We start from the raw sequence: 135,333 nt of genomic DNA on the forward strand, positions 1-135,333 counted from the left end.
GAGAGGAGAGAGAGAGAGAGATAGCGGAAAAGTGAATGAGATAAGGGCAGAGCTCGAAAAGGTGAAAGTCCAGTTCTGCAGGTGAGTGATTGTCCCAAAGCTGAATGCTTCGTTTGAATAACAAAGAGCGAAAAGAGGCTGATTAAAACTGAAACTTCCCGTGAGAGCTTCGGGAAAAAGGGGAAAGATAACAAGTGGAATGCAAAGGGAGGAATCCATCGAGGCCTGAGTTCAACGTGTCCCGTGAAAATAAAAGCACCTTGTAATGAAGTTTCACAATGTTGGACCACTGAGTTCCCGATATATGTTAATCAACCACAATCCCATCTGTTCTCTGAGAGTTTAGGTGTGAAACTTCAGCTGCCACTAAACCAAGATATGATACAAATATTAATTGAGTTAGTTCAGCTGATAAAGATTTATGGCTACAACAAATGTGAGGTCCACCTTAGTTAGCACAAAGCAGAGTCATAAAGTTTGTCCTTGAGCAGACAATGGGGATTTCTCAACTGCTCAATCAAGGCACATGGAGGCTAAATAAGAGAGCTGATGACATCTATCATCAGCGCCAAAGGACAAAGGACACTCATGACCCTGAAGTGTCAACGAAACCTATGAAGCGCTCTTCCTGTTCATTGTAAAAGGAGGAGAAAGGAGGGAAGAGGAGGGAGGAGGGATTGTCCTTGTTGGCTGGTGGAGGTGGGGGGTTGCTGGAGGTGTTTGTAGTAAACGTCCGACTGTTTATGGTCACTCAACCATGCAGGGAGGTTCTAATGGAGTTCAATTTGTTCCAATTCTTTTCACGAGATGAAATAGCCCCAGAATAAAGAGAGCAGTGATGTAACAGATAGAGAAACGTTGAGAAAACCCTTCAGGGGACAACCCAAAATAACACAAAACCCCTCTCGGCCAAATACACATAATAACTGCAGCTTGGAAACTGGCTTGTGGTGCCGTTACTCATGATCATTTGCTGTAATTTATTGCTAATGAACAACATGTGAGATATGACCACGCCCTCTATCCAAACACATTTCTGCTTGTTTACACATTTCATGTGCAGGATTTGCACTTAAGTACGTCTAAGTCTTTGGGAAACAGACCTCCCGCACCGCAGTGATGTCACCGTGGCTGCGTCAATAAAAAAAAAACCCAAAACAGAAAACCACGACGGAGACTAAATGGCTCCCTCAGAGCTTTTACGTGGCTGATGGGGCTTCGAGCTGCGTAATTAACGCAGTATAGCTTCTTGTTTGACCTCAAACAACGCTCTGGTATAGGAGGCGAAGACGTAAACACGGCATTAAAGTAATATTATTAGGAGAAACATGTGAGTAGCAGCATAGCGTCTGAAAGAGACACTTCTAGCTGTATCTAAAAATGAAACTATGTGGATGGTTAAATACCATTCATGTTGAGTGAGATGGCATTTGCAATTTGGGTAAACCAAACCTTTACCAAACCTTTTGTTCTCTTTGTCTTTTTATTTATGGCTCTGTTTATTACAAAAATCTGGATTTTCTTCAGAGCATTCAGAGCTCCAAAGTTCCCAAAGCGTATATATATAAAAAGGTATATTGTAAATGTTTCACCCTGCTCCATGTCGCCCTTGTCGTACTCGAACTGTGTTGAACTTTGTGACTCTAAAATTCAACCTGTTACTATTTGATAGAAGTCCGGCACTGATTGACACAGAGGAGGGGAGGACAGTCCCCGTCTATTCAAACAGATAAAACGCCGCTAACTTAGATTATATTTACACTCTGATACCGACAAGCTGTCTGAAGTGTATTTAGCCGAGATATAAACTTCTGTTTACCGACCCCGCTCGCCTTATGCTGCAATGTTTCCACACTGAATTAACATTATTAATTTACATTTTGCAATCACCACACAAAGCGTGGAAAATGTGTGTCAGTGAGAGACGGCAGAGCTGAATTGAGCTTTGTTTTGTGTCGCACAGACTCGGCCTTGACTGAAAGCCAACATGTTACAGTAAAGGGTCCTTAAACGCAGCTTAAATGAGGATTTACCTAATTTATATGGCGGCAGGTCACATTCATGAGATGAATACGGTGACAAAGCAGCCACTAAATGAGAGTTAACACAGCAAAATAATGACTACAGATGCACAACTTTTAGAAATATGTAGTGGTACTTGAAAGAAGTCTGTCAAAATAATGATAGTTGGAGAGCCAGATATTTTCTGAGGTGGTATGTGGTATGAAAAGTTTGAGAAGCACTGGACTAAAGTGTTCAAATATCTCAAATGTTGTCTAAAATCCGGAGCAGTACCTTTCTTTGTCTGTTAATTTGTAATAAATCTCTTCAAAACTTCACGACAACAAGTGCTGTGACTTCAGACATTTCAGTTCTTGAGCTTCATTCCGCTGCCATTTCAGCCGAGCTGGTTACAGCAAAAACTCGAGTTGATGTGGGGAGAAAATCTGCCGTGTTCAGTCATTCCTCCTCCTCCAGAGGAGCCTGACAGGACAAAGATCTATTGTCTTCACCGGCAGCCGTCCGTCACAAGACTTCATGACTTCTTCTTTATAAATTATACATGAACTTAGAGTGGAGAGTAATGGGGAAGACAGCAGTGAGAATGTGATTGACCACAATCATGAGTCAAAAACCAACCCACCACATTATGAGAACAGTATGTTTCTTCAGCATACACTGCTGTACTGTGGCAGCACTACATACCTTATTTAAACAAGCACTCCAATTCAAGCTATCAAAGCAAGCTTTTATTTACCCTCAAATATGCCTGAAAACGTGCCTTTATTCACAAAGACTACCCAGACAGACCTGTCTTTATGCTGATTTTCTAGTACTACCAACACATGACTCCTGTTTGCTGTAAATCCCCGTCATTCTGTCTCTGTCTGTCTCCTTCAGGGTTATGCCTAGCCAGGTATTGGTTGAAGATGCAGTCACATCTCCCTTTACGGAAAACTCCCAGAGGCAAATGTATTTTGTGACTTTGGGCTATACAAATAAAATTTGATTTGATTTGACATCCTGTGACAGCACAGCGATGACAATAAGTCACTGGAAGTTAGGAAATGTTTCATAGAGCTCACAGGGACGGAAAGAGCTGGGATTGTTGAATACAATAAGGTCATATTTGAAATCCTTACCGGATTATGTGGTGGATAATAAGATGAACTGCAGCAGGAAGGTTTTCAAAGATCACATTTTGTTCGTTGTTTTCCCTTATGTATGGTTCCCTGCATTAGTTTTAGGCCTTTAACTGATACCCAGAGACTTTGTGAGTATTTCTCTGACATGTGAACTATAGTATACTCACTGCAAGTCTCTTACAGGATCTTGAGCTTTAAATCACCCTGAACAAGTTGTCATTTCCCTCTTTTTTTTTTCCCTCTGGCTGTGTCAAGCTGAGAGTCAAGACTGCAGCCAATTTGGAAAGCAAAATACTGAAAGTTCTCAGAGCATAGCAGGAGCTGAAAAGCAGAAGCTGTCTTATACCAGGAGGATGAAAAAATCCTTGACTCCTTGAATGGACTGATCTCCAGGCTTTCCCGTAGTGCAAGTAACTATTTCATGTTCTCCCCGTGAGTGTGTCAAACCAAATAAAATGGAGTTGAAAGGATTTTACCCAGCATGATTTCTCAGAAAATAAAGCTTACAATTCCCATGGCCTCATCTCTCTGACGCACACTGATGGTATTGCCAGGCACAGGCTTAATGCTGGCATCGCCAATGCTTCCTCAATAAGTCTGTCTTTGTATAAAGAACACCGAAAAAAACAGTAATAGTTCTTTTGATTTGAACGCCAAGAACTTTTATGGGAAAACTGATAAAAACATGAAATCTACTGCACATCATGCTCAGTAACTTTACCTCAAAGATCTTACAAAATTTACCCCAATAGCGAAAAAGAACTCCCAAAAAAAGACTTCACGCACAAGCTTGAAATTCCCAACCGAGGTGTTTGTACCAGGGTCAACCCTTACAAAGGCAAAAGGACGGGAATATGTCTTAATGCTCACCACAGAGCTCAATTCAGCTTGTGTGTTTTTAGATTTCACTTTCATTAAGAATTTATGTTTGATACAGAGGACAAAAACAAAATAATGTTCAGGTGATCTGTCTTCAACCAACAAAAATCACAGATGAGAGAGAAAAAGACAGCATGGATACTAGACGTATGACTCCACCAACCCCAGTTTTCTCACTCCTCTGCTACTGGATCTATCCGTGCCAAGGTCCAGCGTCTTCCTTCTGGAAAATATGTCCAAAACACAGATAAAGGTGACGACAGAAAGAGAAAACAGTACGCTCTCACCCAGGCTGGTGAATCTGATAAGGGCAGCAAAGGAACAAAAACGTTGCCTCCCTGGTCTTCTAAAATCTCTTTTATCTACAACAAGCTGAGGTCAGACAGAGGAACTGGATGTACTTTCTGTCATCGTTATGTGTTATAAAAGAGTACAGATTGGCAGTACATCTAAATCTGACTGACACTTACAATAAAACCAAAACTTGTACTAAATCAAACAGAAGCTTTATGGTGTGAGTTAAATTAAACAAAATAAATATCACAAACATTAGATTGGGTAGTCAAAGAGGAAGCAACATGACCTTCTTCTTGGGTGATATCATAAAAGAGCATAATGACAATGTAAACATCTATGCCTATGATGTGCAAGTATACACACAAATAAAACAAATGCTTTAAGCTCACTGAATGACCAAAACCTGACAGAAATATTAATGGAAAGGGAAAATAGACTAAACACAAATATTGTTTAGAAACAAACAAACTTGAGACAATAAAATTACAACCATTAGGAGTCAAAGAGTATGCCACAATCGTTAGAAAAGAGTATAATGACAATGTTAACATCTATGCAGATGATATGCAACTATACATACCAATGACACAAACTCATTAAGCCCAACAGATGACCAAAACTCAACAAAGGCAAGACAGAAATGTTCATGAAAAAGGAAAATAGATATGAATACTGGTCAGAGAGAACATCACACAATATTCTCAGAAAATATGCCAATGTTACGTCAGTGAGATGCCGAAAAGCTAATTCATGTTTTCATCTCAAGTAGACCGGCCTGTTTAGTTAATGCACTCTCTCAATCAACAGACAGTAAAGAGTTGTGATGCAACAAAGGTCACCAATCATAACCAAGCTTAGTCTATAGTACACGTCTCCACCACTAGGCCACCAAATCCCCCCATTGCATCAGGCTCTGCTTGGAGCCTCATATCTCTATTTAGCAGCTTTGCTTCCACAACATATTGAAAAAGCAATGAAAAATTTATTCCACTGAAAAACCACAAACCGCCCAGGGAAATTATAACTTCAATCATTAAACTGCAACTGGCACTTGAGTAAGAACGCTCCCTAATTTAGTCGTCCACTGGTTTCACAAATGATGGCCTTCTTACAAAGCGCAAACAAAAGACAGGATAATAGATTGCAGTCAAATGGATGGATCATAAATACGAACTAATTAAGGCATGTGACAAAGGGGTCAGACTACGCAGGAGAGAGGAAGAGAGAGACATCGCTGCTATTTATAGGTCCAAACATTTGCCAGAAACGCTCTTCCTTCCAGGCCGACCTGTATTAAAGAGAAAGGACGCAGGATTTATGAAATCAGGCTTTTATATGAAAACTGCCGTCCAATTGGTGAATCCAGGAAAATCAGCAGGAGATAAGACGGCTGATAGATCAAACTGTAATCAAACTAGACTACAACAACAAACATTACAGCATCTCTGTCGTGGAGGAAATGCTCTGTGGTTTGGCTGACTTTCTTCACAAGCTGCCAGATCACATTCCTCGTGCGAGAAACCGTTGGAGAAGAGTAAATTGGATTTGGATTCTTGTCAGTTTTAACCCATGTGTTGATGACAGGGATCAAGTAATCGCTGAAAGATCTATGCATTAGACCACATACTCACACTCACACTCACACAGAAAGCCTGCACATCCCTCTAATCTGGCCGAGGATTACTGCTGCAATTAGACGAATGAGAAAGGGAGATAAAGGGACGAAGAGACAGACAGTGAGAGAGTGAGAGATGTATTTTTCTAATTTGGATTATTGTGATTGTCAGTGTTATTGTGTTCACCGATCGTTAAGGTCACCGCCAGCGCTGGAAACGCGTTTAAAAGTTAACATGGAGTCAAACTAAGGAAGAAACTTGTTGTTTTTTTGAGGATTTTTCAAACATGAGCTGCCTTAAGACATGAAACTTTGCAGAAACTGATTTGAAATGCCTACAAGTGTTTACTTTTCACAAAGATCATCTCAGGGAAGCTCATAACTCTATATTAAATCCTGTTTCGCAGGTTTTATTACATCTTAATCTTCATATTGAAGCTCTTGTTGTGGAAATAACCCTGAAATATTTGTCTCTTGGCCAAAGGCAACTCCTGGATAAAACATTACAACCTTCATGTGACGTATTCTTCTTCAATACATGTCAGATTCACGTGACTCCATAGTTTTATGTTCTTCACTGTTCCCAGTGGAGAGGTACAGCCACACAGAAAAACTCGTGAAAGAGTGAATGAGCGGATAAAGAAAGAAAAGAGTCACTGTAGGCACTGCCAGCCTGGCTGATCCAAAACCCTGGCAACGGCAACAAAGAGCCACTGTCTCACACACTCTGTCTCACACACTCATGCATGCATACTGTACTGTGTAAACCTGAGCACGGAGGCAGACAAGCTTGCTAACAGGCACGCACACAGAAAAAGGTCCAGAAATGTGAATGTTGGCGAAATGACTCTCATACCTGGAACGAACGACATTCAGATAACCTCTGCAGAATAAAACTGAATTAAATTCTTCTCACGTGCAGGAAAGGAAAGTATGCTCTCATGCCACACGTCCGTTAGTTACGGCTTCATTCAGTGTTTATCCTGGTTACGGGAATGCCCTGAAACTTTATAATGACTCTCAATGAAACCATGAATGTAGCCTGATTGTACCTCACTGCTGAAAACTTGTGGGAAGCCTCCCTCATGAAAACATGTGTGCAAATCATCATCATGTTTTCTCTTATTGATCAGACAGGTCAAGAGATTAGACGTTGAATGATTTGTCCATCTCTGTTGTGTGTGTGTTCATTCAGTTTTGAGTGCTTTGTGCAATTTGTTGAGTTTTCTGGGGGGGCCACAAATGAAATCTTGCTCAGGGCCACTAAATGCCTAGGGCCAGCCCTGCTGTCGTCCCTTAAACACCATAAAACTGGACAGATTTGAACGCTTTCTGCATATTTTGATCAGCTCTTTATACTGATAATAATAAGAATATGAGCAGTACGTCAAATAAATCACAGTTCAAACACCTGAACGCTGTCGTTTCTTGGTTTGCCCCAGTTCTCAAGATTCAGCGACACTTGAATCAATCTGTCTGGTTTTGGAGTCAGACCGAGGTCAAAGGGTCAGGAGGTTCGCGTGAGTGGACGTGTTGAAATCACCATCAAACATTACAAACTGTGAACTCCTGATAAGGGCGGAGGTGTTGCTTAATTGTCAATGCTTGGAGACTTTATCATGAGAACATGTCGGGCTTACAGCTGCTGAAAGAGCTGCTTCATACGGGAGGCTGTCGTTATGACTGGACATAATTGCTATGTACTCATTTTGGTTGCACTAAAGCAAAACAAAATGACGTATGATTGTTGTCTGAAAACCAAAATTATGTTTACGCCGCTTGTCTGAAGCTGTAAATGTGCATATCTTTAGTTTAATACTGAACAAATTAGTTGTATATTAAAGTCCAAGCGGTTAATTAACGGTGTGAAATGGAGTCAGACCTGGAAAATTACAAAAATGTGACGGACAAGCGTGTTTGGCAACACGACATGACTCAGCTCCCCCTCTCAATGGTCAGCGATGCAACCTTTGCGTCATTTGATGCCTTTCAGAATAAAAGCCCAGCCGGTGACTGCATTTCAAACAAACAAAGCGAGGTTTTCACTTCCCTGACAGATAGCAGCGACACGAGACCCCCCTCCCGCTCATGAACTGGGTCAAAGGTCAGTGAGTCAGCGGTTAACTCCGCAGAGTAGAACAAACACTTCGATGCCTGAGGGGCGACGGACTGTAAAACAGCATCACGTGCTGATTTACAGACTCATTCAGCATCTGTGGAAACTTTTTCTGACACTTCTTCTTCTTCTTTTTCCTCTCCGCTCCGAGTTAAGAGGGGAGAAACCAGTCCGACGAGGGGGGCACAAGTGAAAGTTGGAGAGGGAGGAGCTGGACAGACAGGAGGAGGAGGAGGAGGAGGAGGAGGAAGAGGAGGAGGAAGAGGAGGAGACGAGGAAGAGGTGGAGCCTCCTCACATGACGATGGTGGCATGTCTGCTTGTCCTTGGAAAGGACACCGGCATCTCACAACAAACGCTTTCTTTGTCTTTCTATCCGTCTGTATCGGCCTCATGTTCTCCTTCAGACGTCTCCTTGTCTCCTCTGCACTTCCTCTCCTCCTCTCCTCTGTGTTTCCTCTTCAGCAAACTTTTCCTCACTTGTTGAAACTTTCTCTGCAGAGATGAGCGCTGTCACCGTTGCGCAACGGCACTTCATTTCCTGACAGCGCTCTCCACAAACCTTTCCGTACTTTGGAGTTTTCTGCTCTTGCCCAATTGTAGTCACACACACACACACACCCACAAACACACACACACACCCACACTCACACACACACACCTGTACCTCCCCCCATGTTCCCTCTTCCTCTTCATTATCATAATCATGCTGTCACACACTCACAGAAAATTCCTTTGCTAACTCCTCCCCTCACAACCTTTCCTCATGGAAAACTACCAGCACACACACACACACACACACACACACACAAAGACACACACAGCGAGATGTGTGTGTTAACAGTGGACAGCAGGATAACAGAAAAAGACACACACACGTCATTGAAGCTGCAGACAGAGCGTCTTTTTCTGTGATATTTGTGATGAAAACTGACTGAACTGATCATAAAAAACTCCACACACACACACACACACACACACACACACACACACACACGTTACAACACCAATATTTACATTCCCAACAGCCTTGAAAGGCGAACTGACAGTTACAGACAGAGCTCCTCTCTCCTCTCCACCCCCGCTGCATGCATGCATTCGTGCTGCACATGGAGCGATCCCAGTCGAGGCAACACCACCTCCCACTGGACTAATCCTCCACTGACCCGACTGTAGCTGGCAGGTTCTGTGCTACAGTTTAATTACACATTTTCCATCACGGCCAGATGAAGTTTGAACGCAGACACATCTTTATTAGCACGCCTCGTGGCCTTTCTACGTCACGTCGACTTGTGAGCTCGGAGGAGGCGGGAGAGAGGAGGATGCTGGCAGGCCTTTCACCTCCTGCACGAGACCGTGGAGGCCTTAAACAACTCCTCCAGCAACAGGTTGCCACTCCCAGCGTGTAAGAAGGAGCTCTTCATTCCAGCAGCTGTCAGACTCTTCAACACCAGCCAACGAAATCTTTGCTCCTGCTTCAGAGACGGCCAAAGGTCAGACTTTAAGAAGGTTAGAGGAAACGTGAGCCGGCGATGTTTACAATAAAGTTATGTTTATTCACAAACACTGAGCTCCTCCTGTATGCGGGGGGCGCAGGTATTTCCACGACGCAGCGACTGAGATACACATTTTCACTCGACCGTGTGAGGCGACTCAGCAGAATCCACCGTTTCACGTCATTTCATGTACGAGGATGCGTTTTATTCCTTCACAGGGTCAAACAGACGTCACACGTGCTTTAAAACTCTATATTTAGATGTAATACCTTTAAGTCTGCAGCCTTCACCATCGTTCTCGGCTGTATTGTTTCATACGGTAGACTACGATGACATCCAGATGTGTCGACATGTGGCGCTCTGAGGATTAGACTGATTAGACTTCTCTGTCGTACAATAAAAGTCAAATCTACAACATTTTTACATAAATATGACGATTAAATACACAGATAATGTAACGTATAACACGCCCTTTGTGGGCATTGCGACATATTTTATGGGATAATCAATAACAAATGTAACTTTTAGGCTTGTTGTTGGCATATTTTCGTATTTTATGATGATGGACTTCAGTGTTTCTCTGCACATTTCTGTCAGGATAATAAAAGCGAACATAAAGTCTCTTGAATGTGATGAGATTCATGATATTAGCAGACGACTTAAACCTATATATGATGAATTTTGTGTGTGCATCAAGGAGTCAGTCATTAAAGCTCATCATGTTTGCAAAGTTTGCATATTAATATCAGAGGACGAGAACGTACTGTGTGTTCACACACACACACACACTGCATTCCCACAGTCTGATATCACATGCAGGGACACACTGACATAGCAACGTGTTGCCTAGCAACAAGGTCTCACGCACGGCTTACAAGTGTAGAGGTGTACTGCTGTGTGTGTGTGTGTGTGCGTAATTATGTCTCGATAAAGACGGTAGAGATTCACCTGTGAGCCCTGAATAGACAGATTTAAAGTGTGTGTGTGTGTGTGTGTGTGTGTGTGTGTGTGTCGTCCTCTGACCTCCTCTGACCTTCTGGAGTTTCTTCTTCTGACTGAACAAAATAAAAGTTGTGGAATGTCGAATGTCCTGAACGACTTCCGACTTAATCTACAATTATCTCTGAGCCGGCTCGTCCCCCGGAGACGCTGAACATTTTTCTTCATCTTTTGATTGTTATCTTGAGGGACGGACTGTGTCTGACTGTTCTCGTACAGAACATGTGGCAGATTTTCTGGAAAGGTTAGTATCGAACCTACTACAGCTTCACAACGCTTCGACATCTGCAGGCAAGGGACCAATATTTTGACCAACTGTCGTCCAATTATCTCCAAAGGAAGCACGGCTATCTGTTATCAGATATTCCAGCTGGAGCAGAAAGGTTAAAGACATTGGTCATTGCCTCCAGATGCTGAATCGTTGTCGCTCGGTTCAGAGTTTGGTCTTTCAGGGTTGCTGTGCTGTGAATGAGGCGGTGGTTCTGCTTAAACTCTGTGCGTTATCTAGTACGAGGGTGCAAGATGGAGAGGATTTGTGCTGAAGGGGCCCTCAGGGGCTGATCTTAACAAGGGAAGAGCAGATGGAGTCCTCCAACACACACACACACACACACACACACACACACTGGGTGCCTCTAGGGGCCAACATGACGCTGTGGATGCAAAGTAAAATATTTCTAGATCCCCTCTGAGCTTCTGGTGCGGGAAAAAAACCTGAATTTAGATTTAGCCACACACATGAAAAACAACATGAGTGTGGATTTGAAACAGGACAAAACACACACACACACACACACACACACACACAGAGAAACATGGATTTGTATCTGCGGCCCTGAGGGAGCGATCTTAGCCTCTTAATGACGACGGAGCCAGAGAGATGGATTGACTGTGGTTTGGAGGGATGAGAGAGGACTGACCTGATGGACGACTTCACTTCAAACACACACACACACACACACACACCTACACGCGCTCAGCAGAATTACACCAGTGTTCAATAACAGTCCGACTGAGGCTGTTTCTCCATCCATACACACCTGAACACACTCCAGAAAGGGTCAGACACACACACACACACACACACACACCCTGAAACAGACGCACACCGCTCGCCATCTTAACCCCATTACTTAGTTGCCATGACAGCAGTCCACACCCCTTTATCTACCAGCAGTACACACACACACCAATACACAATACACTGTGCATAATATGTGTGTGTACGTAGGATTAGAGGGATACATATGACGTGAGATTAGTGAAGCTCCATCTATCTATCTATCTATCTATCTATCTATCTATCTATCTATCTATCTGTCTGTCTATCTGTCTCTCTGTCTGTCTGTCTGTCTGTCTGTCTGTCTATCCACTGTCTCTGTTGCCGGGTGTTTGCTCATGGTGTCAAGTGTGTAAATAACATTATAAAGAAAGTGTCACGAGGTGTGTTTGTATAAACTATGTGAATGTCTTTTATAATAATTAATAATTCTGTAACCTCTCGTCCTCGTCGGGGTCGTGGTGGGCTGCAGTCTATCCCAGCTGACATTCAGGGCACACATTGGATAAGTAGGCAGTTCATCACACGGGCACAGAGACAAACAACCATTCACACTCAATTCAGAACCTGTTAACTGCGACTTTGGACTTTGGACTGAACAAACTCCACAAGAACCAGCCGAGTTTCGAACCAGGAACCTCCTGCTGTGATTTAAACATCTTTATACTTAAATTCTGTGTGAAAACAAACATTGTCATCAATACTGATCAATAGATCTATCCTGGTTTGTGTTAAGTCAGATTAAAAATGTGTTCTGAGTTTGTCAGACCAAAGAAGAAAGTGTTATTAACCACCCATGATTAAAAATATTGACGAGTTTATGAAATTAGCTCAGGGTGGCCTCAGCGTGTCATCGAGCCACCCTTTAAGGACCGCCCACAAAAATCCTGAGACTGAAAAACAGTTTGAACCTCTGACTCCACGCTTGCCTTTGCACAGACTTTAAGGATGTAGACTGCAAACAAAACAACAAAAACAAACTCTTTATTTAAATATTCACGTTGTGTTTTTCAAACTAAACGAACTGATTTTGATTTGATCTCTCTCCGGCAGCCTCGACTATCAGAGAATCATGAATATATTTATGGATTATCGTCTGTTCTGAGGAAAAAGCCTCGTTCAATCTGATCTGATTTACGTGACGCTTTAATATTTTGAAGCTGGATATTTGACACACGACGGCATGTTCGGAGCATGAAGTGAAATATGATGAAGCATCTTGTGACATTATGTATCGATCGCTCGCCTCTCCCTGCTGTCTCTGCAGCTCTCCTCCCATCTGTTTGTCTGCCCGTCACTCTTCACACACTCTTGTGAATGAAGTGACACACACACACACACACACACACACACACACACACACACAGCAGCAGCACAGCATGTCGTTCGGTGTGGGCAGCTGACATTTCACTGCACTCACGCGAACACACACTCATACATGCGAATGCTGTCAGTGAATGAGGGATCTTTCAAGCACACGTGTGCTGAATTCACATTACATAACGCTTCATGCCATTTAGTTATCCATGTGTGTGTGTGTGTGTGTGTGTGTGTGTGATGAATCGCCAGGTTTAACATAGCAGGCACGTGCGACCAGTTATGTCACGCTCTGATCATCGTTTAATTAATAGCTGTTTCCTCTTTGAGGTAACAGCTCGTAAACTGGCAGAAATATATCAGCTCATGATAAACACGCAGTGTCACAACACAAGCCAGCCAGTTTAATTAGCATCATGTGCATCACGTGCTCAGTGGAAGGTGAATTTAGGATTTTGTTTGTTTGTTTTTGTGCATTTTAAAATTTAGATTTTAAACTTGAAATTGGTGATAAATGTTTGTTAAAGCTTCGATTAGATTTATTAATCTGTAATAATCTATATTCATTGGATTGCATGCATAATGAAACATGGTTAAAGTACAGACATGCCTAAAATAACTTATATTTTTACTTTATTCAACTTTTATTTCACTTTATTAACCTATTTATAAACTTGGTATGTGTTTATGATTGATAAAAAGAGTCTTAAATCATCATTATTGTTGTTTATTAAATGCCAAGAGCTGTGCATCTGTTGGACATGTCCACTGATTCATCCAATTGGAGTGCAAACGCCTCCACTGTTTGTAGTTTATCAATGATCTGCACCCGGACCCCCATGCAGAACCTCTGTGGACCACCTAGGGGTCCGCAGACACCTGATTTAGACACAGTGATGCTTTGAGTTTGATTTAACAAAGAGACTTTGACCTGATGATGGCGCTAGATGAAAAGTTAAGTCACAAACGTCACAGTTTTCACTTGTACAGACGTTCGTGGTTCCCAGAGGATGAACCCTGAAGACTTTTCTTGCTCGCACTGTCGTGAGGTTGATATCTGTAATAACTGGCCAACAGATATCAGCTCATTGAAGTCTTTAGGGTTCATCCTCTGGGAACCACGAATGTCTGTACACAAGGCTACCACTAGCAGTAATCCGATTACTGTTCCTGTACAAACAGTTGTTGTTGTTTTACCAGCTTAAAACCGACGTTTGATGCTGCCTTCGAGTCACGTGGGAAATATTAGTGCACATGAATGAGCAGGGAGCACGACACACATGTAATCCCACAGACTTCATCTAAAAGAAGGACTTTGTGCCCGCCGTTATTTGATCTACGTCTGCTGCTAACGCGGGCTTAAGATATTTAACGGGGCTTAGTGAGCGTTCATTCACCCCCCTCACCGCCGCACCTCCATTCATAGTTTCATAACATTTAATCTCATCAAATAAAGACAAATCTAACATAAGTCTTGTTCACACTGGAGCACAAAAAATTTATAAAATATTCAGATAGCATCTGTTATAAATGCAATGCATTCTGGTCTTTGTAGGACATAAAAAACTACTTTTTTAAATCAATTACTGCTTATTTATGAGCATTTTTTACAAGAATAATAAATATAAACGTCCTGCCGGGAGGCCGAGAAGTTCTCACACATGCTGTTAAATATATACTGTATATATATATAAATATATTGCATGGCTTTTAAATTTACAATTTAAAATCTGCTGCTGCTGCTGCTGTGGGAGTAAAAAAAGTCTTCAGCTCTTCTACTCTTTGCAAAAATGGCCAATTTGAGGCCGACTGTTCGTGTCTGCACGTGACAGGTGTGCAGGTAACCATGGCAATCAGGTGGCAGGAGTGTGGAGAGATGTTTTTAGAAACAGTCTAATGAGGGAAGAAGAAGAAGAAGAAGAAGAGGAGGAGGGTTGACTCCGACCTGTCTCACACACACACACAGTGGAAACTCTGACATGGCAGATGATACTATCTTTCTCCTTTTTTTTCTGAATGGACGCTGACAGGTTGCATCAGTGAGTGTGTTTTCCCCTCGAGTGTTGCTAAGAGCAATAATGATGACAGTGTGTGTGTGTGTGTGTGTTCACCTAGTGGAAGCCAGAGTTTTCCCCTGCCATCATTATCCGAAGAAGTGGGCCAACTTCATCTTTAATAAAAGAGCCGAGACTTAATGTTTAAAACTGTCCTCGGCCATCACACATGAATGAATCTGACAGTCGTAGATTCAGGATGTTTCCACTCTAACGTCTCAGAGCTGGAGGTAAACGACCCGCTTTGCTTTTTTTTCTTACATCTCCCTGACTCTGCGAGAAAAACCTGCAGGATCTTTGTAAGTTTTTACAGTTTGACTCTCATCCCAGATCTGGATCTCCACCAACGAGCAGCCCATCGATTGTTTCTTTGGCTCAAGGCCGATCCGACTGAAAGAAATCCAAAGAAAATGATTTGTGTTATTTCTGAGATGCTGACTGATGGATTAGTAAGTCATAACTCATATTAATACTCACATCTAAAAGTTCATCTTTGAAGAGTTTTTGGGCCACGTCGTCCACATGTTTTTGTGAGAGAGTGAGCACTTCAGACTGGATATTCCCTGCGTAATGCACCAGTATCGCTGGTTTCTGTGGCTAAACGGCACTTTGAGTGATAGAAATCATGACTCTGGATTTTCTCAGCGGTCCGCATTAAATCTTCCTGAATGACTTTGTTTGTTTCGTTCATAAAAAAACAAGGCGAGGTTGACGCGGGAAGACGTGAATCTCTGATCAGAGAGTGAAATGATTGAAGAAGAGTTCATGTGGAGGACGTGGATGCAAGCCGGTCGCCGTGGTAACGGCAGCCCTCACATCCAGATGTCTGTCTGTCTGTCTGTCTGTCTGTCTGTCTGTCTGTCTGTCTGTGCATCTTTTTTTTTGTTTCCATCCAAATAAATAAAAATAAAAAACTTTCCCGTCTCTGCAGTGAAACTTTTTCCACCTCGTGGGACTCGGAGAACATTTCCACACAAACGCATCAAAAATTGAAGCAGTGAATTTAATTTACATGTTCCTCTCTGTCAGACTCTCTGTTGGACTCGGGTTGTTTTTTAGAAAAAGTTCGTCCACCCTGCAGCGCTAAGCAGAAAAACTTAATGACTTATTTTGACTTGCTAATTTTGAACCTGTCCATCATTCTTGCTTTAATAATTCATTTTTATTGTATATATTTTTTAATATCGTTCAACAGATCTTTGAGTCCTCACATGGCTGAAATATTGTTGCTCCTGCTACAAAACAGAGGCTGTAATTTGGTAAATTTTTGTCATTTGGGGATTTAATATTTTGTTGATTTAGTTTGTAATTAGATTATTGTGTAAATAGTGTTTGTATTTATTTATTTTTAGCATGATCTACTTGTTTGTGTCCTACATTTAGTTATTTTGTGGTTCACACACATTGCAATGTTTTGGCCAAAGTATTAAACTGTGTCAGTTTTTATCCAGCATTTCTAAAGCTTCACTTTCAGAGGGAGCGATAAGGATGGAGGCCGAAACATGATAACAACAAGATATTTCTGTCTTCATCGACATTAGAGTAGAAGAAACAATACATTTCTTTCTGCCTTTGTCTCTCTCACACACACTCGTTAGGTAACCTGCCACTAATTAGAGACAACAGTTAATTAAGGCCAACTAAGGAGCAGCTGCGTATGTGAGCATGGACGTGTATAGCTGAACACGTGCTGCCTCGAGGGCCACACAGACGTACAGATATATACACTTTGAAACTTCTTCGTCTGAATGGAAAGCTGAGACAAAGCAGAAACACGAGAGAGGAAGTGAGAGCGTGAAAGAGTCAGAGGAGAAAGATCAGCTGATGGAAAGGGTCAGCGTGTGCAGCAGATGGTTGCCAGCGGCGACACAGCGAGATGTGACGGCATCCACCGCTCTCCTCACATCTGCTGCAACATCCCTCTGAGTGTGTGTGTGTGTGTGTGTGTGTGTGTGTCTGTGTGTGTGATGGTATGTAATTTACATCTGCATCTGCCGCTAAAGCCCTTCGTACATGACGTGACTCTGCCCGAGTGCTCTCATCTCTGCGGCCGGCTTCCTGTAAACGACTCATCACATCATTTGCAGAATCGGCGTAAAAAACTGTCATCGCAGATTATTTATAGCTGCGTGAGATGCAGTGCAACATGCAGATGGGTCAGGCATGTAACTGAATGTTCACTTCAGAATCCATTCCTCCCAATCTACGCCCCAAACTGTTGAGTCCTGAGGTGATGTTCGTTCCAGAGACTCCAACGAGGCCAAACTCCAAACTTTTGTCTCGTGAGCACAAAAAAAAACAGCCGACCTTCCTCGAAATCTCCCAGAGGCGACATCTCGCTCTCTGGAGAGAACGCCAACACAGATCCACTCAGGCAGGGAGCTGGTGAGCAGAGTTGTAGTCAAGACCAACTGAACCGAGGCCGAGACCATGTATCGATATCATGACAAGACCAGGACTTGAAACTGGGTCAAGACCAAGACCAGAAGTCTTCTAGGTCATCTTTCTTCAAGAGGTTAAATCTTAACTAATCCCTGAACTACGACCAAGTCCAGCTGCCCCAGACTGTGAGGGGTTGAGAACAAGTCAGGATCAAGAGAGTCCCAAGACAAGACCGCGGCTTTGAGGGGTTGAGACTGAGTCAAGACCAAAACCAGAAGAATCTAAACTAATCTGATCCCTGAACTACAACCAAGTCCAGCTGCCCCAGACTGTGAGGGGTTGAGAACAAGTCAAGACCAAGACCAGACGAAAGCTCTTTGGGTGAAGCGTGGTTGCTACACCTCGTTAAGAGTCGCCTTGAAGTTGTGTTCGTTCAGACTGGTTGATCTCTAAATCAGGCAGTTGTGGTCTTGAACGGCCTTGAACTAAAATCCAGAGTTCTCTTTGTCTGAGATTGAGACGAGACCGAGGCCTTTAAAAAGTGGACTTGAGCTCGGTCTCAGATCTCGAGAACTACACCCACACCTACCTGCTGAGAGGCTGCAGCTCCTCTCCAGAGGTTTGGTTCAATATTTCCTACCCCAGACCAGCACAGGTAGGTCCAGCCAGGGTCGTGCTCCAATATTTTTGTGTTCTGGTATCACTGCTTTTACTTTGAGGCATGCATGAGATCAGAAAAGGTTTGGATGATGAAGATGTTGTTGTGGTGCTCGTCTGATTTGATCAATAAACTTTATTTTACATTTTATTCGAGCAGACATGCAGCCGGACTGCACAGTGCTGCTCAATAACTTTGACTTATGATGTATTTCAGACTGGATGCAGACACAGTGCAGTGCTCCTCTGCCCTCTATCAGCTGTGTGTGTGTGTCTGTTTTCTCATCAGGGAGTCTTCCAACTTGATCCACATCTGCTTCTGATCACGAAAAAGTAATGTAATATTTATCTAACGCAACATCTGACTCTCATTATTAAAACAAATACAACATGGAGCCGACTTAAAGGCCAAATCCTCGGCTCGGAGTGTATCAGCTCGACGCAGCAGAACACTAAATACAGGTTTGAGTTTACACACAATACAAACTGTCCAGAGAGCAGACGCTGGTGCTGGTTAGGAGATCTTAACCTCCCTCGCCTCCGCTCCTGTGGCTCATCAAGAGCGACCTTTGATTAAATGTGAAGAGCAGAATGAATCCGAAGAAGGATGTGAACTCAAACCTCAGAGACCGAAAAGATTAGACCGTTTATTAGTTTTAAAACAAACTAAAGTGTCGCCCTGGGAATGGAAACATTTGGAATGAAAGCACAGGCTGAGAATATGAGAAGTGCTGGTTCCAGGTAGAGATTAGACCTGAGGTCCTGTAACCTGAAGGTCACGTGTTCGACTCCCAAACGTCTCCTGCTTCGAGCCCGTTTCTTCCTGAAGATTTTAAGGTTGAAAAATGGGTCGCGACTACAAAGAACTGATGTTCAAAGTTCATTTAATTGACCTGGAGGTGAGAAACTCTGAAGCTGAAGCTGATGAAGACCACGCAAACTCCCAAACTGACCTCGGGGTGAGAACAGTTGAGTAGTTTGGCATTTCTTGGGGACTGATTTATTTTCAGCCGCTGGGTTTAATACACATTTAGAGCCCTATTTCTGTCACAGACCAACAACCTGCACGCAAACAGCCCTCCGACTGTTTAGCATTCTCCTGACCTTGAAATTCGCTTTGCCGAGCACACGGTGCGCAGAGGGGAGGCGTGAACAGGTGAGAGGTTCAGTCGAATGAGGCGGCACGAAGCGAGTCGTTGGGTGGAAAATTGGGTCTTTGCGTCACACGTAACACCGCCAGTCTGGTGGACTATTTTAATGCATTCAACCTTTATTCCACAGATTGTTTGATTGGAGCGAAACTCGTGGACGAAGACTCAACAAAGAAACCGAATTTCCGAAAAAAGAAAAAAAATGTCGCAGCTCGAGCTGAAATCTGGGACAAAAGTTAAATCTGAGCTAAAATTAATCTAATAAAAAAAACAAACTTGTGCTTGAACGCTCCTCTATCCACACACACACACACACACACACACACACACACACACACACAGATGTTGTTTGTATTTAAGAAAAGCCCTCCTCCTGTCTTTCCCAGAATCCCTTGTTGTTCCTCGCAGCACGCTCGCAGGTTGCAGGGAGACGAAGGAGGAGCTAAAATGTCAGAGGTCACCTGGTGTTTGAATGTTTGATCTCGCTCCTCTCCTCTCTCGATCATCTACCACCTCCTCTCCACCTCCTCCCTCTCCCTCTCTTGGTGTACGTGCACTCTAACACTCTTCTGCCGGCCTCGGGGGTCATCGATGTTTTCATCGTGGGACTAAAATGCTTTCACAGATCTCACAGACTTTTCCGCTTGACGACAAACATCTCACGGCTCCAGCGCTGCAACGAGACGTCATGTTTCTTTGATTTAAACTGAATTATGCGTCTTCCTAAAGGACAACGGGTCACTAAAGTCCCATATAGTCTCTTGTCTAACGTCATCATCTGTATTCAGATTACTTTTAAATCAAATTTACTTTCAAATGATCACACAGACGTCCTACAATCATCTAAATCTGGATGTATACGTCACAAACATTCACTGATGTCGTTGTTTATGGAGGTCAAAGTTGTTCGAACCTATTTTGTGGAGTTAACCTTTACTCGCTCTCTGTCTCAGGTCCAATGATTCGTCCTCTTAATATAAATCTATGGCTCCATCTAATGGACGACACCGTGCATGACAGTCACACCTTTTCACGGCGCTGCCTGGTTTTTGGGGTCGTGTACTCGATGCACAAAAAGGTTTTTAATTTTATTTTAACTGTCTCCACTAACAGACTCAGTTAGTGTGCTTGGTAACATTAAAACATGACATGAACGTGATAAAAAAAACATCCTGCATAAAGCGCAGAGTTAATGCACATGAGTTGTTTTCCAGCTTAAAATTTGACAATCTCACCCCAGTGGCAGGAGGGTGAAGCCTCACGGGAATGTGAGTTTCAATCCAAAGACAGCTGACTGTCAATCAAACACCTGGAGGCGTCTCAAGCCTCAAGTCGTGGGTTTTACAGCAGCGTGTCACAAATCACAGAGACAACAGTGTGTGATAATCAGGGATGTTCTGATTATCAAACCAGGATCAGTTTTGGGTGTTACGACAGTTTGAATATGTGCCGTTTGTTCGGGCCCTGCTTGGTTCGAAGCCCGCTCTCCAGCTTTTGATATTGAAATACAATCTGAGGACAAAGAGCAGTTTGATTCCCTGCTGCGGTCATTGTGCCTAACAGCTGCACGGATGACTGCATGGATGAGAATGTGAGAGGTACCAAGCAGCCTTAAATGGAGCCGGCAGAGCGAGTCCTCCAAATGACTCTGCTGCTCATTAAGCTGACCCACACTTGCTTGTTGGCAGATGTTTTTGGCTTCTAGGAAGTTTGAGTGTGTTGAATCAGTAACGGTCACAAAGCGATCGGAGGTATGCGCCCTGCACTGAAGGTCGAATACCTATGACGACAGCTTGCACTGTGAATCGGTGGCACTCCACTCGAAGAGATAGCTTTGTCTGAGAATGCAGGCGATGAGTGGATTCAACCCCGTCATGGTGGGAGGCCATTCGATTCAAGGAAGCGCTTGAATGTTTTAAATGCTGACGAGTCATTAAAACTGTTTCCTGATAGTGAGGACTTCACATGCCAGATCATAATGGGCTTAAACACTTGGCTAATCTTTTCCCTTATCGGTGTCCCGTATATCACCGACGACACGTGCGACATGCCGAGGCCGCGCTTCAAGTGTGACGCCATGTCTGTGTTTTCTGAGGAATGAGGAAAGCCTCGACGGTGTACGGCGAGCTAAATGCACAGAGCTGTATTATTATTATGTCTGTCTGAGGTCTAAAGAGGTGAAAACATCAAGAAAAAATATATGTTTGTTTCTTTTCTAGACTTTAAATCATCTTGTCAGTCAATTTTTTAGAGTATTTTACAATCCTGGTGATGGCCTTGCCTGGGGATTTACAAAAACTGACACTTGGGGGGTTATAAAACTGAAATGTTCACGCTGGATTGGAGCAGTTTGGAGTTTTCTTTTGTGTCTGTCCTTCTAAATCATTTTCTGACACTATTTTGACCCAGCGTGACTCATGACTGGAGGAGCTCCGGCTGGCGGAGCGTCCTCTCTCTTCTGAGGTTTAACTCTGGATATCTGTTAAGCTGAGTGATCCATGGCAGAGCTCAGCCCTCCACTACTATCTTTAGTGAGCCACGGTCTGTGAATGGAGAGCCTAACTTTATCTGGCCCACTGTCATCGAAGCTGATGTTATTTTTAGGGGGTGGCTTGCAGTGGCAGCAGCTGTGAAAGCATTTACTGCCCCCCATTCCAACTCTCTCTCTCTCCTTCTCGCTCTTTAGCCGTTGGACAATGACAGTATCAGAGCTGACACATAAACCGAGCACTCGGCTGAAAGACTGCGGTCACTTTCCTCTCTGCCACCTGTAACCTGACAACAAACCCAAAGGAAGACGCCACCAGGAGATGATACCTGCGACAAAGGGCCACCGAGTCTGAATGGATAAATATTTCTCACTTGCTTTGACTCTCAGTGACCAAGAGGTTTGTTAAACAACAAACCAGAAGAGACTCACAGAGGACTGTTCGACTGATCTGACACTTCTACGAGTCAAAGAACAATTTAAAGAACCGACAAAGCTCGTATGAATCAACTGATGCCGGTTTATGAGGACCTCATTTGTAAGTAAACATCACAAAAGTGAAGGAATGCTTTGAAGAGAGCGACTCAAAGGAGCGGTGAGTTTGATTTCTATCTTATCTCTTTTATAAGACTTCAGAGGTGCTTACCAAAGAGCTATTTTCTTAAGACATGAGCACATGACCATACGATGCATGCTGCATCATATGGGAGAGTGTGGTGCGTCATACAGCCGGGGCGGCTGCAATCATTAACACCAAAGGAAAGATGGTGAGAGCACGAGGGGGAAAATAATCTGCATGAGACAGCCTGATGAGGTCAAACTATACAATCTGTTTGAATTATGAAGGAAGAGGAACTGAAATAACGGATGACTCCAGAGCACAAAGGCGTAAACAACGTGACAACAGTTCAGAGACAATCCCACGAGGACGGCTGCAGTCACACACATGCTCCATGCATACGTTCACCGGTCGGTTTTTGTCTTATTAGTGAGTGCAGGTGTGTCACTGCAGTTTGTGTGCTGTGTGACACATGGTCTCCGCCGTCTTTTTTTGGACAGACTACTTTATAAATACACTCTTCAATGAGTTACAGCACCAGCTGTGAGACAGCCGAGATGTTGCTCAAAACCTACTTTACTAAACCACCAAGCATGTGATAAACACTTAACTAGATCTCAGTTAAGCCTTGATAAATAGATGAAGTATTTTGAATATTTTAAACATTTTAATACGACACCTCTCTCTCTCGTAGAGTCACCTAAATCAGATTCGTGGTCATGAAATCGTCAAAGATTCGTCACTTTTGAGTTGCAATCATCTGGTTTTTGTCCCAGCAAAGAAAGAACGCTGGATTTGGTGTTTAGATTGTGACCAGTCAAGTTCTTCAACACATTTTCTTTGTCTTACAGCTCCTTCGCCACATACAAGAGGCTCTAATCGAGACAAAAGACTTCTTTTTCACATAAACCAGAAAGACATTGACGTCATCATGGATATATTTGGAGGTGCTCCTCGGGTTTTGGGCTACCCGCGCCCTGTGTTGGCAAAGTGCGGCACAGACGCCACGCTGAGGTGCCAGATCGACGGCGACCCTCGTCCTGATGTGATCTGGGAGCGTAAAAACATCCAGATCTTGTCTGACGGACACTACAAGCTCTCTGAGGAGGGAAAAGCTTACCTGCTGACCATTGCTGGAGTGACCCCGCAGGATGCTGGCCAGTATATTTGCAAGGCCAAAAATAGCATAGGAGAAACCTATGCAGCAGCCTCCCTCAAAGTGGAAGGAGAAGTCCAGCCAGAGCAAGAAGGGCAAAGGCAATTAGGGGTCAATGGTGTGAAGCAACCAATGAAAGAACATGGAGAATTTGAAGGACACCTGAATGGCTACTGCACAGTGCAAAATGGAGATCTCAGGAGGGAGAATGGAGAGAACGGAGATCACAAGTGGAACAACAAAAATAGTGAGGTGGATTTGACGTCTGACGATAAACCGCGATTCCTCATCAAGCCGTTATCCCTGCGCGTGGATCGAGGAGAAGATGCCGCCTTCTCCTGCAAAATCTGGGGCACTCCTTTGCCCGAGGTAACATGGGAGAAGGACGGCAAGAAGCTGAATGATATCTTTGAGAGCGCACATTTCAGTGTAAGCAACCAAGATGGTGGCTGGTTCCAGCTGAAGATCTACAGGACGCGCATGCCGGACAAAGGTGTCTACACCTGCAGGGCCATCAGCTGCCATGGTGAAGCCCTGGCCGGTGCTGTCCTTCTTGTTGAGCCCGTGCCGGAGCGAGAGGAGAGTAAAATGTCCTCACCTGGTCACACTAACAGCCAGCTGACGCCCAAACATCGGGGCGGGAGGCTCAGTTTGTCGAGGGTTGTAGAGGAGCTACCTGTCAACATGTCTAAAGCCAAGAAGTTTGCAGTGGCAGAGGGGAAACATGCCAAGTTTCGCTGCTTTGTTACCGGGAAGCCAAAGCCAGAGATCATATGGAAGAAAGACGGGGTTCCCCTGGAGCCTGGGAGGCGTCATTTGATATTTGAGGACAGAGAGGGATACTACACACTGAAGGTTCTGTACTGTAAGGTGCAGGATACAGGACTGTATGTGTGCGCGGCATCAAACGCTCTTGGAAACACCCTCAGCGCTGTTCACCTGTCCGTCAAAGGTAGGCGATACCTCCCTGTACTGAACAACTAAAGGTCCAAATGAATGAATCATTGTAAACAAACATGAAGCTGCCCGCGTGCAGGATAATTGCTTTGTTTGCATGGCGTCACCTTTTAAAGTGGCTCATTGTTTTGTCTTAATCCCGTCACAATGTGCAGATAATTCTCAGGGTCACATACCTTTTCGTAGGCACAGTACTGCACCGTGCCAGCTGCCTCTATCAAAAGATTCAGTTTAGTCTCAGGGTCAACATGCCAGTCCTTATTATACAGATAAAATGGAGTGGTATTACGGCAACTGAGTGCTGTAGTGCTTGACAGTGCTGAGTGTTTTAATAATCCCAATCAATCAATTTAAGCAATGAGTGACAACTTAAATACCAGTTTCCATTCTCTTGTTCTTCAGGCCCGACTGTGCGCTTCAGATGTCCGTTAAAAGACGTAGAGGTGAGGGAGAGGGATTTTGCAGTGCTGGAGTGCGAGGTACCCGATGAGTCGATCCCATCCGCCTGGTACCTGGAGGACCAGCGGCTGATGCCCAGCAGTAAATACGGGATGGAGCAGAAAGGAACCAAACGAAGACTGACCATCCACGATGTCGGGACGGACGACGATGGAGTGTATCTCTGTGAGATGCCAGATGGAGCAAAGAGCATTGCAGAGCTGTCGGTGAAAGGTGAGTTGTATTCTGTGTGGGTGTGCAGTGTTTTTACATCTGTAAAAAACTTAAAATATAATTATTTTTCTACTCACAGGTACTATTGTTCGTAAACTTCCCCGGAAGCTGGAGGTCCTGGAGGGCGAGAACGCCGTGTTCTGTGTGGAGGTGGAGAACGACGACATGGAGATCCACTGGTTCAAAGATGGTTTGAAGCTACACGAGACTCATCAGACAATCCTCAAGTCTTTTGGCAAAACTCACATTCTGGTCTTCGTCAACGTGGCCTATCACGACTCAGGGGTAGTGACCTTTGTCGCAGGAAGATCCAAGACCTCATCACGTCTCAAGGTCAAAGGTATATTTAGAAAACATTAACGTACATGTTTGTTGAGACTTTTTGTGGATTAACTTTCTGTGCAAATGCTTGGATTTGATATTGGATAGCCTTTCTACCAACCAGAGCCAGCTGCTACAATCATTCTTTTCCTCTTTTAGCCACAAGACACTGCCCTCCTATCTGCCCCGTGGGAGCCAAAATGGATGTAGATCGACCCAACAGTGCCCTGCTCACCTGGGTTCCTGCCCCCAACAGCCCGACCTACACCCGATCCATCTTTGTTGTGGAGAGACAGGAAGTTGGATCTCAAGAGTGGCAGAAGTGTTTCACCTCGGAAACCACCACTTCGGTTGAGATCTCAGGCGACAGTGTGCAGTGTGAGGGCAACTACCGCTTCCGTGTCTGCTGCATTAACAAATATGGACGAAGCGGCCATGTAGAGTTTCCCAAAGCTGTCCATCTGGGTGAGGAATTACTGTGAAGCAAACATACACGTGTGATTCTGTGTATTTCATTGTAAGCCTGATCTAAAGCCTTCTACTTTTTCCATTTTAATTAGTTCCCGGGCCAAAGATTCACAGTTCTCTCAAAGGCTGTGAGGTTGAGGAAGGAGAGGACGCTCACTTCTCTATCGAATTGTCCACCACAATGGTTGGAACTTGGTTTCTGAACAGTGCTCAGCTGCAGCATGGTGGACGATATTCAATACGACAGTCTCAAACAAAGCACTCGTTGGTTATCCGGGAAACTAACACTACAGAAGACGCAGCAGAGGTCACGTTCATTGCCAACGGAGTCCGGGATTCAGCTGTGCTCAAGGTCAAACGTAGGTGTAAAAATCAGTCGTTTCTGTTAAATTGATCATGTGATGGATGGACTTCTTTGGAGTTTATTTTTTTGTGTTTATTTCTTTTCAGCTATGGTGGTAAAATTCACTCCAGTGTCAGACTTAGACAGTAATAAGAGGGTGTCCATTGGTGACCCCATTGTACTATACTGTGAGGTCTCCCACCCATTTGGCAAAGTATCCTGGTTCAAAGACGGCGAGGAACTCCAGGTGACCGATGGCCTCAACATCCAATCAGATGGGAACATGAGGAGGGTTGTGATTCAGTCGGCTGATGCGTCTCACGCTGGAGTTTACACATGTGAAACTTCAGGAGAGGTCATCAAATTCAACGTGGATGTTGCAGGTAGAAGGTCTTTGGGTCAGTTTTCATACTCTTATACGTTTGGGTGCCAGCTGTTGACATCCATCCCTCCCTGCTCCTGTTTATTCAGGTCCACCTGTGGAGTTCAGTCCAGTCCCAGAGGAGGAGCTCCAAAAGAGCAGCATGGAGCTGGACCCTGTGGTGCTGCTGTGCCATGTCTCTGCAGACGATGCTGAAGTTGTGTGGTAAGATGATGATGTCTCTCATTAAATATGAAGCCAAAGAAAGACCCTGTGTTTTACAGCTGTCTGTCTGTGATTTGGTGTGTCTCAGGTATAAGGATGGCTGTGAAATCAAGCCCAGTGACAACATCACTCTGCAGGCGGAGGGAACCATGAGGAGGCTGATCATTCGCTCTGCAGAAATCTCAGATGCTGGCAGCTACACCTGCCAGGCAGGAACAAACAGCATGGAGTTTACTGTCAAGATCAAAGGTACAAGGACCTTTCTGATAGATTCGCTTGTGAATTTAATGCAGAACATTAATAAATTCAGAAATTCTGACCTCACTCTGCTTCGTCTGATTACAAACACAGAGCCGCCAGTGATGATCGTGGAACCTAAGGATGATATTGTGATGGAGAGCTATATTTCAGAGGACACCCACCTGCAGTGCGAGTTGTCTCGTTCCAGTGGGAAGGTGCAGTGGTTCAAGAATGGCCAGTTGGTGGAGGAAAGCGACAACATCCAGCTGATATCTGAGGGTCCTTACAGGAGGTTGACTATCCTTAATGGCACAGTGGAGGATGGCGGAGAGTACATCTGTGAAACAGACGGCGACTCTGTCTTTTTCCAGCTTACTGTCAAGGGTAAGGCTGAAATTTCCCTTCCGATTATACCATGCATCTATGACAAATGTGTGGAAGTATTTATAAGGTTCTCCTCTCACCAGAGCCACTGGTAAGAATCGTTTCCCCCAGTGAACCAGAGTTGGAAATGACTCATTTGGCCTCTGAGAGGCTGGAGCTCAGCTGTGAGATCTCCCAGGCGGACGCCCCTGTCCGGTGGTACAAAGACAGCCTGGAGGTAGATGAGGGTGAAAACTTGATCCTGGAGGAGGATGGCGCCCAACGCCGGCTGGTTATACCCATAACTACAGTGGACGACACAGGGGAGTATATATGTGACACTGAAGATGACTCTGTGTCCTTCCTGGTGACCATTACAGGTAAGCATCACAATAAAGGGATACCCAACTTTTATAGCATTTCCATCATGTATGACCTTTTAATTGCTTTTAATTTAGAGCCACCAGTGATGCTTACTCGTCCCAAAAACATGCCTGACAAATTGGAGAGTTTTGCTGGCAAACCAATCGTACTGGAGATCGAGATGTCCCGGCCAAATGCTGAAGTCAAGTGGTGGTTAAATGGCCGAGAAGTAGAGGAGAGCAGTAATATCACGATCACACAGGACGGGCTCATCCGTCGTCTGACCATCCACTCTCCAACCCCAGAGGATTCAGGGAAATACACCTGTGACGCTGTTGATGATAAAATTGATTTCCAGGTCAAAGTTTCAGGTAAAGCGCAATGTCAGATTTTAAAATCCAGTTTTAAAGATGGCTGTAGTGTCTTATATTTTGTTGTAATGTGTAATTCTGCATCATCAGAGCCGCCAGTGAAGATCCTGAGAAAGTCAGAGATCAAGACAAATCTTAAATCCCTGATTTCCGACGACATCGTGCTGGAGTGCGAGCTCTCCAGGCCCAACGCTGTTGCCAAATGGTACAAGAATAACTGTCGTATTGAGGACGATGAAAGGTACTGTGAAGAGGAAGAAGGTGCTTTTCGCTCTTTGGTCATCCTCAACGCTGAGCTTGGAGACTCAGGAGAGTACTTTCTGGATGTCGGAGATGACAGTATCAGCTTCCAGGTTACAGTGGAAGGTAAGTTTTGTGAATTAAATTAAATTATTTGTATTAAAAACAGTTTCTTTAATAAATCACCTCTCTCTTCTTGGTCTTAGAGCCTCCAGTGACAATCGTGGGCAACTCAAATGACCTTGACAGCCAGGAGATGATGGCAGGTGAAGACCTGATTCTGGCCTGTGAAGTGTCCCGTGCCAGTGCCCCTGTTCAGTGGTACTGCAATGACAGGCTGCTTACCAGTGACTCCCGGACCAACATTGAGAGCTACGGCACTCTGAGGAAAATAATCATCTCCAACGTCCAGCCCTCGGATTCTGGGAAATACGTGTGTGATGCTGTGGACGACAAGATGATCAGCGTTATTAAGATTCAAGGTAAAACTCAGTGATGTCTCCAGAGATGTGATTATAAATATGATAACACCGAATATTAAGCTTGCTTTCCTTTCTCATCAAAGAGCTTCCAGTTACGTTTGTGAACAAGAAGGACGACATTGTGGTGACGGGTTACGAAGCAGAGAGTGTGACCTTGACGAGCTACGTGTCCAAGGAAAGTGCTCTAGTACGTTGGCTAAAGGACTGGACGCATGTTGAAGGTGAACGCTTCCGGGCGCTCATGGAGGGCCATGAACGCACCCTTACCATCGACCCTTTGAGGCGCTCTGATGCTGGCGAGTACACCTGCGACGTCAACACGGACCAGATCCACTTCAGCTTGCTGGTGAAAGGTTTGAAAGTTTCATCTTGTCATCCAATCCAATCATTTGTGAACTGCTTGTGTTTGGGACTAAAAAAAATCCATATTAACATCGTTTTCTGAATCACAGAAATGAGAATCAAGTTTGTGAGGCCGCTGCGAGACACTGTAGCCCATGCTGATGGTATGGTGACCCTTCGCTGTGACGTGTGCAAGCCAAAAGCAGATGTCCAGTGGCTGAAGAATGGCGAGGAGGTGGTTCCAAGTAGGAGGTTCACCATTCGGGCAGATGGAGTTGAGAGAAGCTTGACAATCCACCGTTTAACCAGAGAGGATGCTGGGGAGTACACCTGCGAGTCCAGAGATGACCGGACTGTTGCAAAGCTGAGAGTAGAGAGTAAGTATTCATGGGCTCAGATGTCTTTTCTGTAAGTGAGGTAGCAGATTTATGAACTTTATGTCTCTCCAGTGCCTCGAGTGGTGGAGTTCCTCACAGAGCTCCACAACACCACTGTACTTGAAGGAGAAGATGCCACGTTCAAGTGTGTGGTTTCACCGGAGGATGTCGGGTTGGTCTGGCTCATGGACAATGAGCCTATCACGCTGGGAAATCGTTTCCAGGCTAACCAGAACGGTCTGTGCCACACCTTGATCATCAAGAAGTGCCAGATGTTGGACTGTTCGAGGATTACAGCAGAGGCCGAGGGGCAAATAAGCAAAGCCAGTCTCAAAGTTCAGGGTAAGAGGGGAAAAGAGAGGCTATGTTGTAGTACCAGGATTACCGGTTTGTTGTAACCATTATTTCTGTCTCTTCTCATTCTGCTCAGAGGCCCAGGTCATGTTTACAAAGAAAATGGACGCTGTAATGGCAGAAGAGTTTGGCGATGCCACCTTAGAGACCGAGATCAGCCTTGAGACAGGAGAGGTCCAGTGGATGAGGCAAGGGGTCGTAATCCAGCCCGGTCCCCGACACACGCTGTCGCAGGAGGGCTGCAAACGTATTCTGTCCATCCAGAACCTGACGCTGTCTGACCGGGGAACCTATCGCTGCGAGACTCTGCATGACCGGACGCAGGTCAAGCTCAACGTAGAACGTAAGTAGATGTTGAAGATTTTGCGTTGCCCCAATGGACAAATTTAGACATGAATAGTGTAAAGACTATAAAACAACAACACCCCAAGAGAATCTTGGCCAAATAATTCAAATTAGATGAAGATGACTTGTTTTGTCTGACCAACAGTTTAAACCAAAATATATGCAATTTACAATTATATAAAACTGTTAAAAGCAGCATATCCTTACATTAGAATAAATGGAACAGTACATATTTTGCATTTTTGCTATTATCCTTTACCTTTTTAAAATACCTTCTAATGTTCAGCAGGCAGTGAAGTGCATCCGAGTTCTGAGAAACTGAAGTACATATTTTAGGTGTTTTTTCGCAGCATGTCACAGTGCAAAGAGATTCTAAGAATAGCGGGGCTCGACCTGTAAGTGTGAAAAGGTTTTTGAAACGCAGCCATGCTGTTATACAATAGTGTGCTGAAAGACACTGTGACAATAGACCATGGAGCTCCTGTAGGTGTTGTTTTTGAAACGGCATCAACTGAGCTGGGTCTATATTTGAACCACCTTTTGTTGTCCTTGAAACACAGTGTACGGTGGAAAGCGTTGACGCCTTGATGAAGTGTTACTGAGTTTTTTTTCTGATTATCTTAGGAGTACATTACTGTATGTTTTCATAAAATCCTCCTCTCTTATCTCCAGCCCGTAAAATCTCCATCCGTAAAGGCCTGACCGACCAAGAGACCTTTGAACGAGAGACTGCCTCCTTCGAGGTGGAGCTCTCCCACACAGACGTGGAGGGAATCTGGCAGAAAGACGGCATCCGGGTGAAACCCAACAACCAGTGGAGGGTGAGCACCAACGGGCTGGTGCACAGCCTCACCCTGTCCAACCTCACCCTGGAGGACACGGGCACGATTATCTTCTCGGCCGAAGGTGTGCGCACCATTGCGAGGCTCACGATCAAAGGTAAAGCTGGTGTGTGAAGTCACAGGACATGAGTAAATTAGTTTGTTGATTTGTTGACTCAGTGATTGGGTTTGCTAAATCGACAGAGACTCCGGTGTCCATCCTGAGAATGCTGGCTGACGTCCGCGTGGAGGAGGAACTTCCAGCCACTCTGGAGTGTGAATTCTCCAGACAGCTCGTCGAGGTCAAATGGTTTAAGGTAAGACACACCGATGAATAACTCACTGTAGATAAATGTAATATTTTCAGGCTTCAGACATCTTAAGAATATATAATGCTTCTGTAAATCAGAACGGGACGGAGCTGAAGCCGGGGAAGAACTGTCGGATCTACTCTATGGGCCGGAAAAGGTTCTGTCAGATCATGCAGTGCTGTTTGGCCGACGCTGGCACCTACACATGTGACACGGGGGAAATCAAAACATCCTGTTCACTGGAGGTTTATGGTAAGAGTCTGAACATGAGGTGCTGCAGCTGAAACAGTGTGTTATCATTTGTCTCCACCTAGTGTCTGAAATGAAAATCTCTCCTCACTAACCACACAGAGCATAAGTTGGAGATAGTGCAGGACCTGGAGGACCTTTACATTCAGGAGGACCAGAACGCCGTCTTCATGTGTGAGGTGTCTCTGGAGGAGGTGACAGGAGAGTGGTACAAAGACGGCCACAAGATCCGACCCACGAGCACCATCAAGATCCGCACTGAAGGTCAGAGAAAGAGGTTTAATATTGTCTGTAGACTTAGAAAGGAGTGTTTGACCACCACAGACCTCCAGAACAGCACCAATATCTATACGTTTTGTACGTTTTTATGTTCTTCAGGGACCAAACACTTCCTCCTGATGTGTAACGTCAAAGCTGAAGATGCCGGAGAGATCCACTTTGTAGCCAGAGATGTTGAATCGACGGCGTACCTCGAGGTTGAAGGTAAGTTCATTTTTAACTTCCTCGATCTTCTTGCTTCTTATTTTGGTGGATTAAAGATACTAAATGTCACCTCCTCACTTCAGAGCTCCCCGTTTCCATCGTGAAACCCCTACGAGATCGAACGGCCCTGGAGAAACACCGCGTGATCCTCGAGTGCACCGTCTCCTCGCCTCGCTGCACCGCCACCTGGTACAAAGGCAAGGAGGAGGTGGCTCCCTCAGATCGAGTGGAGATCCTGGCTGACGAATGCTCCCTGAAACTGGTGATCCAGCAGGTGGAGGTGGAGGACGAGGGCACCTACACCATCAAGGTGGGGGAGCACACATCCAAAGCCAAACTGATGGTGGAAGGTAAGTTGGGTGGAGAGCCAAGGGCCTAAGGAGGGAACTACCAATTGTGGTTGGTTGTTTGACCTACTTCTTATGTTCTGTTGCAGCCCAGGCCCTCGTGATGGTCAAACACCTCGAGGACGTGGAGGTAACCGAGCCTGAACCTGCATCTTTCCAGTGCGAGGTGTCCGTCGACATAAACAAGCCTCCAGTTTGGACTCTGAACGGAGACACCCTTCAACCAGGCCCTTCTGTCCGCCTGGAAAACCACGGGACTGTCCACAAACTCACCCTGAAGGAAACCAGCGTGGACATGAGCGGGGTGGTGAAGTTCACCATGGGCAAGGCCAAGAGCAGCGCCGGGCTGAGCGTGAAGTAGAAGAGGAGCTGGAAAAGCAAGTGACTCTGGAAGAAAGAAAGAAAGTGACTGCAAAAATGGGAATTTTGTTCATGTTTGAAAACTCAGTGAGGTTAGGCTGAGCATTTTAAACCTTTTTTTTTTTTTTACAGTTATATTTATTTGCCTATAACTGACTTTACATTCTTGTATTCTGATAACATCCCGCCAAAATAAAACACAAAGCAACATTGGTGTAATATCTACACATCACTGCTAAACAAACCGTGGACGTTTGCAGCTGTTAACTCTACGGATAATTGATTAATTCAGAGTTTTGTACTGTTGATCGGACAAAACAAGACACTCCTTACCTTCTGGGAAGTCACAAAGAGAATTTTTCACTGTTTTCTGACATCTTATGGGAAATTATTAACCGATTAAAAGAGAAAAATAACTGCCAGATTATTCTATAATTAAAATACTGTTAGTTGCAGTCCCCGATATTCACATTGTTTCGTGTTCAAGCTCCTTGTTGTAGTGCCGCTCTTCTTTGGTACCATAAAAAAGTAAATTTTGTCTTGTTAAATGAGATTTTAAACTGCTGGTTGTGTATCTATCAGGTTACACAATATTTATAGCTTTTATCGAATGTAACATCATCTATAATTTCAATTTTTTTCAATAGAAAATGTATTAAATCAAATTATTCCACTACTTCAACTGTTATTTATGTTTCTGGGAAGAAGAAACGCTCGACAAAGCAGCACTTGGACCATGTTTCATTTAGCATTTATGGAAAAAAAAAGAGGCATTATTACAGTCCATATATATAATTTGGTATGATAAAACAGGTCAAAAAAAAAAATTAGGTTACATCTATTCAATCATGAGTACAGTAACATGAATATTCCATATATTAATGAAGATTTGTTTGCTTTATTACTGTGCAAAACAAAATATACAAACCTACTTGAATGTGTAAGAAGTACAGTATCAGTGAACGGGCCCCGTAGTGACACAACACTTGTTTTATATGTGATCAAATAACTGAACGTTCCTATAAATACTCCTGTTTGCCGATGAATACTCAGCGTTGAGCCTAAACTGAGACGTGACGATGGCTTACATGTGTCAAACCTTTAAAGTAATCACCCTGTTATGTGCCCACAACAGTAAAATATTTGTTTTAGTCATTTGCTGGTGTTCGAGCCATATATTACAGATTAATATATGAGGTAACGACCACAAACTGTTGCAAAACAAAAAGAAAATGAGAAGCAAACAGGCTAATTTGATTGACGATAATTTGTTAAACATATAAAAATAACGTGATAACTCTTAATACGGTGGATTTTTTTGTCGCCTCCTGCCTCCTCGTCTCGGTAACGTCTCATCGCGAGCCCGCCGCGGAGGCTCTTAGTCAAAAACTCGCCGTTTTCATTCATCGGTGTCGACGCATGGTTATTGTCAACGCGTAAGAGGTTTGCATCGCGTGAGAAAAAAAAAACAAGCATGAAGGTGGAGATTTAATCGTTCTGCATCATCGTGCTGGCGACGAGCTCGCTCCTCCACGGCGCTCATGTGTTCGATCTGGAGTGACCTCAACGTTACGCAACGTCCAGACGATCCAGCCGAATAATAAAAACCCCGGAGGGACGGGATAAATCACCAATCGCGGGGTTTTATTAAAAAGTGTTTCAGGGTGGATTTCTCCTTTAAATCTGGACTGAATTAAAAAAACAAGGTGCTCACCAGGCACCTCCTCACATCTCCTCCTCCTCCTCCATCGCCTGAGTCCTAAAGCAGTCCCTCCGCCCTTCCTCCACTTGTTTTATGACAAAGTCCTGAAATTGTTTCCAGCCTGTGTACCGCTTAAACGTTGTAACCAAACTGACACGGACGCCGACCTGTAACGATCAGAAATAAGTCTGTAAAAACGCCGGGAGAGATTCAAGTTTGGTGTTTGCGTGTGTGTGTGAAGTCCATCCTGGTCCGTCCGTCTTCAGGAATCCTCGTCCGATAAACGTAGCAGCTGTTTCAGGCGGTTTTAGTGTCAGAATACTGCAGCCGTCATCTGTTCCAGTGCGAACACGACTCCGGCTTTTTTAAGTTTAAACCAAATTTGTTAGAACACGAATCTAAAGCGAATTTAACAACTCCTGATTCTAGAAACTTTTGATCAGATCCGTCGTAACACTGTTGTGATTAATCAGAAGAAAACACCTGGTCGCTCTGAAAACTCTACGCACGTACACATGAAGTGTGATCATCGATGAAATTACGACAGTACGTACACGCCGTCTGCTCAAGTTTAAATCCACTTAACAGATTCTGCATGTTTCTGCAGGAGCGGACCGCTGAAGTCTTGGTCCAGTACACGGTCAGTGTCCCGTTCGTCCGTCCACTCGCTCACATCAGCTGGTTCGTAGATAAAGAGGAAGTTACGGGGGCAGTTTATCTGTTTGGCAGCTGAAGACGTAGGCGAAGGCTCGGGCAGCCGTGGAGCAGTCCGTGTTCTGGTGGGCAGTGATAGCTGGAGCTGGTGTGTGCATGTCCATGTTGTGTACGCCGTTTCTGTTTTGTTCAGAGCTGAGATGAAGAAGTCGAACGCTGTTAGCTGGCGGTGCCTTGCTGCTGCTTGAGGACCGTGTAGACGCTGTCCACTTTGCTCAGCCTCTCGAAGAACGGGATGAGGTCCAGCAGCTCGGTGTCGGACATGTCGTCGAACCACGAGGCCACGGGAACCTGGACAAGAACGTAAACCATCAGCAACCTCGATATTTAAACTTTACGACTATGAAACCAACAGAAGAAACAAACTTTCAGATTTTTCTCTTTTTGTTTTTATAGCTGAGTCATAAAAAGTCAGTCGACGTCGCCGTCATCCCGCTGACTCACCGCGTTGTCAGGGTGGAAGACGTAGGAGGCCGGGGAGTTGTCCACGATGATGACCTTGTTCAGGTCGCGACCCAGGCGACTCAGGTCCTTGACGTAGTTGCCTCGGTGGAAGACGCACGACTCCCGGAAGAGGCGGCAGCGGAAAGCGCCCCACTTGTCCAGGAGGTCGGAGACGGGATCTGCATACTGTAACCATGACGACGCGACAGATAAAGTGATGGATTAGAGCGGTGACACACAAACTGACGCCGTTATTTAGTGATCTGAAGAGAAATATTCAACTTAAAGCTGAGAAATACGATTTTTTTTCCATTATTAAACACAGAAATGACACATTACATCACAATCACATGAATAAACCGTAAATTATGTGAATAAATCAACAATTTCTGAAACATTTCAAGACATTTCTGCGACCAAATGGAGGAATTAAGTGCCTCATTCTCTCTCTTGATTATTTATGTTCTGCGTCAAAGTGTGAAAATGATTTCATCTAATTCTTTTTGACGAGTCGTGACAGATCGCGTGATGCAGCAGCTGCACGTCTCTCACCTTGGCTAAGCTGGCGGTGAACAGGACGCACTCGAACAGTTCGCCCATCCTCTTCAGGAACTCGTCGACGTGGGGCCGCTTCAGGACATACACCTGGAGTGCACAGGAATTTTCTAAAATAAAAACGTGTTCCTACAAAAACCTCCTGAGGAAGCATGACGCCAGATACATGCGATGTGAGGACGGCGTGCCGTGCCACGTGTCAGAGATAATCTCAGGCTTTCATGGGAAACTAAATATAAAGATACTCATGTGGCTCCTCTCTCTGCGGCGGCGGCGGCGGCGTCTGAGGGCAGCGTTCCTGAACCAAGTCATCCGGAATAGGCTGTGCTTGTCTGAACAAACCTATCCTGGATTACTTGAATCAGGCCCAGGCCCGCGGTCTTGTCCCCCCGAGAGCTCTGCCTGTTCGGTTAGGAGGTTAGCGCCGTTACCTGGTGCACTGTTCCGTCGATCTCCACGGGAATGATGAAGTCTGCGTTGTTCACGGGCTGTTTGGAGGACAGAAGAAAGTTTATGTCATGAGAAGAGTTCACCAGCGCTGCAGGCTGTGTAAAATATGACTGGTATTATTGTCGGGCGGACGCAGGTAGAGACAAACAGTCTGCAGTGTGTGTACGCGGACAGGCGGCTGTGTTTATTTGGGTTTAAAGAACCAGCTCGTTTGGGTTTGGCATTTCCCAGCGATGACAGAAATGTCACAGTCCGAGCCAACAACAACCAGATGGGTGGAAGCGTCGACCTTATAGAGAGTTTTTCACTATTAAACATGTCTATCTGATGATGTAACGTGAGCACAGGGGACAAATATGTGCTCCAGAACCCAAAATCATATCTTAAAAATCCTTGCATCACCGAGGGGAATTGGAAAACAGACTCGCCTGCGAGCTGCCTGCGGTTATTAAAGTTGTTTTTCTTACCTTAAAAGAGCTGTGAACTAACGTCTCGTCCAGATCGATCACCACGCAGAGCTTTCCCGAGTCTTTTGACTTGACCGGAGGCAGCAGCGGCTTCACCTGGATCTGAAACACACACACCACGGCAAAGTGAGACAAAGACAGACTTTGGACAACAGAGAAAGAGAGGAGGAAGGTGGACACACCTTGGAGACGGTGCCGTTCTCCTCCACCAGCAGAGGGGCGTTGTTGTTGACCGGCGGCGGTTCGGGCTGGTCCCGGCACAGGCAGCAGAAGAGGCTGGAGAACAGGCCTCTGCTCCTCGGCTTGGTGGAGGACAGAGAGGGAGACGAACCTGCAGAGGACGAGGAGGACAACAAGATGATCCTCGTGATCGTTTCATTATTTTAGACCGCAAACAATTCGTTTGACAGAAAATCTATTAAAGGACACGTTGTTTGTGATTTATTTTCCCACGTTAATGTCCCTAATGTCGCTTAAGTTGTTAAATTAGGCAGAAATATTAAACGTTTTGAGGGTTAATGTGTCTCCAGTGACTTACAAAAAGAGTCTGAATGTTTGCAAACGTCACTTCAGACATTAAAAAGTTTGTTTCATGAACTAAATGAGGAATTCATTCTCAGAAAATGTTAATAATCAAGCAGCTGAGATGAGCTCACACCACGAGCTGCTGACGGCCTTCACGGAAATAGTTTGATTATCTGTGTTTTACACACCTGACGCCTCGTCAGTGAATGTGTCTCATACTTTAACGCGTCATGTGCACGAACCCTCCCGGTTGTTGTTGCGTAACCGCCTCGCTGGCGTCAGCAGCAAACAGCTTCGACCTCGAGCGCGGAGGTTATGAGTTTACTGTGGAGGGTGGATGTCACGTGAGCGCTCAGAGATACTGACGTAGCGTCGTGTGTGTGTTGTTTGGCTTTGATCCACTTTGATTTGTGCATTAATGTCTTTAAAATCAGCCTCATTTGCATAAATTCTAACCTTAAAAACAGCGATGACGACGATGAAACTGTCGGTTTTAAACACAAACGTACAAAGAAATAAAAGTTAACCATTAACAGCCTTTAAAAACAATAAAACTCAACATTCCTGACTGGACTTTTCTTGTTATAAAATCAGAAATATGCAACGCCAGACGACACGCTGTGTTCCACGTCAAATCAAATGAATTAAAAGTTCGTGATTGTTTCCTTCGGCAGCTTTAACGTGTCCGAGTTCACCAACAACAAAAGCTTCCGGCTGATCCACCAACAAACTTGGCACGCGCTGAATGAAGGTTTTATCCTCAGGCGTTTATCTGTGTCGATCGCCGCGGTGTGACAGAGGAGGAAGTGTACACCTGTGCAGCTCCACAGGTAGAAAACTCGTTTCTCCTCATTTATTTATATCATGCAAACATCCTGCACGCTGGCTCGGCCTCATCTGTCGGATAAAACGTCCCACAGCCCAAAGAACTTCTTTAAAAGTCTCTGTTTGTCTTATTAATTAAAACATATTCAACTAGGCATCATGCAAGACAAAGAAAAGCATCAGAGCTCCAAAATCTTCTGAGAGCGCTCCATCGCACTTTAAAATAAAGAAGAGATCCTAACGTTTCCAGAGATGCCACACTTGTCCGAGTATATTCGGAGGAAACGTTTTGGATTTGAGCGTTTTGGGGCAGATTGTGCAGCCGGACAAATGAAAACGAGCTCAGATCTGCTTAAAATCAGCCGTTCGTGTCCGTGACGGCACCTTTCAAGGCCACATGGTGTTACGGGAAGAAGTTTTAAGGTGGTATGAGGAGTTTTAGACAAGACAAACTGGTTCTACAGTCGTCCCCGCTGAAGTTTGTGCCGAGCCAAATCTCTCAGACTTTTGTTTTCGGCCTCTTTAATGCGCCGTGTACTCGCTCTGTGTCCGTCTGTCCGGACGTGACCGTGTTACCAAAACACAAGGCTCTGTTGTGCATCTCTCACGCCTCTTTCATTCCCTCCTACTGCATTTGTGGATTCAAACCGCCGGCTGACCCTCCGCCGGCCTCTGGGCCAAAAAACAGGAAGAGGAAACAGACGGGTATCGGGCGGAGGAAGCCGCATGCCAGCGTGTTTCGGCGTTTAAGCGGGAGTCGGTTTCACGGCAGGTTCTCGGTTCATTCAGCAGAAAATGTGACTGAGCTGCAGGAAGGATCCTCATCCCTCATTTCCTTTTTCACTCCATCCTCATTCCCATCTCCTGCGTCCTCGTTTGCTCCCTCAGCTTCAGTGTTCATGTATTCTGTCACACCACGCCTTCCAGAGAGAGAGTTAATTCATAAAAAGATGACGAGAGCTGCAGGAGAACGTCTTGTCAAAGCTGAACCGACGACACGATGATGATGCACGAGGAGAGTTCGTCTGCAGGCTGAACAAAGTTCACACACACAAACATTCAAATCTCGTTTACTGACGCTGCTCATCGTAACATATAGATACTTTGGCTGCCTGATCAAGGATTTAATCAACTTTTCAGACGAATTTCACGTTTCCTCGACTTCGGATGTTTGTTTTCGATCACTGAGAGAGCAAATGTTGACATTTTTTGCAAAACAGCGGCCTGATTACTCATCTAAATTACTTTAGTGCACGTTTCTGGCAACGTTTTGGATTAAAAACATCAGAATTTTTGTAAAAATTAAGTTTTATGGGGAACTTTTCAGATGAATTTCATGTTTCCTCGACTACGGATGTTTGTTTTCGATCACTGAGAGAGCAAACATTGACATTTCTGCTTGACAGATCACTAAAACGATGAATCGATTGTTAAAACAGCGGCCTGATCGCTGACCTAAACTGCTTCAGCGCAGGTTTCTGGAAACATTTTGGATTAAAAACATCAAATGAAGTTTTGAGGGGAACTTTTCAGATGAATTTCATGTTTCTTTGACTTGGGATGTTTGTTGTCACGTTCCTAACACCTGCACGATGGATTTAATGACTCTTAAAGTCAGAATTAATCAGTTTTGTGGCATGAAGTCACCTCTCATCTCTCTGTTACTGGAGTCGGAGCGTGTCATTGAGGATTTTAAGTTGTGGTTTTTTAACAGCGCTCCGACACATGTGGCATGAAACGATCTGTGGAAAACTCTCAGATATTACAGGAGGAAGCGTGTGTGTGTGTGTGTGTGAGCTCAAAAAACACAACACACACACCACGAGGCGTGACAAACACACTCAGCCTGGATTAGAGTTTGATCAGCGCAGGCCAAACACAAACTTCAGGTGACCGGGAGCCGGAGCTGCTTCCTCCAATGTCAAAATAAATAAATCACGCTCACGTGCTCCGACTTATCGGACCGATCCATCGACGGATTCCTGTAATCGACAGCTTGACTAACTCATCGAGAAGCATTTTTATCAGTGAGTCAGTCTCCATAAGGTTTTGGTCAACTCACCTGTTCAGGTTATATTAAATCTTAAAGTTATGCAGGATTAAGAGCGTGGACGCTCTGACTGACAGGTGGACGGCTTGTTTTTGACGCTGTCCAACCTTTCCTGACCTTTCACGCTTACTTCTACAAAGAAAAACTACAAGTTAACGAGACATGGGACGGCTCTGAAGCTCAGGAGACCCTCGAGGACTGAAACTGAAACATAATAATGAATTTAAAGCAGCTGACACAAACTTCTCATGGGGTCACAGTCTCTAAAGTAAACATGCTGCTCTGTTAATGTGTGTGTGTGTGGACAGGGTTATGTAATAGATTAGGCTACTACACATTTACAGCTCCTCAGATCTTCACATGTTTAAAACTTTTAGTCACATTTTAAACGTTTTAAACATCAGATTAATGATTTAAAGTGTGTTTATTAAAATATTAACACGTCATTTCCTTTCACTTTCATCACACAGGCCTTTTTTTTTGTCTGTCGCAGCCATAATACAAAAAAAACAAAACTTTTTAAAAAAACTTTTTGTTTTTTTCGCCTGCGCCTTTAATTTTAAACGTGTCCGTTACGGTAACGCAGACTGCGCCTTTAATTTTAAACGTGTCCGTTACGGTAACGCAGATCAGGGTGATGTGTGCGTGAACTCTCACGCACGAAACTTTTTAAAAATAACTTTTATTCTCGTTAAAAACTCACCCCGCTCTGCTCGCTCTCCTCCGGCTTTGCTGGCCTCCTCATCCCGGCTGACTTGCGTGATCACGGAGGACGGGTTGTCCATCACAGCCAGGTCCGGTCCAGTGTCCTCGCTCGGTGCATTAAAACTACTTTAACACGGCGGAAGGCGGAAAGCTTCAACCCGGGAAACAAGCGCAACAAGTCGGCTACAGCAGCTCCGTAACAGTCGGGGTTGTCGTCGTCGGAGAGCGAGAGAGAGGCGCCGTAAAAACAATAAAAAGTTTTTAAAAGTTACAAAACATTTGACACGGAGGTGGTTAAACTTTGATTCAATATGGTGCTCCGCAATTTTCAAGATACAAACATGAAACACACACACAGGAGGAGGAGGTGGAGGAGGAGGTGGAGGAGGAGGAGGTGGCGGAGGTTTCAAGGCGGCCCCGCTCTCACTTAAAGCGGCGCAGTGAGGGGGGAGCGTCCGCTTCCAGCGCCCCTCAGCCCGGCCACACATTTAACGACGGTCCCTTAAAAAAAAAAAGTTACTCCAAACTTTAAGCTAAGCTAACCAGGCTAGCTCCAACGGACTTTTTATTTTATTATATTTAATAAAAAATAAATAAATTAGCGCACATGTTACACCGCTCACACTTCAACACGAGTCTTTACTGCGCGTTTATGTTTTTAAAAAATATAAAAATAATTAATTTATTTATAAGAGACGTAATTTAGCTCCGTGCTAACCAGCTAACTGTGGCTAACCAACGGCTGCTCATTTTCAAAAACAAACGGTTGTTTGTTCACAGCTCGCTGACCGACACCTGAGCCTAAATATCAATTAAATGTGATTTATTCTGTTGTAATCGATTAGTAATGATTAACTAACTTTATCAATAATCAAACTTTTTTTTTTTTTTAAATACATGTAGCGAAGAAACGCCCAGTTTGGGTCCCCTTGAAACTGCCGAGAGTTAGGGAGCGTCGCACAAGTGCAGCCCCGTATCTGAACTACAGCAGCAGGCTGACTGACGTGTCTTTAAGGCAACTTTATCATTAAAGTTTGAACAAATATTAACTTTATTATCAGTATTAAATATTTTAGTTATTGCTTATAGTCTTAGTTTGCTGTTAAGATCAATTAAAGTGTCTCAGAATACGATTTTGATCACAAATCATGGCACATAAACAGAGAAAATAACCATTTGGATAAATTAAGTGCCTTAAATATCAAAGTAATAATAATAATAATAATACATTTTATTTCATAGGCGCCTTTCTGTCACCCAAGTACGGTGGCCGGGAACCCTCAATGCTAAACCCAAAAACGCCGCTGCAAATAAAAGAAACTTCACAACGGAGTTTCTTTTATTTGCAGCGGGGTTTCTTTTTTGTTTGCAGCGCTGTTTCTTTTTGTTTACAGCGTTTCTTATATTTGCAGCGCTGTTTCTTTTTGTTTACAGCGTTTCTTATATTTGTAGCGCTGTTTCTTTTTGTTTGCAGCGTTTCTTTTATTTGCAGAATTGAGGGTTCCCGGCCACCGTACCCAAGGACACCTTTACAATAAATAAAAGTAGACAGCAAATGACAGAAACAAACAAAAAGAACCATAAAAGTATCAAATTACTTAAAAACAGGTTAAAATAGGACAATGCAATTGAATCAGTCGGATTCTAAACAGGTGGGTTTTGAGTGCAGACTTGAATTGTGAGAGTATTTTTTTTTTCCACTCAGTCTTACATGCATTTTAACCCGAATTACACACACATGGTTCACATGTAAATGTGGAGAGAGATGGTGCAGTGATGGATGATGGGCAGCCATCCAGAGCAGCGCCCTGCGAGCAGCTGTGCAGGGGTTCGGTGCCTTGCTCAAGGTGGTGAACTTCTGGACATTCTGGACCAGCCACCCTCCAGTACTCAAGAAAACTTTCTATAGACTGAGCTACATGCATAAATCATATGCATGGATTTGCAGCTCTCACATAGTCAGACTTATTAAATGTGATGACATCTGATGTATTGCAGTATATAAAGTATTTAAAATATTATATTATTTAATATAATATCATAAGTTTTGCAGCAACAATCCATCAGCCATCATGCGTCTGTCCTTAGTTTTTCTTTTTCCAAACGTGAGTAGCATGCTCATTTTTGTTGTGCATTGCATTGTAGGACAAACAAATAGGTAAAGCATTAATGTAAATTAACATCTGTTTCATTAAACTATGACAGAGAGCACACAGGAAGTGGCCTGTGCACCTGTGCACCTGTGCACGACGAGTCAAACTGTTCAAGACTGCACTCGAAACTCTGTCAGAGTTTGAATTAAAAGCTTCGGCTGTTGGTTGTGTTAATAAGTTTCCACACTTCTTCAGGCTCCATCCACTCATGGTTTCCTGAGAATCCTCAGCAAAACAAATGAGGTTTTACACAACCCGAGGCGCTGTGTACACGTAAACACCTCCCAAAAATGTACTCAAGATTTAAAGGAAAACAGAGAGAGAAAAACAACTCACATGTCCCAATTGTATCAATGGTTTATTACATACTATCTCATAAAAACATGTTCAACTTTGTCCACATATAAACACCGCAAATTGGTACATTTACAAATCTTCAACCGTCCAAATTCATACAAAAGGAACACTGTGATAGATCAATACACAAGACGCTCTATTATTACAAGGACTGCATGTGCTGTGTTGTTCGTACGTGACAATCTGTTGTTGTAAAATCCAAATGTTGCAGTCAAATTTCGTGACCAATGGAGACACATTTACAAGGTATTTTTGGATATTAATCCGATTTAGGCACTGACTGGGTGATCACGATCTGGAGCAACCTGACCGCGACCGATGGGTAATACTGAGAAACCACAGCAATCTACCAGCGTGTATCTACATTTATGGACTGCTTTTCATCATTGTGTGTACAGTTAGAGTTCAGTTAACCACAGAACAAGAAAGTTGTACCAAAAAAGTTTCTAGCTCGTTCTAAAATAGTTCATTTTTACTGTGTGACACCAATCACAAATACACTCTGTATTTTTATGTTTTGTTTTTGTTTTTTTTAAAGGTGAATCAAAAATGCTTGCGCGCGCACACACATGCAAATAAATTAACATGAAAAAAGTAAACGATTTCAAGATGAAAACAAAAAATATTTTTGGTTTTGGAGTTTTAAAATGTGTAAAGTAAATGCAAAAAGAAAAAAATTAATTAGCAGCTTAAATCATGATGCATTCACATGACTACTACTAAATTTCCTGAAACGCTAAATGCTGAATGATACACATGTTTCAGGCTGATCGTGCAGAGTGGAGACCGAAAAAACCCAAATGTGCGATTTCAAGACTGAGAAATTGTGCAAACAATCAAAAAGAAAACAAAGAACATCCTGTGTCCTCTCAGCGGATCAACAGTTCACAAGAAGTTTTGAACTTCTGAATTCAAACGCATCACGGCGTCTCCTTCGCGGAGTCCCGTCAGTGCTCCCGAAATACCACGTGGACTCTTTTCTTTGGTCTGCCCGCCCGATGCGTCTTAACTGGCTCACAAGGCATGCTGACATTCTCCGTGCAGCAGTTAAGATGCAAAAAGTTGTTCCTTTGCGTCACCATGGGCAGATCCAACTCGACAAACTCATGTTGTCGTCGCTGCTTTTTTCCGCCCCCAAGCTGTCGTCTCACTTCGGGCTGGGAACGTGCGGTGCGGTCCCGGATGCCGGCGACTGAGGCGAGCTCTGGTACGTGCGCAGCATCACCTTGTGCTTGGTGGCGGCCTCTGTGCGACGGCACTGTTGTTCCACCAGGAACTCTTTGAGCCGGCCGGAGGTGAAGGTGAGCGTCTGTCTCCTCAGCTTCATAAGGTAGGAGTCCTGCAGCCAGGCCTGTGTGAAGCAGTCTCGTGTGGTCGGACGGGCCCTGAAATAATATAATAATGCAGAATTAAACATTTTATTCTTTATAAAAGGAGGTGTGAACATCAAATTTGTGTCCTCACCATGGGTAACTGCTCAACATCTTCTTGAGAAAGGCAGAGGCACTTTGGGACACGTTTGGGTACAGTTTGGTCGGGTCAAACTTCGCCATCAGGATTTTGGATTCGACTTTTGAAGGGTCTTTATCTTCGAAGGGCAGTCGACCACCAAGCCTGGTTGGGAACACGGAAGAACCAAAAGGTTCAGGAGCAAAAATACAGCATTTAAAATCAATGGTTATTGAAGTGATGTTTCACTTACATGATGTGGGTTACGACTCCAACAGTCCAAATATCCGCTGGAGGACCGACCACCTCACCTTTTATCATCTCAGGAGCTTGGACCACAAAGACAAATAAACAACATCTGCACATCAAAGACATCAAATCAAATCAGATCTTGGTTGTTTGATGTTCTTGTCCTCACCCATGTACTCCAGCGTTCCTGCGGCAGCGTCCTGGTGTTTGAGGCTGAGTGGGTTGAAGCTCTGAGCGCTTCCAAAGTCAACGATCTTTACAGCGTTGAGGTTGGTCACCATGATGTTGTCTGACTTGAGGTCCAGGTGGAGGACGCGCCGATTGTGGAGGTACTCGACCCCTTGGAGGATCTGGACCAGGTAACCCACCACGTCGTCCTCGGAGTAACGGAACCTTTAAGTGGAGAACATGTTGAAAAATTTGACCACTTGAAGGGACTTTATCTGAGAGACCCATCATTAACCGTCCTACCTGTCTATGAGGGTGTACAGCAGCTCTTTGCCAGTGCAGTACTCTGCCACGAGCACCAGGTAGCGCGGCGTGACGTAGGCTTCATGCAGTGACATGACCTTTTCGTTGTGGAGGGATTTCAGGATCTCGTACTCCTTCAGGACTTCCTGCTTGTTCTCCTGGCTGTAGGGAATGATCTTCGCCATGTAGATTTTGCCTGTTGCGTTCTCACGGCACTCTCGGACAACTCCGAAACGACCCCTGGCAAAGAAGATATGACAGTATTATGACAGAAAAACTTCTGCCTGAAGTCCCTAAACGCTCTGACACTCTGTCTCACCTGGCTTTCTCGTCGAGGAAGGTGTAGGGTTTCTGTGGGACCCCCTGTCGTAGAACAGTGGATGGCGTAGAGCGTCCTGATGGGGTGCCTCTGGTGGGGGTACTGGTCCCTTCACCGATGGGGCTCAGGCTAGAGGCCTGCAGCACTTGTGGGCAAAAGGAGATGGGAGTTGGGGCCACGCGAGCCGTGACGGTAGTGGTGGGGACATATGTGGGCACTGAAGCCACTGCTGGTTTGGTTGGTGTTGATGGTGGCGTTACAAGAGTGGGTGGTGGGGATATTGGTTGGGTCTGAGTCATGGGAGACACCACGTTTATTGGACTTTGTGGTTTGGGGAGGACAAAGGGTGGAGGTGGTTTGACTGTAGGTGAAGAGGAAAGAGTGGAGCTGAGTTTTGGAGCATCCTCGGCTGTTGTGCCTGTGGGTGATGATGGGAGGTTTGTCGTCGGGCTGGAGGGCAGAGAGGACGGAGGGGTGGGGATAGATGGTGACGTAGGTGGAAGAGGTAACGCAGCAGAAGGCGAAGCTGGAGAGGTGGAGGTGGTTATACTGGGTGCTTTGTTCTGGACTGGTCTAAGTGGAGGCACGTTCATCGGGGAGGTGACAGCTGGTTCAGGTGGAGCTGGGACTGTTTTTACAACGGCCACAGAAGGTGAAGCTCCTCCACCTGGGAAATACAACCACAGATCATAATTTTTTAAAATATCAAGGGTGGACTTCATTTTTACGGTATAACCGACAGCACACAACCACAACAACTCTGTGACAGTGTTTGGAATACCTGTTGAGTCCAGGCTGACCGCAGCAGAGCAGTTGCTGTACGGTCCCTGTCCTGCCTTGTTGACGCAGGTGACGCGAAACCTGAACATGCCGTCTGTTGATAGATCTGTGACGTTGTAGTAACAGTCGACAACTCCCGTGGCTACAATCAGCCACTTTGAGTCACCTGCAGGACATAGAGAAAAGAAATGAGTGTGTCCTACATGGATTGAGTTATAAATTAAGCTCTATATGCTTTTATATATTTTTAGATTAATAGTTAATGAATAAACCCTGATTTGTCCCTTTAAAGACAAAATAACTTGTTGTAGTTCACACATTGAACATTAGATGGCAGTGTTGTCAAACTGACAATCTCTTGTGCACATGGATTGAAAATAATTCAAAGTATAAAATATTGTATGTATGCAAACAAGTTAAGGCTCCAAAACATAGTGTCTCATTTCTTATGCAGGCAACAGACCTGAAATAAAATGTTAATCAGGCAGCGAGGCATTATTCCTGTGTACCGACATCAATACTGCCTGGCAAAGATTACATCTAAACGAGACGACGGGGCAATACATGCCAGAATGAAATCCATCAGACCAAAAAGAAGTCCAATAAATATTCACAATCCCTGAGTCTTATGTGTGACTTTATTTTCATCCACCATATTATGAGATAATGATGAGTCATTGCACATAATGGCAAAAAAGCAGCTTTGGTAGCGTCACTATTCCCTCGTGGATTGACTCATTTTCTCTAAGTGGTGTTGGAAGCGTTCTCCACATACCGTGCAAAGTTAGTCAAACACTGAGGTACGTTTAAGTTCCCTCATGTGGCCGTTTCATCATACTGGCGAAGGGAATGTAGATTTAAAACAAGAAAACAAGACAGAGGATGGTTCTTTGGATGATTTACCTTCTGTCTTTCTTTCCAGGGTGTAGCTACATGGAGGCTTGGTGTCTGCAGGCTTCCAGAGCACCAGGGCGGTGTTGTTGTAAGTCTGGGGCACTTCAGGGGTGCCTGGTCGTTTTGGGACACCTGAAGGACGGGTGATGTGAAAAAGAACAAATTAGGTGGGTGAGCACAGTCATGGAGGGACACATAAAGGAGAATAACAGCGTCTGGTGAGGACAAATGTGACCTTAAGGGTGTGTGTGTGCATGGCTTTACAAGTGTGGTTACAGCTGTCGTCTACAGGCCTCCATAAAAGGTATATTTCAAGTCTAATCTGTACATTTATTGTATTTTTGTCCTTGCATCAGCCGTGTAACTTCATGTCATTGGCAGTGGTTTGTCTCATGTTTAAAGCTCAGTTTTCTCCTTGGGAAGACTCAAGAATTGGGATGCAATTCCCTCAGTATGTTCATTTTCTTGAATCCATGGTACAAAAACGACCCAAAGTTTTGTCGTTTCACCAAACCAAACCTGACACAAACACCGTCATTCCTTGATTTCAAAATGTATTTCCCATTCGGCCCTGTGCTCCGGCATGAACAGCAGAGCCAATGCTTCAGGCGAGATAAACTGTCTGAAGTAGTTTTTGCACCGCTGATAGATTAGCACGCAGAGACAAATAGCATCTGGGGCTGAGATTAGTAACACTACATGTCCAAAGCCATAACAAATAAAGTTCAAATGCAATCGATTGTGCCCGACGTCTGAAAAAATAAATCTTCTGAAGCCTCATTATTATTACTGTTGCATCTGTTACACTGTTGTTCTCATTCCACCTTTGTATTTGTGCGAAGGTAGGACTGGAGTCTTGAATGTGAGCAGATGATTTAAAAATCGCAGGAAGCATCATTTGTTCTCGTTACATGACAAATATGAGAAAAAGTTAAAAATCCATTAAGTTAATCTAGTGTGAATTTAATCTTTTGACATCAATATTCATTTCAGCTGTAATAATATTCACACTATCCCATTATGATGGTAATTACTGTACAAAAGGCAAAGCAGCTGTTGGATCTCTGGTAAGACAACTGGCTCCATGATGTACTTTGACATTAATGAGTACGATTTCCCGATTTCCTCTTTGAATAACTAAAGAAGCTACTTACAAGCTATGGACAGTGTGCAGGAGGTGGTGATGGTAGCTATAAGGTTTGTAGCTACACATTCGTAAACTCCAGCATCCCTCTGGCTCGACTTCATGATCGTAAGAAGTTGCCGGCCGTCCGGGTGGGAGATCAGGTTGATCCTGTCGTCCACCTCCAGCGGCTTCCGATCTGGAAAACACAAAATGTTTCAGCGACTGAACAGCAGCAGACAAAGCACTTTGGGGATCTGATGAAGATACCTTTCATCCATGTAATTTCTGGATGTGGACTTCCAGCTGGAAGGCAGCTCAGAGTGATGGATTCCCCCTCCAGTAAGACGTGGTCTTTCAGTTTGATGTGGAACACGGGGGCGAAGTCCGACGCCGAGCGGATAAACTGTTGGCTTTTTGACAAACCCTCCTCTTTGGAGGTGGATGAAGGCAGATCAGACTGGGACGGGGTTTTGTCTTTCTTGCTTCTCGTCAATCCCCACCTGTCCCACCGCGATCTCCTGTCGCTCTCCGGGGCTTTTTCGGAATGGATACTAGACGCGGATTCGATTGATTCCTTGGATGCACCAGCGCCGGTCTGTTTCGCTAGTTGGTTCTCAGGGATGCCCATTCCTTTGAGTCCACGCCCTTCAGACTGGGAATGACGATGGCGGGTAAACAGGGGTGTCCTCTTTTCTTCTGCATCCGCTTTTCTTTCCTCAGACTGACTGCGGTTCTTTGTGGATATTCCTGACACTTTGTTCTCAAACTTCTGTCGCATTGCCAAGATGGGAGAATCAGTGACTTTATTTAAATCCTTCTGCGCCAGCTCTTTCTGACTTCCCTCAGCATCTTTATCCTTCCTTTCCTCTGACTGGGTCCTTATCTTGGCAGAAATTCCTGCCACTTTGGACTCAAACTTGCGCCTCATAGCAGAAACCGATGACTCCTCAGCTTTTCTTTGTTCTTTCTCTTCCAGCTGCCTCGGCATCCCTGCACTGCTCAGCTCCTTTGTATCCAGGGACTTACTGCGGCCAATAGCCCATGAAACCCTCTTGCTTACAGCAGTTTCCTGAACACTCTGTTGCTTTTCCTCCTTTGGTTTATCGCCCTTCTTATCAACGGATGTTGACCTCTTGGACCGCAAGGAAAACCTCCCAATTAGACCAAGCCCTGGTTCCTTATCATCTTCTCTTAGATCTTGAACAGATTTGGACTTCTCTTGCAGTCCTTTGGATACCATTTCAAGAGGAGCCCCCCTTGCCCCCGGCCTGTAAACCTCCTCACCCCCTTCGACACCTTTCCGACTTAGCACAGGTGACTTCTCCTCTGATTTGTTTCTGGTCAGTTTTCGGAGGCCACGAGTCAAAGACGACTCCCGCTTCTTAAACCTGGCTTCAAAGACCTCCTCCGAGTCGATATCTTTGATGTCTGTTCTGAGCACAGGTTGGCTGCGGACCTTAGGAAGATCGGGGTTTGATGATGTGGTAACAGAGCCGGGAGATCGGTTAGCAGTTGCTACTTTGGCAAATACTGCTGCGTGTTCGGGTAATGTGGGGGTATCTGTGGACTTTGTTTCATTTGGTTTGGCTGTAGATGCAACAGCTTGAGTGCCGCTTGCATACGCAGATGATGGTTTACTATTTTGTAGTGTTTGCTCATCTTTCCTCTCTTCTTCTTCATTGTCTTCCTCGATTACAATTATAGGAGTGATTACAGAGGGTGATCTAGACTCTCCTTTATCTGCCTTTTCTAACTGGGTTTTGGTCCTCTTCTCTGTTATCACATCCATGTTCTTCTCATTCATGCTTTCCTCACGTTCTTTCACATTGCTCTGTTTTTTCTGTTGGTCCAATCCTCCTGGTGTTGGGAATATAAAGGAAGTCCTTGTTGTAGGTGAGGCAGACTCCAGTGCTGTTTGTTCTGTAAGTGCAGACATTGACGTTGCCTCCTGGAGCTTCCTCCCGTCTACGCTGCCGTTGCCCACCGATGGGATCTCTAAAGGGGCTCCGAACCTGCGATGTAAAGGCATGGGCTCAGAATCCCCCTGAGTGAAGGAGGCGCTTTTACGAAAAACTTTGGTCTGTGGCACGTCCTCCCCAGAGCTCTCAGACGAAGAAGCTGCTCTGATGAGCGTTGATGGCCCCGCTCTGGATCTCCTCAAGTTGCGATCAAGAGACCCGGTCCGCCTCTCATCTTCCATGCCGAGTGTTTCAAATAAGGGCCCTCGAAGGCCGCTCATCTTTTTGTCCACGTTTCCTCCCCTGAGCAACCGCTGTCTCATCAGCTCCAGTTTTAGGGCATAATCCTCCTGGCTTAACTTTGCCGCTCCCGGGCTCGGACAGCGATTGGGTAGCTCCATGGAAACGGCCTTTTTCAGGCTCTTGGTACTTGTTTCCAAATCGTTGTTGGAGTTTCCCTCTTCTGGGTCAATGTGGAGAAGCAGTGCTGAATCAGCAGAGCTGCCTCTCCTCATGGTAGCCCGCCTGGCTTTTGTCTGCGAGTCGTCCGACTCCACACTTGATCCTTTTTTAAGTGGGGCTCGTTTTGTCTTTTCCATCGTCTCCTCATTCTGGGTTTCTTCTTCATTTTTCACACTTGTGTTAGCCAGTATCTCCATGTCGTTCTTTTTCCTCGTCCCATCAGCAGCAACACTCGGCCACGCGGTGACATCTTCGTCCCCCGGGATCTCGTTAAGAGAGACCCTGGAGCCGGAGAAGACCATGGACAGTGGCATGGGAATAAAGGGGAGCTCGTCCACATCTGCATCCGAGTCGGAGGAAGAGGATGGTGGCGGGGAGCTTTCTTTTAAATGCCGTGCCACAGCGATGGAGACGTGGCTGGATGAATCACTCAAAAGCTCTGGGATCGATCGCATTACCATCTTGGATTTGTAGCTGATGAGGGAGCGCTGAAAAGGCCGATAGAGGACAACGTGAGAAAGTTTATTCCTATATTTAGATGGCCTACTTTTTGAAAGTCTTCAGTCTGAGTCAATAGTACACTTTTCAGGCTGAAACAGGTTTGCAATACACTCATCAACATGAAGAATCTAGTTAATCTAAGTCAGCGTGTTGCCACTTACCTGCCATCGCCTTCTTGATAAAACCTGCTTCAGCATAGCTGTGCTGATGATCTTGTTTGTTGGTGACTGCAGGACAAAAAGAAGATAGTCACTGTTAAACTTAATTGGGGATTAAACACAAATCTTATGCCACACTGAAAACGATAACTCACCTTGAACCAAGGGTGACGAAGGCACTCGATGGCACTCGGCCTCCTGGGGCAGGGAATAACAGCATATGTTTGGTGAAAAGACAGAGATATTTATGCATATTTATGGTAAAAAATAAAGCAGTCAAGATGCTTACAGTCTATCCACCACCAAGAGTTTGATGACAAATCCCTTCGCTTCTTTGCAGAGGTCAGAAAACATGCTTTCCTCAAACGCCACGTTGTAGTTTCGGATGTTTAAGGCGGTGGCTCTGTCGTTCTCAGCAGCGAAAGGAGACACACCCGTCAGGCTGAAATAAGAAAATAAACATCATTAATCAAGGCGAAGACGTCAGTGCTTGTTCTGTTATACCCTGTGACAAATCTATGTAACATACCAGAGGTAAGTGATGACACCAACGGGCCTGTGGAGAGAGCAGGACACATGAATGACAAGTGGATATTTTACTGAGTTGCAGTTAACAAGGCTGCAGTGTGTGTTCACTTCCCCACGCTGGAGAGCAGGTGGCTCACCATATGTCTGTTGCTGTGGAGACTGGAGTTTGATTAACAACCTCTGGCGCGACATACTCCGGCGTGCCGTATTTGCAGTAGTACTCCTCGGAAGTCTCCAGTTTTATGGCGTTGCCGAAGTCGCAAATGCGGATCAGGTCACTGCCGGGGCTCGCCATTAAAATATTTTCAGGCTATAGAGAAAACAACAACGTGAGGTACGTGTAGAAGACAAACAGCAGTGTTGATCACATAAACATGATGCGCAGTCACCTTAATGTCAAGGTGGGCGATGCTTTTTTGGTGTAGATAACGAAGACCTTCCAAAAGCTGCTGAACACTCCAGCGGATCTGTCGAGAAACACGAGGGACTGGACTTAAAAATCATGTTACATAATGTTAGCGCAGTGCAGTGAGCAGAAGCAGAACAAACCTCCAGCTCCTTGACTGTTGTTTTTTTGGCCATTCTTTCCAGAAACTCCTCGTGACATCTTCATACAACAGTTGAGGAAAAAAAAAAAACACAAAAGGGAGCTGTGACTCGACTGCACAGTCCAAGAGGTAGGTGCATGAGAGATGAATTATAAATGAGCAAAAACTCCCACACATCCTATCTCTTGCTAATTTCACTTGGCGGCGATGAGTCAGAGAGAAAAGGCTGTGCTGCACTTCATTCATGCCTCCGGGGGACTGCAGAAGACATTAGGATTAATGCTTTGGATCTTTAGTGTCCTCGAGATGCTTTTAAGTGCACTTTTGTTCAGCAGTGAAACGCATAAAATTTGAAAAACAGGACTGCAGGAAAAGGTAGCACCGGTATTATTATAAGTTACACTTAAAGGATACAGCTCTGTGATGAGCACCACCACGTTCTTCTTCTCGAAGGCGTCGTGGAAATACAGGATCCTCTCGTTGTCCAGCTCGGACAGCAGGTCCATCTCTCGGAGGGCCGAGGCTTTCCTCTTTCCTCGCGCGGAGATGAACTTGGCGGCGAACTCGGCCTTTCCTTTTTTCTGTGTCACCCTCTTCACATACGAGAAGGCGCCCCTGCATCGGACAGTGGCAACATTTTAGCTGCTGTTCACTTCATACGAGACGAAACGGATTATTTTCAATCTTTATTTTACAGTATCATGTCTACAGTGACCCAACATTCAACGACTTAGGAAGTGGCAGCAAAGCAAATCTTCAGATGTGGCTGGTTAGATTAGATACAGGTGTTTTTAAATGACAGATTAGTGAGGGGTGTTTTATCTATTCAGCATTAGGTCATGTACTGCTGATGTTGTAGCTCCACTCATTTACTAACATCTACTTACAGATACTTCACAATATTCCCATGATCTAAAGTTTGTGCGTTGATTTCCCAAACTGCAGGATGAAGTTACAGAGCACAGATATAAAATATATATATATATATAGATGTCGTAAGAGTGTGGAAGTTCATCAAAGCAAGAGACAGACGGTTTCACAGTTTGGCATGACGATGCATTATTGTGGTGGTTTTTCCACCAAGATCTATAATCGTTGCTTCTCTGTTCGACATAACATCAGCTGCAATGTGAACTCAGGAGCTCTCAGAGCTGTTAAACTTGAACATCGCCGCAGCTGGAGGTTCAAAGCTGGCGAGCGATCCTCTGAGCTTCTTCAAAGAGCAGTTTGACTCCGATATTCAACTTTGAAACGGGACAGGTTTGCATCGGTCGGCTGTTTAACTTGAAGAGAACGCTGACTTATATCTGGCGAAGGAAGAAGGAACAACGCGACCGTTGAATTAAAATGAAAAAACAGGATTATGAAATCGAATTCAATCAGAAGTTAGGGTTCACATATTTAAGAGGCAGCAGGAGAGTGGACAGACACAGACATGATCATTGTTTCATCAGCTTTCAGTCTCCACAGTCAAATTTCGTTCTCAGTCCAAAGCGAATCATCTGTCGGCTATTCACTCCACTCAGCTGGTGACTCATCTCTCCTGTCTGTCTGCTGTTGTTAAGCAGGTGTGACTCCCCGCCTTCCCACAGCCTGACCCCTCGGCGCTCCGACAGCTATTAACGCCAATGTGCCAGTCGGCGTGCGCACTCACCTCCCTATCTCTTTGTGGTTATCGTAGTAATCTGTCAAACGCCTCATCTTCCTCAGGATGGTCCCCTCGTCCTCCATCGGCTCGGCTGCTTCTTTCCGCTCTGCGGGGGAGTAACGGCATTTTTATATGTGTGTGTGTGTGTGTTTGGATGATGGATGTGTGCCAGCAGAGTGACAGATGGTGGCATATTATAGACTCAAGACACCTTGTGGTCCCGCCCATATGGTGTGGATTTAGCTTCTAGTGGTGTGTGCTGCTTCAGCAAATGGGTTTAATCTGAACTAAACGCTACAGATCAACACAGATCTTTAATTTCACTCAGTGTTGTTGTTGTTGCACTGCAGACCTGTGTGGACCGTGAGCTCGGCCTTGCAGGAGTTGGGCCCGGCCAGGTTCTTGGCGGTGCAGGTGTACACGCCCGAGTGTTCGGGCTGGGCGTTGAGGACGACGAGGGAATATTCTGGGTCGTCGTACACAAACGTGAAGTGGCTGCTCTCGGAGAGCAGTACGTCGTCCTGCAACAGACCAGTCGACCGTTAATGTTAGTTTCTGATTCCACGACCTTTACAAAGTCATCGATTTCATACCTTATACCACAGAATGTCCGGGTCTGGTTTCCCTTCGACCACGACAGCCAGCCGGGACGTCTCCCCGATGTGCACGTCCACATCCTCCATGATGGTTTCAAACTTCGGAGGCACTGCAACAGAAGAATCGATTAAAAATAGGCACAAAAAGACGTGAAAGCTCCTTTAAAACGTGCAGCAGAAGTCATTTCTCCTGAACCTTCACTTAAATTACAAAGAACTCCCCCTCGCTGGCGTTTCCCGCTGCCAGGAGCGGAGTAGTAAGTTATATTTATCATGCGCCTGAACTAAACCGACCTGCCATGGTCAGCTGAAGCGTGCAGAGGTCGCTGCCAAACTGGTTGCTGGCTGTGACCACCAACTGGCCGACGTCTGTGCCTCGGACTCGCAGGAGCTTCAGGGTGTGTTGATCGTCGTCTGGCATGCTCATCTCGTACGTCCCCGGTCTGCTGGCCAGCACCACCCCCCTCCTGAGGAAAGGTGGAGGCGATACATCACAGTTAAGAGCTACAGACCAGAACACAGTGATCAAGGGTTTTGATGCTGTGTAGCAGATTCTTTGGTGCCAAAACATGAATTATTAAATTAAATCAAAGTACGATGAGCCACTGCACAGCGGTGTCTCTCAGTCCTGGTCCTCTGGATCTATTTCTATCTTTTCTGTCCCAGTTTGTCTGTCTCTGATGAGAAGAAAGCAGAGCTCCGGCTCCTGAGAGACTTCTTCTAAAAGTGTTTCTTTGTTTGTAATGAGCAAGAAAACACACACCTTTACACCCTGAATGTGTCACCAGAGATAGAGGAACGAACCTTTTCCAGGTGACGGCTGCATGCACGTGGTTCAGCGTGATGGTGATGCTCGCAGGTTGGTTCTCCACCATGTAAACGACGTCAGGTTTTTCCAGGATGATGGGTGCTTTCCTCAGATATGGTCCTGAATGTGTGAAACATCACCTTAGGACACTTTTGTTTTTGGGAGCAGCTCTGTCTAAAAAAACCTTCTTCTGCTTTGTTACCTCTGTCCAGCAGCTGGACCAGGTCAGTGGACGGTGACGGCTTGCTCGACGTCTTCCCGGTGGACGCCAGGACTCTGAAAGCGTAGCGGACTCCCTTGGACAGGGAGGTGACGGTGTAGTTGGTCTCTCTCAGGTTAGACGCCACGACGGACCACTGGATGGAGCCCAGAGGCTGCTGCTGGACCACGTAGAGCAAGCAGCTGCAATCTGCGGACACGTGAGGCGTTTAGATTCGTAACAAAACACAGAAAATGACGATGAGATATGAAACCTACCAAACGAAGAGTCCAGCCTCTTCGGTCTCTTCCAGCTGAGGCTGATAGTTTTCCCTGTGATTGCCTCGATCACTGGAGGGCCGTCAGGAGGGTCGGGAACGATGTCTGTTATGGAATGAATGAACACATAAATATCTCACATCGGAGGTGTTATCTCAAAGAATGAAGCCTCCATCTGTACCTGTGACGTATAGGTGTGCGTAACAGGCTGCCTTGCCCACTTTGTTGGAGATGACCGCCTTGTAGACGCCCCCGTGAGCGTGACAAGCGCTCCGGATGAGCAGATTGTGGACATCCCTGTCTGAAGAACACACACGCACGTTTCTTATTCACCATCTACCCTCCGGAAAAATGATCTTGGCTCTGTTTGTCATGTTTTCTTTGCTTACGCTGGGTCATTTTGCGCTCCTCGCTGCTCTCGATGCGCTTCCCGTTGTGATACCAGCCGATGGTCGGGTAGGGCAGGCCCGTCACTTTGCATTTCAGCACCACCTCTTTGCCTTCGATCACCTCCACGTCCGCCAGAGGTTTGACAAAGTCGGGCATGGTCCTCCTCTCCACTTCGCGCTCCAGCATTTCAGGCTCCTCTGGGATGGATGGCATCTTTTCTAACTTGGCCCTGGAGGAGGAAGGAGAAGTGATATTTTAGAAGGCCGAGCGCGTACGCTCGAGAGTTTGACAGCTTTATTTGAGTTTTGTCGTGCGCTGTACTCCCTCCTGAAGCATTTTTCTTTGCCCTTGAAAACAAAAAAGGCTCCTCTGGCTTTTATCCTGACAGTTTTATTCTCAAAGCCTTCGCGGTGACAGCGGCTCATAGAGACGTTCTCCACATGAATGACTCCTCTTACATGTGAGAGGAGATGGCAGCTCGAGGTTCTTGCATGTAGAGCTCGGCGGTGCATTCAGACTTTCCGTGGACGTTCTGAGCGACCGCCGTGTAGAAGCCCTCCGTGTCGCTGCTGACATGGGCGATGACGAGTGAGTGACGGCCGCCCTCCTGGAGGATGCGAACATTATCGCTCTCCTCCACTCTCGTCTCTGAAAGAACATCAGCGTGACAAGTCATCAGACGAGGCGGAGTTCGTTAGATAGAAAACAACATGCGAGGCGCGACGCTTACCGAAATGCATCCACGTGATTCGAGGAGCGGGCGAGCCGCTCACTTTACAGTCAAACCGGGCGGTGCGACCTTCGATGACCTCCAGGATGTCCAGCTTACGGGTGAACAGAGGCTCCCTGGTTGGGGAGACCCTCAGGTTTGCGCTTGAGGTCAGCTCCTCTGCAAATGCAACGACCAACCAGAAGTCAAACACAGCTAGAACCTCCTCTGCAGAACTCATAGGAGCAGGTATGAACATGTGTTTGCAGCTCACCTTTAGCCGTGCTCAGCTTGCAGGTGTACGTTCCACTATCGTCCTCGTGTACGGAGTTCAGCAGCAGACGGCACCTGGAACATAAAGCAAATGAATCCACGTGACAAAGTGACGGATGATCTTGTCAAATTCGTGTTTACCGTTTGAGTTGAACTCACCTCCTGCCATCAAAGTGCATTTTGCAGTTGAGGAGCGCCGGCTGGATCAGTTTCCCGTTAGACAGCCAGTCCACGTCCACGTCTGGAGGTCCTGTGACGTGACACTCGAACATGGCCGACTCTCCAGCTCTCACCGCCACGTCTGTCACCTCCCTGATGATGTTCAGCGACGTGTGAGCCGCAGATGCTGTAAAAGAACATAAAATATGTGTTATAGATATATATCTGTGACAACAGGATTAACCTGGACTCCTCGCTGTCTCACCTCTGACGTCCACCCTGCACTCAGCTTGCTTGGATCCGATCTCGTTGATGATCTTGCAGATGTAGAGCCCGCCGTCGCTCCTCTGGGCTGAGCTGATACTCAGTTCTCTCGCGTCGTCGTCGGTCTCGCGCACGGCGAAGCGCCCCGCTGTCTTCACCGTGACTCTGTCCTTCAACCTGGGTCGATATAAAGTGGCTGTCACAGTCGTTTATACTCAGCTGTGTGACAGGGAAACAGTGAAGATGTTACTTACCAGTAGACCATCGGCTTGGGCTGCCCGCTGACCTTCGCTGAGATGACGACATCTTGACCTTCAGTCACCGTCTGGTCACACGGAGCCACCTTCAAAGAATCAAAGAATCAGTTAAGTCTTCATCACATCATGACGGTGCTCAGAAATACTCCATCTATCAGCCTCCTCCACCTTTTCAGGTGGATGCTCACACCTAAAGTCCTAAATCTACCTGAAACGACGGAGGCTCCTTGAAGTGGACACTTTTACTCGGAGCAGGTGAGTCCCCGACCTCCATCGCCTCCTCCTCCTGGGGGCTCAGGTACTCCTCGTCTGACTGAGTCGGACTACTGACTTCCAAGATCCCAGCCAGTTTCCCACACTGCCTGTGGGTAGGCTCTGTAGGAGAATGGAGAGCGACACCGGACATAAGTTATAGATTCACTTGAAGTCGGGTTCGGGCAGAAGTCAGCTCTGATTTGCACGCTTCTTAATTCACCTAATTAAGTGCAAATCTCTCTGAAATATGGTTAACACGGCAGCGGGGCGGGAACAATCTGTCAGGGCTCTGATGTTTACAGTCTTTGCTTGCTTTTCTGCAGATTACTATGTTTGCCAAGATGAGCAGTTGGCAACATAGAGCGCTGAGTTAGACATGAGTGGGCCACGTGCACCCACATGTACACAGAGAGCGCACAGAGACCTCTCCGAAGTGACCGTAACTGAACAGATAATGAATTAATCCCTTAATCCCTGACCCAATCGTTCGCTTATTCCCTGGGTGTTGCAGAGCAGACGCTGTGTCTGGACTCCTGGCAGCTTCCACTAAAGTCTGAATTAATTCACCGCTGGATAGAGAAATATAAAAACACTGTCACCCTACAGTAGCTCTCTTTAGTCTCCTCTATCCTTCCCTTTCCGCCTTGTCGCTTTCCTTTCGTCCTCGGCGTCTCACTCTCTGTGTAAAAACCTAAAAACTCAGACGTGTGACAGAGGCAGCGAAACTCGGCGACGACTGGAAATGAATAAAAATGTGTCAGTGGAACAGAATGGAGACATCCTTTGAGGAGGAAACAACAGCCGAGTGCAGAAGTGCTGCTGTTATACTAACTCTGCAGACTTGTCCACATGTGCAGAAGCTGAAAAAACACAAGTGCATGGGCTTGTAGCAATAAAACAAGATTTAGAGACGATTTATGCTGAAGTATTGTGTCCGAGTGGGTCGATATTGTGATGAATTGTCATCAGAAAGCAAAGACAATAAAATAACCTACCTAGCGTCACATCTCTGAGCGGCGTCTGTGCACCAGGGGGACAACTCTCTCTCTCTCTCTCTCTCTCGGGGAGTATTTACATAAAACCTGCCAACTCTTACACAACTGCTGCACCGTCGACCAGCTAACCTCATCCTCTGCTTCCCGTCACTGTCACGTCCAGATTCTCTGACATTCCTCACACAGTGTGGAGTGAAGTTAAATATTGTGTAGGCTCCTGCACAGAGGAGGAATCAAACTTTTGATGCAGGAGCTGGAAGAACACAGTTCATCCTCCCTCACCAAACTGAGCTGTGACATCCTCTGCAGCCTATAAATCATCCTCTTGCTCTGTTTTGGCGTGCCCGGCTCAAAGAATCCACTCTGTTCCCAGCTAACGTGACTCACATAATCTCCCACCACATTTATGACAACTCCAAACTCACAATGCCCCAATCCGTGGAGATGAAAAACCTCTGTGATTGCGGCACTGGGGGACATAAAGCAGACTGCAATTACCCGAGCGAACAAGAGGGCGGCTAAAAATACTCCTGCAACTTAGACTCCACTGGCCTAATATGGCAACGCAGGGCCCCCGTGTTTGCTGCGGAGACAGCACCAGAGTGTACGCTCGCATTTGTTGACAACACCAGAGTGCAGGTTGCATTCACACACACACACTCTGTGCAGTATAAACACACACATCCCACTGCAGAGCTTTTCCAACAGGAATATTTATTTTGTTTACTCCTGCCCCGACTCGAGGGACCTTTGTGTGACGGGGAAGGCCCGCGTTTTGAATCCCCATAACCGGCGGGGGAGCTCAGCGCCTTTAAGAATTAATGGGTTGCCACGGTAACCACCGGTCGGGATGCTCGAGCTCCAGCGGGCCTTTGTAGTCATTAAGACAGAATGTCAGGCGGAGGAGGGCTGGCAGTGGATTAAAGTTTGTGTGTGTGTGTGAGTCAACGGCATCGCTTTCACGTCCCTCCTCCTCCTCCCATCTCTGGCCTCGCCTCACCTGATTGGAGGAACAGCGTGGCGCTGCAGGACTCTCTGCCCGCCGGGTTGACAGCCGTGACGCGGTATGACCCCGCGTCGCTCGGCCTCATCTGCTTTATCACCAGACTGTGCTTCTCCGCCTCAGCTTTGACCACGTGGAACGCGTCGCTCTGGATCTCCACGCCGCTCTTCCTCCATGTCACTGAGGAGGAGGAACACATCGAACAGATGACAAACCTCCCACAGAGGAACAGATATAGCAGCATCCACCTGACGAAGATGTGTAATGAACAAAGCTCATCGCAGATTATCACCAACGCCTAGAGTCTTTACAAGATTTGATTAGCCCACATAGAAACTGCAAGAAGCCACCACATTAAAGTCAACAAAATCAAACATAAAACATGTGATTATCTTAAAATTATGTTGCTTTGTGGATGGACTTGCACGGCTAAGAACATCCTGGTGCTCAGACAATAAGATCACGTTCTTGCCGTCCAGAATTTGTATTAAAAAAAACAACATAAAGAAGTGGTTCATTTGCTTTTAATGCTGGCAGGGGAAGCCTTTATGGTGAAGGCCCTCCTTTTATTTCTATGTGGAAACACTGAATTTAGGACGCCGTGTGGATGGAAGGACTGCCAAGGACACTGAATTTAGGACGCCGTGTGGATGGAAGGACTGCCAAGGAGGTTTTCACATACAAGGAATTTGTCTTCATGTTTTTAGTCCTTTACAATTTAAATATATAAATGTATATATAATGTGTTTATAAAAAGAAAAGAGACACAGAAGTGTGCAGAATATTTATCAAAATATGTTAAATAAAAGCTGTGTGTTGATGTAATGCATAGAGTCCTACGTCAATGTGACGTGTGGAGGTGAAGTTTCAGTCCTGATGGACGGCATCCTCCTGCTGCAGATCCATGTATATGCGGATAACTGTGACATAATTGTGTCTGTATTTTCTCAAATGCTATCTTCATGTTCTAATGGTCAGAAATACACAATAAAGAAGAAAATAAACCAGCTGCTGTTTGCAGCATGTTCTCTGTCGTACCTGTAGGGGGCGGGCTCCCGGTGATGATGCACGTCAGGACGGCCTCGGTGCCGCTGGACGCCGTCGTGTCCTCAGGTGGCTTCTCAAACCTCGGGCCCTCGGCTGTCTCGTCGTCAGCAGACAGACACGAGTCATCGGACGAGCCGTCTGAAAAACGAGCGTCAGGTTTATGTGTCACCTGCTTTCTCTAAATAGGTCAAAGCAGCAAATTTAGTCATGGGCTAGTTTCTTTTTTTGGGGTCTTTGTGTGAAATGAGTTCTATCAATGAGTCCGAGTTCTTGGGCGAAGCAGAGTATCGGTTTGATTTCTCATAGTGGACAACATGAGAGATGCATGTTCTACTTTTCTGTTCAGTGATCATTCTTTACCACCAGTATTTTGTGAAACTGTGCTTCAAAAAGTATCCAGAGAGTCAAAATATTAGGATCTTAATTTACAGCAGGTATACTACAAGACTGAGAAGCCATTTATCTCCATCCTTTTTAGCTTGTGACCCCATAAAAACTAGAAAATTCAGCAAAGAACAATCAGCAAAGACAACATTTTTCAATAAGCCGCGAGCTCTTCGTGCTAAATTGTTCCATTTAAATCATTTTAAATTAGTCAAAGACTTTAAACATCATGAACTCGCTGAGTTTACCTACTCTAGGGAATTCAACAGTTGGAGTTTAATCTTATAAAGCTTATCACAAACACACAAATAAAAACTTTACAAGACAAAAAATCAATCCAATTTAAGTAAAAACAATCCATCCAGTATTTCAAGAAAAATCTTTCCGTGACTCGTCAAGTTAAGGTGGATCCCATCTCTACGGTTCCCCTACAATAAGCTTGTAACCTCTAACTCTCACATAATTGTAAGAGCTTAAAGAAGTTGGTTTGCAAAGCCCAGAAAAAAAACATGGAACTTCTCCAATATCGATTTCTAAAGGGACATTTTGACTGTGTCAGTTTGGGTAAAGTTGCTGGTGTCAGGAAAGTGGAAATAAAGCCAACGAAACAGTCTTATGGGAGATGTGGAATTGCCTCAAAGACCCGTCAGTCAACGCAAACATGCTCCAAACTTCTCTATAACAAAAAAGCTAACTTAAAGGACAAAAGATGAAAACACTGATATGTCCTACCTTCCTCTGGAGATCTGGGCTGACGTCCTTTCTTGCTCTTGCGAACCTTCCCCTCTTTCCTCCTGGTCTTTGTTCCCTCGTCGTTACTCATGTCTGCGACACACTCCGTCTCCATGGGTTCATCCTCCAACAGGATGATGGGGATGTTCACCTTCAAGCCCGGAGACGTCCGACTCGCCTCCGCCCTCCTCCTTTTCAGGAGAGGGCTGATGGAAGGAGTTGGCGATGGGGTGAGTCGGGGTGGTTTGGGTGGATACTGGGAGCCTGGTGCGGTTATTGGGGATGCTCTCTTCCCGTGCGGGCTTGTTGATCTAGTGTCTGCTTTGTTGTCCGTCTTTGAGTTCAGATCTCTGGAGGAGGATTTTTGAGCTGCCGGAGAGCTTTGTTGGGTTTCCCTGTGCGCAAAGACAAGAAACTGTTATGTAATACTGGCAAGAGTGTAATAAATATTCAAGGGGTGTAAAATTAATTTAAATTTTGTGTCCAGATTTTTTACAAATAACTAATATCACACAGAAAAACATACAGGAGACAGAATATAATATTTAAAACACACAAATTCATCAGTAAACATCATCGTCTCCAAACCTGGTAAGGCTTGTCCTTGAGGCTGTTGGCAATGGTTGTCCTGGTAACTGGTGAACTGGTGCCGTCTCCATGGTAACAGAGATTTTCCCCATGCTTCCTTGTGATGAGCCATCCGCTGGTTTCCCCTGTGAATCTGGCTGTGTCATCTTATCCTTCTCAGGGTTGTTGCTTGGACCTTTGCCTCGGGCCTGCAGAGAAATCTGCAATCTGCTGTTCCCTTCCCCGACTTTTCCGTCCTCCGCCGCTCGCTCCCGTGCCTCCAGCTTTTTAACAACTTGGGGAGGAATGGGCTCCACTTTCCCCGTGGTCAGCCTCTCTTTCTCTGACAGCTGCTCGGTGGAGTACGACTTCCTCAAGCTTGGTTTCCCCACAAGTTTCTTGATCCTCTGTAGCTCTTCAGTGAATTTGCTCTGGTAGCTCTGGACCCTCTGGGAGTAGCTCGTCTTGTCCTCTAAAGAAGAGGCCCGTTGCTTGAACGCCGCTCGCTTCTGGGCTACGCCCTGCAGCATTTGACCCTCCTCTTTGCTGAGGCCTTCTGAGTTGAAGGAAGCTGCTCGTCCAAATCCAGATCGTGATGCAGATCCTCCGGGCAGTTCCACGCTAGCCCTTCGCTCCTCAAAAGCACGGACCTTGTCGAAGATCCTCGGCCCGGCACGAGCCATTTTGGGCGTCATGACAGCACTGTTAACACCTAACGCCTGGTCTGAGTTAGAAGATGAAGGTTTGGTTTGACCCAGATCTTCGTTTGGGTTACTGATGGTGTTTTTGGGTGGAGGGGCATGGGGGGATTCATCAGCAGTTTGAGTCCTAGAGGGGTGAGGATCGAGGGGAAATGGAGGTGTGAAATCAGAGCACTAGTGCAGTTGCTGCAGGCGTCGGAAGAATAATAAAGAAGCAGATGAATTTCCATTTTGTGAAATTTTGTCTTATTACACCAGTGAGTTCCTGTTTGTCTGTGCTCTCTTTGTGTCTCGTTTTCAGAGAGCAACACATCAGACAGCGTAAAATGAAATGGCAGAAATAAAATAAGCAGTTCTAGAGAACTTAATCTAACTGCGGTGAAGTGGAAGATCATTTGAAACCGATTCACAACATGAACTCTTACAAAAAATTCCCCCTGCTTTAAACTTCAAATACAAAAAAAACAAACATCATGCCTAAAAAAAAAACCCTGCCAATCACATGATCATCGATTCATGAACATTCATGCTAATAACAGCAAACCCATGCATGCCACAGCAAAAAACCTATAAAGATATGGTGTCAATCCAAAAAAGTGCGGGGCCGCTTTAGAAAACATGCAGCGGGGTTAAAAATCACAGTTTTCAAGAAGGTGCTGAATAATACATATTAGCAGATTGTGTCCCCTCTAATGGCTATAATAAATATTAATGCTGTAATCATTGTTAGATTCAAAGCAAACCACACTCACAGCAGTAACAAACACTGAGTCAAAGGAAAGCGTCGTCAAAGTAAAGATGGGAAGTCACAACACTGTATGAAAAAAGCTGAATATATGAAATAAGAGTAAAAAAAATGAATTGTTTGTAACTTATTGGGTTTATGGAGGATTTAATGTCTTTGCAATTTGGAGTTTGTGGCCAGTCTTTAGTGGAATCCTTAAAAAACAAAATGCCATGTGCTATAAGGGCATAGAAAATGTTCTCCCTCTGTAGAGGCTGAACATGCTCCCATAGTAGTCGCTGCCTACAGAAACACTTTCCTCTGACCCCTGAACAGGCCGGGCCAGGTTAGCGTGAGACGCCCGGATCAGTGGTTCCACACCCAGGTGACGCACGGGTGGAGCCCCCTCGACGGGAGCCCCTCCGAGGGCTTGCCTTGCTGGGTTTGTGGGGTCCAAGTGGGAACCCGGAGGGCGGGAACCCAGTGCGCGGAGCTCTCGCTCCACTACGGGGTCGTAGCCACCGGGAAGGGTGGCCCTGCGGTCTGAAGCGTCCGGGTTATAGTCCATCATCCCTCCTCCCTCACCTGGAGAAAGACAGAGAGTGTCGGTTCAGTCCATTGGTTCCTGCTCAAAATAAAAAGCTTTAAAGGTCCGGTGTGTGAAATCTAGTGCCGTCTAGTGGTGAGATTGCATCCCCCTGCTTCACCCTCCCATTCAAAGTGCATAGGAGAAACTACTACTACCAAAAAGTTCTATTGCTTCTTAATTGATTCCTCTTCATTGATGTAAAGATTGATGCACCCTCGGATTTTCTTGTGCTAAATAATGAAGTTGTAGTTTTTATCAAACATCACTCGAGCTGGAGTAAATAGTGCGTTTGTTAGGGACTACTTTAAGTCGTTGATTAAAACGCGCTTGATGGTCTAATGAGTATTTACAGCAGCAGAACAGTGTATGTGGGACTGACTCAAAATAAACTACAGCGCCTGTGTTCATTGTAATTAAAGAACATGTTACCCAGTGCAACGGTGTGACTCACTGATGTATTTTTAATCATTTTTGGACAACAATAGAGCTCTGTGGCACACAGGAATATCTGTATCAGGCAGTACGTGTCCGTTAGATCGCACATCGTTTGGTTTTGGTCTTCAGACAGATGGTACGAGAAAGATATCATCGACTTGAATAGGAGACAACTGAGGGAATGTTTAATGATGTTAATCGAAAGGTTAATTTACTGTCGGACCTTTTAATTAATTATGGAAACGAAGATTAAACCAAAGTCTGTTTTTGTTGCCAAACCTTCTGTGAGTTGTACATCCTTAGACTTAAATAGTTTATTTTTTAAACATAAAATGTCCAAGAAAGCATAAATAATCCAAAAAGAGATGAACTAATTAACTGAAAAGCTCATCAATATAAGAAGGAAGAGTCCTGAGCTGGTAGAAATGATACTGACGGAGATCAGGAGCGTCATTAAGCATAAGAAAACAGAGCACGATGGATCAAGAGTCTATTGATTGGCTGAAAACAGGAAATGAAACAAAAGTCCAAACCCAACGTTGTGGAGCGCGCACCACTTAAAGAGATCCTCCCCCGTCGCAAATCAGGTAATGATTGACATTTTAGTGATGAGCAACGGAGACAGGACTGCTTGGGGAAGCAAAAAGAAAAGAGCAGTCAGCATCTTGAAACGGCGATGGTCGGGCGGAGGATATAAAACGACAGACTCCTGCCGCAATCACAAATGATACTGACTCAGCGCCGCAATCGGGAAAAACAAACTGTATCAGAGCCTCATGAAGTCAAAAACTGAAAGAGGAAATGAGAAATCCTTTCAGAGGGGAAACTATCAAACACTTCAGGGACTATTCGTAAAATGCTGTTTTTAGTTCTCTGTGAGGCGACCGAGTCGCACATTTCACTTTGACTTGAAGGCAGAACAGGAAGATCGGGCTTTTAGAGCCGTGGCGGTAATGGAGAGTGTAATTTTCCTGTCTCAAACGCGTCTGCTGGATCTAAACAAAGTCCTGAATCTTATTCCAGAAGAAAACAGAACAAATGATGCATCACCTCCATCCCTCCCTCATTTGATATTCCCTTTCTGTTTTGTTTTTTTTGCTGCTCGTCTCTAGAGGGACGTGACGAAGGCGTAGTCAGCACGCCAACACGAACGCTCAGAAAGTGCAAGCACTGGGTAACATGCGAACGAGGAATGTAACATTTCTTTGTGCTACAGGAGAAGGGTGTCAATATTTCTGGTCTATATTCAGACATCCTGTTGCCTGCTTGGGAACGGAGCAGTGAGGGCATGCAGGTTTCCCTGCACAGCAATGCATCTGCAACACTTTAACAAATGAGTCGTCTGTGCAACGCCGACAGAAAAAGACTCATTAGGCTGTAATTGGTTAACGTCTGCCACTCAAGGAAATCATTTTACATTTCAGACGTTTGCATTAAGAGATCGGGAGCGAATGCGACATTTCTTTGGCCTCCTTCTTGTCCTGGAACCAGGAGTCAATATGAAACTTTATTTAATCAGGAAAGAGGCGCAATGAGATGAGGAATCGCTGCAGAGTGTGTTGAACGTAACCGGCTTTATCGATGCCTCGCTCTCATTCACCGTCTACGTCGCTCAACCACTGCTCTCTCAAACCAAACTGAACTTCTTCGTGTCTCTACTTTAGCCAGACTCAGATTTAGATGCTGCCAGAACAGAACCGAGTTTAGAGTTTAGAGGTCTGTGGAGGTTTGACCGCTCTGAGCCGTCTGATTGGCCTTAGTCAAACAAAACAAGCACTCACAGACGCTTTTGGAAATCGTGCTTGACATTTCTTCCTTTTACCATTTCTGACACTTTACGGACTGAATTATTAATTGCAGAATAGTCGACAGATTCGTCTATAAAATAATCATCAGCTGGAGCTCAGAGAAGAAACACTGTCTGTCGTCTGCAGTCTGAGGATGTCTGTCTCGTGTCATATTAGTCCAAATGGAAAAGGGAATACAAGACGACTCTTTAAATAAAAGACACGTCACCATAGCTTTGCCTGTACCGGCAGGAAATGCAAATTTAAATTAATTGGCGTTCTCAGAGATGAAATGACATGTTTCATATAATAACTAACCTTCCACTTACTGCTTCATTTAAACGTAATGCGCCGCATCTGAATTGAATTAAACCGGCAAAGCACGAGGACAAAAATCTAGTATCATGTATGATTTATGCCTTTAAGTTTTTCAGGCTGTGAAGCCACACAGCGAGATCCAGATCTGAGACAGGTTCCCTGCTGGAAACTAGGGCAGTGTGTCACACTGTTGCATCACACCGTGAGGGATTCATGCATTCTGCCATATCGGATTTTATCCAACGCAACGTCTTGGTCCAAGCTGATAACATCCCTCCATTAAAGCAATCAATCCGCATTGAATCATAATTTTGTACAAGTGTGTTTTTGGCAGCGGCGTCGGCGCTGCAGTGAATCATGTTGACTATCACCTCGTAAATAAAGTTGAAAGAGCTGCACAATGCACACTTTTCTTCTCACTGGATTTTGCAAGTATTGCAGCTATAAAAAAAAAAAAGCTGAAACGTCAGATGTGACGAGTTAATCGAAGAAGTGCAAACTGGATTTTACCTGAAGGTCCTCTCCGTCCAGCCTTGTCTTGGTGCCTCCCGGGCCCTCCTTCTTTGGTTTCCATCTGAGGTTCTGTGGTCTCATCTTCTGTGGTCTCAGAGTCTAGAGAATAAAGACAGAGGTGTTTTAAGATGGAGGAAAACAGCAGCAGCAGCATTCCCGGTGAAAATGACATTTCACATTTGCTTAGCAGCACAGAGTTTGATGGGTCCTTGAAAAGAGCCGCGGAGAGCCCCCGGAGTGAAATAAATGGGTTGAAGCTCGAGCGTGACATGAAGCCAGCTGTGGCTTATAAAAATACATGACTGATACATGGAGGGGAGAGGAGGGGATGTAAAGACACTCTTTGCTCGGGTCTGATAACAAAACAGCAGGGAGAGTTTAGCTTCTTTATTTAGACTGACCGCTTTGTTCCTTTCTCCCAGGAGTGTCAGAATGCCAGCAAACATTTTGAAAATTCAGATTTAACAACATGAACTCATATTTTGTTTGTGCAGTGATAAACGGGATGATACGGTCACCAAACGAAACAGAAAAAGACACAAACATGGTGCAGTGCAGACAAATAAAATGCAATAAAAGAAGAAGTGAAACCACAGACTGGGGGAGGGAGGGGGGTCAAAACAAAGCGCCTCTGTGGCTCTGAGATCACATTACATCAGCGGGGTGAGCGGATGAAGTCGAGGAGGGGAGGGATGAGAAACAAAAAGCTAGAGATGAATCACGGCGGGCAGGTTTACCATAGCTTTGCTTTCGGCAGGAGCGGAAAACTTCGCTTCCATAGTGGCAGCAAGAGAGGGCAGACGGGAGAGCACCGTTACTATGGAAACCAGCATCTCTCTCACCCACACGACCAATCCTCTTCGTACCCATTTAGAGTCTAAAAAATCACCAGCAGCCGAGCTGCCGGGCCGGCTGACAGATACGTTTACTGGTTAGAGAGAGCTCGTGAAAAGCAGGAGGAGGAAGAGGACGACAAAGAGAGAGGTTGCACCTCATTGCGCCTCAACATCGAGTCAGATCCTCATTAGATAATTCCAGAAGGTTCTGCCTAATGATAAGAGAGCCAATGTGACATCAACAATCACCATTAAGTCATTACATCGCTGGCAGCATGTGTGTGTGTGTGTAGATCCACCCATCTGTATCAAATAAAGTTAAATGGCTTCGAACGCCAGGCGAGGGAAATCGACCCGGCAATGTAATTATGAGGGAATATATTTCACAGCGTATAGATTGTATTGTAATGCAAATATGATTTGGAGTCAAGTACAGCGAGCCTCTGCTTTGGCCAAATATTATACCATAAAGCATCGAGGCCAGACGTTATTCACTCAGAGATTTTATGCAGCGTGATTACAGAAATATTGCTGTGTGTGTGTGTGTGTGGGTGGGTGGATGTTCAATAATAAAACCCACTTTTGTTGTAAGCAGTCAGGCAGTAAAACAACATATAGATACGCTAAAGCAATACAGATGTTCTACAGCAGTAACTTTCATATATAAAGAGTTATTAGACGAGTAAATCAAAGCTGCCAAGAACTCAAACAGAAACAGAAAGCCTGAGAGAACCAGGCCGCAGTACGTGTGGATGTTTGTTTTTAATGGTGAAGAACAGAACAGAGTGGAAATGGTGTAAAGCTCATACTGACAACACACCATGGGTGAATCTGCCAAATGTCCGTGTTGAATGGCCAGTTCTCTGAAACAAAGATACAGAGTACAATGCGTTATTTAACAGGAAGCACGACAGAGGTCAGCGTTCACACAAAGATTTATGTGCACCTACAACTAAAAACCTACAGAGGAAGAAATACTTCATCGTGTGTGTTCAACCCCGTCCTTGGGAACTCAAAAGCTCGATTTCATTTTTGGACCTCACTGTAACCTCAAGATGAAAGCCCGATAATAACAGAAGAACGTATATATATAAATATAAGCTCCAAAGGCCTGTTTCATTAACACGACTTACACCGGGAAAAGGTGACAGCAGCATGTTTCAGGAGTGACTACGGAAAGCTTTAATAACTCGTAACATTTTTTATTGGAAAGCAGCGACAGAGACATGCAGCGAATGTCCATGACCATGGAAAGCAGCGACAGAGACATGCAGCGAATGTCCACGACCAGAGTTTTAAGAAGCTACAACATGATCAGATCGTAAGATGAGATTCATTTTGACAAGATTTTTCAGATTGGCATAATTTAATTAATTCTAGGGAACTATATTTTTTAGCACACCTTGCCTGTAACATCAGTGACTCCTAATATTGGCGGAGTGACACCTTGTCTTGATGCATCACGCCGTTTCGTCAGCGCAGACGTTAAAGAATTCGCGTTGAAGCTTGACCCACGTCGCGCAGCTGAAAGTTTGACGTTCTGAATTTGAATTATCTCTCAGTTGAGCCGTCTGTGTCGTGTTGGAGGAAGCTGCTGAAGCTTCTCGGACGCTCTGTCAATCAGCAGCGAGCAGAGCGCTCTTCACAATGACTCACTGCTTTGCAGCCGGCTGAAAGTAGCCAAAGTGCAAAGTGAAGTGACTCATTTCGCTCTCGTTTTCGTCCCCCCCTCCTCCTCCTCCTCCACCGACTGGTGAGTGTTTTTGTCAGGCGGTTTGATGAACTGTTGCCGGGTGCTAACTGCTGTCTGACAAGGCTTCCACTAGAAGCTTCCATCGTTTGTCGTGATCTCCATTGTTGTAGCCTCAAGGCAATCATATCAGCGAAGCTCAGCCGCAAACTGCATTTGGCAAATACTTCAAATTGGAAATTCTATGGATGTAATCCAAATCCTCGCCAGCTATTATTCTCGCAAATCTGCTGCTGGAAGCAAAAGAACAAGTCTCAAGGGGTTTTTGATGTTGCAGGATTCAGAGGAGGCGAAGCGACCAGCAGAAATCAGCTCTGCTCACTTCGCAGCCCCTGTGACTGGCTGCCCTGATTCTCATATCTCCACAGAGTGTAGCCTACTGACACACTTTTCATCTGCTCCAAATTTGTGAAACCTGTTATAAAGAATCACTTATTTATTCCAGAACAGAAGTGTCACGACCGACAAGGCGTGCAGAGATGCATGTTTTCACGGGGGAGTGTGCACACGATGGCACAGCAGGAACGTGGACCATTCTTGTAGGTCATCGTGTCTTTTTGAGCGAGGGGTCTCGAGAAATCTTCATCTCCCTTTTTCTACCTGGCAACCAGAGTTTTCCTGGGCTGACTTTCTTTGTTACGCTGTCCTGATTTGTCCTCAATTTATCAGCAGAAAACAACAAGCACCTCTCTCGCTCTCTCGTTCTCTTTTTTAGCGTTTTCTCTGCATGCATTCAACGGCAAAATATCACTAAAATATTAATTTTCAGTTACAAATCAACACATTTGCATCTCATTATCAGGTGAAGGGTGTGGCGTGACATCTAAATGTGTAAAAAAAAAAGAAGCTACTAATCATGCATGTAGCTCAATAACATCTTTGTTAAATAAATATATCCAAAAAACTCACCTGAAATCTCTTCTTGGACCAGATTTTCTTCATCGCTTCAAGTTCCTGTCAAGCGTGCAAGATTACCTGTGGCATGAGCTCACAAAAACAACATCCTCACAACCTGAAGAAGCCCAGGGTGTGGCGTCAACATCAACAAGCAACAAGAAAATTAAAAAATTCAAAGCGGGATTCAGCTGCCTCTTGTGCGTGGGTGTGTTTACTCTCCAGTCTGGCAGCAAGATGAGGAGAAGGAGAGAGAGAGGAGAGAGAGGGAGGAGGATGCAAATAAGCCGGAGCCAGGTGTCTTTGTGTCTGAGCGTGTATCCGCTGATGTGAACAGCGTCCCTCTCTGACGTAGACGTTGTCTTCAGAGGGGCAATTCTCAGCTGGTTTTGTCCAACCCCCACCCCTCTTCCCAAACCCAACCCGCCGCCAGCCCCTCTGCCCGATCTGCCTCAATCGAGAGCGCACTCAGAGAACGAGAGAGGAGGTGGAGGAGGGGGGTGTGTTGGTCCTGATTGCGGTGATGAGAGTGGAGAATAAGAGGATGAGGATGAGGTGGAGGAGGAAGACAACAACTGGCTTGGAAGCAGACTTATTTTCTTTTTATTCCTGCAAGATCGAGGCAAAGAAACGAACAAAGAGAAGAGATGGAGGCTGGAGGAGAGAGGAGGTGAAATGGCTACACATTAGAGAAGGGGGAAGGGTGACTGATACATCAGCCCTCCTGAATACAAACCCCCTCTACCTCTCAATGAAGGTAGCAGCCCTCGGCACAACCCACAAGCCGTCAATTATTCATCTCCTCTCCGTGTCTGCCAGCTTTAAGCAGTGACTGCCACAGCCTCAAGCAGCCAAGGTGGTGGTACTATTATTATTATTATTATTATTTCAGCTCCACCACCAGATACGAGTCAGATAAAATGTTAGAAGCAGGAAATAATTAAACGATTATGGAAGAGTTAAGACATCGGTTAAAGTTGTGCTTCTACCGCTCGGCGAATGCGCGCCAAATATCCACTTTGCTTTAAGCTCAGCCGTCTTCTGCGTCAAAACAAGGAGCTGAAAGGCGCTAAAACGCTGTGCAGAGCTGTGAAGAGTTGAGAGAGTTCATAGTAAATGCAGTCGTTCAATACTTAGACAAGTTGCAACTATCTAACTCGACGAATGTACCAAACATTCACCTCTAGTTCAGTTAAAGTTACTTTGAAAACCCAGTTCACTGCGTCAAAACAAGGAGCTGAAAGACGCTAAAACACTGATGGGAACTGCAGAACTGTAATAATTAATTACTGAAATAAAAATACTGATGGGCAGCACTGAGTCTTTAAACTGTTACAGTAAACTAGTGACAGTTACTGACATCTTCGGCCTCTTGGGTTCAACTAAACCGAAGTTTAAGTCCGAATATTCGCTCTCTTGGGTTCAACTAAACCGAAGTTTAAGTCCGAATATTCGCTGCCGTTTCATGCTGCCACGTAGCGTTACGTCGCTTTTATAGCTTTTGTTGTTTGTTGTGCGTCAAAACAAGGAGCTGAAAGACGCTAAAACACTGATGGGAACTGCAGAGTTGTGTAATAAATGTTAAAATAAAAATATTGATGAGCAGCTTTAAAACTATTGAGTCTTCAGAGCATTATAGTTACTGACATCTGTTAAACTCATGTTAATTGCATTTTTGGCCTCCAAACAGCCGGTAACCTTTCTTTGACCCAATATTCACTTTGCTTTTATTTACTCCAGTTCTTATTGGAAATACGTGATCGTTACTAAAAGGTATCTGCCATTTGATGCTTGGCACGTAGCGAAACGTCGGTTTTAGAGCTTTTGTTGTTTACTGCGTCAAAACAATGAGCTGAAAGACGCTAAAACACCACTCAGGGCTGCGTTACATGTAAAATCAAAATACTGATGAGCAGTAAAAGCTTTGCTCTTTGAATCATCATTGATATATTATTGATATTATCGTTTCTGTGCCAGACGGACAGAAAGAATATCACGGATCTGATCTGTCGAGCAAACGTGACGAGAATATCTAACTGCTTCCCACCAGCTGTCTGCGTCCTCCTTCAAAGCTCTCTCGCTCGGTCTCTAACACACACTCTGACACACTCTGACACACTCTTAATTGTTCTTTCAGACACATCTGTGCTCCCCAACACCAGCGTCATCAAATGAATCTAAAAATAATTACAGGCAGACCTCCCTCTCTAACGACTAACAACCCACAGTCCTCGTGCACATTTCAGCGCGGCTTCATTCTGTCCTCGATTGCTGACTTGCTTCGCTGAACAATGTGCTTTTTAGTGTTGTTAAGTGAGGCATGTTAATGTTTATGGGCTTGTAAACACAGAATCAATACGTGAGATTTACTCCTGCCATGAATCAGGAGTAGCTCGGTTTTGATTCTGCTCATTAGCTCCTCGTTTTTCGACGTTTGTTTGACCCCGGAGCTCTATGACATTTCTTTATGTCAAAGATTTCAATTTAATTCCTCATCCCAGAGTCGGTGGATTGCAGTTTGCAATTGTAATTCTAACAAACTTCACCCATCGCCCGCCTCGCACTCCTCCTCCATCCATCACCAGTGAGAGGCACTCGGTCCGGGCAGAAAGTGCAGCGATCAATACCAATGCTTTATGCGTGATATGGGATACACCCCCAAGTAACAGTTCAAACGCCCCCCGATCAATAAAGCCCATGACCGTCATCCAGGCCCAGATTCAGCGGTGAGGCTTTCATTTCATGCTGCCTGGAAACATCTCTCTGAGGGTTTTTTCTGTAAGCTCACTAAGAGTCTCTGGCTGGAATATCATAAAATAGCAGCCATTAAGAGAAGATAATTAGATTTTATTGGTGCATGTCATTAATCTTCATCTGGATCTGGTTTGGTGTGATGGTTCAGGAGGTCACGTGGTCCTCTGCACTGCTTAAACCTGCAGCCAATCCTCATGATCCACCTCCAACATGCATCAGACACGTCAGATTTATTTCTGTTGAATCAGCCCGTGATCTCGCCACAGATGGAGAAATCATAAACACCGACCGGACGAGCGTTCGAAGGACTCTGGACAGGTGAAATTCGGAGCATGCTATAGTTTAATTAGCCTAAAACAACACGAGAGTAAGCAGACTTCACAGAAACCCATTGATTTTGTGACAGGGGCTGCTTTCTGTGGAGCAGCCTTGATGGATGCCTTCCAGGCATACAGCTTTATCAGCAGCAGGTCTGGCATAATCTCTCTGCTAACGGAGAACTGATTCTGCTGCTGTTACATCACACTGTGATCACGCAGCTCCTGTTTTTCCAAGGCTGACGAAGTCTTCATATCAAACCAGACCGTCCATGTCATGTCATGTGTGGCTACTTGAAACCAGAAACCAGAAACCGGTCTGCTGTATGGAAAAGGATCTGGACTGGGGGATGTGCCAGACATGAAGCCAACATCTACCCGTACCTCACTGTAACAATAATATACTTTTCTACTTCAACCAAGCAGCAACCTCCTTGTACAAAAACTGCAGTCCCTCTTGTCGTCCACTAGAGGCTGGATCCAGATCCATTGATCATCGTCTTTGCCGATATTTATATCGGAAGAAGCAGTCCAGTAAGTTTCTCTATGGAAACCTATGGCTGACATCACTCATGCTCTGTCCATTCTTTATATTCTCCTAAACTGAATAATGAATACAACAGTGCAGACTAACTAAAAGCAAAAGTTTAGGGTCAAACGTGTCTTGTGTTCTTCACGCAAACGACAAAATCTAAAAAGGAAAATGCTGCAACCAAACCACCATGGCTGGTCTCTGCATCAAACCACAGATGTTCATCCACATCATACCCACAAAACACAATCACAAGGCCAGCACTCGTGTTAAGTGTCTTGCTTCAGTCGTGAGTTTATAGTCTGTTGGCTGCCTCACAAAGCAGGAAAAACTCATAAAGTTGATGCCTCTTTATTCGCCGCCCTTCAGAAGCGAATGTGAGTGGTGGTATGTCGACTCAGTTCGTATGGTGAGGTGGTCTGGAAATCCCAAATGACAGTGGCCAATGTTGACAGTCACACTGCAACCTGATCCTACCACCTAATCCCGACCAAATCCCAGAGGGTTCCTGTGAATGACGGTGTACCAGCGGGATGGAACACAAACACACCGCCTGCCAGTCCAAACAACCGGGGGGAAACAGCGCCGGCTTTACCCCGCACATATTGCCTCAGCTGCTTAGTGAGAGTACAGAATCTAATTAATCGTGCTGTATGTTTAATCCACTTGAATGTAACATTTAGAGAATGTGAAATCATCAAGGGGCTATAGATTATCTCTGCTGCAGTGTGCCGAGACAAGACAATAGGACGGTGTCGAAAAGAAATGACGGGAACGCCATGCTATGTATGGACCCCAACGAAGGAGACATGGTTAAAACCAGAGCACATTTATCCATTAAAGTACAAATTCTGCACATATGATTAAGTTATTTATTAAAATATCTTGTTAAAATGTTTAAAAGCATCAGAAAACGCTCAGATTTAGCTGTCAGTCCAGTGGTAGTCCACATATCTTCTCTGGGAGGGTGGGACGACCCCTTTGTTTACATTTTCTGTAGTTTGCCCATCGATATGAGGTCTATTTATTGGAAAAACCCATTTGTATATGCTGATTTCATGTCAGAAAGGACAGGGCAAAGACATCATTGTGATTATTAAGTAGTATAAATGTGATTCAGTTGAAATTATGAGAGATAACTCGAGTTATCTCCAGTTATGTTGGCACAATTACAAACAGGATTGTTGTGCCTGAAAGGAAAGCTGCAATCCAATTAAACAGCAGCAGTAACGGTGGCCTCCAGTGTATTACCTTGTTTTCATTTCCATTACAGCTGTTCCACATAATTGGGTATGCATCTTATAATTCCCCGCAACAGCGTGATCCGTCTCTCACTTCGACCTTTTTTAAGAAGATCCCCAGCAGCCCGTTTTATCCCATCGTGGTACAGATTCTGTGTCAGTACCAGCTTCCACTCACCTCTCTGTTTCTTGCTTCTCGGCCCACTCACACCTTCCCTAACACCTCTCAGAGCTTTGCGTGCATCGAGCAGCTCCTTCCGCGACATTGCTCTCACGTCTTCCTTTATTGTGCGTCCTTTAAACGAAACGACTCGAACGTCTCCTCCGAGTACAAGTCTTCTCCATTGAGACACGCCACTGAAAACACTCAGACTGACTCCAGCAGGCCTTCTTCTCCCATTCCTCGTATATAAAATGGCTTCCTCCGCAGCACGAAATGTTGCATCGGCCGAGTGAGGATGTGTCGTCTTAAGATGGCTGCTGCACCTTAAAACTCTATCTTCCTCAGGCCATGTCTGCCTTCCTTACCCTCTCCCCTGTCTTCCCCCAGTCCTCTCTAACAGCCAAGTCCGGCGGTCTATTTCGAGTCTTGCATAGTACAACCCCTTCAGTTATACTGTACTTTCTCTCTGCACCCCCTTTTTAGAGAGCCTGCCACCCCCACCACCAGCAGCAGCAGCTATAGCAGGAGATTAAACTCACCGAACCGGACGACCTTTGCTGTCCTCTGTGGGTCACTCAGCTTGGACTACTGGGAGTTTTGAAACTCTAGTCCAAAGCCGACATGTTGTATTACACCATGCGTGATAGGCGCATACGTTACGGGACGATGAGCCAGTTGCAGCTGCAGTAAGAGCTCGTGAACCTTGGAGCTGGAGGTGCAAATAACACTGTAGTGTTGAATGAGTTAAAAATAAAGTGTGGCTGCGACTAAATAAATATGAATATGTATGCTTCGCATGTGTGGAATCCACTGGGACTGTCTCATAAAATCAAGTGCTGACCTCAGTCTTGTAAGTATTTCTAGAGCTGTCCTGTACAGTAGGACTGACCCTGCTCCGTTGAGCTGTCAGTCGACTTTATAGATGTCTTTCAGGTGATGTAACAGACCTTCTGGCATTCATATACGCTGCTGGAAAACTACATCTCTGATTGCATCTAAACAGCTGCCAACCACACCTCTAACCACCTGTCAAGCCAACTTATACCCGGTTAACTCCAGACCTCTTCAATCTCTTCCTTCTTCTTCAGGTACCATGTGGTATAAACCCCAGATGGTACCTGAAGCAGCGACTTTTATAACAGAAGTTGTGACGTAAGAAATCCCAGACAGGACTTTCCAGTCTGGTGGTGGAGATCTCTCCTGTCTCTTCCTTCTTCTTCGTCTTCTTCTTATTCTTCAGGTACGATCTGGGTTTAGGAGAGGTCTGCAGGGGCTTGGGTGGCGCAACACCAATGACCTACACCGTGTCTCGTCCTTCCTGGCTTCCATCACAGACGTCTAGACCGGCTTCACCGATCCATCCTGGACGTTCAACACTTCAAATCATCTCAGATTTGCCATGATTCGATTGCCTTAGAGCTGTTCTTCTCACATGCAAACCCTCATCACAGGATGTCTACAAGCAGGAGTATATTTTTCTGCTCAGCTACAGATTTATCTCTCGTGGCCTTTCGGGTCTCCACCACCACCAGGTTGGAAACCGCAGCGTCAAAGCAGACCTTTTCAAATGTTATCTCATGAGTAAGTGCAAGTCACGTCTGGGATTTCTTACGTCACAGCACAACAATGATCTTCTGTTATAAAAGGAGCTTTAAATAAAGCCGGTGACCGATGTGCTGCTCTGTCAGAGCCTCCATCAAACTGCTTATCCGGCCTTTAGGTGCCTGACAGTATGTTAATAAAACGCTCCATGCCAGAGGGTGACGTCAATAAAGTAGTCTAGACTTGTGACACAGCACTACTCTGGTTTCTGGTTGGTCTGATCTCTCGGGGTGATATCTTAAAGTGACAGACCTGACTGTCTGTCTGCAGATGCTCAAAAGCAGCCAGAACAGCCACTAAAAGTAACACACACACACACACGTGTGCAAACACACACCACACAAACACACAATCCACTGTGCCGCCCTCCTCCGCCTCTTTCATCACCGCTGAACCGTGATTGAGTGTGACAGCGCCGCGTCTTGACCGTGGTGATGCTATAATTATCTGTGATGTCTGCTGGTGCAATCGGAGAAGGGGGCCGGCGGCATCCACACATCACTCGAGCACGAGCCCTCCGGTCGGCACGGCACATACCAGGCCATAAATAACCACAAGGAGAGAGAGAGAGAGGGAGATGTAAGAGGGAGGCAGAGGTCAGAGAGATGGTAAGACAGCCAGGACCCAGAAAATGGATGAAACAAGGACGCAGAGGTGAAAAACAATAGAGCCACGTCAAAGAGTGTTCAAAAATACAAAGAGGGGTGTTTTAGGTTGTTTTCTATGGTCTAAATGTTGACAATTGAAATGAAATAGTTGCCTGAGATTTAAAAAATCTATGCAAGGCCTCTCGCTGTCTTATTTTCTTTGATTATTCCTTTTAAACATGAAGGTTTTTGGCTTTGAGTTAAGTCGACAAGTCCAAGTGAGTCAGGTCACACAGCAGTCAAGACCAAGTGAGGTGTCAACACTTCATTTTTGTAGTGTCAAATCTCCAGCTCAGAAAATAGACGAGGAGGCGGATTAAAACTGATTTAACCGAGACGGTGACGCGATCTGTGCCGTCCTGTAGTGTTAGAGCTAGCAGGGAGACAAAAGTATGAGAGACTGTAATGAGGAACAGAGGTCAGAAACTAGACTCGACCGAAGGGGTGAAGATCAAAACCAGGACAGCGAGACAGAGAGGTGCTGAGTGAAATGCCAGCTGGGCCGGTGCGTGCCAGCTCATAGTGTGAGAGCTGGTGACATGCGAGCTTCGACTTTCTCCACAGGCCGAGGCAACGACGAGACTCTGCTCCAATCTAACCGGCAATGATATCACTGAAAACTTTGTTCTGTATCGTACACACGGGACTCGCTGTCACTCAAACTGATGATGCAAACCGGTCAGGAGTATTTATTCTTATTATAGCATGCAGAGGTGATGCTGTCGTCATGCTCAGGTCCTGAAAATCACAATTATTTTGTGCATGGAAAGACTCGATACTCGATTTCTCTCGGCCTAATTGTCGTTTTATTCATCGTCGTGCACAACACAATATCCTGAAAGCCATAACTCGATATATTAACTGGTTAAAGTTGATTTTTTTTGTAGTATGCCTCCCTGTAAACCTATATTTGACATGCAGAGCTCTGGGATGTGCTCATCCTAGTTAGTTACTGGAGCATGGAGGAGGAGAGTTTACTCAGACAAGCCACAGAAGCTTCACTGACAAATGCTACCCTTATCTCTGCAGGGCAGAGGTGACAAGATAAACTGGTGAGATCTGTTCAAATCCATCACGCTGAAGTGTCCTTGAGGACGATTCCTAAAAGCATATCCATGCAACTCTCACAGCGCTCCGCAGCTTTTCTTTAGTTTATTTTGTAACTTTGCACTAAATCTGTTGGTGTTTGTGACGTGCTGGAGATCATTTTTGTCTCGCATGCTTTGCAGTGTGAATTTATGCTGACAGAACGACCGCCCTAAGCGAGAACTGTGTTACAGAGCTGCTCCGGCAGAAATAGACAGAGTTAATATGTTTGTGAGTTAGTCGGTGTAAACTTACAATGTTTACCTCGGCTAACATGCATTAAAAAATAACTTCACACGAACTGTGAAGGTGAAACTCGCTCCACATAGCGTCACTTCAACGTCAAAGCCATCGTATAAATGTTTAATCTGTGATGTTTACTTCATCATCATCGTGAATCAACATCACAGACAGAGCTCGGGCTTGTAACCTCACAGCTGACATCTATTTGCAGTTATCTAACCTTTCTGTATCGTGTTGACAACCTTATTATTTAATCATCGTGCTGTTGTCAGAACAAACAGCGGCTGCAGGCGTTCAGACGGATGATGCAGCTCATCAACGATTACCAAGTCATGCGTGCAGCTGCAGACGGGTCTGATGATTTTTTCAGGCCTCGATTGTCTAGAGTTTCCTGACTTGAGAAGAATGATTTTCCCAGCTGTCCCCGACTTCCTCAGCTCGATGAACACAGCAAACAACACCTAAGGGTTCAGCTGAGTGCCGCTAATAGAAAGCAACGGCAGGTGACACTTCTCCCCTCCAACAAATCTGAGCCTCTATTTACATCCACAAGCTAATTTTAAGTATTTCCCCTGTGCTGCTCTGCAGACATGAAGACGGGGCGACTGTCTGATGATCAAAACAGTCTTCAATCTGTCTGGATGACCCAAAACTGACTGAGATATAAGACTGTTTGTCCAGTGTTTCACCAGTTTTTGGACTCCCTGATGTCATGACTCAGGTCTACCTGTTAAACAAAGTGTATTACCTTCACCGAGGTCCATAATAGCCAGGACAGCGCTGCAGCTCGCCTCTCCCAGCTCATTGGTCGCCACGCACGCATACAAGCCTGCGTCACACGTGCGGCAGTCCCGTATCCACAGCCCTCCTGAGTCCTGGGCTTCTGATGGAGGAAGGATCTCATCGTTGTGGTACCAGCTCAGCAAAGGTTTTGGAAATCCCGCCACCGACACCCTCAGTCGGATATCGCAACCTGTTCCCACTGCTGCCTTGCGGAGTTTACGGGTGAAGACTGGCGGCGTTGGTTCTTCAACCTCAGCACCTGGAACAACCTGGTCCTTGGCGACTTTGGGCCTCTTGGAAGGGATGCTGAAGCTGGGACTGGATCCAAGGCCGTCTGCCATCTTGACTTCTTTCACACTTCTTTACAGACTGCACTTTTTATCTGCTAATTGATTGGGGTATCAAGATGAGCTGCAGCTACTGAGGGCTTCTTCTGAAAGACTCCATTAGCTCAGATATCTCTGGGCTCACAGCGAGTACAGAGAGGGTGTTTGGCAACGGGGACTGTAATAACCAGAGTAGATCAGTCAGAAAGATATCAAACTTTGGTAATTGCTTTTGCTTAAAGGTCCAGTGTGTGGGATTTAGCAACACCTAGTGGTGAAGGTGCAAATTGCAAACAACTGAATACTCTGTTAAGCTTTAACCTCTCCTTCCAAGCAAGTAGAAAAAACTCTGAAACTCATGCACAAAGCAAAAGGTCACTTTTAAAATCAGTGTTTGGTTTGTCTGCTGTGGGCTACCATAGAAAAATGAAGGGCTCATTTTAAGACAACAAAAACACAACGATGAATGGATATTGTATTATGATTCCTGCAAAGAAGTACTCCTAAATCTGACACACTGGACCTTTAAAACAAACTCTTAAAGTTATGTGTGAAAAAAAAAACATATTTATGTTCAATCAGCCAGGTGCATCATGTTGCAGTAAGATGATTTTCAGAAATCAAATAAACTTTTAGAAATAGAATATTTTAGCCATACTAGTAACAAAACATGAAAAATATAGCGGATAGTGGGGGTCACTGGTTTTGGGCGTTGCGGGAAAAGTTTGGGAACCCCTGGTATCACTTCTGAGACCAGTTGTAATCCAATCTTTTAAAAAAAATAAAAACCAGTCTTAGTTTAGTTTCTGTAATTTTGTTTGACATTTTGGTGCCAATAGTACACATCTAACATCTAACATACAGAGGAAGCAGCTTTGGTACTTAACGGATCTAACATCTAACATACAGAGGAAGCAGCTTTGGTACTTAACGGTATTCTCCAGTAGTCAGAATGTGACATAACATGGAGTGAAGGTGGCATATCCTGACACTTCAACCCTTTATGCTGCATGTCAAGACCCAACTACTGCACTGTGATCTATATATATGAATATGCAGGATGGTAGTTAATGGACCAACAAAAGGACTTTTACTCAGACGACCTTTTCCTCGTCGTTTGTGAATAAGAAGGGCGACTTTGCAATGCAACAACAAGCAATCAGTTAAATCATTTTAAGACTAATCAAACAGTCAGTAAAGGTAATGATATGTCAGGCTTCAGACGAGCTGATCCAAACACTTTCTTAAAATAGACTTTACCCCAAACTCACCTCACTTTTGCCATTAAAGCCGACAGGAATCCCTTTGGACGTCCCCGCAGAGTCCAAGTGAAGGTAACAGGATCCATGGAGCCAAATATTTCATCTCAAATCATTTGGTAAAGCCCCGCGTCTCTACGTGTCCTTTACTGAGCACCGGCTGTAAGGTGTAAGTCCAGCTGAGATCATGTAGCATTAGCAGCCACCGCCATGGTCCCTTCCAATAGGTTTAAGAGCGGTGAGGTCCCCTCTGTGAAATGTCAAAGCACTCAGGCCTCCTGCCTCAGTGTTTCACTATAAGTACACAGGAACCTTTTAGAAACACTCTTTTAACCTTTTTAGTCTTCTAAGACTAAATCAACTCATGTTTTCTGTCTCACTGCTTCACCCCCGACTCCCTCTCAGGTTGGGAGTGACAGCTGCACCACCACGGATAGGTCACATTTCTTGGGCGGCCATGTATGACCTATACACACACACACACACACACACACGCACACACACACGCACACACACAGTCCTTTAGATAATCTTATCAACTGAAATGTGTGTGTGTGTGTGTTTGTGCGTGAGACAGTTGGAGTTTCTATAAAAAGAAAGTCTAAGAATAAAGACAGGACTTTGTAATTCATGCAACTGCAGACAGGACTGGACACTAACTGTGCGAGACACTCGTCCTTCTGGACGTGTACGTCCACCCGACACGTCACCTGTCCAGGTGGAAATGACCAACAACAACAGCGTCCACATATAAGAAGTCATGCTTTGACTTTTCTTTATTTTATTCACGTCAAAGCAAATTAAAAAATCATCTGTCAGTATTTCAAAAGATAACTATGAGTTGTCCTTCAAGCACAGACAAAACTTTTTGTCTTCCTCTGCGTCAGTGAAGGTTCAGACATTGATTATGGGCTGTAAACACAGTTCACAGCTGGAACCTCATCATGTTGTAAGTGCCACTAAACTGGAAGTAATAACACAACTTCTCCTTTTCATTCATTTGTTTTGTGTCCATTCATTCTTTAATTGGTTCAGTTGATTATTTGTTTCTGTGTGTCTGTGTGATAATGAAGGAGAGGAAACCTGCAGGTGAAGGTGAAAAGTTACAGGTGAGATCAACAAACCAAACTCACATAAAATATTTCTGTAATAACCTCAAAGCCAACAGAAACTCTGATTTCCCGAAAGTACACACACATTAAACTTCCTCAGAACTTAATGTACTGAACAGTTTGTGAGTGACAAACCGCTCGGTACGACCCGACACCCTCAGACTCGCAGAGATAAACACTGCCACGTATACCTGCAGGAGATAAAGAGATTTTAATCACCAGCGTTCCTTTGCTTCACCGTACATTTTCTTCTCTTTGGTAATGAAGCTGGAAAATAAACAGCAAACAGAAAGTAGATTTTGTGCCAGTGCAGGAAAACGCCTGAAATTGCTTTACAGTTTGGAAATAGAAAATATTTTATGTTAGGTAATATATAACTGGAATTTATGGTTTGTTTTGAGACATTTACTTTAATTCACATTGAACTGATGCAGTTTTTCTACTCTACGAGGGTTAGAAATGTGATTAATACAATTTCAGAGGATTGAATTTAATGACTGGTTTGTTTAACCAAGCAGCTGGCAGACTTGTCTGGAGTATTTTACCGCCCTCTTCTGGTAAATATGGAGCGTTCATACTCACTTCCAAACATGCAAGATGATCAGCATCATCCGATTCATCTGTTTTCCACAGCCGCTTATCCTGATCAGGGTCGCAGGAGGCTGATCCCAGCTGACACTGAGCATAAAGCGGGGTCATCACAGGGCATGTCCAGACAAACAATCATCATTTATGACATGAAATAGGGTCAACACAGGTGTTTCCAATGATACTAATAAAGTAATAACCTGGATTAGTGTCACTGAGTTTGCCTGACTGTTTCATGTTGAAGTGGCTGCTGTTAACCAACTAACCTGACATTTACCGAGGCAGTTTGCTGACTCTAAGCCTCTGTTAGACCAGTGTGTCACAAATAAACATTTAAATCTTTAACTTAACTTTTGATAACAAACGTACAACAACAGATAAACCTCACAGAGAGACATCTCCTGCACAGGTGTCACTAATAATCGCTCAGTCTGGTTCAGAAAGCATCGACACCGAGCCAGTCTGCACAATGCAAGAAGAGCGTCTCATTTTAACTGAGGTATTATTCATTTTACGAGCTCCATAAAAAGAAGTTTAAAGTGCCATCATGCTGTAACCGCCACTTGTGGCCGCTGTTCAGCCAACCAGGCTCACTTTAAATGTCAAGAACTGTCTAAAAAGTGTAAATGTATCGATATTTGTTGCAGTTTCATCAAATATTTTTGTTATTTTAAAGAGTAAAACTTTGGAAAACGACAACAAAGAGGTTTGAAAAGTAATAAAACATCAGAGGACCCGCACTTCTCATGTAAATTTTTTCTCCATGACAACTAAGCATACTCCATCGTCTTACCCTCCCTGTCCCCGAGGCAATAAACTAAGACCCACGTTTCCATGGTAACGTATAACAATACTGAGCCCTGCAGCTCTGATACAAGCCAGCACTGCAGGATTGTTACACTCTTTACAGTGAAACATCTTTTCGAACTCAATGCAGAATTAGTCCAACAACTCTGTGCAACAGATGTCAGCCCTCTGCGATCAGCTGCTCTTCGGCCTGCTAAAAAAAAAACAGCTGATAAAATGTTCTTATGAAAATATATTTCTCCGAGGCGCTTTCAAGGCTTCAAGGCCGCTCAGATAAAGTTCACTGTACAGTCGACAAAGGCTTGTTGTTTGGTGGGAAAGCAGGTGTGTCGATACGGCTGCAGGATACTAATTAACACTTCGACCTCATCAGTATGTAGTTATTTTATGTAGAGTGAAAACCTCTCCAAGCCAACACTAAACTCAACGTACATCAATAATGCACATGTACAGCGTGTGCCAGTGGCTCGCTTCTTCATCCTTGTTCGAGGGTTCAAGTCCAAAAGCAACTCTGCAGAACTCAAAATCAAGAAAATAAAATATTCAGACATTCCCTCGACACTGTGTGAAACAGATAATGCAACATCACGACCGTCAAGGTCACTCTTTGCTATCTTCCCATTTGGGCGTTGGCAACACAGACTCCAGTCAGACTCAGATAGCTGCACAGCCAAACAAATATGTGTGAGAATAAGGAAAGTTGCAGAGGAGAGTCTGGAGTTCTGGAGCTATCGATCTTCATAGAAAACTTGTGTCATGGTGTCTTCTGCTCCCTTCATCCTGGTCCCTTTGTGGATCTACATTCTGACCCAAGCCTGCAGAGGGGAAGAGGAGCTCCCCCGGGAAGCGGTGTTGTCCTGGTTCAAGGAGCGAGTACTGGAGGGTCTCGGGCTGGAGGAGCCTCCTCCGACCACAGCACCGGACACGGCTCAGCCGGAGGAATCGAGGCGTGCAACCCGGAGGGCCCCCAGGATGAGCAGGACATCGTGGGTCAACCATCAAACCAACCTGAACCAAGAAATTCAGATTATTCTGTTCCCCAGTGCTGGTGAGGAGATTCAGAGATATTTCTTCAGCATTTCAGAAACTTTCTGCAAAGATTTGTTTCATGTTTGTTTATCACTGTGTGCATGCTGCAGATGGGAAACAAATAAAGCCAAATCATTGAGTAAAATCGAGCAGTAGCTCATGGAAACAGTGGAAAAGACCATTACTTAGAGACCCTGTAGACAGGTCTAGTTATGTGTAGTTAACACCACACTATAAAGCTCTGTTTACTTGTGATTGGGTGTGTTTTGTTGCACCTTTAAGTGATGTCAGTGTCCTCGAGTACAGCTGTACCTCACTGCAGCAAGGCCTGAAGTTAATCCACTAGAGGTCAGCAAAAACAACAATTTAAAGGGGCGTTAAGTCCCTTTTTTAAATGATTCTGATGACGTCTTCACTTGTTTGTAAAGCTCAGTTAAAAATTAGCGCAGCCTATGTGTTGATTTTGAGTCACGAAGCCACAGCGGCTCCAATAAAAGGTTAAAAAAGCAACAAACTGACTCTCCAATCTTGCTTTGGCAGACTCGGACTGTGCCAGCTCTGACTCAGCTCCTGGAGAAACCAGCAGCAGCCACTTCACATATTACTTCGAGCCCTCCATGAACAACCACGAGAACCTCGTCACATCTGCCCACTTTTGGTTCTACATGGGGGAAGGAGCCACAGCAAACTCCTCCGCCCAGCTGTTCATTCTCACTTCAGCTCAGCAGCTCCTTCATGTCGCAGAGGATCCGTCCACCGTGAGCTCAGATGGTTGGACCACCTACCAGATGGGTCAACACCTCCTGGCCTCCGTGGCTGAGGGACCTTTCCTGCTTCAGGTCCGCTGTCCGGCCTGTAAATGCCATGCCAACGAGTCAGACAAAACGCCCTTTCTCCACCTCCATGCTGAACCTCGTGATCCTGTCCGTTCACACCGCCGGGCACCGGTAACCATTCCCTGGTCTCCTTCTGCCATCGACCTTCTCCAGCGGCCTTCCCAGGAGAGACCCCAACACAGCGACTGCCACCGGGCAGAGATCGAAATCAGCTTCGAGGAGCTGGGCTGGGACAACTGGATTGTCCATCCAAAGGTGCTGACTTTCTACTACTGCCACGGGAACTGCTCAGCATGGGATCGAACCACCTCCATGCTGGGGATCACACAGTGTTGCGCTCCAGTCCCAGGGTCCATGAAGTCCCTGAGGATCACCACGACGTCCGACGGCGGGTACTCGTTCAAGTACGAGACCTTGCCCAACATCATACCTGAAGAGTGTACTTGTATCTGAACAGCTGACCTTTGGTTTGATGTGCTGAAGTTTTGAGATTTCTACCTGAAATGTTTAAATGCTTAGAAGAGCATCAGTTCACGTCATGTGAACCCAAGGTGTGAGGGTGGATTTCTCAAACACTGAGCACATAAAACCAAAACCTTTCATGACACCACTTGGGGTAAAAGTTAGAAAATGTGTTGGTATAATTGGGGTCAAACAACCCTTTAAAACTCACCATTTATCTGCATATTTTTAGCCATTATCTCCAATTAAACCAGCACTGCACACGGCTTTCCTTGGTATTGTTCCTCACCTGTAGAGGGCGATGTAAGCCAACTTTTACACTGCATTGTTTCACATCAACACCTTCACACACAGTCTGACTTCTCCTGTTGTTTACTGAAACAGCATTGTGTGATAATAAACCAGATTTAAACAGGAAACTGGTGTGTGTTTCACACTCTTATCCCACGTCAGTTTTTAAAGTGTTCAAATTCCTGATTCATATTTTTGTTAATTAACTGACTGAGTAACATGAACAGACGCTTTGACAGACGAAAAAACAAACGGCACAGAAAAAAAAAAAGAGTCGAATGCCGAGACCAAAACATACCGTTCAAATATATTTATTTACTCTGAAGACAAAATAATCTCTAAAGTTACAAAAACTACAAAACTTGCAATAGAAACAAAACAAAAGTATAAACCGTTGAAGAAGTACCATATTCAAAATGGAATGTCGTACCTTGCAATAAGTAGCAAAATTGGAAGTGAGATGATTACAAAAATACAGCATCAAAGAGCTTTTTGGCGGTCTGTAGTTTCATTATTCAGCCAAAGATCATAAAACCGACTGACAGGCTATGAAAGAAGTATGAACTCGGAAAGCTATTGATCAAAAGTCTTGCGATGGATTTGAAGATTATACATGTTTACATGGCACCGGGCTGTGTGTGTGTCAGCAGCCAACTGTCATCCTTTCCTCGGCTGGGTTGTGTGTGTGTGTGTGTGTGTGTGTGTGTGTGTGTGTGTGTGTGTGTGTGTGTGTGTTTCTTTTTTCCCCCCGGACGCATGAAAGCATCCATGTTTCAGCACGACGGAGGGGTAGTGGTGCATGTCAAGGATGGAAAAATATGTCTCACCGAAAAAGAATGTAAATTTCAAAAAAGACAAGGATGGAATTTTATTGCAGCCCAGAAGACAGATGTTTCCAGCTGTTTAGCAACCCCCAAAAATAAAAGTGGTATTATTTTTCTTTTGAACTTTTTGAACGCAATTCATCAACGTGGAGCCTTCACGATGATTCCTCTGGACAAAAAAGGTGATCTTGTACTGCAACAATAGGTACTGGTGTGTTTTGAACTGATTGTACAAAAAAAAAATATGATTATTGGAAATTTCTTGGAACATTTCCTGTCAAAGAATTCAAGCATTTCCCAGGTAAACATTTTTGGCCGATTAGGAGTAAATATACAGGCTTCAAAATTCTGCCAAATATTGGAAATGGTGTGACTTCTGGCTAACAAACACCAATAATCTGTTTAAATTAAACATGAAACATGATTTATCTAGCACACGTTAAAGCCGCCCTCATGAAAAAAAAAGAAAAAAAAAAGACAAAAACCAACACTGCTGCACACGCTCCAGAAATGACATAACCCAAGGCTGTGTTGTTTGAGGCCAACAAAGTGAGACGTTAACATTCGGCGACATCTTATAAACAGAGAGCCTTCTCTTTTGTGAGCAACACAACAGGAGTACACTCGGCCAGGGGAGTTTATAAAGCTTTCGATAATCCTTGCAAGGTCTGAAACGGAACGAGCCACAAAAACACAGAGTGGGCGACGAAAGAACAGGGTGTAGACTGGGTTTTTTAGCCGAAGGCACAGCCGAGGTTTGGACTCGGCTCGGCAAGTAGAAACTCGAGATGGAGCAGGCTTTCAAGTTTCGTGGAGATGAACCATTTGTCACAACACAGCTTGGTCAGCATTTTCTCTCTCTCTCTCTCTCTCTCTCTCTCTCTCTTTCTCTCTCTTTCAGACTGACCTCTAATACTGAAAGGCATATTTCTCTCACACACACATATCCATAGACACACACACACACACACACACACACACACACACACACACACCCATAGACACACACACTCTCTCTCTCTCTCTCGCTCTGCTATCCCTCAGTGGTCTGACTGCACTCCCATATGTGCTTCCCCCATGTGTTTAAGGCCAGTAGGAATGGAAGGGCAGACGTTTGAGGCAGGAAGCACACTCAGGCATGTATTCCTAAGAGAGGAAAGGAGGCAAAACAGAGGAATATTCAACACGTATGTTCGCTTCAAACCTGGATTTTTCCATTGGTAACATGATGCTCAGCTCGACTTGAGCCTCATGCAACAGAAATAGGTCATGAATAAAATCTGAGGTAGTCGCCAGGAAATGAAACAATGAGTTGATCGACAGAAAAATCAAATCGACGACTGATGAATCGTTTATTTAATCAAGCTTTGCTGCTTTATCTCAAATCTTTGGACTGTTGGTTGGAGCATTTTTTAACGTTGGAGCTCTGTGAAATCACCATCTCCCAACAAAGTTCACAGGCTGATTTAATCCATTTTAGCTGGTTAACCTTAAATTGTAGCCCTAAGTTCAGAAAATTACAGACAGATTCCAGATGTTTTGCCAACAGATCCAGCGCAAAGGCTTCGGGGCTGCAACTAATGGTTATTCTAATTTCTTCAAAGTGCTTGTTATGTTCAGTCGACAGCTCAAATTTCAAATGATCTTTCATTTTCAGTCGTATAAACACACAAAAGGGCAAATCTTTACTTTTGAGAAGCCTGAACTAGCAAATCTTTGGCTTTTTTCTTGTCTGTAAAAAGTTTTAACCAGTGTCTTCGTTACCTTTCTCGCTCGCCTCTCCCTGCTTCTCCTGGGCAAAGTTGAGGCGGTTCTGCTCGGCAGCAGTCTGCGCCGCCGTGTTGACCTCTGGGCTGCTGCTTCTTGAAGGGCTTCCTTCATCTGCTTGGTAGGCCAGGTCCAGGTGCTGCTGGGCCAGCTTCAGGTGCCTCCTCAACCGCTCCAGCTCCCTGGACGATGGACCCTCGTCCCCAAAGCTCTCCCGCCCGGAGTCGCCCAGCGGTGAGTCCCTCAGATCTCCTTTCAGTTTCTCCTTCTTCATGGTGGCGTGGTACCCCGGTGGCGCTGTGGGCATGGCGCGTGCGGTGGTTGGGCGGGGTGCACGTGAGTTTAGGGTGGCGCGTTTGCGGAAGGTGTCGCGGATCCCGCCGATCCCCAAGTGGATGATTTCGAAGACAGTGAGGAGCAGGCAGAGGAAGGACACGACGTACATCACCAGCAGGAAGATGGTCTTCTCGGTGGGGCGGGACACAAAGCAGTCCACGGTGTGCGGGCACGGCGAGCGGGTGCAGATGTAAGACGGGATCACCTCAAAGCCGTAGAGGATGTACTGGCCAAAGAGGAAGGCGACCTCGAAGGAAGAGCGCCAAAGCAGCTGGCACACGTAGACTTTCATCAAACCGTCACGCAGAATCCGCCGACGACCATCGTGTTTCTTCTCTGAGACTTGAAAACAGAGACACAGGTCAGAATCTGATTCAGTCAACACCAAAAGGAAGTCTTTGTGTCGCCACCTCACCTTTGTCTGCTTTGTCCGGCTTGTCTTGTTCGATCTCTTCAGCGATCATGGGGTCTTCCTCCCCGTTGTCCTCTGCCTCTTCGTAGTCACGAACTGCCCCACGGCTGACGATCGGCATCCTCTTCTTCTGGTTCCGGGCGGGCCGGTACTCGCTGTCTTCCATGCGGGCGATCTTGTGCATGGCGAAGCCCAGGTACATGATGGTCGGGGTAGTGATCAGGATCACCTGGACAGAGAACATTGAGCTCAAACGTGGCCATCCAGAGACATGACGTTGTTTAAATCATCAATCTGACCTGCAGCTCACCTGGAAGATCCAGAATCGAACATGCGAGAGCGGCGCAAACGCGTCGTAGCACACGTTCTCGCATCCGGGTTGTTGCGTGTTGCACACGAATTTACTCTGTTCATCGTAGTAGATGGTTTCGCCGCCGACGGCTGTCAGCACGATGCGGAAGATGATGAGCACAGTCAGCCATATCTTCCCCACGAAGGTGGAGTGATTGGAGATCTCATCCAGCAGACGAGTCAGGAAGCTCCAACTCATGGTGCCAAGGTGACCGGGGAGCTAAACGAGCTCTGGATGGAAAAAAGAAACGAGACAGACACTTCAATACTTGTTTTTCCCCTTTTTCTAATTCAGGGACCCACCGCTGCATTGCAAACACATGGTCCTTTGCACAGTTTTCCATTGTTTTGTCTTTTCTTGAGGTTACAGCTCTACAGAGAAGAAAAACAAAACAAAAAACTTCTTTTACTTCCACAGACTGACAACCAGAAAAGAAAGCTACAAAGCAGTATTTATTTTTATATCAGGCAGCCAACGTTTGCTATTAAAGCAACTATTTCAAAGAAAAAGCAGCGTTTCACATATTTGCTGGTTCTCTCAGATTCCTGTGACATTAAACTCAAAGTTTCTTGGACCATGTGAGGCCGTGATGGACCTTTATGGACCAGACGATTAATCTGGATGAACAACCGATGAAACTAAACAGCCAGTGACCTTTAAAGCCTCCGAGCATTCCTCATCGGATTAACATGAGTTGTACACACGCATCGAACTACCAGGTTTACACATCCACGCCATGATTAAAAGAATGCAAAGAGTATTTTAGGTGAACCTCGACCGCGGGGCAGAGACATAAACACAGCCACATGTTTGCTTCTAATCAGACGCAGACCTCTCAGGTATCCATGCATAAACTGCACAACAAACTGAGGCGTTCCCGTCGGTCGGAGCACATTAGTCCTGGTAGCACTTTTTGGGGGGTAGACCTGCATTCTTACAGGTCGCCGCCGTTCCAAGTTTGAGCCGCTTAATCAAAACATCAAAGTGCCGGCTGGCAAGTCGCAGCTCGCTGCGAGGAGACCTGCTGCGGCTTTGGGGCTGCAGGGATTGTGATACTCAAGCAGTGAATGGGGTGAGGAATTTATTTCCTGCCACGCTGCCAGAAATGATCCCTTTAAATTCTTTAAAAACCACAACGTGAGCGCAGAACACAGCCAGGACATGAATTAGCCATTACAAAAAAAAAAAAAGGAGATCACTGAGAATTCAAAGAGACGCTCGACGTTTGGAGGCAGAAATCACACTTTGAACAGTAGTTTGATGACTCCTGAAGATAGGATGAGGTTTCTTTCTGCACAGCTGGCTCCATCAGAGCCGGTTTGTTTGAGTCCTGACACATCAAGTCCTCGAGAACCTTCAGGACTCTGCAGACGTACCTTCTCCACACTTTCAGAAAACAGGGTGTAGCAAAGAAAATATCCACCATTTCATGACTCATTGCTTCAGGACAAGGCTTTAGCCATTACAAGCATCTGTAGGCATGTCTCCTCAGATTAGTGCACTATGCTGAGCCATCATGTTGCCAGGTTACTCATCCATTCCTTTGCAAAAATAAAAAATAAAAATCATTTTCCCTAAAACAGACACCTTTAGATGCTCAGGAACAGGAACAGGGCGGCTGACGTGCCCAAGCCTGACCACAAGTTCCACCAAATCCAGAACCTTTCCATGTTAAAGTTCAGACTCATCAGCTACACCAACGCTAAGAAAACATGTCAGACGTTTGGCCTGTCTCGGCTGGAGCCAAGTGGAATTATGGGCTTCTCAAAAAAAAAAAAAAAAAAAAAAACAGAGTCTGAAAATTTTCCATCATAAAATCTGGAACCGAATCACTCGAAAAGAAGAAAGAAAGAAAGAAAGAAGAGATTCACCGACCACAGGAACATCATCTCATTATCTCTGCATGTTGGTTCTTGGTGGGAAAAGACAGACAACTTTGTGACCTTGACATAAAGTCTGGGGCAGAGACAAACACAGCTGTGAGGTGACATCTGTTTTACCCCGACAGACAATTACAAACCTGGATGACAAAGGTGTTTCTGCTCTCACAGCTGAAAACTCGGTCGGTGTTCATTGTCCCTTTAAACATCATGTGCCCCAGTTACCACCGTGTTCGGTTTCCACCACCGAAACTCTTTGTGTGATCCGATATTCAGGCCTCTCTGGCTTAGAGCAGCGCTCTGAGGACACGACCTGCGCGCTGACCAAAAGCATCTTCGGAGAATCATGAATCCACGGCAGCCTTAAAAACCACTAATGGGAATCTAATATCGGGCGCAATCAAAAAACGCTTCACAACAGGCTGAGCTGCCAGAACGAGACGTTTTAAATGTGACCTCTGGAGGCGTTCAACCTCTGACTGTGCCATTATATCAACATTTAAACAAACTTGTGCACACATATGCACCTGGAAACTTTACACTGATTGGATATTAGTTAACCTTTCCAAGATTAGAGGTTAGAACCTGTGTTTTACCTCATGCTGCTGCAGTCAAACTACAATTTTGCATCATTCTTTGATGTTTCCTTACAGTCTGAAGCCCACCGTGCACATTAATCCACTATAAAGTGGATTAAAATAAAGCTAATTTGCAAGTTCTCCTCATGCACAATGCATGAAACGACTCAAACATCACATCCTGGGTGGTATGTTCCTGTCTAGCTGAGAGCTATTCCTGCCTCCTAAATCTTTTCAGACTTGTGGAGGAGAGCCTAAAAAACAAGAAAAAAAAGTGACTAATCTCAGACATCAGTGGGTCAAACTGTAGATCTGATTCCTAAGTGTGTGCAGCAGGTGTTACCGCTCCAAAGGGGAGTACGAGCTCATGAAATGTCTCCGGAGATGAACAGTAGACAGACAAAATGTACTCTTGTTAACAGGCTGTTAAAAAGCCATCCTCACCAAACAATCCATTCAGCTTGGCGAGCAGACGCAAACATTTTTCTGCAGTGCCATCCTCCCGACAGCTAACCAAAGACAGACTTTTTAAACAGTAGCTTTATTTGCTCGTGCGGGCTCAACCCAGCTCAACTGATTTAATGGCTTTTCTGCTTCAGGAATCACTCTCGGCTTCCAGGAGGAGATGGAAAGGGGGTTGGAGAGTTTTTTGGGCAAAGGAGCCGGACAAAAGCGAAGGCGAGTTAACATTCCTGCTTAACCAAAAGCAGAAAAGCTGGATTTTTTAGGGTTCAGGGAGCAGACAGAGGGCACACAGGCAGAGAGCAGCAGCTCAGTCTGCAGAGTTTGGGACTTGGTGAAAGACACCAGAGAGGGTGGAAAGAGTTTCTGCTTCTCTTCTGTTTGAGCAGAGCTGCTGAACACGCTTTGCTGAGTCAGACTCCAACTGTTTTGGAAATTGTGGCATTCCTGGAGGAAAACAAAGTGCTGCCAAGCTTCAGCGGGGAAACAAAAAAAGAAACAAGAAAGAAGATGAAGCCATCATTTCATTTCAGAGACGCACAGACACGATGAGCCTGGAAACTTGAAAACCAACATTAGTTTTTTTTTAAACAGCACAAAGGAAAATCAGTGCAATGCGTAAAAGTGTGTGTGGCCATGTGGCAGCTGCTGGGGATAAAAATAGACATTTTTCATCAGACATTTCTTTGCATTGAGGAGCCACTCACCGCGCGCCTGGTCTCACAGATCTCAAACTCGTTACGTGGAACTCTTTCCAAATTTAGCCCAGAGCCCTTCTTGTAAAACTACAACTCCCTGCAGCCCGGGACCCAGCTCGGAGGGTTTAAATGCAGCAGATTAAACTCTGATCTGTCTCCACAAACTTTTTTTTCTCGCCCACCTTCAGCGCTCCAATCCGCGCGCGGCGTCTTCTCCTTCCTCCACGCGCTTAATTGCTCGCACACAGGTTTTCCTAATTAGCGCGCGCTCTCATCGGCGTCCGCGTGCGTCCTGGTCCGAGGCAAGTCCTTCAGTCTGAACCCATTCAGCCGGCGCTGACCCCATGTGTCGGGGTCCCGAACAAACAAGAGGACAAAGAAAGGTCTCTCGGATCCTGCTGGCTCCTTCTCCTCCTCCTCCTCCTCCTCCTCCTGCACCCGCACCTCCTCCACGTAAACTCGGCCCCATTCAAGAAGAGGAGGCCCCTTTGCCTGAAACCTGAGACCCTGAAGCTGGAGCTGAAGCGGACTACCGTTCAGCCCCGTCGCGACAAAAAACACTTTGGGATCCTATTATGCGTTTTTTTATTTTTTATGATGAAGTGTCACAGTTAAAGTTCAGGAGATAAAAAAACCACGAGGCCCAATAAAAGTCTGTCATTACAGCACAGTCATGGTTTATGAGTCTCACATGGAATAAAAGCAAAGTGTCACACACACACACACACACACACACACACACACACACACAGCTCTGCAGAAATATCTGAAAATATCAAAGCACAAACTTTAACAAACACTTTTACAAACTGATGAATCTGCACGGCTGCAGTTCCTCTAACGTCCACTTGAGGCTGGCTCCAGAAGTGAGTCAGTCTCCATAAGTCCCCATGTTTCACAGCAGAAATAAACATGTTTACAGCCTGGTACAAAAACAGTTTTGGTCTCTGTAGCTAATTTCCCCGTGTCTCAAAAGAGAGTGTGTGTGGCCCCAGGACTGAACCCTGGGGGACGCCACACATTACGGTAGATGGTCCAACAATGATCCACGTCTTTGCCGGCAACTAGGGCTGCCACAAACGATTAAAAAACTGCAGTTCCTCTAACGTCCACTTGAGGCTGGCTCTCCATAAGTCCCCATGTTTCACAGCAGAAATAAACATGTTTACATGTTTTAAGTTTCATAGAAATGAACAAGTTAGCAGTTCATTAAGAGCTGAGTCGTCGCCTCTCTGCAGCCAATAAACTGAATAAATAAACAAGAACCACGACGGTCTAAAAGAAAGACATAAAATAAACAATAAAACATCAGTTTAAACAGATTTTTATGTCCCAACAAGCCAAAAATAATCTTTTCTTCTGCAAAAAGGCTGGACCGGTTGCACCACTGGCTCCAGAAGTGAGTCAGTCTCCATAAGTCCCCATGTTTCACAGCAGAAATAAACATGTTTACAGCCTGGTACAAAAAACAGTTTTGGTCTCTGTAGCTAATTTCCCCGTTCATGACAACTGTACTGAGGGTGAATTTATATACAACTCACCTGTTCACATTATATTAAGGCTTAAAGTTATGCAGGATTAAGAGCGTGGAGCAACCAGCTCCATGTTTACACTGTCTGGATTTAAGTACTTGAAGCATTTGGAGCTCGAGTAGTATCATCCAATCATGTTTGAGCAGACTCCGGTTGCTATGCGGGAGAGTAAAATAATGTGCAAATATCTGAGAGAGGATCCAGGAGGATGCATCCTCTGAGGCTACGTGTGTTTTCTTGACTTCTAGTCTCTAATGCTGGATCAACACCTCCCATTGTGTAACCTGACAACATCTGTCATCAGATCCACCTGGTGAATGCTCACAATGCTCTTTTCTTTGGTTAAAGCTGCAGCCGACCTTCTCCAGCAGCTCTCTGTGACTGAGTGCAACCACACAGGTCAGCAGATCAGTCCTCCGTGTGCTGAGGACCCCGTGTTATCCCCTGAACCTCAGTTTGGCAGCTCACCGGGCCTGACGGAGCACTGCGTGACTGCAGCTTTCAGATGAAGGAGGCCCACCATCCAAGAATTTAGTTGACTCGACCGTTCAGCAAAACAACAGATTTCTCGCTGTCATGCACGGCGCAGCTGTAGTGCTCCTGATTTACCAGAGGACCCTGAAATGTTTTGGAGGAGGCTGTGGGAAGTCGAATCGGGGCCAGATGATCTGAGCCCGGGCCCAAATCGCCGTGGCTGCATCCCAGCTGCCCCCTTTACACTAACTATCCTCCCTGCCTCTGGTTGGAGGCATGAACCCATTCACCTGCACCTTTTCATCCTCACTTAAAGACAACGAATCTCTTTAAATCACGGGGGAAGTGTTCACTTTTCATTTCCAGCCATGGATTCTTGGTTTTTTTTTTGGTTCTGCCGGCACCTGGCACCACTGAAGGTGTCACATAGCTGGACAGGGGCCAGAGAAATGTCTCCAGGATTATACAATCTGGTGGTTAGGGTCGGGGGTGAGTCTCTCTTGGGGCTTGAAATTCCTTCCGACCCCCCTGCTGTGAATATATTAACTGCTTGAACGAGGGCAGGACTCGCTGCAGTGCAGCACTTTTGATTTCAGCGGACGTACACATGCTGTGGTCGATGTTTTAGTATCAGGCTCGATTGCTCATTTCCTCCCACGCGACATGAATTCACGAGTTGGTTTATGACTCATGGATTTTTGAAGTTTCTGGGCTCATTAATTTGACCATTTTTTAAATTCCTGAACAATTAACACACAAGGGAGAAGAACAATGAGAAAACAGCGGACATGCATTCCTTTTAGACACAACTTACTGTAATGCATCCAACAAACCAACCCTGCTCCTTCCCAGCAGCGTGTGTGGTGTTTTCTGACTTCATTTCAAGCCTTTAATATATTTATCGCTGACTTACGTGCTCAAAAAAATCCCTAAAACCCCCTGAACGAAAGAGCCGCAGCTGCTGTGCGTGACTTCTTAATATGAAAGCCTTGTCATACAGAAACTCTGAGTTTGTTGCAGCTTTTAGAGGCTCCGAAGGTGAAAGACGTTTCCTGCACCTGCACCTGATCTTTAAGGAAGCGGCTCGAGCTCCGAGGTCTTTTGTCGATTGGAGGTGATCTCTCCAACCGAGCATGTGCACAGCACATGTACAGCACCGGTGGCTAAAGAAATATTTGCACTGTGAAATTGGTTAACATACCTTTGCACAGCTTCGCTTTATAGAGGCGGGGGTGGCAGTTTGGCGCCAAGCTGCCAAAAAGAAAGAATGGAAAGGCCACACTGCTCGATCCAATAATCAAACAGCCATGACTGCTTCTTGTTCTTCTGCAGATTTTTAGCATTCCTGCACTGCTGCTGCTTTTAACCGGAGCCAGAAACTATGTAGTGATTAATCAGAAGGCGAGCTAATAATTCTCGAGTCACCATGATCAGTTTTTAGAACCGCGGGCATCGCTTGGCGCCATCAGCTTCGCACGTGGCTGCCAGAGCGACTGCGACTCATCTGTGGCATGTCTCTTCAGGTGGAATATTTCAGGTAACCCCAAACTGTAATTACAACATTATCGGGCAGACGCACATCAATCAGAAGACAAAGACCGAGGAGAATCGTCACGTCGTCGCCGAGAAACTTTAACCACATTTTTCGTCATTTCAGGTGAAGCCGGAGCTTTCTGTGGTTTGGATTCGACTCAGACATGTTTTATGTGACAGACCGTGGCGTCAATTTGTTATTTAAGCTTTTTTTTTTGGAGGGTTTTGTAGAAAGCAGGTGCTCATTTTAGGATTTTCTGATATTTGACACTGACACTGACACTTTGCAACAGGAACAAATGAAATCTTTCCTCGTATCAAGAATTTCAGACAGATTTTTGCTCATTTCGGAGACTTTAATGCGTAATAATTCAGTTTCTGAGGAAGAAACCACCAAAAGAACATGTGAACATTTTACATTTAATTCCACACATCATACATCAGATGTTTTATCCTCGTATTTATATAAAAATAAAAGACTTTTTTTTGCACTAACTCATAACAAACAATAAATTAAGTTAGAATTGTTAATCTAAATTAACAGTGCAGCGTTTACATTACATCTCAAACACGACGAACAAACATAAAGATTTAGATCAGAGCGTAAACACGAGGCTACGAATAAACAAAATCAAACATCTGTTCCCGAGTTTTTTCGCGGGATGTCTGCTCTCCTTTCACGACCACATGACACAGAGACAGAGCGTCATGTGACACTAATTGGAGGAGGGGGGCGAAAAGAGGTACGAGGTGACCTCCGACCTCGTGTTGAGCGCGTGATGGCACAACTCAGTGCACCCTAGGACGAGGAGCGAGGCGGGTGGTGGTGGTGGTGGTGGTGGTCGTCGTCGTCTCCTCGACTTCACGCTCCACAGATCATCGTGCATTAAGGTGCTGCAGAAAAGAAACAAGGCACGCTCCGTCCCGGCTGTAGAAGAGTTTGGTATCCGGAGGGGAAACTAACTTTTCACAGGCGTGTATGCCACATGAATGAGTGCAATCGTCTCAGAGTTCTTGGCTTCACAGCGATGAAAGCAGCGAGCGTAATGGGACCAGACTGTGTGCGGAGAAAATAAAGACAAACTCGCTCGATAAACATTTCCCAGTCCCAACACACACACACACACAGTCTGTAACTCTTTTCATTACGCCGCTTTGTCTTGCAGGCTTGTGTGCAGCTTCACTCCGAACATGGCCTCCCACTGTGCTCTGACCCAGGCCAGCAGACCCTGGAGGAGCTCGGCGCTCTCCGAGCGCACACACCACGTCTTCTCCTGTTTCACAGTCTGCGGGGGGAAAAACACAACGTGACGAAAAGCACGGGGATTAAAGCGAGTTAATCAGGAGGAAAATTCGACCTGACGTCCACATGCTACGCGCCGCAAACAGGCTGCTGCTGCTGAGTGTTTGCATGTATCAGAACTGATACGGCATCATTAGAAACATGTTGAGGATTTTTACAATAAACCGACCTCGCTCTGGATTAAAACAAACTGTGCGGTCGTGTGAGGCATCGGTCAGCTTTGAGAAGTGCAACATGTGGCAGGAATCAACACCAAACTCTGTAAATACCTGATTTTATTGGTTTGATTCAGGAGCTCACAGCTGAGAGAGACGATGGACATGAGGACGTACTCACCTCATCGTACAGCTTGATGTCCACCCTGCACTGATCGGGAGGCCACAGGTGGACCGAGCTGACGCAGCTGATGGGCAGAGTCTCTAACACGACGACGCCGCCGCTGCTCGGTTCTTCGTTGTCGTTCACCGTCAGGCTGTCGGAGCTTTTCCTCCACTGGTGATCCTCTCTGAGCAGGTACAGGGTTTCCCGGGTCGCCAGGACTGTCAGGGGCGTCCAGATGTCCCCTGAAAGAAAGACACAAGTCAAAGATGAACTCAGTGTGTGTCACTGAACCCAGTTTTATCTCTTCATACGTGTCTGAGTGTCGATTTCAGCCTCTGTTTTTGTACTTAGGTAACAGTCAGAGGTCACGGGCTTTACAAAGCGCCTCAACAACAAGTCCTGGCGTTGCACTTCATGTCAGAGAGCTCCGTCTTCAGAGGAGCGAGCGGAGAGCAAAGGCAGATCTAGACACGCTCGAATCGCAGCACTTGACATTCCACAGATGATGTGCACAGCTGTGCGTAGCCTGCAGCTACGTTGGCTGTAAACGCCGACACATCCTGCAGCACACGCACGGACCGCATGCATACCGACCCCGCCGCCCGCCCGCCCGTCAGTCAGCATGCCTTCGCTTTCAGGGGAAGGGTTGTTAGCGTGGATGTTTGACAGACTGCTGCCCACAAACGTCGTCCTCCGGTCCAAATATTCCTCTTCCTGCCATTATCTGGTTTTATCTTGAAGGAAATATCAAATTTTCTTTTTTTTTTTTCACCATTTAGCATTTTTTCCTGGCACTTCTTTTTCTTTTTAGGGTTGAAGGAATATTATGAGGGCTTTTATTGTGGCGTTAGCTCTTGGCTTTCTTCCTGCTGAATGTTTATGATCCAACTTTTTTTCTCCAGACTTGAAGGAGCTGAGCACAGATTTATACCCAGAGGATGAAGACATATGATTCATTATATCTACACAGGTCATGACACATAACCTCGATATATGCATAACTGAGCTGTGATTGGATGCGTCACCTTGCAGCACAAAAGCCAGGATGTAGAAGAACTGCAGCTGACCGTCCTCCATGTCCGCCTGGATGTCTTCACACACCAGAGGCCTGACAGAACAAGAGGAGAAGAGTGTTACCACACACGGAAAACCCTCCTATCACACACGAACCGGCTGCTGCAGTGCGGGCGCCGTGTTGCGGGGATGCAGGTCGGGCGTCACGGGTCTTGGACGCTGCCTCAGGACAAATTTGACTTATGAGCGAGGGTCTGGACCTCGACATGCTTTCTCCTCATATGTATTTTTACTTTTACAGTGTCAGTCTGAGCTACTATGTCGTGTTTCGTGGAGAAAAACATACAGAAAGCGAGCGCAGGAACTACCGGAGGTGACGCGACGCGACATGCATGCTTGAGGATTTGCAGCAGAACACATGTTACAAATTAGGATGCGGTTTAGCAGCTAATTTAGCGGTGCAGCGTTACAAAAAAAAAAGGGAGTCTAAAAAAGCTGATTGTAATCAACAAAAGATGTGTCAGAAATGTGCAGCGCACACACACACACACACACACACACACACACACACACACACTGTGTGGAGCCGTACCAGAGGTGGTGCTGAGGGCCGAGTCTCGTGGTGGAGATGGACTTCAGCTTGCTGTCGGACTTGTGCGCCATCTCACGAACGATTCCTGGAGAAACGACAAAGAGCTGTGAGGTCGACCAGGACCGGACTTCTTCAGGAGGCTCCTCCAGCGAACACAAGACAAAATCTGGATAATTATCACATTTTTCAATAAACATTTGACGTCTGCAGCTCCTCAAATCAAAGAACTGCTCGGTTTTCTCAGCTTTACGTCACACGTATTTGAGTTTTTGGACAAAATGAGAAATTTGACGAATTTGTGATGGTTATTTTTAATAATAAAAACTGAAATATCTTCAGATTCATTCAGAAAATGATGCTAAAAACACTTCCTCTAACTAAAAATATCACAGAAGACATAATTAATAGATCGTCCAGTCGCTTTAGTCTTTCAGAAGACATAATTAATAGATCGTCCAGTCGCTTTAGTCTTTGCACTTTCCCAACAATCTTGATAATAATTAATAATCTGACGTTTGCAGCTTCTTAAATGAGAGTACCGGTTGGTTTTATATCAATGTGAATCACATATTTGAGTTTTTGGACTTTTGGTTGAACAAAATGAAGATGTAAATTTGTTTTTTTGGAGAAGTTGTGATGGTTATTTTATTATTTTAATAATAAAAATACACTTTAACTGCAAAATCCAACTACCAAAGATAAAAAGGAAGGTGGATTAAGATGATGTGAATGTACCTGATGATTTCACCTCCGAGTTTCATTTGGAAAATGATGCTTATGAACAACAACACACACAAAGGACACAGCCTGGAAGTGTCACGCTCGTATAATAACACAAGGCAGCTCCACACACAAAAGCCAAACTCAATCTGAGGCTTCTTGTTTTGCCATTGTGACTCCGATAAGAAAGCCAAAAGGTCTGCTCTGGTTGCAGGGGTACGGTTTCAGCTCCATAGTGTCGCTGGGTGAGAAAGCGCCGGGAACACAATGCGCTGGGTCACGCTCACATCCACGAGTTGTAGGCGCGTCATTGAGTGTGACAACAAAGCCGGGCAGAGAATGTATCCGCGGTGTGGCTTCACGGCCGAGGCTGAATGGACGAACTTCAAAAGGGATTTAAAGAGATCAGCGAGGAAGGGTGGAGCGCAGGAAGGTGAGACGACAGAACACACCGGACATTAGAGATACGAGACATGAAAACAGCGTCCACGCTCTTAGTCCTGCATAACTTTAAGCCTTAATATAATGTGAACAGGTGAGTTGTATATAAATTCACCCTCAGTACAGTTGTCATGAACGGGGAAATTAGCTACAGAGACCAAAACTGTTTTTTGTACCAGGCTGTAAACATGTTTATTTCTGCTGTGAAACATGGGGACTTATGGAGATTGACTCACTTCTGGAGCCAGCCTCAAGTGGACGTTAGAGGAACCTGTTCAGATTTTATTAAAGTTATGCAGGATTAAGAGCGTGGACGCTTTCATTGACAGGTGGGCGGCTTGTTTGAGGCCATTTTTGGCTCGATGCCACTAAAACTCTCCGACTCCAGAACATTTTTCTTGTTTGATAAAATAAAAACGACGAGCGCGTCAGTTTTTCTTCGTCTTAACAAAACACTGGAAACGTCTGATCAAAGAGTAAGTCAACAAGACTGGAAACTTTCTCTCAGCGCAGACAGTTTGGTCCGAGCTCAGAGGTTTAATGTGGGCTGAGAACATGAGTGAACATGCAGCCTGTGACAGGGGTCACTTGTTCTTATTAAGAGTTCATCGCTGGATTATTTAGTATAGACACACACTGTTTGGACAAACGCCACCTTTGCACCCTTCCTCGGCTGCTGAATCTTTAACTGCCCTGATGTTCTGTCATCTGCGTTGGACTCGAGTCAAAGCCTCGCACGTTGTTTGCCGGGAACATTTCCACGCGTTGAGGAGAAACAGCGAGTGTCAGACGACGCAAAACATCCAAATAACTCGTCAGCGCGGACAGCTTCAGCGAGGTGCCATCCAAGAACGCGATCGAGGAGTAAGCAAAGGCGACGGGCCGAGCGTGTGAAGAACCAAAGCTGGAGCTGCTTCGGCCCGTGCTCTGCTCTGCGTCAACATCCCTGCTTCCTCTTGTTGCGCTGCCAGACTCTTCTGGCACCGATGCCCCCCCTGATGATTTTCACATGAACTGTTTGATATGTAGCTAAATCTAAAAAGGTGTGTGCGACCACTCAAACCGAGTCCTCCGAGGCATCCGTCACTTCCAACAAGTCTGCTCTAACACACTTTGAGTTCGACAATGTAAACTGACAAATTCTTCCATGTGAGAGAAAAACAACCAGCCAACCAAAATCAGGAGATCAGAACCAGACTTTCTCTCTGTCTCCTTTGGCTTCCAGAGCTCTCGTGTTATCTCTCATGTTTCAATAAAGTTGTATCAGACTCGGTTTGTTTCCTCCAGAAAACGGTCCCAGTTAAAACCACATCCTCTCTCTCTCTCTTTCTCTCTTTCTCTTCCAGCCAGCGAGCCCTTCGTCATTCCAGTTGTGGTTTTTCGACTTTGTCCACATGATGGGAGCCAGCTTGGACGACAGAGGTTTGTTAGGGTTAAGCTTTTTCCGTGCTTCTTCTGACAGAACATTACAACAGCTGTCTTTCTGGGCGGTGGGGGGGATTAATCTGGCATCAGGAAAACAGCCATGACAGCAACTTTTGTTATCTCCACAGGAAGGGAACATAAACATGAACGTGTAGGTAACAGAAACATCCGATTTCATGCGACGCACCTGGAAGGTTACAACAAACCATTATTCACTCGTCTGTCTGCTCCAACTTGGACGATGTCCGCCGTCTTCCTGAAAGCAATCTGGAATCATTTTCAGCCACGAAGACAACAACGCACTAAATGAACTGTTTATGAAATTAGACAGAGAGAGAGAGAGAGAAACTCTCAGGGGACAGAGGAGGAAAAAAGACAAAGTATGAGCTGGAAAATGCATCTGAGATGTCATTTGATGTCGGTAAGTCGGTGTGTGACTTCACGTGGTTCCAACATTCCTCTGGGTTAAAGGAGGCAGACGCTGATTTGAAATGGACTGCTGCTTCCTGTTGGAACAATATCACAAATAAATATTGGGACTATGATATATGTAGCTCCAGAAACGTAACTGGAGGTCGTTTAAGCTTTTCTCTGAAGCGTGCCGATGTTTCTTATCCCCAACTTCCACCGGACAAGTGCGGCTGTTCTGGTCGACGTTTCAAACCTCACCGGCTCCACGGCGGTTTCGGTTCAGAAGAGTCCCAGAAGCCTCCGTCAATTCACACAGGAAGCCAGACGCAGGAACAGCAGAGAGAATCCGGTGGATTTTCAAAATAAAATACCCCGTGCAAACAGAGAAAAGCGAAAGAAATGAAGTACGTAGCATATTACGCATGTAGAAGCTTATTTAGAAGAACATAAACCAGGAAACTGACCAAATCTGAGCAAGTAAACAAAGTCTGACGGGTTAAACTCCCTGTGGGTTTGAAGTCAATGCAGGATGGCGCCACGTGCCCCAAAAAAGCCTTTCAGGTGATCAAACTATTTAAAAATAGATCAAACTTGAATAATAGAATACCGTGTACCTGCATGTGCTTCCAAAAACAGCAACTACGTGAAAAGACCTCCATATATCACATTTCTTTATTACAAACGTGTCCTGAAACCGAGCAGGAATACTTCATATGTGCTGACGTCTTCCTGTTTTCTCCAGGCTGGCTATTGTCAAGATTAATTTTCCATATTTTTCCAGACATTCCAGGCTCAGAGCGGGAGCCCCTCGTCTAATAAAAGGTTTTTTCTCTCAGCCCGCTTGCAGACAAAGTCGGTCTGGGCAGGATGTGCTCAATGCTGGAGGTGGAGGTGGAAGGTGGAGGTGGAGGGGGATGTTTGCGTCACATAGCGCACATATGGTATAGTATTAGTGTGTGAGGGGAGTGTGTGGCACGATGCTTGTGTGGGGAACATGTTGTTCTAATGCCTGCCTCGGGGATTCAACGGCATATTTTGTTTTTTTTTAAATATAAATGAGTTTGTTTTGAGGCTTCTTCCATCAGAGCGCCCCGAGGAGAGAAACCAGTGGAACCGGTAAAGCTCAGAGAGAGAGAGAGAGAGCGGGGTCACTGAGTTCCTCTCCCACTGTATTCAGAAAATAAAGCCTTTATGTGTTTTTCCATACGTTAAATCACAAACCACTTTTCCACTTTGCTTCTATTTGGCAGCGTTCCCTTTTCTTTTGTTTTTTTTTTACCTGTCAAGAGGCCAAAGAAGCGTTTGCAGCGTAAACTATCCCTCACGAGGAGGGTGTAGGCCACGCCTCCGTCAAACTCCATGTGGATGGTCTGCGAGCCTAGCCCCACCTCCAGGTAGCTGAGCTCCATGATTGGGTGGCTGTCCCGCTTCTGGAGCCAATCGGAGAGCTGGCCTCTGCTGGGAGGAAACAACGTTTTGAAGGCATCAGAAAATGTCACAGAGACGGATCAGACGGTTTACTTGATCTCTGACACTCTGAGGGTTTCGGTGCCAGAAGTACACTTTAAAAACGTGTTTGTTAAACCCAGAGTTTACCCAGATACTCGTGCTAAAGTCACTTTTAAAGGTTGCAGATGAGAGGTCAGAATAACAGTTTATGCACAGAGCAGGAGGAGTCGCATCGTCCCATCGGAGCTTCATCTTCCTGACGGAGGAGAGGAGGAGAAACAACAGCTGAGGGAGAAAAGACACGGCAGACACGGCGAGGTCAATGTGTTCTCAAGATGTGACCCAGAAACCTGGGCAGGTTATGCAATATAATAATACACATCCTGAAAGACGGAGGGTGTGGAGGCGCACACACCAGCGTCAGAAGTCCTAATTGTTAACTGCAGTGTGGCGCCCTCTTTTGAATCGCCGTCCACGGCATCAGGATTCGATTACTCTTGATAAACTGGAATGCGTCTCTCCGACTTTGTACTCTCTCACTCAGGAAACTGTTTGTTTCTTTCCAGATCCACCTGCTCTTCGTCACACACAGAGAGAAGTCACGTTTCTAAAACACAGACAGGAGGAATCTGTGTCCTGAATCTTGCTTTAACTGTCCCAGACTTCAAAACCAAAAGTTTTCATTGTCCGCAGTGACATCTCTTTCTTTTTTTAAAAGGCCTCCGTCTCTGGATTTTAGTTCAAAACTGCTGGGATGTCACTTAATTACTGGTCTTATTTGTTAACTCTCTGGGAGGAGACGTCCACCAATTCTTCAGAGATCACACAGCGGTTTGTAAATACTTCAAGGCAACGCCTAACGAGGTGACTCAATGTAGCAACCATGCTTCACCCACAGAGTTTTGGTGAATATTAGCTCTGTAATCGGGCTGTACACTGTCTGGTCTTGGACTTAGTCTTGCCTCAGTCTCACAATACCTTGGTACGGGTCTAGTCTTAACCCCTCAAAGTCTCGGTCATTCACCTTTTCCCTGCTGGTCTGAGTAAGTTTGTTGCTTTTTTAGGAGTAAAGTGAAGCCAAGAGGATCTGAAAAGTGTCTGAGATGTCTTTAGTTTCGAGTGCTGGATAGAAGACGTAATGTAGGGACTGTAAAGCCAATTTACTGCGATAAATTTTAGCACATTTGATCGTTTTTGTTTTGTTTTTTACTGCATATTACACAGTGTCCTCAGAGGGAAGTTCTTGTACTCACTGGCTTTCTGATGTAATTTCCAAGAAGTAGATTCGCTGCTTCGACACCACCAGCAGAGAGGGAACCTCCTCAGGCTGCCCGGATTTGACAGCCGACATCTGAAAGCAGAAAAACAAAAAGAAACACACACATGACAAAAAGCCTGCAGAATAATAACAAGTGTCAAAGGGCTGTAAATTAAATACTGGGAGATTAACACCAGCACATTCTCAGCCGGCACCGGCTCAAACTTCCAGGCCGAGCTCTTGCTTAATTTCACCAGAGGTAAAAGCGAAGCCGGCGTCACTGTGCAAATAAACAGAACGAAGATGAATGGAGCGGGACCTCCTGTCTCCAGCTGTCTTTGCTCCTCGTCCAGGTGTCTGACAGAGAGAAGTCGGACAGCCCCCGCTGACTTGAAGAGCTCCCTGGGTGCACTGCATATTAAAAAGGTCTCTGGGAACGCTGAGTGACAGCAGGGGAGGTGGGCGGGTCAAAGAACCTCCGGCAGATGAAGAAGATGAAGAAGATCGGGGGGTTCGAACGCGCTCCTGGGAGATTTATTGACTGTGTTCATCTTGGCTGACGGAGATGAAACCGCAGCTGAAGTGTTGTCAGTCTTAAAGTTGTCATCACCCATTAAGCTGGAATCTTTTTGGCCATCAGGGAGAAATATGACAGAACATTTTAAAAACCGCAAACACAAAAGAAACAATAACAAAAGCAAAAAAAAAAAAAAAAAAACAGCCCCATGTCAATCTGGCAACAATAAAGTTTCCTGCCTCGATATTAAAGCTGCAGTAAATTTTTAAAGAGCCTCAAAACTTATTTTAACAATCGAGTCCTACATGAACACACGACTTTCTGCCAAAGTTTCAAAACTTTTTGGTTATTCCACATTCCTGATTTTGTGTTTTTGTGCTCGCCGGTTCAAAAAAGGCGGGGGCGGAGTCGGACAGCATGATGTCACAACAACCGTTTATCACGCGAGGATTTGGTGGCTGTGGATTAACGGGGCTCATTCTTCAGGTGATTGAACACCAATAAGAACATATTTCTGAATATTTCTGACGTTCAGCCTCCTAAATCTGACACACTGGACCCTTAAAACAAAATGTGATGACAGTTATGGACTTGTTTGCTTGTGTTGCCAGCGCTGTCGGCCAAAGCAAATCCAGCTACACCCACACAGCCAGAGTTTGGGTGACAAGTTGTATCTCGTTTAATCCGTGGTTTTATTGGGGGTTAATGCGCCAGGCTGTCTCTTGTGGTTCCTCGTGAATGTGTTGCGGCGTGCAGAGACACTCTTTCATACCTTGAGGAAAGAGTGAAGCTCCTCTTCCTCCTCGAAGACCTCCACATCCAGGAAGAGCTGCAGCCGATGGTCCACCGCCTCGTAATCCTCTGACAGCAAGTCCAAATCATCTGCAGACACAAAAGAGAACAAACGTTTGATTTAATCCCTCGAATGATATCGTGCATTAAGGAGTTTCCTGGCAGCAACGTGACGTCTTAGGTTACGCATTTCTTGCTTTTCATGAAACCCGAGCCAGATTTTACTGCAGCATATCGAAGCATTAGCCAGCAGCCCTCATGCAGAAAGACGTTTAAGAGCAATAAATCCAGCGAAGAGCAGGAACTGGGGTTATTTGCACGTTGATGAATAGTTACAGCTCCTCAGAAATGACAGGCCTCAGACCTGCGGAGGCCAAAACAAACCTGTCTGTCATCTGAAGAGAGCGCAAACAGAGATCAGATTAAAAAGACGCCTTTGAACCTTCAGGCAATACTCTTTGGCGAGGTGAAAGGTACACACACACACACACACACAGGTTGATTTGTCTTTACAGACAAAGCACGTCTTCAGAAAGTGGAAAAAATAAGGCCTGCTCTCCACAACAATGGGCGCACTGTGTCACCAGAAAAAGAGACACTATATTCAGTGTCTGTTTTAGGACGAGTGTGAGCCGTGTCCGCTGTGAGGCTGCGGTTTCAGAAGGACAGATTACATGGTATTGGCGCTGCAGCTCCAGTATTACAAGAAAAAAAAAAAGAAGAAAGATACAGAGAGCTGTTATTACGACTCAGCCCTCCCTCCCTCTCTCTCAGGCTTTCATTCCTCTCCCATCACTTTCAGTAATGATTCCAATCTGTCTCGTCGCACATGTGGTTCGTCTAAAAACAGCAGACGTATGTGGGAGAGAGAGAGAAATAATAATAAAATCGGATGCTGTCACAGAGATACAGGGCGAAGGGTTTTCTGCGCCACACAGTATCCAAACGCTTCCCATCTCCGCTCGCTTTCAATTAAGACTCCCATATATCTCCAGGAGCGGCAACGAAACCGACGTAAACAGTTTACACCGCACGCCGCAGTCCATGTGTTTTACAGTGATCGGATGAACTCTTGAATTCGAATCAAGTAATAAGATATTTATATTTTTTTACTGCCGTTCGGGCCGTCCTCCAATACGCAGTCTTTATTTTTGGATGTAAAAAGTGCACGGCTGACAGGATTCGTCTGCGTTATCGAGGCCGTTAACCGTTTCATCTCTGTTTTATGTCGCTGTGTGTGAAATGTCTTCGGCTTCGGGACAATCCAGAAGAATCATTTCAGTCTCTGAGGAACTGTTTTTCACTATTTATACATCAAACCAGCGCTTCCTGGTTGCTAAGGTCATGATGTTAGTGAGTAGTGCTTTTATTTTGAAGTTATTCCCCACTTTTCAGCTTCTCTGCAGCTGTAAAATCACCTACTCAGACATCATGCTGTAAAAATAGCTGAAATAGCACAAATGAGTCTGAACTTCTACTCCTATCTTTTTATATTTATTTGAAAATGTTGCTTTTAAGCCTTAATTGCATCTCTCTCTCTCAGATTTCTGTCCTGATTTGAAACTGAGTGATTGGGGTGAAGCTGCTCTGACCAGATGTCTGAAGGACCCTGAGGCTGGACCAGTTTGGAGCCACTGCACTAAACGTATAAACGCATCAATCACTGGCCGAGTTTCTACCTGATTTATGATCTTACCAGCCCAAAGTATCACAGAGTGATGGATGTACGTCTCACCGTTGGAGCTGGATCTTCCTGCAGGTCTGGCTTGGACCTCCGGTGGCGTAGCACCTATCGCGGTGTAGTGGTAGCTCCCGGCCAGCTCCTCTTTACTCTGGCACTCCGTCTTGTAGGAGAAGCTGGTCGTGTCGCCCGGACCATCCCCGATGAAGAAGGAGCTTCCCCGGGCGGTGATGAAGGAGGGATCTTCTGTGGTGGTGGCAGCATCAAGGATTGGACTGCTGCTGATGCTGGCGTCCGTGTAATCATCCTGTTGGGATGAAACATGGAGGAGTAAAGGACAGAAACAAAGAAAGCAGACAGACACAGAGAGTCTTTCACTGTCCAGAAAGAACCTTGCTGATGCTCCGGGCGCTCTGAGTCCGGTTGAGACGATCGTCCTCGCTGTCCGGCCGCGATGACTGACGGATGGGCGTGCTGCAGTAGGGGGTCGATTGGCCGGCGAGCTGGACCACATGATCACTCCCACACTCTGGACAGATATTACTCCTTCCTGAAATCAAAACATGAAACATACAGGAGTTTATATCTACACGGTGGTGATGGTGAGAACATCTACAGGAGCTGCTCCCCCTCATGGCCTGAACCAGCTGCTGCAATGAGTCTTTAATCATGATGTATAGGAACTATGTAACTCTGGGTTTTGTCGTTCAGAGAGTAGAGTGTGGTACAAGTGTAGCTAGTTTATCTTTTCCCTCTGTGTGTGTGTGTGTGTGTGCGACTAAAACAAAACAAACTACATCATCTGTATCTACTCAAGCTCCTGACAGGACAATTAAATAATCCTGACGTCCAAATAACCGAAAATGTAAGAAAGTGTCCAGAGAACATGCACGCCTTCATTCCTAACAAGTTTCATATGAGGAAGAGACTTTGTGTGTCTGCGGGGCATGTATTTCGCAGGCAAACAAGCGTCTAAGTCCAGACACGTGCGAATCAAAAAAAGGTATCTATTGTCTGAAGTTTCGACAGAGCAGGAAGACTAAGCACACTAACAACGGAGCACGCTTCCAAGAAATCCCCAAAACATCTGTTGAACAAAAGGCGGCGCGCGGCCTGTGCGTGCTGGAGCAGGTCTTAATGTCAGGTTTGGACAAAAGAACGCTGCGAGGTGGCGGCTGCTGGAGCGCAAAGGGTACTATCTGTCTGCAGCTGATTATAGAGGTGGGAACTCGGCGGAGCGGGGCCGCTTGGCAGTAAAGAAGTGGAGATAACCCTCTGGGACGCTTCGCTCGAGCCCGTCTGAAACAGAAATTTTGTTTTGGGAAAATAAGCAGACTGCTAATGGGAGCCTGGGAGCCGAGGAGGAGTCACGCGGACTGCCCTGACGTCAAAGCGTAAACATTTCGCTGCACGAACGTGACGACGTGGCAGGTGAAGCGCCTGACCTTCTGTAGTCTTATCTTTTCTGTTCCAACAACAAAGTGAAGAAATATTAAAAAGCATGTAGTGCTTCATTTTTTTTTTTTTTAGGGTGGTCTAAGTGTGTGTCAGGCCGAGCATGACTCATCTGAGACTGTGCGTGACTCAGTTTGAGGGATGAATCAGTCAAGGCTGTGGTGTGTGTGTGTGTGTGGGATTCTTTGACATCTTTAAGGATGATCGATTCAAATATAAACCAAAGCCAAACATCACGTTGCTTAGGCAACTGTTCACCTATGAGCTGGCATTTTTCTGTTTGCCTTCAAACATCTGGCCAGTTGTTTTAACCCTTATTTGTGTATCGTGTTTGTTGCTTAGTTCCTCTTGTTCCTTTCAACTTTTAGGGTGTTCTTAGCATCCTGCCAGCGTCTGCAGATGTAAATTAGTTGAGAAATTACAGTTTAAATGTTGATTAACAGGCGCTGACCCCACCCGATAAACATACAAGATGAAAACAAAGAAAGGAACTTGAAGAACTGCAGGCGGCTTTCAAGAATTTGAAACAAACTGAAACAAACACAAAAAGTGTTTAAAAAGAGAAAAGGATTGGCAAGTGCATCCCTGCTTTTCTGCAGATGATGTGGTTCTGTTGGCTTCTTCAGACCGTGACCTTGCAGCTGAGTGTGAGAGTCAACACCTCCGATTCTGAGGCCTTGTCTCTCGGGCTAGATGCCGCCCAGAGCGAAGGAGTTCAAGAAAATGAAGCGTGAGATGGACCGGCCGCTGTACGGCTCTCGACTTTCCAGTCTGTGGTCATGAGCTTTTGGGTAGTGACCCTTGTCCCTAAGCTGCCTTCTTTTGAAGTCCACCTGGGAGGAGACCCAGAACCTGCTGCAGGGACTACACACCCCATCTAACCTGGGAACGCCTCGGGATCCTCCAGGAGGAGCTGGAATGTGTTAAACTCATCTTTCATCCCTCTCACCTTCATCATCATCACCCTCCATCAGCTCCTCTTCGTCCCGCCCGTCCACACCTTCTGGCAGCATCGCAGCCCCTCTCCTCCTCCTCCTCCTCCTCCTCCTCGATCTCCCCCCGGGCTGCTCCTCCTCCTCCTCCTCGCTCTGCGTGAACTCTGACCTGCAGCGGAGGCACTGCAGGCGAACGCAGCCGTGGCGGAGCTCGGCGTCGCGGCGCTGGTTTTCCGCCGCCACGTTCGACAGCACGTCGGTCAGAGCCTGGAGAGCGGAAAAAGTCTGTGAGCGCCGATAAAAGTGAACAACACGGGGGCATTCGGGGGCATTTTGTCCACAAGAAAACAAGCTGATGAACTGAGAAAAGTCGGCCAAAGTCGACTTTCCAGCTGTCAACAGATCATCTGATACAAAGGCTTCATCTTCTCCCGACTGATTCCATGTTTTGATCAGGAGAAAATAGCTCCGTCTGGCAGAGGAAAGAGCTGGATGTGTCATTACAGCTGGCACTGACATAAAGTGTGAGCGGTTCTGTAAACACCAGGACAATCCGTCTTCGACGTGTTTGTTGGGGTTTTGTACTCGTTACTTCGGCTATGGGTCTGTTTATAAAATGTAATTCGTAAGTGTGCTCACCACAAATGTGAAAAAACAACAGTCACATACTGGAATCGGAGCTGGCTTTCTGTCCTAAAATGATATCTGGCACCGAGTCCATGTTGCACAACACGACCGAAGTCATTAGCTGGGTAGTAAACATGGTACAGAGTGTGCTGCTGGCTGCTGACGTAAACAGCAGAGGGCAGCCTGGGAGCATGACTCGACTTGTACGAAGAGGTCCAAGAAGTCAGTGAGTCGGTGTTGTTCTCATTCATTGAAAATCTGATTTCTAACGAGATACAACTGAAGGAGTCAGACGTGTGTGTGTGTGTGTGTGTGTGTGTGTGTGTGTGTTAACCTGCACAGCCTGCTGTGGCTCGTCGTCGAGCACGACGTAGCACCTCCTTCGTTTCTCCTGGCTGATGTAGTCGAACTGGAGCTCCACAGCTGGAAGCATCTCGTCTGTCTCCTGTGATAAAGAGAGAAAGCAAACTCAGATCAGGTGGAAACATCTCCACCCATGCCTCCACCTCTTTCTCCGTCTCCGCCCTCTCACCCCTCGACTCCACGCAGCCTCCGTGGTCTCCACCAGAGCGAGGCTGCTGAGCTCCAGGCGACACCTCTCCCGGCCTGTCTGCATGTCCAGCTCCAGCAGGAGGCTCTGTTTGACGCGCAGGAACACCTCCCTCCTGCTCGTCCTCTTCTCCCCGTGTCCCTCGTCGTCTTCCTCTTTGTCGGATAAGACGCCCACGATTAGAGGGAGGCACAGGTCCACTAACGAGAAGCAGAAAGAAGATTAGATGTTTGTCTGTTTGTTGTTTTGATGCTACACATTGAACGACTCTAACCTCCCAGATCCTCCTCCTCTTCTTCCTCCTCCTTGGTGTCCACGCTCCCTCCTCTAGGTGACCTCTTGGAGCTCACACTTCCTTGGCTCGCTGCCTGCCCGTCCACCACGTTGTCCTCCAAGGTGGACTCCGTCTGCTGAGAGCTGTGACCGGGCCACTGAAGCGTGGACTCCGTGTCCAGTTCTGCATCCACGTTGGATGCCTCCAACCTGAGCTCGGATGACAGCAGCGGTGGTGGGAGGATCTCCGTGGGAGACGGCTGATGATCGGGGCTGGTGGACGGACATGGGGCGTTCAGGCCGTTGAGGAGGGGTTGGCGGTGAGGAGCGGGCTGGTTGGCGACGACGGTGGCGATCGTTGAGGGGGAAGCTTCATCGAGGTGATGCTGGTACCTCAGCCAATCCTCGCCCAGCTGCTCTCTGAAGCTGGACATGCGCTCGATCTCCTGCTGGTGGGGAAGGACGATGGCTGGAAGAGAAGAAATGTTTTAGATTTTTATATCAAAGTTGATTAAAGTAGGAGATAAAACTACAAACTCACGCTGTGAGGAGGAAAGCAGCCTGGGCTCGTGATCTGTATCGCTCGGCTCGGATATGCTCGCCCGCCGCACTTTCACCTTACTCTGCAAAGATTTCAACAGATCAACAAACAGTAAAAGATTTGTGAGTTTAACGTGTTTTAAAAACTTAATGACGAAGAACGTAGAAGATTCAGCAGCGATCTTACTCTGGACTTCTTCTTCCGGAAGTGTGACACTCCAACTTCAGCAACCGACATGCTGTCACTGAGCTCCCCGACGCCGCTCGACACCTCCTGGTTACTGCGCTCTGATTGTGTGGCAACCGGAGGTAAAGTCTGGACCTGGATGTTGAGCTGGCCTGGCTTTGGCAGAACCTGCAGAGAATCAGATGAGTTAAACACTGCAATGACTGTTCTCTGCTGAGACTTCTGTCGGCCGACAAGGTTTTATTTTCTTTGCAAAGAAAAGGTCAGTTCAACCTTTGCAAAGAAAAGGTCAGTTCAACACGCGAGCGGTCAAAGATGAAGCCCCAGAGCATGGGAGCACCTAGATATTTATACCTGAGGGCCACTCCTCTCACACCTCTCTGTCTGCTGCAGGAGACGAACCCTCCGCGAAGTGTTTCCACACCCTTTCGTCTGTTGATTAAATTTACTATTACATCACAAAGACAAAAGGACCTGGTATCTTGTCTTAGGAAGGAGCGGGGTTGTACGTCTGTAGTGGCTGATTGAATTTACTTCTACAATTGCAAAGCTGAGTCTCGGCATCACAAAGACAAAAGGAGCTGGTGTTGTGTTAAGAAGGGGGGAGCTCGTGCGTCTCTAGCGGTTGATTGAATTTGCTGTTACATGACGATGATGGAGAAACTTACGGATAACTCAGACGAGGACAGCGGGGTGCCATCGAGTTTAAGCTGGAAAGAAACAAAAAAAAGGAAACAGTGGTTACACGGAGAGAAAACAAAACATGACACGGCACATTTTTCACATTGTAACTCGGGCCACAGGCTGACAGAAGACCACAGGCTAGTGGGAATCTGGGTTCACGCAGGAAGCTGTTTCTGAAGCGTGTACGTGCAGAGATGTGTTGCATACACAGCAGATGAGTCAACAGCTGCTGGAAGTCCAACAGGATATTTTAAGATCGCAGCCGACTTTGGAAAGTTTTTCTTCATTTCTGTGTTTTTCTTATGCTTGTAAAGAAGATGTCCGGCTATAACTTGCACTCACTCTAAGGTTTGCAGCTTTCGGGGAGAGGTGTCGGACGGTGCAGTTGCGGTGGCTCTTCTGGAAGAACAGCGGGTTTCCTTCCAGGTTCAGCTGAGAAAGACGAAGTTACATTTTACAGCACGCCGCTCTCACATTATGTGCTCGAGAATGTGTGTGTGCGTGTGTTTCCTTACTGTGCTCAGACAGTGCAGCAGGGACAGAGGAGCCAGCTGCGAGTGCTCCAGCAGGAGGTTGTAGGCCAGGTCTAAGTGCTGGAGCGACGACAACTGCTCGACACCTGGAGACGCGACGTCAAGAATGTACGCACACAAATGCAGCTTACTTGATCTGCACACAGGAAACTGCATAACATCCAGACAATGACAAAAACAGGATGTCAGGAGAGGTGACGATGTCGGTCTGTGTTACCGTTTATCGTCTCCAGTTCGTTGTTCCTGAGGTTGAGCGTGAGCAGCTTGGCCCTGGCGCTCAGACCCAGCGTTGGCGCCCTCTGCAGGCAGTTGTAGCCCAGATTCAAGTGCTCCAGCTCGCTCAAGGGCTGAGGAAGACGCAGACAAAACGCAGAACAAGGCGTCGTTACACGCAGAAAAACAGCAAATTATATATTTTTTGAAACTTTAACGACGATAAATAAACCTTTAGAAATTCAGCACACTCCTGGATCTTGTTATGGCTTAAGTCTAAAGACTTCAGGACGTTCAGTAAACTCTGAAAGAAACAGAAGGTTGAAGTGAGGCGAAGATTTAAGTCAGTAACGATGTGTGTGTGTGTGTGTGTGTCTCACTAGTGACTGGTCAAGGCAGACGATGGAGTTGTAGCTAAAGTTGAGGGTGTGCAGCTCCAGCCAAGGCAGTGCAGAGCTCAGGTCGCCTCCACACAGCGAAAGCAGCTCCTGAAACAGTTAAACACACACATATATCACTTCGACATACCGTACACGCACTCAGTGACGCTTCCTGACAAATACACGCTGCAGGCGGAGAGTACCTCCAGGGAGCTGACGCTCTTTGAACACGTGAAGACCTCCAGCTGAGAGTAAACGCCTCGAAGTCCCTCCAGACAATGTGGAGGGATTCGCTTGAGCTGGAGAGACGGAAACAGACGTTTTTTTTAAGATTCATGTTGGAGAATGAGGAAGAGGGATGTCAGAGATCATACGTTACCTCCAAACATTTCAGAGACTTGAAGGGGAAGATTTTCACCACAGACTGAAGCCTCGCTCCGGGCGGGTTGATGAGCTGAGTTGATAAAAACCAGACACGCAAACACGTCATAAAAGCCCAAACAGCTGACACGACTCTGAGGCGGAGAAGCAGTGGGTGGTGCTCACCTTGAGTGAGACCGTCTTCTGCAGGACGTCGAACAGGAACTGCAGCTGCAGCAGGGAGGACGTGTCGGCGGGGTGGGAGGGCAGCGCGAGGAAGCCGTGCTGCTGACTCCTGGACAGCAGGTACTGCTCGAACAGCCGCGTGAGCTGCTGCAAGCTGGCCGCCGGCAAGGTGAGCGTGCTGCTGCCGTCCAGCACCACGTCACCTGGAGGTCCATCGACACATGGAGAGAACTCTTAGAACAGTTCATTGTGAACATTCCAGATGTTCAAACAGACTAAACTTCTGGATTTCTGTCTGGAAAGATTTATTTACATCGCCGAGGACAAGCGGAAAGATTTCGTCCAGCTCTGTGAACCAAACATGAATATCATTAAAGGTGTGGCTGTGACATTCACATAAAAAACTAAATATCTAGATCAGAGTTTGGTTGGAAAACACAGTAATTCGAACTATATTTCCAATAAATACTCCTGCAGACTGCAGCGTGTCACCCGGTCTGCAGAGACGGCATCTGTCGTCGCTCCAGGACTCTTCGGCGTGCAGGAAAGATCGTGGCTGATCCCTCCCACCCCACAACACAAACTCTGCGGTCCATCAGAACCAAAACCTCTCGCCTCTCTTCCCATCTGCTGCCCCGGAGCCCCCCCTCTTACTTGCGCTCCTCGGGTCCCGAGGTCGAGATTTAAACAGCGGGGCGATCGTTGTTTTGCCGTCGCTGCTCCCTGACATCTGCACCACTGCTGATCTCAGCCTTTTCAAACCGAAGCTTTTAGATCGGCGTTTCGTTCTGACTCTGATTCATTTCTCAGGCGTACTCCTTCTGTCTGGAAGGCTTTTAATATCCTGCAGCACTTTGAATTGTATTTATGTTATGTATTATTTTATGGCTTTGTCGTAAAGCACTTTGGCCTTTTGTAAAGAGCAATACAAATAAACCTGACTTTATATTTATATTGTTTATGTTTATGCAGCTCCGGTCTGCAGCCGAAGTGTCATCAGGCAAGATACTGAAATTACTCCTGAAGGCTGCACGAATATTTTTTAATTAAACATTTTTGATTAAATGTTTATTCTACACCGAGAAAAACCTGGTTCTGGTTCTGAATCTGACAGACTGGACCTTTAAAGATGTAAAAATGTGACTTTACCTGAGAGAAAACTGTAAATAATGTTGGAAATATTTTATTTTTATTCATGTTCTGCTTCATGTCAGTGAATCTCAGTGTGTGTGTGTCTGTGTGTGTGTTTGTAACGTAACAGGTTGAAGTAACGAGTAACGAGTAACGAGTAACGTACCGTCATTCCGGAGCAGGGTGGCCAGGCTGTGCACAAGAGAGGACTGTCCGCAGTGAGACACGGCGGCCATCCTGAAACAACCGTTAAAGACCGTTAAAAACCGTTAAAGACCGTTTTAGCTTCGTGCTAATGTTAGCGGCTAACAGCTAAGCTGAATTAAATCAGTAAACAAACTCTGACCTGCGCTGACAGGCAGCTGACACACAGTCTGAGGAGCGGAGCGCCGAGCTACAGCATGTTCGAGACCCTCAAACCACGTGTCCGGGGTTTTTATTGTTGTTTACTTTGTTGTTTTCACGCCGCGAAGCTGCAGCGATGTTGACACTCCGTGGTCACATGACCAGCTGCTGCTGCTGCTACGGAGGCGCAGGCGGGCCAGAAAGGACGGCACGCAGAAATAAAAGAAAAAGCGCAATACTCTCCTCAAAAAAACAAAACAAAAAAAAAAACAATACTTTATTAGGTTTTTCACATATAGAAAGCATACAAATACCAATGACCATGGCCATAGCAAATAATGTATAAGTGCCAAAAAGGACAGCGCTCAAAAATATATATATTAAAAAAAAGCGCAATACTCTCCTAAAAAAAATTAAAAAAATTCATAAATAAACAAAACTTTATAAGGTTTTTCACATATAGAAAGCATACAAATACCAATGACCATGGCCATAGCAGATAATGTATAAGTGCCAGGAAGGACGGCACGCAAAAATAAAAGAAAAAGCGCAATACTCTCCTCAAAAAAAAATCAAAAAAATCAAAAATAAACAAAACTTTATTTGTTTTTTCACATATAGAAAGCATATAAATACCAATGACCATGGCCATAGCAGATAATGTATAAGTGCTGCCAGAAAGGACAGCACTCAAAAAATATATATATAAAAAAAGCGCAATACTCTCCTCAAAAAAATTCAAAAAATTCATAAAAAAGCGCAATACTCTCCTCAAAAAAATTCAAAAAATTCATAAATAAACAAAACTTTATGAGGTTTTTCACATATAGAAAGCATACAAATACCAATGACTACAGCCATAGCAGATAATGTATAAGTGCCAGAAAGGACGGCACGCAAAAATAAAAGAAAAAGCGCAATACTCTCCTCAAAAAAAATAAATAAAAAAAATAAACAATACTTTATGAGGTTTTTCACATATAGAAAGCATATAAATACCAATGACTACAGCAATAGCAGATAATATATGAGTGTACTATACAACAAAACAATCAAAAGATGAAAAAACTGTTTAATAAAAATAATAATAATAATACATTTTATTTCATAGGCACTTTCTGTCACCCAAGGACACCTTACAATAAAAAACGTAGACAGCAAATAACAGAAACAATAAGAACCATAAAAGTATCTAATTACAAGAATACAACATTAAAAACAGGTTTAAATAGGACAATGCAACTGAATCAGATGGAAAAGGCGATTATAAACAGGTGGGTTTTAAGTGCAGACTTGAATTGTGAGAGTGAGTTGATGTTCCTTATGACGGGGTAGTGGACAGTGGACAGTTATTAAATTATTAAAAATAATAATACAAGTAAAACAATAACTGAAAAAGTTCTATACTTTAACAAACTGTTTCCCTCTAACAATATATGTCAATCAATCTTGTATTAATTGTATTTTGCTGTGCCTTCAAGCTGCCACTTCTCAGTCTTCTTCAAATATATCGACTTTCCATGCTTCTAATCTGTCTTTTTTATGCATGTTTGCATGAAGGCTAATATAAAAATTAATAATAAAAGTATTAGTGTTGCCTTTTATCCTCTGTTTGGAAGACACAAAAAGGAGAAACCAGCTGCCCTAAACTCTTTATTTAATCCTTTATTGTGTGTTCTTTCCCCTCCTTACTCAACAGAACTGCTTTACATTGTGATAATTACATTAAATTTCAACCTTAAGTGCTACTTTTTCATTATAGGACGATGGTATTACTGCAGATAGCCACTGGGAGGCACACTCTAGCAAGGATCCCATCCTTCACAACACATGCACACATGACAACATGAGTACATGTGAAAAATGAAGTCCTAACTACACCCTGCAAAGCCTGTGAATCCATCCAACCAGTCATACCTTCGATAAGCAAGCAGCTGCACCGTGCAGGCGTGTTTAACATGTCATGTTTTGATCAAATATGTTTGATCCACACACAGCGTTTCAAATCTTCACTGTGGAGGCCGAAACTAGAACTTTTTGTGCTCCCCTAACTTTTAAAGACCAGAGCAGTAAGGCACAGGCTTCGTGGTGGCTGAGGTTTTTAATAAATGCCAGCTGTCAAATTTACCAACCTGAGTCCTCACACCACATCTGCCCGTTGGCAGATGTTGGGCAAACCATATCCGAGTCATGGCACCAATAAAAACCAGACCTGGGTAGTTGGTTGTCCAAAGAGTGTGAGTGTTATTTATGCTCACTTTGCACGGCTTTCTGAACAAAGCTGTTTCATATTTCATGTTTCACGTGAGCTACACAGCAGAGAGACAACTGTGTGACCTATAAGATGCTCTTGCTGGGAAGGTATCGACTTTGTTGCAGGAAAAAAAAAAACAGTAATGTCAGTGTATAGTGTAATGCTGACATCAGCATCTAACCGGGCTGAAGTCGAACTCTCACACTGTGGACCCACGCAGTAACCCAACAACACATTAGGAGAGGCGGCTCTTTTATTTTGTTTCATTGGGGGAGTACGTAACGCTGTGGCTCCATAACAGATACTTCAAAAAGATTTGCATGACCAAATAAAGCAAGAACTTTCCCTAATTTGCACATGCATCACTTGTTGCTAGGCAGCAAACAAACACACACACACACACACACAAGCATTTTTCCATTTTTCCATTTGAAAACATTTCCATATAAGGATTTATGTACTGTAATTTGGTAAACATTTCCATTCTGTTAGACGATGCACGTTGCACCAGTTGCATGAAAGCGAGTTTTCTTACCCGTATTCACACTTTCTCATGCAGTATTCATGAGAGAGGACGCTGCAAACCAACACTCCTGCAGCATTTATGGAAAAAAAACAATTCAGCATCATTTTAATTGAGGATACAAACATGCAGTCCAGCTGTTTAGCATGACCTGCATGCTTTATTTTTAACACAAAGGCAGATTAATCAGATGATAAATGACTTTTCCAACCGTCCTCCTCGTTGCCTCTACTTATCTAATCAGTAGTCCAAGCAAAGGGAGCCCTAATTAAGTGAACTCAAAGCCAAACACTAAACAGAGCACTCATTCATTATCAAAGACTGAAAAATGAACACAGGGATGTCTTCAGGGAGTCGATAAGAAACTTGTGCAGAGCCAAAGCTATAACCTAGGACTCTTGTTTTCTTTAGGATTATTATAATTATTGCGAGACAACACAAAGAAAAGATGGAGTGACGTTTAAAGGCTGCTGTGTGTACGGCCGGACAAAATGCACAGTTAATTACCTAGTTAGTGGTTTATGTCACCGCTGGATCGATGAGGATTCAAATATTTGGCTCCTTCTGTTGGACGGAGGCAGAATATCGAGTTTTTTATGTTTCCAGTTGGATATTTGGGCGTCTGTTGATTCAGCTTCGGCCTTACGTCACATATATTACACATTTATGGGGCACTTAAAGGTCCAGTGTGTAACATTTATGAGGCTCTATTGACAGAAACGTAACATGATATTCATAACTACACCTGAAAATAAGCTTAGAATGAGACGCCGGGGGTCCTCTCCCATGGAGTCCTCCATGTTGAAGCCAGCACACTGTCCCTTTAAATCCTTGCTACAGTAGCCCAGAATGGACAAACTGCACAAACACTAGCTCTACATGGACTCGTTAAGGTCCTTTCATGAACTTGGCTTGACATGAGGGGGCTGCAATCAGCGACTACACTGCTCAAGTTCTACACAGTGACCCTTTAACAAACCTCTGTTTTGTGTTTATGAGCAGATAATCTTGTGTAAAGAGGAGTTTCGAGCCACCTTGTGATTAAACTGTTCACAAACAGGCGATGGCGCCTTCATGGGAGGTGACAGACACATTACTAACATTAAAAATCCATATTTTTACTGTATTTCAGTGCATGATTAATTAGTGGCATGAAATAAAGTGTTGATGTGGTCAAGAGGCCGTGCAGAGTTTTGGGGACTCGCTGTACTGTAATGAAGATGACCTCTCGCATACAAACCTCTCTCTGTGTACTCGCTGAGGCACATGTACTGTGTATGTCCTCAGCCCCATCGCTGATCCCATACCTTCCTCTATCAATGTGGAGTTTATCCAGAGTTTGTGTTTGCTTAAACAGTTCCATGGGGGAGGAATTTAAGTAAGTGACCTTGGTGGGGATTACTTTGCACACATGGGCAGATACTGTGGCCTGTTAGGCCTATTAGCTAGTGGCCATCCCGCTGCTTTTCCATCCACGGTTTCATAAAATGACATATGAGGTTCTATGTGCAAACAGCCCTCTGGGCATCCTCCTCACTCACACCCCCTGAGATACAAGACAGCTTCAAATGTGCCCTTTCTCCCTCCCCACACCCCCACGGCGAGCTAGGATGCCGAATGTGAATAGGGCCAAATAACATTAAATCAGGGGGCACCCACAAAACAAAATAATCTGCATTTATATCTGCGGAGTAAGGTTACACATGCCACTTCTATTTCTGGGCCCTTGGATAAACACCGATTAGTCTGCCGCCCTGGACAGGGTTAATAGGAGCCTGTTCGGTGGGCAAGCACGACACCTCAAGGCTTGGCCTCACCGATCGATAGGAAACATTGCCGTATATGTGCACAGTAGCATTACTGTACACCGGCATATAAGTCAGTAGCAGCTGGTGAGTTTTAATTGAGTGTCAATGGACATGTCTGCCACGGTGGGGAGGTCTTTCCATGTAGGGAATGCTCCGCACATAGTCCTTTTGTTTGTTTGTTTATTTATTTATGCATTCTGGGAGTTTGGGGCAGACTGTGCTGATTGAAACAAACACACCACAGTATGTATATTAATCTTCCAGCCAGGCTGGGGGGGGGGTTATAATTTACTGCCTTGTTTTCACATCTGCTAAATCTACTTTCATGAATTTGGTTTTAGAATCAATTTATGTATGAAGTAAAGAGGTCAGAGGTGAGGCGAGGGAGTGTGTGGGATCAATAGGTTGTGTTTTATCTGTGGGTGATGACGCTTTTCCAATAAACACTGTGTTAAAGGAGCAGGAGCAGTTTGTAAAAACGCATTTTCTTTAATAAATGATGCACAATCTTTGTACGAATGCTCTGACATGATCTGATCTGACATGATTTGGTGATTTGTGCAAATGGGATTATATTTTTTTTATATCAAAATAACAGCTGTTCTAACTAGAGGGGCTTGTAATATCATCCAATTAGACAGCTGTATTCCCAGAACTTCAAAAAATGAATCCAACCGAGTCACTTCAACTTTTTAAGACTCTTATTCTTGGCTATGTTCGGGATAAAATATGGAATTAAACATCTGAGTAGAATGTGTAATTTGCTGTTGATATTTCTGCACATCTAAAGCATCTGAGCTGTGTGTCTTCACCAAATTAACACCACATGTGGCCCCAAAGAGCAAACCTGGGAATTTGTAGGACCCAGCAGATCTCCCAGCCCCCGGCTTCACCTGTTCGCATGCACATTTCTTCCCCTTTTTTTCCCACTTGGGATTGCCTTCCATCGCCCCATGATAATGACCAAAAACCTCATGCCTATAACAATGCTGTCGTACGCATGCTGCAGCTTGCTGATCCTCTCCGCGTCTCTCGCAGGCGCTTCCCTGGCCGAGATGGTGTTCCGCTGCCCGGGCTGCACCGCGGAGCGCCAGGCGCTGTGCCCAAAGCTCACCGAGGCTTGCGCGGAGATAGTGCGCGAACCGGGCTGCGGGTGCTGCCCCGTGTGCGCCCGGCAAGAGGGCGAGATGTGCGGCGTGTACACTCCGAGGTGCTCCACCGGTTTGCGATGCTACCCGACGCCCGACTCGGAGCTTCCCCTGGAGCAACTGGTGCAGGGCCAGGGGCAGTGCCGGCGCAAAGTGGACACCGAAACGACCACTCAGAGCCAGGAGCAGCGGGAGCAAACCAGCGGTCAGTCAGTTTACTGGAAACCTGGTTTTCTTCTATCAATTTTTAATGACACTGTCTAGACTGCAGCATGAGGGATAGTGTTGAAATATTGCATTGTCACGAAGGCTGAGCCCAAATCTGTCAAGTTCTAGTGAGCATTTTGCACTTTAGTGGATGCATTTGTCACATATTTCTGTAATATTGCATATATCTAACCTCTGATGTCTGCGCTGCATCATTTATTTACATTTATTGGAGCATTATTTGCCCCTCGGTCAGCAGGATTCACCCACAGATTAGAAATAATCTGGAAGTTTGTCCCAGCAGCACTTTGTTAAATCCATATTGGTGCATGTCCTTAATTATGCATTCAAGATGTGCAATTTCTGAACTCCCGCTGCAGTATTGACCTATTTTATGCTTGTTGCATGGGGTTTTCCTGCATTGCATAGATCTGTTTAAAGTGTTGTGAATCATCCCGGGCTGCATGCGGAGAGAGAGAGAGAGAAACAAAAGGAACAGTCACTCTGCCCAAGTTAACCTCAGCTATGCTCCAAACAGCTGGCCCTACAGCCTTTTCCAATACCCCCACCATACCCCAAAATCTGCCTTTAAAACACTAACAGAGAACAAGGTAGTGGCTTCCAAAATTCCCAGAAGTTGTAGCTACTCAGCGGGATGGACACAGAAAACATCATAGTATTGATGTTGACATTTCCACAGGGGAGTGGAGAGAAAGAAACAGAGAGAAACAGCATGAGGAATGTGGCATTGATTGGAAAAGTGGACTTTAGGCTTTGACCAGAAGTAACTGTAAACCGCTGCTGGCAGTGGCTACATTAACCCGGCTGTCTACCTGGAAAAATGAGCTCGGATGCACGGCGCAGGAGGATTGCATTGAAGCTCCGTGTGGCCTGCAGCCAGCACCGCTCATGTGGGGTTGTGTTTGGACAGGGACAGGTCACAGTGAAGAAGAAAAGTAAACAGCCACATTAATTGACTGATTCTGAAACTTGCACACACACACATATAGCCAGTGAGTGTCCAGTGGAGCCTGGTGTGATTTCTACTCATTTCCAAAATCTGTGCGTTGTCAGAGTTTACCTCCAGACTGTTTATTTTGGCGCCGAACTCCTGGAACGTAGAGAAACTACCGGAGACAGCGCTCAGAGGAATAACCCTGATCTCTGCGAGGATTCTCCAAAAGGTCACAAATGCATCATGCGATCAGCCGTTAATGACTCAATCCCACGTTTATGCAACCTTACGCAGCAAAGAGTCAAACAATGACAGAGTTATATAAGAGCAAAACAAGAGACATCGTGTAAAGACTTGTTTGCAAAAATGCAATATGTTAGATGTCACTGATTTTTTCCTCCTCCTCCTCCTCCTGCTGCTTTGGGTCAGGCTCCGCTTCGCCTTGCACGTTGAAAGCTCTGAGATTGAGTTCGATTGCATCCAAGAAAACAGTAAAAGCTTAGAAATTTGGCTCTGAATAGCAGAGTCGCCTTGGATAAAAGCCTCGCCGCGGCAGATGGGAGAGCGATTTCTGACAAAGAAACGAGGTGGAGGGCGTTACAGCGAGTGGTCTGAGCGAAGTGTGCAGCTCTCTCAAGGTCAAAGATGAAAAGGAAAATATTTTTTATCAAGAGGAAGCGAGGCTGAACAGGCTTTACCTGCCTGTCCGCTTCTCACGTTCAGTTGTTGTGATATAACCTAATAAACCCACTGTTAGTGTAACACACACTTACTGTCAGTCTCCTGCTTTTGTTTGGCCCCGTTTGAGTCGACACAGACTTGATTTCCTGTCATAAAGTCTTATATACACAGCAACAAGAGCAAGTAATGAAATCCATGATAGAAATCAGCTCATGGGGGCTGTTGGAAGATCGAGAGAGCAAACTTTTAATGTTCCACCGCGTCGCCTTTGTTCCAGGAATTAATCTGTAAATTACAGAAAAGAAAGGCTGATTTTAATACAATAATTCAGTGGTTGTATTAAGTTGAGCGGATTTGACACTCTGGGCAACGAATCAAAAAGGATGAAATATTGCAGCTGCTTTATTTGGATGTTTATAAGCCTCAACATCCTGGCATCCTGTTTTTCTTGCTTATTTTATTCAAATGAAATGGCACCGACACAAATAACACATCCTAAGCCTCGTTACTGGACGCGGTGCAGTCTCATTGGATTATGTTACATTTCAAAATCAGGATAATTTGGTTTGATTTGTGTCCACAGCTCGAAATCCAAACCGCAAACCGACACGAAGCTGACTAAAATCAACACAGCTAAGGATTCAGAAAGCTTCCTGATTTAGATCCTGATCACTTTAACATCGAGCGTTCTTGTTCGTGGAGGTTTCAGAGCATTTCAAGAATTCATCAGGAGGTCAACTTGCAAAGATAGCAGCAGTACAATCCCTCTAAAGTCCTGGATCAGCACTGCAAACAAGTAACAAAGAGGTCAAAGGTCAGAGCCAATATTCACTTCAACCCTGCAATGATCACAGAGAAGGGGGGGAACGAGGAGGGAAATGTAGATTACAAACGGTGAGGAGAGAAGTCCAACTCAAAATATCTCATGATGAAAAACGAATATTGCTTTTTTGTTCAAATACCTATAAAAACACCTAAAAATAAAGATCTGTGAGCTAAAGCAAAGTCTGCAGAATGTGGAGCATTGAACTGTTTTGTATGTTTTTAATGAAACTGATCGGATCAGATGTCCTGGCGCTGCTCGGGCTTATTTTCCTCTCTGGTTTTGACCACAGGCGATTTTTTTGTTCACCGTTTTAAATGATAAAAAAGCGTCTAATTACAGCGTATTAGTAATTCAGTAAGTAAGAAACAGATATTGCTTCATAAATCTCTTTGAAACAAACTCCCCAGAGTGCGCAGAGCAATTTGAACATGCAGTAATGTCTTGTGTAGCTCAGCAGGAAGTTTATTAGACTCGGAGGCCCCCACACTGGATATTCACTTACGATAGACTCACGTTCAAATTTGCGACCTCAAAAGCGAGTTGTTTGACTGAAAATGCAAAGAAATGAGACACAAAGGGCTCGTAGGCATGCCAGTGTGGAGCGATGGACGAGCGATGGCACCCTGGGAGCAGTCAGGGGTTCGGTACCTTGGCAGTGGTGAACATGCACTGCTCCAACTACCAGTCGTCACTCCCCAAGTCCCTATAGACTGAGCTACTGCTGCCCCTACTACTCTGTTATAAGTAGGGCTGCAAGTACTAATTCTTGTCATTGTCAATTCATGAATTTGTCTATAAAATGTAAGATAATAGTGTCCCACAGTCCAATTTTACATCTTCAAGTGTCTTATTTTGTCCAATCAGTGGTCTAAAACTCAAAGATATTCCAATCATGACGAAGAAAAGCATCAAATTTTCACATCTGAGACACGTGGACCAGCAGATTTTTGGTATTTCTGCATAAAAGATGACTTCAAAAGATGAATTTGTACAATATTTCAAGGATTACTCAGTGTGGTAACTTGAAGGTTACATCATCGGTTGTTTGATCGTAAACTGCACCAACTTTCACCACTTTTCCTTGAGTGTCTCTCATCTGTGTTTGTGCGTGCGCTGCATGAGCGATTGCCTGCGTGTGTTACACGACACGGAAAATTTGATGCCACTCAAAGTCGAGTTTTGCCTTTGCATCCAGACCAAACGAAGGGCAACATGTTAGTTCCCACTGAACCCAACTCTCCATGAGACATTCGCACGCTGTAATCTACAAGCTCTCATGGTGGATAGAGTGTCCTGGGACGGATTTAGTAAGATGGAAATTGGATGGTGATGAGCCAGGGATGATTGCTGGCACTTTTGAGACCATGATGATTAATAAAACAAATTAAATCTCTTCTGTGATGTGGCGAAAAATGGGACGAAACGAGATACTCCCTCTTAGAAGAATTGAAGTGTTCGGTAAATAAGGGTCAGACCTGAACCCAAGAACTGATTAAAATTGGTAATTTTAAGATTTTAATAATAGAATGTTGATCAAATCTCAAAAAAGTATATTTTTATTTCAATCTAAGACTTTTACTAATAACAAAAAGAGTCCATGTTTCATTCATTTTGAGCTGAAACGTCCGCAGCTGAAATGTCTCCCTATTCAAGACTAACACTCACAACTTTCCCCCTACCCTCTCTGTTTATGCACAGTATCACTTGATATTCTGTTCCCACAGAAACCTGGACCCAAATAAAGGTTCCTTTAATCAGATTGGACGGGCGCTTGGTTGTTTTGACTGGGATCACACCATATATGACCTTCGAGAGGGAACAAGTTGATTAACAGAGCCTGAACAGAGCTGGTTGCTTGAATGTCACATGAATTAGACGTGATGTGAATGCAGTGGTGCCTCATTGCTCTATTATAAAATGGTAATCCTTAAAACAACCCATTGTTTTGGTGTTAATTCTGCATGTCCAGAGTCAGTTTGGGGAGTTCGGAAAAGTTGTTGTGGTGAGGAAAAATGGTGGAATACTCTTGTGCCATCTGGTCGCTGGACCCACATCGTTAGGGGCATTCCTGTGTACCTGTGGGGGCATTCACACAGAGCCTGCAGGACTGAAATAGCTCTGAGATAATCCCCACCCTGGGTTACTCTAAAAACAGGGGCATTTGTGCCATCTCCCCCCAAGGCGTCAACTTCACGTGTACCCGTGCCAAGAATCTCCTCGTGCCTATTGAGATCCAGAATAACTTCCCACCCTCCTTTGTCAAGGGTGATTTAAGACAATACAAACACTGTCTGAAATGCTACTGACACTGGAGCGGTAGGGGACGCAGAGCGTTGCAGGGGAGAGGGACAGCTTCTGAACTTGTTTTAATAGTTTAACATGGCGATATGTTCTTTTTAATCTACCTATGTTTATGCAATCAAATGGGTCGACGTGTTATCAGTCTGCAAAACCTTTGTTTACATTTCCAACAGCATATGGTTGCAGCCTAATTCATACATTTTTCCCTCATCCCCTCTAACAATGGAGATGAGGGAGGTGTGGGTGGAGGTAAACAGTCCTCTAGACTTTCTTCAGAGGCTTGTTGCTCGTTCTCACGCCCACTTTTGGGGGATCGCCAATGAATGTCTGAACAAATATTGAGTATTTGTTAAGATATCACAACGTTCTGGTGATGATCAAAGTTATTAGGATTCATCCTCTGGGCAACATGAATGGCTGTACCAAATGTCACAGCAATGCATTCAATAGTTGTTGACATATTTCATTGCAAAACCTCATGGCGGAGTTGGAGAAAAGTTTTGGGGATCACCAAAGGGACCATGAATGTGGGTACAAAATTACGTGGTAATCCATCCAGAAGTTGTTCCGGTTGAGAGTTTTACTGCTCCACGATGGGGCAGTAAAGAAAAACCCTTAACTTTAATTGGCTTTAGCACTGGTTAGTGAAGGGTTGACAAAGATGTGCGCTGTACCTCATTAGGCTTTCAGAGCAGATGCTTAAAGTGTTGTTTATTAGCTGCTCACATTATGGATAGGAATGTTAATACTTGCAAAATTGGACTCTGGTTTGTGTTTGCATTTTGAGTCCAGTACGGTCCAACATAACAAAAGTATTAACACAGCAATAGAGACCAGAAGAGTTTCGCAAACCAGTCATGAGATAGAGGTGCATGGATGGCTTCTGAGTGGAGGCGATGCGGTGCAGGGCTGATGGTGGCTAACAAATCCAAAAAAGGGTGAGGTGATGACAGCTGGATGTAGCAGAGGAATTGCTGGCAGAGTTTCTGTGCAGACAGATCAAAGATTCACAAAGCAGATTTGACAAAAACACTGAGCCTGCCGTATCATAGTTACCACAACGGAGACTAAACAATCTGGTGGAGTCCGGGTGGTTGAGCAGATCTTTTATTTGGTGCAGGTTGATAGGATGCTGGGATGCAGGTGTGGTCATTAAGCAGGTGAGAGGGTAAACCACACCCAGCAACACACACAAACAGAGAAAGACAGAGCAGGGAAGACTAAACATAGCATCAGGAGAGAGACGCAGTCTCTGAATTCTTATTTTATACAGTGGTTTAAGAGTCGGATTGATTAGAAGTTGAGTTGGTAAAGTTAAAAAATGATATTGCTGAGCCCCTCCTCCTTATTGCCTTTTCATTTCCAATAAAAGGTGTGGCGATGGAGTGAAATTGTGGATCTCATTCTCATGTTTTTGTTGCTGACTTTATTGTCTTCTGGTGAACACGATGCAACCACAACCCTAACCCATCCTCCTTTTCATCCAAGTGGCTGACACATCACCATTGTAATAAAACAGTGGCTAGTCTTTGGTCCACTCACATCTTTCATATTTCTACCACAGTAGTTGAGAATAATTATTAGTGGTAGCTGCTTGTGATGCCCCACAAGTTCGATGTGTTCCAGCTTGTCTCACTTCATGTCCTACTTTAAGTCCTGTACATTCGCCGCAGAGTTCACCCAGCGGTGCTGGTAGCGAGCAAGATGCCTGGCCTTGGATACCGCTGTGTGTACGTACGTGCCAGAGCCTGTCCAATGCCTGCTTTTAGATGACTGTTGGAGGCCAGAAAGCCTGGAAGGTAAACATATCTGCACTTTGCTGAGTTTGTGTTTCTAGGAAAACAGTCCCACTAGGCCCTCGCAATGGATGATGGACTGCAGCAACTTCTTCGCAGCGCCTTTCATCAACTTCTTAAGTGGCACGTGACCTTTTTCACACCTCAGAGCTGTGTTAAAAGCCACATTGAGAGAGAAAGATGTGTGTTTTTTTTTTACAGAATTTGATGCTCTGACATTTAAAGGGGATAGTTCAGGTTTGGGTGAAGTCAGATGGATGCTGTCCTAATGTCTTTATGTGCAGTTTGAATAGCTTTCACCCAGGTATAATGACCAACCATCTGCAAAAAGATAGAAACTACACATCATAATTTATATATTCAGAAAGTTTTTATTTTGCTATAGAAATTATATAAATTCAATCCACTTCCTGAAGCAACCATTGACTTCCATTTAAGTTAAAGTCCAAATGAAAGTCAATGACACATTCATTTGTGTGTTGCATTGCACTGAAACTGCAAATGTTAACACCATTTTGTACATCATTAACTTCCACTAATAGTCTCCTCAAAAGGACTTGAATACCTTTTGTGCAGGTATAATGATCGCTGATGTTACTGGAGGTCAACGGCAGCTCAATTTACGATTAACAAACATCTTCTGCAAAAAGACAGAAATCATAATTTATCTTCTAATCTTCAAAAGGTATTTTCACTATAATCACGATAGAAATCAGTTCATTACAGTTCCCGAAACAGCCATTGACTTCCATTTAAATTTCAAACACAGTGCATGTTGTGCAGCAATGTGTTGCAAATCTCCTTCGTTGTCGTCTTGTACAACACCTGAAGTTATTTATTTTAAAAATGTCCTTAATTTCCACTAATAGTTTCCTCAAAAGGACTTGTGTTATTTAATCAGTTCCTCGCTACAAGATCTTATGAAATGCTTGATCCGCAGTGTTCATGATCCCATTGACGTCCACTAACTTTAATAAGCTAACTAGTCAACATCGAACTGCAGGGAGAGACTTAAGAAAGACATCACGTCCATGAGTTTGTTTGACAATAAAACAAGAGACAATTCGTATCCACGGAAAGAGGATGGAGCAGGGAACGCTGGTGTGCTCGGATCTTTCCTTTGTCAAACCTTTCCATTCTCCATGACCGGGCCAAGTCTGCCATTTGCTGGTCTGACCACAATCTGGACAATCAGACATGACACTTCTGGCTTTCGTGCCATCTGGGGATTCGACATGGATCAGATATAGAAAAGGAAGGCTCTCGAGCCATTGTGCGAGGATTAACTCAAGCAGTAGACTGGACAGTAGGCCTGCTGCTCTGTTGATACTGCTGATCCCAAGCCCACCGCTGTGGAACGGCTTGGACTGCAGAGGCCTAGTGCCCCCTAAAAGTGGGGTCCTGACCTCTGTGTGTTTGTGTGTTCATTCGAGAGGGAGATCGCTGCTTGTAAATTGTGCGTTTGTGTGTGTGTGTGTGTGAGTCAGGCTGTGTATTTTAGTGAACATCTCAGGTTTCCTCAGAAGAGAGGGAGTGATGGTATTGCACTTGGATACTGTGGGGATTATGTAAGACAGCAAAACAAAAGCCACCACAGCCGAGCGTGTCGTGTGTTTGTCGGGGGGCGTGCGCACACGCACACACACACACACACACACACACCTGATTTCATTTGACTTTTTCCCCTTTTTTCGTGAAGAAACTCAGTCTTCAAAGAAAAGCCAGAGAGAGCTCGGTGGAGCGTCATAGAGGGGAACTGAAGTCCAACAACACCAGATCTATCTGATGGCAAAAGGCGCCAGCACCTTGTTATTGCTTCGTTTGGAATTTCCTTTCTCCCGTTCTCTCCTAGGCCTTTTGTAATCATATTCTACTACCGGATGTCAAATTTACCTCTTGCAGAGTGCAAAAAAATGCAGTCCAGTCCAGTCTATCACCACCAGTGACACACACACTTGCTTTTATTCTCTGTCCTACAAACGCCTTTCCACAAGTCTGCATGTTACAGCTAACTGTGATCCACTTACTGACCATCTCTACTGTCTGTGCTCATTTCCCAAGTGAAGTCCTGCGTAGGTGAAAAACACGCATTTCCTGCAAGAAGAGTCGATGAGTTGATGCAACCGTGTTGCTTCCTGAAGAATTTGCATCCTGTGTAACAACAACAAAAAAATCAGCTGGTTTGGAATGACGCTCCTTTTCCACTCCCTCCCCGTCAACCCTCAACCTCTAAGTATGCTCTGTTGTCAGAAACAACATGTTGGGTTGGACCTGATGGCCTCTCACATTGTTTGCTCCATCTGTTTGAAGAGAAGGTTTTTTTTTTTTAGGTTGATGTTTAACAAGACTCCGCAGAGAGATGAGACGGTCAAACTCAATGAAAACCGCCTGGAGAAATCACTGGACGGCCACGGAGACTGCAAATGGAAAGCTTGCTACGTGACTAAATATGAATTCAAGTCGATAAAAATCATCCGACAACTGGCGTTATTTCCTATTGTTGTGCAACGATGTGCTGGCGTTGCTGGTTCAATAGTCAGGTGACATTCAGGATCTGATTTCAGCTCTGAACCACTTCGTCTGTGAAGGATTCAGATCCTTTACTTAACATACTACAAGGAGTTTTTAACTGGTTATGAAACAGTCTAAATATGATAGTGATACCTCTATGTGACCTGCATGAGCAAACAAGACCATCACTGAGAAGACAAGTCGGATTTGTTGGATTCTCCTCGAAATGACCAAAACAAGGCGTGGGAAACAATACCGCTTTTGTCCACAGGGGCCGCCAGAATCAACAAAATAAAAGTTCCTTGGTGCAGCTTTAAGCATCAATACAGTCACATAAAAATAATCCATTACAAATAAAAGTCCAGCATTCATATATCAGTGGAAGCATTAGATAAATGAATCATCCTGTGAATGATATTAAAGGACATTATAAGACTGTTAAAACTTCAGTAGGTTGACTCGGTGGGCCTATAATCTGTGAGGTCTGGACTCCAACTCAAATAAAATCAAACTGAGGGATTGGGATGATTTATGGGAGCAATCTGAGATGTTTCATAGTGAAACGTCTCTTTGGTGGAACTGCTGACGTCTCGTAGATATCCGAAATGTCACAACTAGACGTTTTTTTTGGGGACCACAGGTTTAATCTTTAACAAAGAAAGTTTAAAAAGTTTTTTACTTTAAAAACTTACAAAGAAAGGTAACTAGTTACTAAAACAGTGGCATAAAAAGATGCAATAAATCAGACTGGAAGGTAGAATCACTGACTTTCCAACACCACTGGCTCAAACTCTCATGCTTGCACAT

The 135,333-nt window shown here is 45.1% G+C and overlaps 7 protein-coding genes across 14 annotated transcripts in view; 3 read left to right on the forward strand and 4 right to left on the reverse strand.

The window, feature by feature from the left end:
- The first annotated feature begins 21,828 nt into the window (after window positions 1-21,828).
- Window positions 21,829-34,229, forward strand: obsl1a (obscurin like cytoskeletal adaptor 1a). The gene is made up of 25 exons (XM_010742589.3): window positions 21,829-22,251; window positions 23,067-24,323; window positions 24,731-25,000; window positions 25,080-25,340; window positions 25,481-25,786; window positions 25,882-26,148; window positions 26,240-26,515; window positions 26,604-26,718; window positions 26,807-26,967; window positions 27,070-27,342; window positions 27,426-27,701; window positions 27,780-28,055; window positions 28,146-28,421; window positions 28,502-28,777; window positions 28,861-29,130; window positions 29,230-29,496; window positions 29,569-29,838; window positions 29,927-30,193; window positions 30,868-31,134; window positions 31,221-31,333; window positions 31,426-31,579; window positions 31,679-31,840; window positions 31,955-32,059; window positions 32,143-32,409; window positions 32,496-34,229. Exons 2-25 carry the CDS (start codon window positions 23,147-23,149, stop codon window positions 32,765-32,767), a joined length of 6,624 nt encoding a protein of 2,207 aa, XP_010740891.3. The 5' UTR covers window positions 21,829-22,251; window positions 23,067-23,146; the 3' UTR covers window positions 32,768-34,229.
- LOC104928328 (carboxy-terminal domain RNA polymerase II polypeptide A small phosphatase 1-like) lies at window positions 33,510-41,700 on the reverse strand. The gene is made up of 7 exons (XM_010742588.3): window positions 41,202-41,700; window positions 37,281-37,429; window positions 37,099-37,200; window positions 36,613-36,669; window positions 36,179-36,271; window positions 35,627-35,812; window positions 33,510-35,473 (listed from the first exon to the last, which is right to left on the reverse strand). The coding sequence occupies exons 1-7, from the start codon at window positions 41,281-41,283 to the stop codon at window positions 35,342-35,344; spliced, it is 801 nt and encodes a 266-aa protein (XP_010740890.1). The 5' UTR covers window positions 41,284-41,700; the 3' UTR covers window positions 33,510-35,341.
- A 1,995-nt stretch (window positions 41,701-43,695) lies between these two features.
- On the reverse strand, window positions 43,696-83,643 carry LOC104928340 (striated muscle enriched protein kinase). 2 transcript variants are annotated; one of them, XM_019273246.2, is made up of 42 exons: window positions 83,233-83,643; window positions 81,601-82,139; window positions 68,785-68,886; window positions 65,580-65,730; window positions 63,742-64,548; window positions 63,154-63,548; window positions 62,029-62,175; window positions 60,988-61,170; window positions 58,946-59,112; window positions 58,735-58,823; window positions 58,482-58,657; window positions 58,217-58,403; window positions 58,059-58,132; window positions 57,806-57,964; window positions 57,534-57,723; window positions 57,075-57,304; window positions 56,867-56,986; window positions 56,686-56,790; window positions 56,411-56,617; window positions 56,205-56,328; window positions 55,695-55,867; window positions 55,398-55,510; window positions 55,157-55,325; window positions 54,811-54,910; window positions 53,571-53,771; window positions 53,158-53,215; window positions 52,998-53,075; window positions 52,746-52,918; window positions 52,610-52,636; window positions 52,370-52,522; window positions 52,236-52,278; window positions 52,084-52,149; window positions 49,269-51,909; window positions 49,030-49,197; window positions 47,885-48,007; window positions 46,983-47,147; window positions 46,202-46,868; window positions 45,883-46,122; window positions 45,581-45,804; window positions 45,416-45,491; window positions 45,178-45,327; window positions 43,696-45,098 (listed from the first exon to the last, which is right to left on the reverse strand). In XM_019273246.2, the coding sequence occupies exons 2-42, from the start codon at window positions 81,974-81,976 to the stop codon at window positions 44,861-44,863; spliced, it is 10,035 nt and encodes a 3,344-aa protein (XP_019128791.2). In that variant the 5' UTR covers window positions 81,977-82,139; window positions 83,233-83,643; the 3' UTR covers window positions 43,696-44,860. The 2 variants fall into 2 exon arrangements, with proteins under 2 accessions (XP_019128791.2, XP_019128792.2); XM_019273247.2 differs by lacking the exons at window positions 81,601-82,139; window positions 83,233-83,643 and adding an exon at window positions 77,290-77,434.
- A 2,727-nt stretch (window positions 83,644-86,370) lies between these two features.
- Window positions 86,371-89,634, forward strand: inha (inhibin subunit alpha). Of its 2 annotated transcripts, XM_027291677.1 has the most exons (3): window positions 86,371-86,775; window positions 87,297-88,069; window positions 88,160-89,634. In XM_027291677.1, the coding sequence occupies exons 1-2, from the start codon at window positions 86,484-86,486 to the stop codon at window positions 88,043-88,045; spliced, it is 1,041 nt and encodes a 346-aa protein (XP_027147478.1). In that variant the 5' UTR covers window positions 86,371-86,483; the 3' UTR covers window positions 88,046-88,069; window positions 88,160-89,634. The 2 variants fall into 2 exon arrangements, with proteins under 2 accessions (XP_027147478.1, XP_010740889.2); XM_010742587.3 differs by having other exon boundaries at window positions 87,297-89,634.
- Window positions 89,074-96,069, reverse strand: LOC104928326 (gap junction gamma-1 protein). 2 transcript variants are annotated; one of them, XM_010742584.3, is made up of 5 exons: window positions 95,837-96,069; window positions 91,995-92,266; window positions 91,688-91,913; window positions 90,934-91,614; window positions 89,074-90,315 (listed from the first exon to the last, which is right to left on the reverse strand). In XM_010742584.3, exons 2-5 carry the CDS (start codon window positions 92,232-92,234, stop codon window positions 90,302-90,304), a joined length of 1,161 nt encoding a protein of 386 aa, XP_010740886.3. In that variant the 5' UTR covers window positions 92,235-92,266; window positions 95,837-96,069; the 3' UTR covers window positions 89,074-90,301. The 2 variants fall into 2 exon arrangements, with proteins under 2 accessions (XP_010740886.3, XP_010740887.3); XM_010742585.3 differs by lacking the exon at window positions 95,837-96,069 and adding an exon at window positions 95,664-95,830.
- Window positions 96,070-99,839: 3,770 nt separating this feature from the next.
- On the reverse strand, window positions 99,840-119,702 carry stk11ip (serine/threonine kinase 11 interacting protein). Of its 5 annotated transcripts, none has more exons than XM_027291674.1 (28): window positions 119,518-119,702; window positions 119,338-119,408; window positions 118,041-118,243; window positions 117,874-117,948; window positions 117,698-117,793; window positions 117,495-117,602; window positions 117,347-117,418; window positions 117,119-117,248; window positions 116,884-116,987; window positions 116,711-116,800; window positions 116,353-116,394; window positions 116,039-116,116; window positions 115,685-115,852; window positions 115,499-115,580; window positions 114,959-115,426; window positions 114,667-114,884; window positions 114,469-114,579; window positions 113,522-113,774; window positions 112,563-112,565; window positions 111,510-111,667; window positions 111,172-111,424; window positions 109,417-109,526; window positions 108,123-108,220; window positions 106,700-106,875; window positions 102,424-102,508; window positions 101,843-101,925; window positions 100,833-101,059; window positions 99,840-100,479 (listed from the first exon to the last, which is right to left on the reverse strand). In XM_027291674.1, exons 2-28 carry the CDS (start codon window positions 119,405-119,407, stop codon window positions 100,339-100,341), a joined length of 3,702 nt encoding a protein of 1,233 aa, XP_027147475.1. In that variant the 5' UTR covers window position 119,408; window positions 119,518-119,702; the 3' UTR covers window positions 99,840-100,338. The 5 variants fall into 5 exon arrangements, with proteins under 5 accessions (XP_027147475.1, XP_027147473.1, XP_027147477.1 ...); XM_027291672.1 differs by having other exon boundaries at window positions 106,700-106,878; XM_027291676.1 differs by lacking the exon at window positions 116,039-116,116.
- Window positions 119,703-124,976: 5,274 nt separating this feature from the next.
- Window positions 124,977-135,333, forward strand: part of igfbp2a (insulin-like growth factor binding protein 2a) — a 13,974-nt gene continuing 3,617 nt past the window's right edge. Inside the window, exon 1 of the mRNA XM_010742583.3 lies at window positions 124,977-125,454. Within this exon, the coding sequence (XP_010740885.1) occupies window positions 125,055-125,454 (400 nt within the window). The 5' untranslated portion in view covers window positions 124,977-125,054. The remainder of the gene's footprint in view (window positions 125,455-135,333) is intronic.

The sequence above is a fragment of the Larimichthys crocea genome, chromosome XIX (genome assembly GCF_000972845.2).
Source record: "Larimichthys crocea isolate SSNF chromosome XIX, L_crocea_2.0, whole genome shotgun sequence".
NCBI lineage: Eukaryota > Metazoa > Chordata > Actinopteri > Sciaenidae > Larimichthys > Larimichthys crocea.

Excerpts from the sequence above, each read along its gene's own strand:
- LOC104928326 (XM_010742584.3), bottom strand. The coding sequence starts at position 92,234 with ATGAGTTGGAGCTTCCTGACTCGTCTGCTGGATGAGATCTCCAATCAC. Across the intron at positions 91,914-91,994 it reads TTCGATTCTGGATCTTCCAG|GTGATCCTGATCACTACCCC; the intron begins GTGAGCTGCAGG and ends TTCTCTGTCCAG. Across the intron at positions 91,615-91,687 it reads GCCGGACAAAGCAGACAAAG|TCTCAGAGAAGAAACACGAT; the intron begins GTGAGGTGGCGA and ends TCTGTTTTCAAG.
- LOC104928328 (XM_010742588.3), bottom strand. The coding sequence starts at position 41,283 with ATGGACAACCCGTCCTCCGTGATCACGCAAGTCAGCCGGGATGAGGAG. Across the intron at positions 37,430-41,201 it reads AGGAGAGCGAGCAGAGCGGG|GTTCGTCTCCCTCTCTGTCC; the intron begins GTGAGTTTTTAA and ends CGTCCTCTGCAG. Across the intron at positions 35,474-35,626 it reads TCTTCCACCCTGACAACGCG|GTTCCCGTGGCCTCGTGGTT; the intron begins GTGAGTCAGCGG and ends GTTCTTGTCCAG.
- stk11ip (XM_027291672.1), bottom strand. The coding sequence starts at position 119,407 with ATGGCCGCCGTGTCTCACTGCGGACAGTCCTCTCTTGTGCACAGCCTG. Across the intron at positions 117,794-117,873 it reads AGTCTCTGAAATGTTTGGAG|CTCAAGCGAATCCCTCCACA; the intron begins GTAACGTATGAT and ends CCGTCTCTCCAG. Across the intron at positions 101,060-101,842 it reads CCTGGCTTTTGTGCTGCAAG|GGGACATCTGGACGCCCCTG; the intron begins GTGACGCATCCA and ends TCTTTCTTTCAG.
- obsl1a (XM_010742589.3), top strand. The coding sequence starts at position 23,147 with ATGGATATATTTGGAGGTGCTCCTCGGGTTTTGGGCTACCCGCGCCCT. Across the intron at positions 30,194-30,867 it reads GGTCAAGCTCAACGTAGAAC|CCCGTAAAATCTCCATCCGT; the intron begins GTAAGTAGATGT and ends TCTTATCTCCAG. Across the intron at positions 31,580-31,678 it reads CTGTTCACTGGAGGTTTATG|AGCATAAGTTGGAGATAGTG; the intron begins GTAAGAGTCTGA and ends CTAACCACACAG.
- inha (XM_010742587.3), top strand. The coding sequence starts at position 86,484 with ATGGTGTCTTCTGCTCCCTTCATCCTGGTCCCTTTGTGGATCTACATT. Across the intron at positions 86,776-87,296 it reads TATTCTGTTCCCCAGTGCTG|ACTCGGACTGTGCCAGCTCT; the intron begins GTGAGGAGATTC and ends TTGCTTTGGCAG.
- LOC104928340 (XM_019273246.2), bottom strand. The coding sequence starts at position 81,976 with ATGGCAGACGGCCTTGGATCCAGTCCCAGCTTCAGCATCCCTTCCAAG. Across the intron at positions 68,887-81,600 it reads TATTATGGACCTCGGTGAAG|ACTCTGAGACCACAGAAGAT; the intron begins GTAATACACTTT and ends TTTATTCTCTAG. Across the intron at positions 52,150-52,235 it reads TTCGTCACCCTTGGTTCAAG|TCACCAACAAACAAGATCAT; the intron begins GTGAGTTATCGT and ends TTTGTCCTGCAG.